This window comes from Neomonachus schauinslandi, chromosome 12 (assembly GCF_002201575.2).
Source record: "Neomonachus schauinslandi chromosome 12, ASM220157v2, whole genome shotgun sequence".
NCBI lineage: Eukaryota > Metazoa > Chordata > Mammalia > Carnivora > Phocidae > Neomonachus > Neomonachus schauinslandi.
The window spans coordinates 49,158,199-49,296,898 of NC_058414.1; the positions used below are offsets into that span (position 1 = coordinate 49,158,199).

Below are 138,700 nucleotides of genomic sequence, written 5' to 3' on the forward strand. Positions count from 1 at the left end.
GAGCAGTTATTTGAATGTCTGTCAAGGTTCTTGACCCACACTGTTAAATTGCTCTCCCAATAGCAATGTGAATGAAGACCCCTCTCACTAACTCAGCAGGATTAGCTATCTTCCAAAAAATCTTTACTGGCATTAATTTTAATAAAATTTAACTCTGAGTCATAACTACTTTTTATTTTCTTTTTTATTTTTCCTCATTTCTATCTTTTTTGGGCATGAGGCGATCAAAATAGGATTCCTGGTAGAGCTAAAACATCCACAAAATGATCAGCAACAGTGAAAAAAAAAGAAGAGCATGTAGTTCTAAAAATATTCACAAGATTGGTCTATGTGTTTACTTTTAGGAAAATTGTTTTCTTAGGGCCATTTCAGTGACCTTGGGTTAATACTGCTTTTGAATCCCGCATGGTCAACATTGGCTAATTTTGAGCAGAGAAATTCCTAGAACTTATTTAGGCACTAAATACACTTAAAATAATATGGGCCCTGGGTTAACATTATGCATTTAAGCAAAGAAGAACATTTGGATAAAAAGTTTGCCTCTTGTAATAACACAGAAATAGCACGGTTTAAATATTTTGATTTGCACTATAAATTATGCTTATATAACTAATTTGAAATGAAATAATTTATCCCTTGAAATATTTTGAAAATATTTTATTTTACTAAAACATAGAATAATGGTGCCTGGGTGGCTCAGTCGTTAAGTGTCTGCCTTCGGCTCAGGTCATGATCCCAGGGTCCTGGGATCGAGCCCCGCATCGGGCTCCCTGCTCAGCGGGAAGCCTGCTTCTTCCTCTCCCACTCCCCCTGCTTGTGTTCCCTCTCTCACTCTCTCTCTCTCTGTCAAATAAATAAATAAAAAATAAAATAGGGGTGCCTGGGTGACTCAGTCTTTAAGCGTCTGCCTTTAGCTCAGGTCATGATCCCAGGGTCCTGGGATTGAGTTCCGCATCGGGCTCCTTGCTCAGAGGGAGGCCTGCTTCTCCCTCTCCCACTCCCCTGCTTGTGTTCCCTCTCTTGCTGTCTCTCTCTCTGTCAAATAAATAAATAAAATCTTTTAAAAAATAATAAAACATAGAATAAATTAAAACTACTTGAGTCTGTGGGATTTCAGCTAAATTGGTAAAACAAACTCATTCTTTCCCATAGTTGTCAAATCAGACAGCTGTTCTATTTCTAATAACATTTGATCTTTATATTTGTCATTTCCTTTGTTGAAATTGTAAAATTGATTGATTGCCCTTTCCCACAATATTTTTTTTACTTATCTATCTACCTGTAATTTATCTATTTTTATACATCCTTATTTAAAATTTAAGTATTATCTACAAGGCTAATGTACCTATAACAGTAATCCTAAATTTAATCCCCCTCTACACAGCCAGCAATTGCCATCAAGTTAATATGGGTACTTTAGACTTTGTTTTATGCAGGTGTAAAAATTGATAATTATAGAGACAATATATAGTATTGTTTTGATCATTCTTTTTTATAAAAATTGTATCATCATATAACTACCATGAGACCAAAACCTGATTTTTTTCCTTTATTAGCGCCTCTTTCCTTTAAACTGCTGCCTTATATTCCATTCCACAGTTTAGGAGTCCCTCTATACATAGATATTGAGTTTACTTCCAGTTCTTTGTTGTTAGAAATTTTTTGTTTAAGAATACGTTCAAGATCCCAACATGAAAAAATATATAATATAGTGTAATACTCTTATAATATTATGCTTCGATTATAATCACCTGAAATTTATCTTTATGAATATGAGAGTTGAGCTAACTGTATCTTTCTAAATGAGTAAATAATTCCCCCCAAGAACTTATATTAAAAAAATGTACCCCTGGGGCTCCTGGGTGGCTCAGTTGGTTAAACTACCAATTCTTGGTTTGGGCTCTGATCATTGTCTCATGTGTCATGAGATCAAGCTCCATGTGGGGCTCCGCCCTCAGTGAGGAGTCTGCTTGAAGATTCTCTCCCTCTGCCCCTCTCTCCTCACATACACACATGGTCAGTCTCTCTCTTTTTCTCTCTCTAAAATAAATCTTAAAAAAAAAACTACCCCTTGCCCCATTTATCTCATATGCCACTTCAATCATTTTTAAATTAGCATATGCTTTTATCTATTTTTTAGACTCTTATCCCACTGATCTACTTATCAATTCTTGTCCCACTAATATAATGTTTTTATTACTAGAATTCTATGTTTCATATGTGATAGGCAAGGCCATCCCTTCATTTTCTTTTATAGATTTATCTTGGTTATTTTTGCACAGAGGCCAGGCTCATCCTCTCTGTGTCATTCTAATTTTAGTATATGTGCTGTCCAAATGAGTACTTACTATGAGTATTTTTAAATATTCACTCTTCTTTGTGGATTTTAGAACAGGTTTTAAAATTTCCACAAAAAAATTATTTTTTTTTTACTAGTATTGTACTAAACTAATATATTATTTTAGAGAGAACGGACATCATTAAAATATCAAACCTTCTCATTTATGAACAAAGTATTTTTTCCCCATTTATTTAGGTTTTCTTTTATACCTTCCAGTGAAGTCTTATTAGGATTATTCCTAAGTATTTAATGTGATTATTACTATTATAAATAGACCTCTTGTTCTATTTTAATTTCTAATTGGCCTACAGATATGAATAAAAGCTGAAGGTTATTATATGATGAGTTTGTATTTGGCCATCTTAATTAAATTTCCTTATTTATCCCATTGAGATTTCCACACAAATGTTGATATTATCTGTATATTGTCACAGTTTTATAACTTCCTTTCCAATATTTGTTTTCCTTGTTTTATTACATTGGCTGGGACCTCAATTTGAAGGCTGAACACTTTTCCTCTTTCTGTCCATATGGGCCTGCTTCTAATAGTTTATCACTGAGGATAATGCTTGACGCAGGACTTTGGTAGATCCTTTTATAAAGTTGAAATTACTTGACATATTTTTTATTTTACCAAAGCTTTTAAAAATTGTTATAAACATCTTGAATTCATTTAGAATGCATTTTCAAAATCAAGTAAGATGATCAAATGGTTTTTCCTCCTTTAATATATTAATATACTGCATTCCATTGAATGTGAAGCTATTTTTGCATTCCCAAGATAAAGCCCTACTTGGTCATGCTGTATTTTTTTACAGTACATTGTTGGATTTAATGTATTACCATTTTATTATTTTGAATCTATAGTCTGCCTTTTTAAAACAGAAATGTCCTGTTTTGCAAAGATTGTTAATACTTGCTCATAAAATAACCTGGGTCTGGAGCTGTTGGTGAGGACTAGTAGAGGTCAAGTCATTATTTCACTACCATTTCAATGTCTGTTACCACTTTTTTGTCTTCTTAAGTTTTCCAGGTCTCCTTTTGCCAATTTTAGTAATTTTTAAATCTTGTAGATACGATCTTATATAATCTTATTTTTTAAATCTGTGCCTTATATTTCTTAATCGAAATTTTCAAAGGCTTATCCATTTCATATGACCTTTTAATGAATTATTTTTTTTATTTTTGAACCATGTCAATTCATCAATTATTTTAATTTGCTTTATTTATTAATTGTTATATTTACCTTACTTGATTCCTTTCTTGGATTTATTTTTGTTCTTGTTTTAGATTATTGGAATGATTGCTTGGTTCTTTTATTTTAAATCTAATTTTTTAATAAATACATTTAAGATGATAAATTTTCCTCTGAGTACAATTTTGTCTACGTACCACAAATTTTGATATGTTATGCTCTTATTTTGAATCAATTCTAAACATACTTTTTTCAGTCTCTGTTATTATAACTTTCATTTGCTTCACTTATTTAATATGCTACAGATTAGGAAAACTTTTTATTCCCCTGATACTCAAGAGTGATAGAATACTTATTCCGTGAAAATAGAAAAGCACTGTGGACTAGAGCAGTCACACAATAACTAGAGATTGAATAATATACAATATCTATGAATATGAACGCTTAACTGGCTACCTGGAACAAATATGGTCTCTGTTCTTCCAAAAAGACTTAACACTCTTTGAGAAATAGAAGAACAAGAGGCACTTGAGACTGGAATTGAATTCAAAGGGTAGCACTAAGCAAGGTGACATTATTATTTTTATTTTCGTTTCTAGGCTTTAGAAAAGGGCTGTTTCTAAATATGCTGAAAGTCCAGTACCATCCGTTTCATTTATTTTATTTTATTTTATTTTTTAGATTAATGGTTCCATCCCAATGCGCTGAATGAATACAAAGCCCTAAATCAGTAAGGAAGTCTATTGGACTGATAGGAGATATTTCTCAGTGCTTGGGAAAGGAAGAATTGGTTAGATGGTGTGAAATTCAACCGTGGGATTCATAATTCTGGTAGGTTATGCTGTTTCTAACAAAACCATTGTGCACACTCATATCCTCTCTTACACCACCTTAACACAGGATTCTGCTAATGTAACTGACTAATGTAACTATTTCACAGAAAACCCAGTTTTGCAGACATTTTATTTTTTGATGCTTTGATTATCACCTTTCAGCTCCCAGGGTTTTAGAGAGCTAGAAACTCTTTTTTTTTTTTTTTTTTTTTTTGCAGCGCACAGACTTTCTGTTTCCCTTACTCTTCATACACATTTTTGAAGATGATTGGCTATGAATCTAATCTTGTTAGCGCCATGACCTTTTCACCACCAAGTTTTAAGAACTACCTGTTAGACCACTGCATAATACCATTAGGAAGTAAAAGTCATGGGGTATTTGAAGTTATCAGGCAGAACAGTATTTGTTCCCCATTGATATATATCTAACAAAACATTACATAGGATACTTTCTACCTGCTTTCAACAATTTGTGATTAATTCTCCTTTTCATTTTAAGATAAATAATATTTACACTTCAATTAAAATTTAACTAACTTTGGCAGGCTGCGGAAGTTCAGAAGTTTGTGAGAGTCCAGAAATCTTTGTATTTTACTTGGATGCTGACTTTTTAACCTTAGCTATAAAGCTACATTGGTCTGGTTATTTCCCACTTGGAATTTACTGATCCTTGTGCATTATAAAAGAATTGATAAGGTAAATGTGACACTGGAGTTGTTGATGTGATGTTGTCCCTAAAGAAAGAGAAAGAGAATACTTTGCAGATAACTTACCATGCCTATAAAGAATGTTTTGGGTCCCCAGTAGTAGAAGTAGATTGTGACTACATTTATTGATTTTAACTAGAAAATTACTCAGCTCTCTACTTAATCCTTGGCTATATGGTTGTGTGCTGGCTTATAAGAATTAAGCAGGTTTAATTTGTAACCTTTAACGGTCATTATAAACTAAAAAAAAAAAAAAAGACTTCATTTTAAGAGTATATTCTCGTAGGGGCGCCTGGGTGGCTCAGTCATTAAGCGTCTGCCTTCGGCTCAGGTCATGATCCCAGGGTCCTGGGATCGAGCCCCGCATTGGGCTCCCTGCTAGGCGGGAAGTCCGCTTCTCCCTCTCCCACTCCTCCTGCTTGTGTTCCCTCTCTCGCTGTGTCTCTCTCTGTCAAATAAATAAATAAAATCTTAAAAAAAAAAAAAGAGTAAATTCTCGTAAGAAGTAATAGCCATCATCTGGCAAATAATAAAGCCCTGACAATGAAATACTAAGAATTGTAAGGAAAGAGATATGTAAGAATTTTTACTAAAAGTTATATATTTGTATCTACTGTTACTCTCTTATACGAAAAACAGAAACTTCTGTCTTTGAGTCTTAATTAGTAAATATTATGGAACATTAAGTTAAAGAGGTTTTTTATTTCCACTTACATAAAACATTTTGCTCACTTAAATTATAGTCAAGGCAATGACTGAAGATCAAAATCCAAATATAGTTTTTGTCCTCACTTGGTCCAAGTCAGAGTACTTGATCTTCTTTATCTTCAGGGGAATTTTCAGTGTGAAAGCAAATTATCTTAAGCACAATCACATCCTCTTATCAGGGTAAAATTAACCTTATTTTGAGGAGAGAGGTTGCTATGGTATCTCAGGAAACTTCTAAGTGTGAATTAAAAAGTCTTAACTTCCTTAACTTAAATACTTCCTCATATTTTTCTACTGTCAACTTACTAATAGAGGTCATATTTTTCAAAAATGACTTTATAATTAAAATAAAATTTTAGCCCATCTGATTTTCCCTCCACTTGTTGTTTTATAATAGATGTCAAAAAAAAATCACCATGGAAGATAAAATATGAAAAAGCCTATATTTCTTTCCTTGGCATAATGAAATTGGGTTTACATAGGGAAAGTAGTTTAATTACTTTGTTTAAAAAATGTTTAAGTCTCTCCAGGAAGATAGTGTTGTGTCAGTTGAAAAGGTGGTACTATTGATGATGAATATCATCTACACAAGCAGGTGTCACAGGAAAGATGAATGTGGTCATACAGCCCTTGCCATGCTCTTCGTGCATGTAGATTGTCCTTTGATTGTTGTGGCGGTTGCTATTGATGGTGCCTGTAGCTACTTGCAACCCAGGCCTGGAAATGCTCAATGGCCCCAGTCTTTGCTATTTTCCTATGGCTGCCTGCCAGTTGGTATGGAGGCTGCAGTGGTTTCTGGGTTATCTACAGTTCTCTTACAAGCTCACCCCAGAGCATCAAAAAAGTGTATTTTTTTCTATCTCCATACTTATGTTCACTGAATAACTGTCTGGACCACCTGTTCGTATGCAGTTATTACTTACAGCCACTCTGTCAGAAGTGAAGGAGTTAGCTTTCTTTCATTGATAAATTGATCTTCTTCACAGCAAGTAAATCACAGAATAGATCTCCAATTAATAATGACAAGCCATTCACTCCCATAACTTTAAAAACATCCAGGTAACTTTTCTACGTTCTTTTTAACGTAGATTTAAGTTACTGTCTGTGGACAAGTCTCTGAGTGACCAGACTCATAGTTGCTAGAATCCAGGCAAATTTAGGATATATTTTTCTTCCCCCCTCCCCTTTTTTCTTATTTTTCTTATTTTATTTTGGAATAGATCATAAATGTGTTCCATTTACATGGTTCCATCTACATTTTTGGAAATACATCATCATCAATTCTAAAAGAAGAGCTAGTATTAATTGCATGAGCTAATTGCTTCATATGCACTCTTTCATGGCAACTCCATGAGGAATGAATGCTATTATTATGAGTCTTGTTTTTGCTAATAGGCACAAAGAGGTTAATTAACTACCCAAGGTAATACAAATACTAAGTGGTAAAATCAGGCCTTGAACCTACTTGTCTAACCCCAGAGCCTCATCTCTCTCTCTCTCTTTCTCTCTGTCTGTCTCTCTCTCTATATATATATAATGAACTTACTATCTGCTAGCAACTCTTCTAATGCTCTATATGTATTAACTGATTTAATCTTCATAATAACTTTTAAAGTAAGCACAAATATTATATGTTCTATATAGATAAGAAAACTGAGGCCTAGAGAGGTTAACTTGTTCATGTCGACATAATTGAAAGGTAGACAATCTAGAAGCCTAAGCATCTAGTTGCAGAATCTGTGTTCTTAAACTCTATGTTATATATTCTCTTTCATCTGCAGAAAACGTTCACAGTAAAAAATGCAATTTCTAGTAATAAAAAGATACCTCTATGAGGGTATACTTGCAGAAATAGAATGTTATTTTTTATAATGTATCTTTATTTTCCACCTCTATTGCCAATATTTTTTTTTAATAATCAACTTCCCAAGTGGCAAAACCTATGACTATTTGTATTCTACATATGTTTCAGATTCATCCCAGTTAATCATGATTAGTGTTTTTCTAGTCCTTATATTTATATTTGGCTTATTCATTTTAAAAAGGAATCAAGTAGATGGGGTGCCTGTGTGGCTCAGTCGTTAAGCGTCTGCCTTCGGCTCAGGTCATGATCCCTGAGTCCTGGGATCAAGCCCCGCATTGGACTCCCTGTTCAGCGGGAAGCCTCCTTTTCCCTCTCCCACTTCCCCTGCTTGTGTTCCCTCTCTTGCTGCGTCTCTCTCTGTCCATTAAATAAATAAAAATCTTTAAAAAATAAAATAAAAAGGAATCAAGTAGAAAGAGGGGAGATATTTAGGTATGAGAATGGAATTAAGGTGGATGGCAACTTTAGTTTGGAGAAGTATAAAGAAATCTGTTAGAAACATAAAGATGAGTTAAAACATCCGTACCCAGGGTCACATTTACAGTATGAGGTACTAACTGATACAAGCAAACCACTGATGGCCAAACAGTTATTCCAAACATAGTCCTCATAATGCTACAATTAATAATGCCTCGTAATAGTAGGATCAATAATCAACTTGTCATTGTTACTGTGTAGTGGAAAGAAACATCATAGTTTCACCCAGTGTGACTCTTTGATTCATGCTTGTCATCTCCTCCATTCTATAAATTCTGTCATATCAGATACTGGGCCTGCTTTAAATCACTAGTGTATACCCATCATCAGTATGTGCTCAATGTTGACCACAGAAAAGGCTCTCAGTAACTCCTGAGTGAGTTACTGAGTGGAGTGAATGAGTGAATGCAGATAAAATAATGACTGAACTTAAAGTGCCCATAAGCCTGAATTCAGCCCCTCGTGTACCAGACACAAAGCTGACAGCACCAAGCATAAGTCCATCTCACCAGATAACGGGCCAGTGATGGCTTGGTGGATTGGCTGAGTCATGACTAGGACAAAAACTGACCAGAGCTGGTAGAATCTGGGGACATTTGTCCCTGTTACTTCTTGATTCAAACTAAAATAGTCACTCTCCCTTAGCAGATTTGGCCCAGTGGATGGCTCCTTCCTTCTTAACACCATCTCTTTACTTCATTCCCAGGACACTGTTCTGAGTTTTCCTATTGCATTAGCCATTTGTTTGTAGACTCCTTCGCTGATTCCTTCTCTTCTCAGCTTCTCGTACTTTCATTTTTTTAAATACTGTTTGTCTTTAGAAGAGCAGACTTGTAAAATTTTGATCCGATCCAGTTTGTCAGTTTTCTTTTAGGGAGTATGCTTTTAGTGTCTCATCTAAGAAATCTTTGCCTAATGTGAGATCACACACATTTTCTTCATTGTTGTCTTCAAGATATTTATAGTTTCAGTTTAGCAGTTAGGTCTGTGATGTCTTTGGAGTAAATTTTTGTGTATGGGATGAGATAGGAATCTAAGTTCATTTTTCCATATGGATGTCCATTTATTCCAGGACTATTTGTTGAGAAAATGGTCTTTTCTCTAGTACATTGCCTTTGAATCTTTGTCACAAATCAGTTATCTAAGACAATGAAAGGACAAGCTCCCAACAGAGAGAAAAATATTTGAAAATCACGTATTTGACAAGGACTTGCCCCGGAATTAAAAAAAAAAAAAAGGAACTCTCAAAATACCACAGTAAGAAAACAACCCTATTAAAACATCGTTAAAAAAAAACAAAAAACAAAAAAAACTACCAGACACTTAGGCAGAGAGAATATTTGGAAAGCAAAGAAACACATGAAAAAATGTTCAACATCATTAACCACTGGGGAAATGCAAATTAAAACCATAGTGAGTTACTTCTGCACAAGTTAAAATGGCTAAAATAAAAATTACTGATAATATTAAATGCTGGTGAGGATGTGGAATAACCCATACATTGCTGGTAGGAATGCAAAGATAAAAATAAGAGTGTTGCGACCATGTTAAATTTCCCTGCCTTAATTTCTTATGACAACAGATATATCATTTTTCAAAACAACTTTAACTTTATAGCCTATATTGCCTTATTTGCAGTACTAGGTTATAAAGAGAATCTATTTTAAATAGGAAGATATAGCACATATCAAGATCTATTTAAAAAACAATGTATTTTGGATGTGTTGTAATATAAAATAATATAAAGAGAATATTAAAAAATTTGATTAATTTTTTTCTTTGTGCCTTACTTACTGGAATTATTTGAGAATAAGTAGTTCTTTAGAACTAGCAGGACAAACGAGATCCTCCTCACTGCCAAATCCCTGAGCTTCTCAAGTTCAAAAGGACTGTCCGGCTATTGCCTGGAGCCATTTTCCTCATTGTTGGTGACAGCACAGGAGTGGTTCATTTTCTCTTTTACAGTGTTGTACCCTTTAGCTAATTCTGGATAAAACTGCTACACTTGTTTGGTGAGAATTTTTTCCACATTCCTTGCTGCACGTATACACTGTTCACACCCAGACCATATTTTCAGAGTCTAAAGATCGCTTCCAAAACACAAATGCATACAAAAATGAAAATGCGATGATGAGAGACCTTAACATTAATGTGCCAGTCTTGAATTGTTTATTAATCTGATCTTCCCTTTCCAGTGCCTGCTCAGGCTCTGTAGGAAGACATTTAGGATGAAGATTCTGAACAATTCACTGGTTTCACAGGCCAAGGGTCAACTCATAGTTTAAAACTTATACTTGAGACCTTACAGAATGAAGTAATGCTTTTCACAGGTCAAAACATCGCCTGGTGTGCTGTTCACATTCTGGTAAACATTTGCCTAACATGTGAAGAAAAAGGTATATAAGACATAAAACAGTCACGACCTATTCAGCACTGTGAGCATAAATAAACATGCACATTTCGCTTGATTGTATTTGGTGCTGTCTCTGTTAAACAAAATACTTTCCAGACATAAAGCTCTGCTACTTAAAATTCAGGCATAAAAACCTTTTCCTGAGACTGATTTATATCTCAACTTTCTACCAACGTCCATGTGTCAGTGCCTGACCATGACTTCAGTTTATTGTCAACACACAGATAGGAAAACTCATGCATAGACCGTATTTATTGAATTATTTCCTATCATAGCCTCATTGAAATGCAAAATGCTTACTGCTTAGAAAAACATATAAATCAATTACCCTAATCTGGAACTTGCAGGCAGGATATCAAATGAAAAATTTAAGGTCTTATTTTATCTGGATATGAAATTGAGAGCTGAGAAATATGAGTTTATGAAGGACATGTTTAGTTTGTTATAGAAACAATGCATGCTGTGACAAAAAAACTCATATTTTTTTACGTATAAGTAACTTCTACTGACTTTCTCATCTTTAGCTCATTTACAGTAACTCCTAACTCCTGACTTGGAATGTAAGGTGGGAAAGAAGATGTGAGAAAAGAGAAGGGTAGTTCAGATTTGAAAAGTTTGAGTATGAGGGGCTTTGGGGACTTTAACTGGAGATCCTCAGGAAGGACCTGAGCCTGTGGATTTGGTGGTATTGGGGAGAAACCCAAGCTAAAAATGCAGATTTGTGTCAAAAGCATATTGGTGCTACAACAAGCTACAGAAATGGGGAGAGAAAATCCGCTATGTGTAAGAGTAAAGAGGTGAGGAAAGCAACCTTAGGTACATCAACATTTATGGGATGGATAGAAGAAAAGTTCGTGAACAGAAGGGCAAATAGAGGACAAAAACAAGACATGGTATCAAAAAAAAAAAAAGCCAAAGGAGGAAAGAGTTCAAGGAGGAATGATTTGCCCATAGTATCATCAAATGATGCTGAGACATCAGGTAAGATAAGCATCCCAAAGTCTTCATTTATTCTAGAAATTAAGAGATCATGGGTGAGGTGGGCTGGTAGATTTCAGCAGCATGGTATGACTAGGCAATGAGTAATAGGAACCAGTCTTTCAGTTAGTCTTATGATGCAGAGAAAGAAATGCCATAATCACAAGGGGTAAAATGCAGGTGGAAGATTTTTTTTTTTTCCCCTTGAAAGAACAGGGAGCTTATTCCCTTAGTCAGAGTCAAAGGTAAGGGAGCAATGATATTCCAGGTTCTTACCTTGTATGTCTAGGGAAATGACTCAGGCTTCCCTTAAGAAAGCTTCTCTAGATAAAGCAAGAGGAGTCAGACCAAAGGAAGGCATAAAAGACCCATCTATGGTCCCTTCCAAAGAAAGTCGTGTGACCTTACTGGAAAAGGGGAAATTCTGACAGAGGCCTAATTTGGAAAGGCAAAGGTGGGGTAAAGGACAGCTTGGAAATATTCCCCTCGGATCTTCTTCGCCAGTGTAGAGAAGCATCCTGGTGTGGCAACGCTGGGAAACCCAAGAACAGACAGAAATTCCACAGAGTAAAATGTATGAACAGCTGAGCTTCTCCTGACACAAGGCATTATTTCTTCCCCAATTTTTACCACCGCCACCACCAACAAAAAAAATACTTTCATCGAATCTTATATTTTTATTTGAGACAGTTTTCTACTGGACTTAGGCTCAACACACCATCTTTCCCAAAAACTCTAAAAAAAATATTTAAAGCTAATTTAAAGTAGACACCTGTTTAAAAAAATATTCCTGACTCAGGTAATTTGTGTACCTGTAATATGGCACACTATTTGAAAATATCCATTTTACAAATAAAAACCAATGACAAAAATAATTTTTCCTTTGAGCAACTGTAATGTAAACATAATGTTTAAAAGACTATTTTATTTTATCTTATTGTATGTCTTCGGTTTCTTGAATTACTAACGGATGTCTTCTAAATTAGTTAATTCTCCACATGCCCAGCTACATTATAAATGCCCAAATTTATAAGATAGTTCTTAAGAGTATCTGTATTCCAATAACCATAATCTAACAGGAATAGAAGTCATTAAGATAACATATGGAATGTGTCGGATACATAAATGTTTGTTGTGGCTTTCATTTTTAAAAGCAGAAAGAATTTAGTTCTCTTCCTCAGGAGTGGTGCACATTCAGAATAATTTTCTGAGTTAGAAGATGCTACAAGAAATGTTCTTTGTTTTCAAACGTTTTTGTTACAGTCATTCATTTTTTTTTTCCCCACACTGGCAAAGAAAGATAAAGCAGGTTAGGATGTACTGATCTCTTGCTCATGAGGACAGTCTTAAAACAGGAGGTCCCAGTAAATGGAAGGCTTATCTCTCATAAGAGAAGCTGGATTTCTCCATGTGAGCCAACCCTCATCACAAACATAACGTGTTCCTGATGATTAAATAAGTTGCATGGATTTTTCTGTGCTTGGAATGACCTGGAGCTGTAAATATAACAATGAAGATGCTATGTCCATAGCACAATAAGGACATTTACCCTAGTCTTTTCTCATGGCAGGAGGAATGTCTATTTATTCAGTGCTTCTTAGTGGGGTAACTTAGATCATCTAGATAAGCTCTTTTTAACTTTGATTTTCTAAATTGTGGTAAAATATACATAATACAGAATTGGCCATTTCAACCATTTTTATATGTACAATTCAGTCGCATTAAGTACATTTATATTATTGTACAACCATCACCATCATGCATCTCTAGAACTTTTTTATCTTCCCAAACTGAAACTCTGTACCCATGAAACAAAACTCCTCTCCCCCTTCCTCCCAGACCCTGGCAACCACCCTTTTATTGTCTATCTCTATGAATTTGACTACTCTAAGTACCTCATATATGTGGAATCAGACAATATTCATCCCTTTGTGCCTGGCTTATTTCACTTAGTGTAATATCCTCAAGGTTCAACAGTGTTATACCATATGTCTGAAGTCTTTCCCTTTTAAGGCTGAATGATATTCCATTATATGTATATGCCATAAATAATGTGCACCTTATAACCTAAGATATATGGACATAATACCTAAAAATAGTATTAAAAACTGAGAATTGGGGTACCTGGGTAGCTCAGTTGGTTTAAGTGTCTGCCTTCAGCTCAGGTCATGATCTTAGGGTCCCACAATCGAACGCTAGTGGGGTTCAGCTCTTAGCTGGCAGTTTGCTTGAAGATTCTCTCCCTCTGCGCGCCACCCCCCCACTCCTGCTCATACATGTGCCCAGGTGCATACACTCTCTCTCAAATAAATAAATAAATAAACTCTTTAAAAAAACAAACTAAAAATTGAATTGTTGAATTGTGTGAAACAATTTGAAGGTATGGAGTCCTAAAAATGCAGATTTAATTTAGATAAAAACGCTAATTTAATTTCTAACAAAATTGTAACTTTCTTTAGCTTGGATCAATTATTAGGAGAGAGGGAATGATAATGAGTTTAAACTTTATGAAGTATACGATCATTCAGATAGTTTTAATCTTTCCTCTAATGGCTTTGAAATGAGAAACAGAGCTGATGGTTGCAAGCGCTGTGAATGCACTGTGTGCCGCTAAATGGTACACTTCAGGGTGGTCAATTATATGTTAATTTTACCTCATTAAAGAAATATGTTATAATGATGGAAACTTTCTTTAATTTTGTACTGGGATTGTATTTTTACTATAAATACACACATGTTGGTAGACCATCTTGATACATTTGTATTACAATTGAAAGGATTACTTTAATATTATTATTCATAAAAACAAAGAGGCAGGAAACAAGTTTTGTGGAAATGCCTTTGCACATATGATTCTCTCTGCTCAGAATATTTCTCAAGGTCTGGCCATCTGCAGATTCCAACCCACTGGCCATTTTCTTATAGAAACCTTCCCCATTGCATAAAAATAAAAGTTTCCCCTTTTTTGTACCTCTGTATAGCCTCAGGTTCTGCCTCGTTCCCCCGCTAAACTTAAAGTGCTTTGAGGCGAGGATAATGCTTTCTTCCTCTTTGTACTTCTCAGTCATATAGCACATGCCCAGTCAATGTTGGTTATGTTGAAACTCTTTGAGTTGAATTAATTAAAATTGATTTTCTTGCTCACTGGATTTTGAAAGGTGTTGTTTCATTGTAATTTTTTTTCTCAAATGTTTTATCCATTTGAAAGAAAAAAGGTGAGGGGCACCTGGGGGGCTCAGTCGTTGGGCGTCTGCCTTCGGCTCAGGTCATGATCCCAGGGTCCTAGGATCGAGTCCTGCATCAGGCTCCCTGCTCAGCAAGAAGCCTGCTTCTCCCTCTCCCACTCCCCCTGCTTGTGTTCCCTCTCTCACTGTGTCTCTCTCTGTCAAATAAATAAATAAAATCTTAAGAAAGAAAGAAAGAAAGGAAGGAAGGAAGGAAGAAAGGAAAGAAAGAAAGAAAGGAAGGAAGGAAGGAAGGAAGAAAGGAAGGAAGGAAGGAAGGAAGGAAGGAAGGAAGGAAGGAAGGAAGGAAGGAAGGAAGAAAGAAAGAAAGAAAGAAAGAAAGAAAGAAAGAAAGAAAGAAAGAAGGTGGGCATAGAAACTTAAAATTGGACCTGACTACTTCATGAGGTCATACGCAACTTGAGTGGAGACAGGTGTCTGTCGGCATATTCTCTTTAAGAAGCATGCATTTATTGCTTTACTTTGGAATCAGTTGCTAACCATTTGTTTCGTTTCTTTTATTTTAAAACAAAAATGTTTCTTGACTTCTCTTAGATGTCTCCTTGGTCTACTCATTATAACCAAAGCAGTTTAGTTTTCTAATAAATACCTATGGCATATAAAACATAGCATAATATTCTGTTGATGACAGTCCCTGTTGTTGAAAGACTGAGATATGGTCAGTATAGATCAAGCATATATACATGAACTCATTTAAAGACAATTGTGAAACAATTACCCAATACAAAATTATAGGTGATAGAAGAAATTGGTCATAGCACAATTATTTCTAAAATACTTTCTTCCATGCTATATATGGAACTATTTCCCATGAAACAGAACATCAAACAGAATGGATCAATATGTAACATTGAAACATGAGCCTTGAGAAGTGGCTGAGTTTAAAGATCTGCAGATAAAGACAGGTGAAACAAGACATCCTGAGCAGCACAGGAAAAGACAAAGGTCAATGTCATGGGAGCCAAGGAAGAAGATTCTTATTTGAAAAATGGACAAGGATAATCTAGGCCTCCAGGAAAAGATTAGAAAGCTCTGAAGAAGTAAATAATCACAAGGTGGTTATAATGGAGTTGTAAATTTACTCACATTCTCCAGATTTGAAAAGAAATCATAGCCTCCTTATTTCTCGGTAACAATGAGATGGTCTTCATCATATGCACCCACAAGGTAGGAAGAGCTACAAGAAAAAGAAACAATTTAGTCTCATCCCAACACTAAATCCACTGTAATATCAATCTCTGGTAAGATGAACAGTATCTTAGATCAGGCTCTCTTCTGAGCTTTTCCTCACAGGGTTTCCGCAGTTTGGGAGTGTGTGGTTTATTTGACCATTGTAGAGGCTGTGGGAAGGGGTCCCCTCTGGAACCTCTCTGGCCTCTGATGTGTGGTAGCTGGTTTGGTTTGCTGCCTCAGCCACGTGGCAATGGAAGGGCTCCCAGAGCATCTGAGGAGTGTTCAGGCATCTGCTATGGAAGTGTGAGCTAGTGAAACTCGGGTCTGAACACCCTGGATTGGGTCAGGGCACAGTCATCTTCCTGCTGACTCAGCCCCACTGTAATCTTTGTAGGCACTTGATTACTCAGCTACTGAGCCTTGACTTCTGAGCTCCCTGGCGCAGCCCCCAGCCTAACTCTCACCTTACTCGCACATGTCCTCCTCAGGGAACACAGGCACTGGAGCTCCTATCTGTGACACTGAAGAAGCTGATGTAAGAGGAAGCCAGACTCACATCGCCTCTCCGCCACCAAGTTCACCTGCTACATCCGGCCCAGATTAATGAGAGACTTTGGGGGCATCTCCTCTCATGTCACATAATTTTCCTATTAGGACTTGAACCTGGAAAGGGTTCTCTCCTTTCCTGTGTCTCTCCTTCCTCTACCTGCCCCTCCTTTTCTCTTCCCATCAACCCTTGGGACTGCAAGGGTAAGATTTTCTTGCTTCCTCTTTCTTTCTGGCTAGAAACTTTTTATTTCAAAACTGTATGATCCATCTGGCAGGCCAGGTTCTAGAAACTTTAAAGGGAGAAATGAAGGAATCTAGAAAATCCTCCCTGAGGCGGCTCTCATAATCTCCCCCAGGTTCCCAAGTCTGTCTAAGAAAACAACTCTTCACAGGGAAATGCAAAGATGTGAAAATATTACATTTCTCAAAATACTATATTTGTTATCTTTACTCTCTTATGACACTATTCTTTCTCTAACAGGAAAATATTTGGATGATACTTCTGTGCTCTATGAAATTTTCCTGAAGAGAAAATTGAAGTTTGTTTCATATCTGAACTTCTAATGCCCTTTCTTAAAAAAAAAAAAAAAAGACTTTATTTTAAAGCAGTTTTAGCTTTACATAAAAACAGAAAGAGATATCCAGAAATTTTCCAAATATTCCCTGCTCCCACACGTGTATAGTCTCCCCCATTACAAGGATCATTCACCAGAATGGTGCATTTTCTACCAAGGATGAACCTCCACTGACACATCACAGTCCATAGTTTACTTTAGGATCCAGTCTTGGTGTTACACATTCTAAGGGTTTGACAAATATATAATGACCTATATTATCATTATAATATCACAGAGTATTTTCAGTACTCTAAAATTCCCTTTTTAAAAAGTATTTTTTCCATGTTTATATTTTTTTCTTTCTTGGTAACTATTGTTACATTTCCTGGTTTCCTAATGTTCTAAAGCCACAATGTTTACATTTACTTACTAATTTGTTCATATTAATTTCTGCATCTTAAGGATAAAACCTAATTGAGTTTGTGTAAGTTCTAAACCAAATGCACTAACACTGTCATCTACCCTACCTCTTCAAAGAACACTGCTTGGTGTTATCTGCAAACTTCAAAAAGATTCCTTTTATTTTCCTGATGGTGTTTGATTCTGTTGACTTGTTGAGTTTTCAAGTGTGAGACAGACTCTGTAAATATGTAGAGTAATATATGTTTCACTTTTCTGAACTTTCAGTAGAGTTGGTAGTTCTATTCTGGTTGTTTTTAAGCACTGAGCTAGAGGTGCATTTTTGACAAAAAAATTAAATTTGAGGTTATGCACTGCAAGCTTCAGAGGAAGTGAACCAAAATTCAGGGGTGTGATTTAATCATTGAAAAAGTGGTAGACACTATTTTGACCACAAGTACCAGTCATATCAGTGGGAAAGGACTAGAAGGGTACAGACATAAACTCATTTTCATTTCTGTGCATCTTCCTTGAGTATTTTTATCAGATTACCATGTATAGCAACTTGCCATTCTGTGGTTACTCACTTCTAACATTGTAAATGTTGAGAAATGCCAGACTGTCATCTTGGGCTTTAAAGTGTGATTGTTTTGTGTGTATGTGGTTTCATACCCAAGTGAGTCATTCTGCCAAGAACCTTGAGAATATCAGTCCAGTCTAGACATTTCACTCTTAATGATTGATGGGCCAGCAGTGGCATAAGATTATGTGTCGTTACAAAGAGGATGTAGGTGTAAAATGATTCTGTGTAAACACAAATATTATATTCTTAAACCCACAAAATCTTGACTAGTCATTTCCTCTGCTAAATCTTTCCATTCCCACCATTTCCATTTATTATCACTTGTATCAACAACTGCTCATCAGGAAACCTCATATCTGTAGAATAATCGCTTCCTGTCCTATTTGTATTTCCAGCTTGTCTTAGTAGCTTCAGTAAAAATCTATTAAATGAATGAATCCTGACTTACAGGAAAGCCATTGCAAAATATGCACCTCTAATGCTCATACCCAACTCTTTTTTCTCCTCAGTCTCTCCCCTACGGATTTCTTAACAGCTTCTAGAAATTCTTCACTGATTTTCACAGTGTTCTCCTGTTTTACCAACTAGCAGATACGACTATAGCTATGAATGATCATATAAATGTTACTGTTAATAGATTTTTTGTTTTATGGGAAAATCAAGTTTAATTGCAAGATATTACTTGGGAGAGTATCTTTGGGAATATCAATCACTTTAGCATGAATAAATCCGCTTGTGATGGCCATAGCAATTAAAATGGCAGTTTGGAAAACTGGATGTTAATTTTATCACAAATATTCCCTTGGGCCCCAATCTTTAAAATGTTTTAAAATGTTGGAATCAACTGGTAAATATATTGTGACTCCTGTAAACCTCTTATGAAATGTTTTGATAAGCATAATATAGAAGGATGTAGAGTGAGGGTACAGCCCACCAAAAATTATTTGTATTTTTTTTTTCTTTATTGAGAAAAGGGGTAACTCTTCCTGGTATAAAAACAGAATGTTCTTTTAGAATCACCAAGGGTGGCATCCTTTAGAAGGATAAATATGATGAGAAGTTCCTGTTTGCCTAGGGAGGAGTATGAGAGTACCTTTTCGGTTTTGAGAATTGAAAAGAAAACTACCCAGTGCTTTGGCTGAACCCAAATTAGGGCTACTCTTCAGATGATAGGCCCCTTATCAGTTGTTAAATTATAAATATTTCTGTACTGGTTGGTATATAGCTTCCTCTCTGATTTATTTGCCCTGTTCCCTTCTAGAAACAGTAGCCCTCCTTACTACCAAGCCACTACCTGATGAATGATCTCCAGGATCTTTCTTGGGTGCTAGGGCCTGCTTCCGTCCTGACTCACCTGAGTTCACACAGCATCACCTGCTGGGTCATTTTGAGTTTAGGCCTACCAAACATGACGCACTGGAATCCCCTTTATGAAAAACTTGAATGAGTGGCAAGCAGCACCCAAGATAACGGGCAGAGCAGAGGACCCAGTACCAGTCACTGTGCCAAGGCCCACGCCTGAGTACAGCTTCACCTCTCACAACTTGGGTGCTCCACTAGGGATTCAATTACCTAGTTATTCAGCCATCACTGCCGTCATGCTTTGGAGCCCTCTGCCCCCAGAAAGCAACCCCTTGTGCCCATCGCATTAGTCTACCATCTACAAATCCCATAGCTTATGTTCTATTTTTCACATCCATGAAGCAACAGGGAGTAGACAAATCTTCAACCTGAATGGTTGTGGTGACTGTGGAAAGTGTTCCACCACGCATAATGCTAGGAGAGCTCTGTCCAAGCGAGGAGTAAGCAGTGCTGTTAACTTGGCCCACAACTGGCTAAGGCCAACCTTTACTCTCCCACCAGAGTAACTCTTGAGCAGACAAGGTATAAAGACAGGAATAAGCTCATCTGGCCTGCCCCAGGAAACACACAAAAGCACCAGAAACTGTGGACAGTTAAGGCACATTATTTTTCCTGAACTATACTTAAATAAAATACTGAAAAATAAATGAACATATATTCTCATTTGGGAGAAACCCTCTCCTCTTTAACATTCTCTCAACTTTCCATTGGATTAATGGTCTTAAGAACCTATTGCCTTTTTGTTTTTTTGTGAGGTTTTATTTTTGGTCCGGTTTTCACTATAATGCCTATGTCTTCCTGATTCTTAGCTTGTCTTTAACCAACCATAGTAGACAGAACAATGACCTCCCAAAGATGTCCTAGTCCTAATTTCTAAAAGTTATGAATATATGTTACAAGGCAGAAGGGAAATTAAGGTTGCAGATGGAATTAAGGTTACTTCTTACCTGGTTTTTTAAATGGGGAGATTATTTTGGGTTATTCGGGTGGGCCCAGTCTCCTCCTAGTCCTTGGCAGAGAAACTTTCCCGGCTGTAAGTCAAAAAGAGAGAAACGTTGAGAGAAGAGCCAGAAAGATCATACTTCTAAAGAGTTTGACCCTCCATTGCTGGCTTTAATGATGGAGGAAGGGGGCCATGAACTAAAGAATGTGAGCAGCCTCCAGAAGCTTCAGCAGTGAATGCAGCCCTATTGATGCCTTGAGTTTCAGCCGGTTGAAACCTATGCTGCACTTTTAACCTATAGAACTATAACCAATACTTTACCAACACTACCCCCCACACACACAAAAAAAGAAACAAAACTAAACAAGAGAAGTTCATGATAATGACACAACTCTCTTGGGCCACATTCTCTGGAGCCAAGAAGGGAGAAAACTCCCCCTCAGTTTCCTTACTTTTGCTTAGTTATTGGTCTCTGTCTGGGCTTTCACTGACAAAGTTTTCTGAAGCTCCTGAGCAGACTTTTAGGGTGAGGCATGCTTAGGCACACAACAGAAACATAGGAGACCCTTGGATGCTCTAGAAGTGATAGGGTGAAAGCCAAACTTCTTGAAAGATAAATTCACACACTCTGTCCCTGTTCCTATTCTCAACATCTGTCGGTTGGGATTTGTCCCAGTCGTTAGTGAAATTCATCCGAGGCCTTCCTAGAAGCGGGGTGATCTCTGTCTGTAGAGGAGTCTAGACCTGATGCCTATCTGAGTGAGGCTCTTTAGAAGCTACAGTTATAAAGTATACATTTTTTCTCTCCTATTATCTCTGATCCTTTTTGCTCAACATTACAGTCCAGTGTCAGGTGTAGAGAGTCAGAAGAGGACCATTCTGTCCATCTTCACAGAAAGCCAAAAGGAGAGTACCATTCAAGACCAGAGTGAGGGTAGCTGTGACCAGTGAAGTACAATTTCACTGGGAGAAAGATCAGGGTGGGGGGAAGGAAGGATCTGGTTTTTTAGTACATATAAATGTACTAAAGGGTTGGAGGAATACTTGGGACTGGGGTATCAGGGTTGGGGGGCTCATTCCCTACATGCAACCAGTGGAGATTTAAGCAACTCTAATTCATGTATTTAAGGAAAATCTAAATTTATTTTGCAGTCCACAATGTAGTAAGGTGTAGACATTGGTTATAGTGTTGGAGACACAAGAGGGTTACTATGCCTAGCGCAGTGTGCCTCCTTATTACAAACTCTGGAATGGAATATTTGTTTGTTTAGAGACAGAGCATGCATGAGAGCATGGGTGGGGTGAGGGTGTGGGGAGGGGCAGAGGGAGAGAGAGAATCTTAAGCAGGCTCCACTCCCAGCACAGAGCCCGATGCAGGGCTCAATCTCATGACTTTGAGATCATGACCTGAGCAGAAATCAAGAATTGGACACTTAACTGACTGAGCCACCAAGTGCCCTGGAATGGATTGCTTGGAATGTTGTACTGATATGGATAGAGGATATCAAATGGATGTGGATTCTCAAATACCAATTCTGCTTTGAAGGAACCCATAAACAGTGATGAGACTGAAATGGAAGAAATCAAACCAAAAAGCTGGTTTCATACACTGACCTGGTATAGAGAGAGCTAAGGAAGATTGTCGGGAAGAAAAAAAATAAGGAATGCAGTCTTACTAAAGCTTGCTGACCAAATGAATTACTTGAAATCATTAGGGAGATGCTAGTAACAGAAAGTGATCAATAAATCCCCTACCTTGGACAGTAAATATTTTGAAAGATTAAATATTTTTTTTAGAGACTGGAAACTGGGTACTATGACATGCAGCCTGAACCTAGGCCTGATAACATCCCTAAATCCGAAGTTAGGTATGCATCCTGTTACAGAAACCATGTGTAAAATCCTTACCCTCCTTTTCAATACTACTGCCTCCGAGCTGGTCACGGCCCTCCTTGTCCCCCTCCTGGATCAAGTGGTTTCTGTAACAGGATGCATACCTAACTTCGGATTTAGGGATGTTATCAGGCCTAGGTTCGTTTTTCATTATGTCTTGGCATTTTGTACTATGGATACCCTTTTTCTCTTTACAGGGAACTGTGTCTGAGAAGGAAAAGAATCAAAGAACATAGAATTTGAAAGCTAAAAGTTTGTGGGGTTTTTTTTTAAATAGATTATCAACTCCAGGGCGCCTGGGTGGCTCAGTTGGTTAAGCGACTGCCTTTGGCTCAGGTCATGATCCTGGAGTCCCGGGATCGAGTCCCACATCGGGTTCCCTGCTCAGCAGGGAGTCTGCTTCTCCCTCTCCCGCTCCCCCCTCTTGTGCTCTTTCTCTCTTTCACTCTCTCTCTCAAATAAATAAATAAAATCTTTAAAAAAAAAAAAAAGATTATCAACTCCAAACTCCTTCTTTTACAGGTGAAGAAACTGAGATAGGAAGATGATACAGGAGGAGTCCAGGGGTTTAAAATCTGATCGTGGTACATTAACTGTTTGCCAAAGGATTTGACAGTTATCTGCAAATTTATCTTCCTTTTAGAAAAGCAGACACTGCTGCCGCTGTTTCTTATAATGGTATCTTTATTTCCTGGGGAGTCTCTCCATTGTGACAGGAAGTGCTTTCCCTAAAGCTATGAATAATAACCTCTGGGCTTTGTCAGGCACTGCAGTACAATGCAGCGAACAATACCCTGGTGCCCTCGTAGAATTAATGAGCCTCCCAAGGCTACTAATTTACTTTGAGGGAGTAGCTTAGAATTCAGGAAGATTAGATTCGTCTTTATTATATCAGTGCCCTTTTATTTTGTTAACCTAATGCCCCTAACATTTCCCACCATTATACTGCTTTCCTTCCTTTTATACCCAAAGCCTTTACCGGAGTAGAGTGTGTGGTACCCTCTCCCTCTACCCCTCACCCCTTCATTTGTTTTTTTTTTTGGTTGCTTTCCATAAACCCATAAATATTCTGTGTTTCAGGAACTTTGCTTCTAGACAAATGCAGATGTCCTTTCTTAATCTTTTCCTTCTTGATTCCTTTGTCATATTAAACAAGTTTGACTATTGTCCTTCTGAAAACCCTTTCATCACTTGAATTCCATCGTCCTAAAACAACAAACTTCCTGACCACCCCTCTAATTACACTTCATCCTTAGGTCCTTTTTCTCTGGGTATTCCTGAGGCTCACTGGTTTTCTCACTCTCCTATTGAGACGAGTTTACCTACTGGATGGCCTCAGATCACGTCCACGCGATGACCCGCAAATCTTGGTCTCTAATGAGCATTCTAATCTCATGATTCCAGTTATTCTTCTCTTTGATCCTGCCATCTCCTAATTTAACGTATCTAAAACCAAACTCATCACTCCCCTAGCTAAATTGTAGCCCTTTCCAATACACCATTAAAAAACATAAAACTAAAGAAGTCTCAGCTTTTGCACTTCAAAAATAGTTATTTTTGCTCCCACTTTAAAAACCTATTTGAAGAATTAGGAAGTTGCCCTGATAATTTATTGTGTTTTCTTAGTGACTGCTTTCATTTCTTTGCTTGCTGTCATCACCTGAATCCATCCATCCATCTCCCCACCATCACCCCCTGGTTAATCTTCTTCCAGACAAACTGACTTTTAAATTGTCTGTACAAAAAAAACCCCTCAGTGTCAGTTTTCACTGAATTATGTGTATTAAGTGTGCCTGAATACGTTAAACAGTTCCACTTGGTAGAACTGCCAGTCTTCACCTGTCTTTAACCTGGCTTCTCTCTAATTTTTTTTTAAAGATTTTATGTATTTATTCATGAGAGACAGAGAGAGAGAGAGAGAGAGAGAGAGAGAGGCAGAGGGAGCAGCAGGCTCCCAAGGAGCAGGGAGCCCGATGCGGGACTCGATCCCAGGACACTGGGATCATGACCTGAGCCGAAGGCTGACGCTTAACCATCTGAGCCACCCAGGCACCCAGCTTCTCTCTAATTTAAACACCATGCACTTAACTTCTCTATTACAAAATGGGTAGGATCGCTATAGCAGAAATCAGCCTATCCTTTGTTCTTATTTGCATTGGGAGCAACTCCGTGGGAAATAGAGAAGGAGGAGAAAAACATCCCCCCACAATGATAGTTTATCTAATAATGTCCTGATGCCAAGGCCATCCTCACTTGTAAGAACTATTCATTCATAATCTCTAGTTTTATCATTTCGAGATTTTGCCAGTTACTTCCCTTCATGCTGCACAGCTTCCAACATAGCCTTGGTGCTTCTACTTAGGGAGGCCAGCCTCTCTGCCGTATATATGTATCATTCTGTAGAATTTCCAGCTGCGACCTTTTTTAAAAGCCAAAGTGTGGGTAACCGTCTCAGGGAATAGGCATCTCTATGGTAACCCTTGAAGAATGTTACTAATCTATGATTTTTCTCTGCAATTTTTAAGTCCTACGGTTTCCTAAGTTTGTCGATTCTTCAACGACAGTTTCATTCATTTGACAACTATTGTTGAGCCACTACTGCTGGGCTTCTGGTACTTTGGTTCTGAGAATAAAATGCTAAAGTTTGATAGACCGGACTCTGCCTTCATAGAGTGGGGAAGACAGATACCAAATAGGCAGTTATGAAGAAATTTGAGGAGTATCGGGATAAGGGAAGTCCAGAGCTCTGTGGAAGTATGTGGTATTAATATTACCACCTCAGTTCCACTACCTGTTGGCTGTGAGATCAAAATAAAGTTAAACTCTCAAAGGCTCATTTCCTCAGAGGTAAAATTGCGGCCAATAATAACAGCTGCTTCACAGATTTGTTATGAGGATTAAACGTTTTAAAAAGTACTTAGTACAGTGTTTGGCACCTAGTAAGCACCCAATAAATGTTAACTGCCATAATAAAATGACAGTAATTGTATGCTACAACACCGTTTTACTATGTTCACTTTTATTTCGACCGCTTAAAATTCTTTTTTTTCCCCCTCAATTCTCGGCAGCCATATTTTTCATTTCTGACTCAAAGTTTCTAAAGCTTCTATAGGTTTGTCCATTTAGTCAATTTCTCAGGCCATTCTTTTATTGAAAACATATTTACCGAGTGTCCAGTCTGAACCAGACTGTGTGCTAGATGCTGATAATAACATACTGAACACAATAAATAGGATCCTTTCCCTGAGGGAGCCTACAGTCTCCTCCTCAGACAGATGAGTGAGGAAAAAATCACCCCTTGAAGGAGTACAGGATGGCAAGCTGTCTCAGTATGTGCATAAACACAAAGATAAAAGATAATGGTCTTTTATCTGAGCAAAAGCAAACAAGCTTCAAGCTATGAAATCAGAACAAACTAGTCCCAATGTCATAGAAATGATGCTTCCTTCTAGAGCTCTAGATCCTAAAATAAGCAAAGATTAATGTTAAAACCCAGAATATTATATTTCCAATAACCTTCTGTTTCCTTGCTCTATGAGATAGCTGGCAAAAACACTATTTATTACAATTTAAAAATGGGCTATAGTATACAAATAATGAAAATTTAAATATGGTCATTTTCTTTAGAATGTGACCTATGCTGAATACTCTGTTAACCTTGGAAATGCACATTCTATTTCAATCTAACAGCGCAATCCACAGCGTACCTGTTTGTTTGGCTAGTGAATAAACTAGGCACACTAAGGATATACTGATGTGTTATTTAATTTGTTTCTAGGCCCTAGTACTTAAAGATGTGAGTACAGAAATCTATCTTGGTTGGGAGACCTGGACCAGTATCTTAAATCCTCAATGCCTCGTTTCTTCATTAGTAAAATGGAGTTAATAATAGTATCTTCCACAAACGTTAGAATGTGGCACATACTGAGAAACCAATAATACTGTGATTACATGTTAGCTATAGGATTTGGCTAAGTTTAAAGAAAAATGAATTATTTGAGGCCATTCATGGTATGATTTAGGGTAGGATTTAGAGTGCCCAGCTTTCCTGGTTTGCCAGGGACTTAGTTTCACCTGACACAGGACTTTCAGTGCTAATGGGACAGTGCCAGGCACAAAGGGACAGTTGGTTACACTAGTCTAAATTCACATTTGTAGAAGGCAATGTGTGAGGGATGGGGTGTCTGGGTGATAGACATTGGGGAGGGTATGTACTATGGTGAGCACTGTGAATTGTGTAAGACTGTTGAATCACAGACGTTTACCTCTGAAACAAATAATACATTATATGTTTAAAAAAAAAAAGATAGCAGGAGGGGAAGAATGAAGGGGGGGAAATCGGAGGGGGAGACAAACCATGAGAGACGGTGGACTCTGAAAAATAAACTGAGGGTTCTAGAGGGGAGGGGGGGTGGATGGGTTAGCCTGGTGGTGGGTATTAAAGAGGGCACATTCTGCATGGAGCACTGGGTGTTATGCACAAACAATGAATCATGGAACACTACATCAAAAAAATAAAATAAAATAAAATAAAATAAAAGGCAGTGTGCGGACCCACGGGGACCATCCCCTGTTTCCATGACACCATTGCTCTGCCAGAGGAATGACTAATCCTGTTTTCTATCAGCTAAATTGCATGGTCCAATGATGGAAGCAGTGCTGAATCAAGGATCATGATAAATCTAATTTGGGGCACCTAAGTTTCTTGAATTTTAGTTCTTGAATTGACTGGTTTACAGTGCTTCAGGGTTTTCTGTGTCCCACAGCAGAAAGCCAGGGAGTAAGGAATGGTTCCTGAAGCATACCTGAACTAGTTATAAGGGAGAACTCCTTTTAAGTCTGGTTAAGTATATGGCCTTTTGCTTCTACTTCCTAAAATGGGTTAAAAAGGTCAGAATTTAGCATCTGTGCTTTAATGAGTACTTAAATAACAGTAACTTCAGCTGAGGAGAGTTGAAATTGGGAGAAGGACCATGGGTCTGATCCTTAGGTATGTTCTCAGATCCCCAGAATCATAGTAGGGAGAGGATGAAGAAAAAATGCTAAAATAGTGCCTGAGTTCTGGCATTCTGCTTTTTTTTTTCCTCTTATTTTTTTTCTTATTCTTCCAATAGAAGGTCTACATATTATCTAAACATCCTGCTCATCCTGTAAACCTTGAACGTCTTAATATGGTATCTAGCAAATGTTAGGTTCCCAACAACAACAAAAAATGTTTAATTTTCATTAAAGCTGGGGAGATTTTTTTATATTCTATTTTTATTCTCCCTTCAAATCAGTACCTATTATAAATTTATAGAGAATTGGAAAGTTCCAGAGTTGGTTGTCATACAGATGAATTTTCAGGTTGGCATTTATTTGGTCTAATATCACTTAGGAGCCCTTAACAAATCTCGCTTTGGGACATGACATTGCCGATTTCCTGAGTTCATGCTTCACTGTGAACCCAGTTACTGCCAATTGTTATAATGTTGATATGGAAAAGGCAGCTACTGTATTTAGCAACTGTTGCACTAAATCATTCTCCAGCTATCTGGGAGTCACAATCCATAGTCTTAAATAGGTATATCTGTTGTCAGTTTTATGAGCTTCAGGTTATATGAGTCATCTGTTGGCTTTGAGTATAGTTAAGTGGTGTGGGCAAATGTTTTCCTCAAAATGTATTTTTTTTTAAAGACACACAATTACCAATTCATTTTTGTTCCACAGATACAGAATTCACAAGCAATTTTGTATTTTAACTATATAATCCATCACATTATTATATTTTCATTTGGATCTCAGAGTCCAACTGAGACTATTGGAGATATATAGAGGACTGTTTGCCCTAAATCCTGACCTAGTTACCGCCTAGCATGTGCTTTATGGAAACCTGCTATGGAGGATGAGAAAGCCTCTAACTCTTAGAAAAACTAATTCAGTCTATTTCCCTCAAGGTGAGACAATAAATAACCAGATTAATGTATATCCAATCAACCTAATGGATTGGAGGTATTTTCACTCTAAGCACAGATAAACTAACTTGAAATAATTACAGAAAACAAAGGAGAGAGGAGAAATGGTGTATTAAGAGATCTCACACTAGGAAATGTACATGAAAAGACACACACCTTGGTTCTGAGCTTCCCACTTCACAAGAAGTGGGAAGGAAAAAAAGAAACATGATGATTAGTTCACTTTCATTGTTTTTTGCAACAATGACTATCAAATTACTACTCCTTGAGGAAGGTTAAAGACACATAGTTAAGACCTGGGCCTTTTAACTGTGAGTCAATCAGAGCAGCTCCATGTTCATCTGTTTTCCATATTGCGATAAGGCTCAGGTTTTAGGTTGACTGCAGTCTGTATAACTTATTTTTTAAAATTTTAATGTGATAAATGACTCATGTAACTTGAGCAATCATATTGTTTAAAAGGAGAATTTTTTTTTCTGGTTGAGAGTTCTGGGAGTAATTTTCAAAGTATAGACTACTGAAAAAAATAGCAGTTCCTCAGAAAAATAGAGAGGCACATACAGCATATGTTTATTTCTAAAATTGTTTCCCAGTAAAAGTCCAAGGCATAACAATTAAAGTGTGGTCTCATAAGACAATTTCAAATGGATCTGGCCTGATAGGATATAGGTATGTGGTTTCTAGTGATCAAACAAGATCTTATAGACTTACAAAATTAATTGCAATAGTTTTATTTTATATTATTTTTATTAGTTTGAGGATTTATTCTCTTAATGTATTTATTTTTGAAAAGATAATGTGTGATACAAACTCCAGAATCTTCAAAAGGCATACTGAAAATAAGTCTCCCCACACTGTTCTTTAGCCTCTCTTGACATAACCATCTTACTAATTACTCATGTATCCTTCTAGAGGCATGAGAGGGAACATTGCATGCATTTCTACTTAGGGGATAAGATGCATGCATGAATAGAGTAGTATATGATAAGTGCTAGGTAAGTGATTCAAAATAAGTGCTTTAATAGTTGAACAGAAAGAGAGAAAAGATTTGGCTGGTTTACCTAGGGAAATCTTCACGCTGGGGAAGTGATATTTGAGAAGTCTCAATGTATGAAAAAGTTGTTGGACTTTTAAGGGATTACTTAAAATTTTAAATTCTTTCCTTCCTGTGTTCAGAACTAATTGAGAATGAAGATGTAGGAGACAGACAAATAAATATCTAAATGTCAATTATGTGCTTGATAAACCAGTTGGAGAACATGGCTTTACATCTGCAGCAAAACAGTTTGCCAAGTCAATTCCCTCCAACCCTCTACCCTAGTTTGGTTTTGGGACATGCCAAGATGCTCAAGTTTGGGTATATAGAACAGACTGTTCCAGAAATGCTTCCTCTCATTGGTCCAGGGCAGAGAGTAAGGAAAAAAGAGTAAAGTTTCCTAGTATTTGGCCTGTTTGAGAAACGTGGGTCAATAGATGCGATGTTGTCATAGAACTCATTTTCCATCTTTCCACTAAGAGAAAGAGGCAGAGCATAGCATATGATTTCACTCCTATGTGGAATTTAAGAAAGAAAACAGAGGAGCATAGGGGAAGGGAGTGAAAAATAAAACAAGACGAAATCAGAGAAGGAGACAAACCATAAGAAACTCTTAATCATAGGAAACAAACTGAAGGCTGCTGGAGGGGAGTGGGTGGGGGGATGGGGTAATTGGGTGATGGACATTAAGGAGGGCATGGGATATAATGAGTATTGGGTGTTATATAAAACTCATGAGTCACTGACCTCTACCTCTGAAACTAATAATACACTGTATGTTAATTAATTGAATTTAAATAGTTTTTTTTTTGTTTTTTAAGAGGCAGAGCAGGAAGCCAGGAGTGTTGCTCAGATGGTTCTCCTTTTTCATGGGAACAGTAGATGAAAAGAAAAAAAGTTTCTGTATCCTCACTCAAAAAAAAAAAAAAAAGATGAGGGAAATCTGCAGAATTCACTCAATAAAAGAATTTCTCCCAAGTCAAAAGCAGGAAGAGTAAGGCATCACTATAATCTAACTGGTGAGAGTACTATCTAAGGGGAAAAAATGAATCTAGAGAAAGTATTTGGTCAGGGAGGGGAACAGAGATAAAAATTTGCTACTTTGTGCCATATTTCCAGAATCGAGAAGTGATGGGGTAGAGAAAGAGAGAGAGAGAGAAAGAGGGGAAGAAAGATGTTGGCAATTGGTTAACAGCTCTGGGGGCAGGAGAGCTCTAGTTTGTAATGCTTGCTGATTTCTATGATATAAATACACTCGCTGTGGTTGATTTCGAGCTATCAATATGACATAACTGAACACGAAATTGGGAAGTGGGGTGTACAGCCAGCTCATGTAGGTTGGTCCAAGGCAGTCCCAGTGCCCCCCTGGAGGAGGAAATACTGAAGTGTGAAGACCTGAGCACTTCAGTAATGAGAAGATGTTCTTGGCAGTAGGGTGGGAATGGTGCACCTCCAGATAGGTCATTGTTTCCAAAATATGTTCTAATGAAACCCAAATGTTTACAGAAGACCACTTGTTAGTCACATTGGGCAATCAGCCTTAAATCAGCCAGAGCAGCTCCATTTTTATCTCTCTTACGTTTTGTCTAAAAATGTAATGAGAACCACAGGTTCTTATTTTTGTTGTTGTACATTGTAAGCACTTTCCTAGAATGTAGTGCTCATTGTGCAATTTTTAAAAAAACGACATGCTTATCATCCCGATTCCAGGTTTGGTAGAGTTGGCATCTCTACCCCACAAAGCTGAGTTTGCAACTGGCAGGCTATCCAAGTGTATATGAATGAATAAAGTATATAAGTATTGCCAAAGAAAGGAAAGAAAAATTATAATACTTATGGCAAGCCCAGAAGCTGCCCCGGCTTCCCTGGACCTTGTTTACAGTGTCAGCCCTTCCTGGAAAGGATATTTACTTCTAAATACCTCAGAGCTGCTGGAGCTGCTGTATGGATGAGGTATGAACCCAGATGAGCCAAAGCCTGACACGGGCCCTCGAGAAAGTGAGAGAGCACCAGGGGCCCAGCCTCAGGCCACCCTGATAGTCTCCTGTAGGAGGAGGAAGTTGTATGTTTACCCAGTCCTGTCTCTCCAGTGCACTGTCCACCCACTTTACCATGGAAAACCCCAGGACTTGACAGCAGCCCCTGCCTAGGCGCCCTCAGGCTATGTTGTCAGCTCTCACACAGCCCAGTGGTCTATGCCAAGGCACAGCATGCAGTCCTGGGATCTTCTGGATTCCCTTCCCTCTGTCCTCCTGTTCACTTTGCAGAGTACGATGACATGCATAGTGTTTTTAATGGGGGTGGGAATGTGAAGGGGTTGACTCTTGGGACTCTGAGGGACCGTCACTGAATTTTTCTATTCAGTGTGACCAAGTCCCACCCAGAAAGGGAATTGAGGACGGGCATCAGAAGACATTGTTCCTGAACATACTGTAGGGTGAATTGATGCCTCCTTCCCACCACACACATACACAAGCCCCATGTCTTTCCCGTGTTGAATTTGTGGCAACCTTGCCAAAACTACGTGCACCACTAAGAGCCTGACACTGTGACCCTGGCCTCAACCTGACACTGTGACCCTGACCTCAACCACTGTGACAGGGCCAAAACCTTACCTGGCCCCTCTGCATCTCAGAACATCAAATGCTTTGTTAGGGTCCAAAGACAAAGTCAATTCCAAATAACAGCCCTAGGGCTTCTCCAAGGGTCTGGGCTCTGTGGTGGTGTTCATTCGCACCCTGAGCTAGGATTTCACTAGCCATTCCCAACTTATGTATAATCCGTACAGAAGGCATCATCTCTGAAAATTCTGTGGGTGAATCATCCAGCCAAATTTATATCTCCAAAATATCTAGCTTTTTCTAAGTGCTATGAATTAAAATAACACACTCAACTTATAAGTAAGTCTTTCTGAACATTAAAAAAGTGATTTTTTCATAAAAAATATTTGCTTACAATGGAGACTTTAATAGGGAAAAATATTCCTTGAAGACAGGATGCAATTATATCATTTATATAAATTATTTATTCCTGCGGGTCTAAAAAACTGTAAAGCAATAACAAATTTTCTAGTTATTCATCGTTAAAAATCAAACAGTGATCTGCAATGGTGAATGCAAAGTAAAGCCACTCTTTAAATTTTTGTCTAGGTGACCAGTTGGCTTCTTCAGTGCATCTCTTCTGCAAAATATGGGAGCTATAGTCTAATGACGCCAAGTATGTATCTCTGGCATATTTCTCTTTCCTTAGCCTTCAGAAACATTTTCTGATTGCCTGTCAGATATCTTTATTTTTATGTCCAACCTGCAGTTTTTACTCAGGATGTCCTACACCAAAATCATCTGCCTCCCACCATACACTCTTTAATTCCCTGTCTTATTGAAGGCATCACTATCTGCCCAATGACTAAGAAGGAAACATGGAAGTTATTCTAGAAAACTTATCCCTCCACATCTATCATTTATCAAATACTATTTAACTATGAAATACTTGTCAAATCCATCCTGTTCTTTCCTTTCTCATGCCTATAGGTCAGGTCTTTATTTCTGTATTATAATAACTTCCTAACTGGTCTCATTTTCCTCCTGTTAATTTCCAAATTGCTACTAGTTATTTTTCCAAATAAAGTTTGTACAACATTTATTCATTAATAATAACTCAATGAAAAATCTATGGACCTGTGAACTAAAACTGCTCTAAAAAATAGCCTTATTTAAAAAAAAAACCCATGGACTTCTTAGGCACAGGAAAGCTTGCCACAGATTGTAAAACTCTTTATGCTCTGTTCCTAGCAAATTTTTTCAGTTTCATTTGCCGATGATTTCCCCAGAATAAGTAAAGTTTTGTTTTTTTTAATTAAGCCTGCCCCTTCTAGACCATAAGCTCAAGACAAACATCACAAAATTAATCACAGCAAACCTACACATGATCAAGATACAACTTCAGAAGGTTGATTAATTAGTTCTGGCTTTGAAGCACCTGCTTACAAACTCATGGGAATTTTTTCATAAGATGCAGGATATTTGACAGCCCATTTATTCTCTCTCCCACTTTTTACATTATAACATCTCTGAACTCTTTGTAATTCAAGAAACACACTATGCTTATTTATGCCACCCTGCCTTTGAACATGCTGTTCTCTTTACTTGGAATTCTTTTCCCCTTTCATACCTCTCAGGTAAATTCATATTTCATCTGGGAAATTTTTTCTCAGTGTCACCATTTCTTTGTGATTTCCATGGCATGATCCCACCCACCCCAACTCCGAGGAAGCTAAATTCATTCTCCTCTGAATTATAAGTATGTATATGTTGACTCTTCAGATAGATTAAGAGTGAGCTTTTGAAGAAAGGAAAAGTCTCATATTTATCTTTGTTTTCTTAGTACTTAACATATTTCCTAGGACACTAGGTTTTTAATAAATGATTGCATAATTATTAAAATACACAAAAATAGACTAATTAGTTTTAGTTGTTTATAAAGCATGGAACAAAAATCAGGTCTCATAATTAATCCTCATGATTACTACCAGTTAAAATAAGATGAATAATTCCCACAATGGATTAAACTTGTTAAGTACTAAAGCATTCTGGTTCAAAGAGATGAGGAGAATCTAGTTAATCAATAAGAATACTCACTTCATCAATAGGACCTAGTTAGAAATATAATTCTAAAGACCTTTTAACCTTTATTTCTTTTTTTTAAGAGATAAAGAGATTGAGACTACAAAACATGGAAAATGTGTTTAAATTAGAAACAAACATATATATTTTAGGAAGATTGTTCTACCACTATATCTACATGTACCACTATGTCTAAATATTATTTTCCCACAGAAAACATCATTCTCTGGGCATTCTATGGGCTTGCCATTTCGGTGGTGATGAGAAACATGCATTTGAAAAACAATATGGATAGAGTATACTTTGCCTGATGTCTACTCTCAGTATTTGACTAATGTACTTGGAAGAAATCCATAAAATGTTTAACATAAAGTTGTTGCACTAGAAGAGGCTTTTCCTTGCCAAATTTAAGATTGCCAGATATTTGGTTTGAACTTGTTTATATGAGTAAATAAGGATCTGATCCTAATGCTGAACAATTATTGTTCTTGATTTCCTAGTCCATATGACCAGCAAAGATCCTCGATTCTTCAACAGTCACCATAGATAGAGTCTAAGTTTATATATATTCTATTAGGGACTTTGTTCTTTTTATCAAGTCTTATACTTTTTTCTTTATTATTTCCTTATTCTTAAATCAGGGTTTTTTTGGAATGAGTTTATGGTGTCCATGAACCCCTAAAACTCCATACAAAACATTCTATGTATGTGCATATTCTCCTTGGAAAGAGCAGAGTTTTCTTAATTGTACAAAGGTTGCATGCTCCTAAACTATGAAAATATTCTCTCTTTCTTTTTCACTCTCTCTTTTGAAGCTCTACAACTAGCAGAGCTTCATTCCCTCTTTATGTTTGGGTGATACCCTGATTTCTAGTCAATAACAGTAATGCCCAAACTCACTCTTATGCTCTAGACTTGTATTTCCAAATGCTGCTGGACTAAACCCTTCACTCATTATGTCATTCTAAAATTCTTATTGATGGCCTACTAATCGCATTGGCATTGGAAAGACAAGACAGCCTTCAAAGACATTTTTATATAACTATCATTTACTGAGCATGTAATATGGTCCAGGAGCTGTGCTAAATATTTTACCTGTATTACTAAATTCTCACAACAAATCTGTGAGGTTTACAGAAAAGGAAACAGAGTTTCAGTGAGATTATGTAACCTACTTAAAATTGCATAACTGTACAGTTGAGGAGTACAGAGAGGTCTATGCCAAGGCACAGCACGCAATCCTCGGATCTTCTGGATTCCTTTCCCTCTGTCCTTTGAATTTGAATTGGCATTTGTGTTTCTGGGGTCCAAATTTTTGATTACTGTGTTATACTGTCTCTCTTATAATAGCAGGTTAGAGTTGGAAGCAGGTCACTACAATAACATATAAACTATGATAAATACTGGATCACCTCCTACTTAAAAACTCTCATGATTTCCCGTGGCCTAGAGGATCAAGTCCATACTGTTGAACCCAGTTTATAATCTGGACTCGGTCTACCTCTCACTCCTCAGGTGCCAGCATATTTCCCATATACATTCTAGCACCTGGTCACACAAAACTCCTGATTCTTTTCTCAATACCTCATGTTCCCCTCTCAAACTTCTTTGTCTTGTATATGTCATCCAGTAGGCTGGAAATCATTTGCCTGTTCCTCTTCTTAGAAGAGTTTATTTTCAAGATCTATTCAATTTGTGTCACTTAAGTAACTCCCGGAGGCAAAATTAGTTGCTCCCTGTTCTCCTATAACTCTATGCCCCTACCATAAGGCTGGAATATGTTACCAGGTGTTTACTGATCTTTCTCCATTCCTAGGTAGGTCCTAGAGGAGAAAAGCTTTTTCAGTTTTTCTAGTATCAGCGATAATGGCAGGTAGTCAATCATGAATTATATTCAATCAGTGTAATGGCAGGTATTCAAAACATGGTTGTATAATGATAGGTATACAGTCTTTATCTGCCTTTGAGGTTCAGCATCTCTATTAGAGAGGAAACTTCAACAATACATACCTTTGATATGGCCATTTTCCTATACACATTAACATTTAAATGATTTTAAATATTATGGATATGCTCCAAAACATAAATTTTTAAAATTTATATTACATATCCTCTTGAAGTTTGTCTTCAACTTTTGAGAAGCTGACACAAATCTGAAGGGAAAATTGTTATAAGAATATAGCAATAAGGTGATATTTTCTAACTTGGTTACTTGGTATAAGAATTATTTTGCACAAGAAAATAAGTGCCAAAATAAAATATAAGAGAAGGGGCACCTGGATGACTCAGTTGGTTAAGCGACAGGCTCTTGCTTTCAGCTTAGGTTATGATCTCAGGGTGGTGAGATGGAGCCCGATGTCAGGCTCTGTGCTGGGCATGGAGTCTACCTAAGATTCTCTCTCTCCCGCTCCCTCTGCCCCTCCCCCACTTTCTAAAAAATAAGAGAAGACTTGGAAGTGATATAAAAAAGCCTATGAAAGTCTGTTTAAAAGGAAGAAGGTAATGATTAATATTGGAGGGAAGGTGCTCACACAATTCAATAGGAGAAAGAACAGTCTTTCTTCTTTTTAGAGAGAGAGAGAGAGGAGAGGCGGCGGGGGAGAGGGAGAGAGAATCTTAAGCTGGCTCCATGCCCAGTGTGGCGCTTGCCACGGAGCTCGGTCTCAGGACCCTGAGAAAATGGCCTGAGCCGAAATCAAGAATTGGCCGCTTAACTGACTGAGCCACCCAGGTGCCCCTAGTCTTTTCAACAAAAGTGCTGGAATGCCTGGATACCCAGATGCAAAAGAGTGAAGTTGCTTCACATTATGTACAAAAATTAACTCAAAGTGGATCAAATTTCAAATGTAATAACATTATGTACAAAAATTAAAGTGGATCAAATTTCAAATGTAATAGCTAACACTGTAAAACTCTCAAAAGAAAATGTACAGGCAAATCTTTCTGACTTGGATCTGGTTATGATTTCTTAGATGTGATACCAAGAGGACAAGCAGCAAAAAGAAAAAAATACATTAATTTAATTGGACTTCATCAAAATTAAAAGCTTTGTGCATCAAAAGTCACTATCAAGAAAAAAAAGATAAGCCACAGAATACAAGAGAATATTTGCAACTCATATACCTGATAAGAGCCTAGAAGTCACAATATTTAATTCTTACAACACAATAAAATAACCTAATTGAAAATGGGCAAAGGATTTGAATAGGTATTTCTCCAAACAAGATAGACAAATGCCCAATAAACACATGAAAAGATGCACAACATCATTAGTTATTAGAGAAATGAAAATCAAAACCATAACCAACTGGCTACTAAGATAGCTATCATAAAAAAGAATAAGAACAAGTATGACATGGGTATGGAGACAGTGGAAGCCTCAGACCTTGCTGATGACAATGGAACATATTGCAGCCACTTGGGAAACAGTTTGGCAGTTCCTCAAAAAGTTGAATGTAAAGTCACCATATGTCCAGCAATTGTACTTCTAGATGTACACCCAAGAGAAATGAAAACATATGTCCACACAAAAACTTGGACATGAATGTTCATCGTAGCATTATTCAAAATAGCCAAAAAGTGGAAACAATCCAATTGTCCATCAACTGATGAATGGGTAGACAAAATGTGATCTATCAACACAGCGATATGTCATTCAGCCATAAAAAAGAAAGAAATACAGATACATACTGCTACATGGGTGAACCTTGAAAACATTATGGGAAGTGAAAGTAGCTAATCCAAAAGACCGTATATTGTATGGTTTCATTTATAGGAAATATCCAGAACAGACAAAGCCCTAGAGACGTAAAGTAGATTAGTGGTTTTCTAAGAGCTGGTAGGATGGGAATAGAGAGTGACAATGAATTACTACAGGTTTTTTTGGGGGGCGGGGGAGTGATGAAAATGTCTCAGAATTAGATAATATCGACGGTTTCATAACCTCATGAATACACTGAAAAAACACTCAGTTGTACACTTTTAAAATGGTGAATTTTATGGTATGGAATTTTATTTCTTTTTTTTAAAAAAGCACCTGTTTCATAGGGTTGTTGTAAGATTAAGTGAAAGAAAGTATATAAAATGCACAGGGCCTATATTTGATAAACACTAATTTTCATTTTTTTAAAAAAGGACTGAATGGAAACAATAGACGTTATTCATTTTTGAGAATTGAAAATTTTACATAAATAATATGCAATTTATGTAAGCTATATGGAAAGTAAATGCAAATGTGTTAAAACTTCATCAACTAATTCTTACAGCTTACATATTGAAAGGAAGATGATGGATCACTTTATCCACATTAACCTGACTAGTGCAGTTTGTGCTAATATGAATGCACCAAGATGTTTGTGCTTCTCATAAGTATCACCACAATAACTAAGACAAGTCATTGGCCTCGGGATAGACACAGCACCCCATCCAACAACTGAGTGAACCAATTACTGAATTGCCATTGTAATTAGTATTTTGGTTGCTACCTAAATATCTACACAACAGATACTTAAAAAAATACAATGCAATCACAATTATGTCAGAGTTTCATATCATCATCAACAGAACCACTATCTGGAGGCAAAAAAAAACCATTTTAAATGATTAGAACTAAATTATGTCAGCCTATAATCTTTGTCTGGGTGTAATATGTAGTGGTGAGCATTTAATTTTAAACAGTAGCATTGCACATTGTGAAAGTCACCTTATGTCATAAGAAGTGAATGCAACTAATTGTTTACGGTTCTATCTTCCTGAAAGTTGTGCATGCTGCACTAAGTGTTCAATGTGTCCTTGACCAAAAAATAATGCAATGTTAATTTTGTTTTGATGACAAGTTGACTTCATGCAAAAATAGATAAATAACCTAGCTAAGTACAGCAGTTTTAGGAAATCCTTGCTCCCAAGCTGTGGGGTCCCTAAAGAACTTCTTTCGTAAGAATGTCATTTCAAAGAACATTCTCTAAATTCACCAAAGTTTAATGACAAAGAAACAGAATAAATGTTATCCAGTTTTTTGGGCCATACTTTGGAAGTAAATGCCAAACATTAAAATTCAGAGAAGACCACAGTCATGAAATGATTCACAGTTTTAAGTGAATTAAAAATGAAAAACAACAAACAAACAAAAACAAGCACATCCAAGTTCCTGAAACAATTTTTTTTTCTTCTGAGTTCCAAGTTGAGCTTTAGTTATCCTGTGACAGGCAGTTCACAACAGTGGGAAAAGAAAGGAAAAAAAGGAGGAAGGATAGAAGGAAGGGAGAGAGAAAAAGAAGGCGGGAGAGGGAGGGAGAGAGAGAGGAATGAAAGAAAAAGGGAAAAATAGAAGAACTAAGAAAAAGAAAGACAAATCATAGGAAGAAAAACTAAAGGAAAGAAATGGAGGCTTTGCCTAAAACAAAACGAAACGAAACAATAAAACAGCATCACAATGTGACTGTTATTTTCCAAACTAATGGCTAATGTCTGTTTGTGCAGTTCTCTAGTATATAATAAAACTTAGAAGAAATGACTGTAATCTCACTAAGACCAAATTCATCATGTCATATAGATGTGTCATAGGCTAAATGCGTAGTATGTAACTTCTTTATTCTCTAAATGACTTACATTTCTAAAAATCAACAAAGCCAGTTAAGTTTCACGATGCATGAAACTATTGCAGACGTTTGAATAAGTATTTTTGGTTGGAATTCAAAATCCCTAAATGGAATAACTATGGTTTAGAGTGTCCTGTAAGTTCCCCACCCAATTCCCCAACTACTGCACCCAGCTGCACCCATCCCCCAGATGCTCTGAGTGTTGGCTGACCAGGCTCACTGCTTCCCCTTTTTCCTTAACATTTCCTCTGTGCTATGGAAGTCATTGCATTCTGCATCCAGGGGGTTATCCTTCCTTCCCTCTTCGTTAGCACAAGCCAGACCTCTTGCCTCAAGGTGGGACCAACTCTGGATGCAATTCTTGCCCCAGAGTTGCCCGTAGGAGCAAACTAAAGCTGGGCTCCAGGTGTTTCACATGCCCACTTAGCTCCTTCTCCTACCCTATCCTACTTTCCACATTCCCTTCTCCTGAGAACACTCCCTCTGTAAAAGCTCTTTAGAAATGTGACCTGAAACAGAAGGGAAAGAATTTTCCCTTGCAAACATTTTAGGAATACTAATTGTTTATGAAATATTATTTTAAAAAATGTATTATTCCCAGCATGTTCTTTTGATTTGAGGTAATTTTGTTAAGTTTTAAGAAATGAGCTAGAATCATACGAAATCTGAATCAGAACTAAATACACCAGCAGAAAAATTTCATTAAGTAATTTTTCCAGTATCTTTAAACTTCACATGCCAAGCAAGAATTTCTTTCTTTCCTGGCCTTTAGACCTTGGCCCGGGTTTCCCCTGCCTTCCTCAAGCCCTGTTTGCTGGGATAATGCCTACTCTTCAGGGCTTAGCTTGTCATTTCAGAATGCCTGAGGTTAGGTGTCCTTTTTATGTGCTTTCAGAGTACATTGTACTTACCATAATCTTCAAGCTCATCACACTCCATGGTGACATTCTGTTCACTCTGTTTGCCCTGCATGCCCAGGACATTTTCTGAAAGCAAGGCAAGGATTGTGTCTTATTCTTTATGCTATCCCCATTGCTCAGTGCACAGCAGATACTTGAATATTTGTTGAATGAATGCATCCTTTATAACTATTGAATGAATATTATACTGTACAATTAATGAAATTATCTGGCTTGAGCCTATAAACTATCTCACAGATCATCTTGAATTACAAGTAATATACCAACTTGTTACCGACGTCTGAAAATAAGAGGCACTACAGCTGAGAAAACTTGCAAGTGACTAAACCAAGATAAAAAATCATGAATGTAATTTTTAGGATGTTTAACATCAATAAAATGTCCAGGCTAGGGGCACCTGGGTGGCTCAGTCGGTTAACCGTTGGACTCTTTGTTTCAGCTCAGGTCACAATCTCATAGTCGTGGGATCGAGCTCCGTGTCAGGCTCCACATAAGTGTGGAGTCTGCTTCAGATTCTCTCTCCTTCTGCCACTTCCCTTCTCTCTCTCTCTCTAAAATAAATTAATAAAATCTTAAAAAATAACATCCAGGCTATGTTATAGTGAGTGTATAAATTCAACTCAATTAAATACGTATTGATGAAGTACTTAACATTTCACCAGCACATTCTTCAATCATGTGGGAAATATGGCTTATTTTTTTTTTTTTTTATTCATGAGAGACAGAGAGAGAGAGGCAGAGAAGAAGCAGGCTCCCAAGGAGCAGGGAGCCCGATGTGGGACTCGATCCCAGGACGCCGGGATCATGACCTGAGCTGAAGGCAGATGCTTAACCATCTGAGCCACTCAGGCGCCCGGGAAATATGGCTTATTAACAACAAAAATCATGAGCAATGCAAGATACAATATAAGCTAATATGAAGAACCCTTGGCACAAGACAGTGCTTTATGAAATTAATGGGTTCAGTTTGAGTAAGTGGAAAGAGGTTTTCCAACTAAATGTGATGCTGAGGAGAGAAGCATAAATTTGTCATATTCAGGAAATCATAAGAAAATTGGTCTGATTGAAGTGGAGGGCATGTGTTAGGGAATGGGGAAGATACAATTAGTTAAGAAAGTAAAGTTATATGAGTTGATGAGGTTTCTTAAGATGGCTATTTAAAATTGATTTGATGGAAAAGGAGAAATTATAGGTTCTTGAGAAGGGAAGTGGAGTATGTATTCAGAACAAACTGTTTTCAGAACAAAATTCATGGTAGTATTTAAGATGAAATGGGGATTTCTTAGATAAATTTAAAACTTAGGAACTAATTAAGGTTAGAATTGGCTTTTAAAGAAATGATAGGTTTAATCATGGATATAGAGTTATATGATGGAAATAAGTAAGCTTAAACAAGGGTTATATGTGGAAATAAATAAGCTTTATTCACAGAGCCCTAGAAGATTCAATCTAGTTTATTCTGTCCAATATTTAAAATTCTCTAAGAAAGTCATGAGTACTCAGTATACTTCTCTTGTTCTTTGATTTCCTATTGAGAACTACAGGGTCTTTATCACAATGAGGTCCAAACGAACTTAAATCCTGAGGAGACCAAGATCAATATAATAAGACCAATATAACAAGACTCTCTCTGTATATATCATGAGATATATATATAATGTATATATTCTAAGAAAGTATCAAGGAAAAAAAAAGAGCCAGTGGAATAAGTCCTTTTAGAAGAGGCAAAATAAAAAACTCATTGCAAGTCTAAAGGGTACAAAAAAAGATACAAATAGAGATGGAGACAAGAGTTAGGAGCCAGGCTGAAACTGGAGAGCAGTGAAGGCAAGTCCAGAAATGGATTTGAAGAGAATTGATGCCTTAATGGCGGCTGGGCATTTGAGCAGGTTTAGCGGTAAAATGTGTCTTGGCTCCACATATACAGCAACAAATGTTTCTGGAAAAAAGTGCTAAAAAGGATTTTACTTGTATTTTATTTTATTCCTTTAGAAAGTATGAGAACACAGAGCAAAATTTTTTCAAATCTGCTCAAAATCTTGACAGACTCAGAGCGATGTCTGTCAGTACATTTCCACTTATGGAATTAGCCATAGTACTTCAAATGATTACCATCAGAAAAATATAACATTAATAGGAAAATAGAAAATTGAAGTGAAAACTATTCATTTCAGTTATAAAAAAGGCATCATTCAAACTCAGAGACATTCTTAGGAACTAGAGATTTATAATATCTAGCAACCTATTCAATACACAATTGCTTCTCTCTGTGTTATTTGCCAAACAGGACCAATACTTCACAAAATGTGTTTAGACCAATATTATCTGAGTAAAATTAATGACAGGAAAATACCATGAGACAATTTTAACAGCTGTTGGTCACATCATGTCTACCCATCTTTCAAAAAAGAGGAGACAGTATTGACTAGACTTAGGTGGTACGGTTTGGTCTTCTCAACCACCCGCACAGTATGAATGAGATTTGCTTACGTGTGTATTAACTAGGGTTCAGTTCAGGAAACAGAATAAGGTCCAGTTACTTAAAGTAGACAGAAATTTAATGGAGGGAATTAAAAGCTTACAAAGTAATTGGAAAGGCTAGAGAGAGAGGCTCTAGGCTGGGCATCGAGGAACATTTCTAGAACACTGCAGAACTGACCTATTAGGGGAACTTCTACTCCTACTTCAGTCAGATAGGTGAAGAATCCAGATGTCACCTCAGAATTTATTGAGTTCAGAAACACACCACTGTAACTACCAATAAGGAATCAAGAAACCACCACCGCGGCCACCGCAACAGCCTCTCAAATCCCATGAAACAAGAACTGGGATGCTGGAACCTATCATACAAAAATTGTGTCTTCACAATCTCACTTATTGGCAGAAAACAAAGCGAGCAGCAGGAAAATGACCTTCACTTGACTTCTGCCTTCCAAATCTCAACAAGTGCATTCTAATTGGCTGAACCTAATTTTCATCTGCAACTTTGATTGCATGGGAATCTGGGGACTCCGCAGTCCAGAAATGCACACTATATAAAGTGGAGAATAGTTGCCAGTTGGCCACATCCACAATACTGTGATTCAAAGACTAGAAATTTCTCATCCAAGGTCACAGAACTAGCGAGTGTTAGAGCAACAAACTTGAATTCAAAGATTTTGGCAACTTGCCCAGTGCTCTTTCCACTACATCAGTCTACAGCACTGATTACTCTCTGAAGACATTTGCCAAAGGAGACAGATTTTCAAATCTTGTGCTAATTTTATTTTTCACTGAAGCATTAATTCAGGCATCTGTGAATATTGTTACCTTTTAGTCTTATGTCAAATCTCGTTCTTCTTCCAAACTCAGACTTAATCTTATTTTACAGTACTTACAGTTAAACCAACACTGCAAGGGTTTAATACCTTTGAGTATTTTTCTCAGCAGGCTTGCTGCTTAATCCATTTAATGTCAGAACAACACAAACCTCCTTATTAAAATGGGGGAAAGGACATTCTTAGAGACTGCATTAGTGGCTTTCTTTCTGAGGGGTAAAACCTCTCAGTATGGCAATATTTGTACCTTATCTTTATTTTAATTTGTGTTTTTTCCTGACCATATAAGAAAAACATTTAAAAAGAAAAGATCTGGGATGTCAAATCCTCTTGAATTTTAATCATACATAAAAGAAAAACAGAAGAATGAAAATCCTTTTAAAGAAATCTTCCTAAGTTTGTACTTCAATATTAAAATCAAAAATAGAGAACATGTAAATAAAATATTTGGATAAATGGAAAATTTTATAATACATCAGTAATATCTCATTAATATCAATTAAATTGTAACTTTCATTCCAAATGCTTTTTAAAGGAACTTTGGAAACATATTTTTATTTGCACATTTAATGATCTAAGTACAGAAATTCCTTACCTATACATTAAAAGGGTATAAATTACTAGATATATGTCTGTTTGGACCTAACAATACTATGTTAAAAATGAAAAGAAGGGGTTAAATTCATGTTACTACATAAAAAATTCAGTTCTTGCAAAGTTAACATGTAACTCCGAAATATTCAAGAATAACTAAAAAGTCAAAGTTTGCATTTTATATCTTTCATCTACTTTCTTTCTACAGTGAAAGCACTTTACCAGGATTCAGATTACTGTTTTTACTAATATAGGTGTGTATTGACTTTATTTTTTTGGTGATGGTGGTGGTGGTGATTTGCTTCAAAGAATCGTGTGAGAAGTTGGCAGAAATCTGAGCACTCATGAAATTTTATTTTAAGTAATATGGAAAAACACAATATCTAATAAATTAAATATTTGAAAATCCTGGTTTCTGAAGATAAGGATTGTTTATGTTATAAAATAATCTAGTTGGCATTTCTTTAAATACTAACAAATTCCAAAATAATTATTTGATATCCATGCTCTTTTTTATTTTTTTATTTATTTTTATTTTTTTATTTATTTATCTGAGAGAGAATGGGAGACAGAGAGCATGAGAGGGGGAGTATCAGAGGGAGAAGCAGACTCCCCGCTGAGCAGGGAGCCCGATGTGGGACTCGATCCCGGGACTCCAGGATCATGACCTGAGCCGAAGGCAGTCGCTTAACCAACTGAGCCACCCAGGCGCCCCTATCCATACTCTTTTTTAGAAACACATTTGCTTTACATGATTCTCTATTTATTGACTCAGATAATCAGAAAGGATTCAACCCAAAGCAGGGACTGTAAGAATTTAGGAGATCTGTTCAAAACTGGGAATGAACTGAATCCTTCCAATATATTTCCACCAGGACTCCTTGCCTCTCTAAAGGCATATGGGAAGTCGATCTATGTTCAGGCAGGAAAGAAACTCAACTAAAGTTTAAAGTTTTACAAGGGAAATTCTTCCACCCTGCCTTAGGAGGGAAGGGTGGAGAACCTGGTGTTACACCGGACACTCCACCCTCAGCTACATCCCCTTGATTAATTATGTAACCAGATCTCCTTTATCATGATCAACTTACCAATCAGGTAATGGCAGATTTTTACTATGCTTGGTACAGGGTTTGACTGAGAAGGGTCCTAAAACCCTTATCATTCTTGTTCTGCTAGCATTAATGTGAAAAGATTTAGCTTGGTGTGCAAGTTAACATTTTTCCCCAAAGATTTTTTTAAAACCTATTATTTTAAGGTGGGGAGTGGGAGGGATGGGGCGGCTGGGTGATAGACATTGGGGAGGGTATGTGCTATGGTGAGCGCTGTGAATTGTGTAAGATTGTTAATCACAGACCTGTACCTCTGAAACAAATAATACATTATATGTTTAAAAAAAAAAAGAAGATAGTAAGAAGGGGAAAATGAAGGGGGGGAATCGGACGGGGAGACAAACCATGAGAGACTATGGACTCTGAGAAACAAACTGAGGGTTCTAGAGGGGAGGGGGTGGGGGGATGGGTTAGCCTGGTGGTGGGTATTAAAGAGGGCACTTACTGAATGGAGCACTGGGTGTTATATGCAAACAATGAATCATGGAACACTACATCAAAAACTAATGATGTACTGTATGGTGATTAACATAACAGAATAAAATAAAATTTAAAAAAAAGTGCTTCCCAACAAAAAAAAAGAAACCTATTATTTTAGCATATAAGCCTTAATGATATAAATCCTGACTATTGATGCATTATAAAGTCTTATACAATTCAGGGAGTATATGCAAGAAAATGGATTAAAAAATTTCAGATTTATAGCATAAGAATAAGTAAAACAATATTTGTAAGGTATTAGAAATTTAGAATAGAATAGACTAGGATTAGAATACAAATGAAACTATTAGTTTTTTCGTATGTATAACTGACTAACGGATACAGTAAAATGAATGATTTGTAGTTAGCATAAACCAGCTAAATTCTTGAAATGCACAACTACTAACACTTATTTTCCTTAGCCCACAGATGCTACAAAATGGGGATTTTAGGCTTCTAGGTTTGTTCTCACACTGAAGTGCAGAAATTTCATGTGAGTCTTTTTTTACTTATCTTTCATCTGTTTCCTGGAATGTCAAGGGTTAGAGCAAGATCTAAAGCTTTATCTTAGCGAGATCTGGGTGATTAATATATCACTCCTGGCTTCATCTCTCACTGAAGCAGTTATTAGGCTTCAAATAATTATTTTGTTTCTGAATTCTAAACTTGAGGGTAAAAGATTATTTGTTTTCTTTATCTTCTTATTGTGAAAATTTTGAACATATGGAAAAGTTGAAAGTATAATACAACAAATAGCTACATACCCTTCACAGTTGTATATGCGTATGTATGAATATGCATATCTGTTTATATGTATGTGTGTGTGTAATTTTTTTTTTTTTGCTAGACCAGTCTTGGATAAGTTACAGACACCAGGATATTTCACACTTATATATTACAGCATGCATTTCCTGAGAATACAACTATTATCCCTAAAAATCTTGATGCCCAGGCCATAACCTACAGCATGAAATCAAGATCTTTATAAAGAAATCCTAGACATCCAGGTGATTACAGTGTACAATAAAAGTTGAGAACCACTGTCTACAGATGAGTAAATCCAAGTTAAACATTTTCAAGAAAGAAAACATTGTTTTTTTTCTTTTTAATATGCATAAGAATGTGCTAGTCTTTAAAGTTAAGCAGGTCTAAATTATAGATTTTAGATCAGAATGGCACAGTAATTTACATTTCCTTAAGTTTTCCTTTGCATGTTTAATATAATTTTAAAAATATCTCTTTAATATAAAAGTATTTGATCTTTACTTCTTCTATATGATCATTTAAAATGCATAAAATATGTATCATTATAAGAATCCCAAATATATTTATCTGTAAAATTAAATGGCTTTAAACAAAAAATGTTTATACATTTGTATTGTTTAATAAATGTTTCATAGATCAGATATGAATCTTAGCATGTGAAACATAAAACTTCTTCATAACCTATCCTGTAATCAAATTTCACATCTATAAAGTTCCAACAAGCAAAAGTCAAAATCTAAATGGAATGCATGTTAAAAATAAATAAATAAATAAATGGAATACATGTGAATGTTTAAGAATGTTCTTTCACGTGCTAAAACTCTTAATGTTTCTTACAATAAAACATTATCCCTAAGTAAACAAAAATAATTTTGACTCATGACAAATTATTCCTACATTTTACTGTAGTTTTCTTGTTAGTGTTAAGATGAGCACTGGCCCAAAATGTATTTCAAAGAATTCTTCAACACCTGTTAATTACTTTCTGTTTTTGGCTTCTGCCTATGACATTGTTGTGGAATATCGAAGCAAGGAAAGAAGGCATTAAGCATTTAGAAATAGCCAGTAGATATTTATGTATGCTCTTTCGTGTTAGAGTCAAAACAAGTGATTTATAAACGGATTATTTTTAAGAAATGACTCAAACCAGTTCACATTTAATAAATATTTTATATTGGAATAGAAGTCATAAGACTTGCATTCTAGGCTATGATAAACAGACCATAACTTTATCTCTCTGGGCCTGAGGTTTCTCCTCTGTTAAATGAAGGGTTTAGCTCTGTTACAGATTCTCACTTTCCCAGTTCATGGTATTCTTAGTGTGTCAATAATTTTTTCACAACATCACAGGGTAAAAGAAAATACCTTACAATCCCATTTATTAAGTAGTTAGGTCCAAACTTATTATATATGTCTATCCTAGCCTTTAGTAGCCATTTAAAAAAAATAATGCACATACATTTTTTTAAAATTTTTATTTCATTCTTAATGAGATGTGCACATCTATTGGGCATGTTACAAATTCTCAAACTTGGAATTGCATTGGAAACCACTACCCTCATTTCCTAGTCCACAGTCATTTTCTCGAGGTCCTTGTGTTTTATAACTACAACTTACAAAAACCCAGCATCACAAAGATATGATGTCATCGAATGGAAGAAGTACAATTTCATGCTGAAGTTCTGAACTACATGGAGCTAGTGGTTTGCACGGTGTCCAACCGATGTCATTGTGTTGGCGAAATGAATGAATACGTGTACTGTGACAGAATAGGGTTAGCGTTCAATTTAGTTATTTTCCTTTATTCTAAAACAGCTGCTATTTATAATAGCATTCCTAAAACTTAGTTCTTTTTCTCATAGTACTTAGCAGGAAAAAGGAACTCACAGACCTATAGCTGCATCTGAAACCTCAGAACGCAATCTCACATAAACTAAATAAAAGGCTAATGTTGCTTTGCATAAGTTGTAAAATATTCATAAATTCTTATAGGCAAATTATTTGTTATAAGAAAGAAATCATGTTATTACATAAAAACTGATCACAGAAAATTTTAAAATCTGACTGATGGCCACAAACCACACTTTGAGAACCATGTCCAACAGTGGTCATGTTAGAAGTAGAAAGTGATAGTTTCTAGAAAATGGCAACTCTTTTTTTTTTTTTAATGGGATTATACTACAAAGACTGATTTCATTGACATACTAAGCAAAAATTGTCAAGGAAGTGAATGGTGTTACTATTAAAGTGAAATAAATTCTGAAAATCTTATTCTTATGATCTATTATACAAAGATCAGTTACTAAACTAAGACTGTGATATGTATAGCATCACAGGATTTCTGGATAATGAAAAAAAGTCCTGAAGTCAAGCAGAAAATTAGGGTGTGGAAGTAGGACAAAATCAGATAGAGAATGATTATACCAAGCAACTAACACCTTTTAAAAGGGTAGACATTTTGTAAAAACACTAAATTAATATTGGTTGATGGGATTTAGTGCATTTTGTATATCTCTTTTCTAAAAGGAGTTTTAAGTTACACAATAAATAAATAAAGTTTCAATATGCATTTTTTACCCCTGAAGTTCCTATCCTAGGAGGAAACTATTTGTTTACACTTCATACATTTTAGATAGAATGGTGATGGACAGGAATACAGAGATGAAGAAATAAAAGAGAAGGAAAGATAGAGACATCAAAGTCCCCTGTGTGCACTGTTATCTTTGGGAACTTGGTCCCTCTTTTGCCTTAAACTGAAAGCTAGCTCTCCTTGAGGCTATCATCTCCCAAATGGTGCCTCTCATCACACATCCAGGATATAGGGTCGATGTCCACCTACTTCCCTGTTGCTATTTTCCAGATTACTTTTACTTCCTAGACTTGTAAAATTAAAACAAAAACCATCAACCACAAAACACACCTGGTTTCTTTGTAGATCCTGCTAGAATACCCACCTCATCACATCTCCCTCATCTTTCTGATAAAAAATTACCAGCCTGCTACATCTCACCCACTGTCCTCCTTTTCCCCCAGCTTCTGTGGAGTAGTGCTCCTCAAACTTTATGTACACTTGAGTTACCTGAAAGATCTTATTAAATTCAGATTCTGACTCAGTAAGGACAGCCAGAGAGTCTGCCTTTCTTATAACTCTCTAATAAAGCTGTGGATTCTATGAAGAGTCAAGCACTAGAGAAGCTATTTTTGCTATTACCTAGTCTACTATATACTCCTAATTCCCCTGTTCTGCTGTGGCACTCATTCCTTTCTGTCTTTACTATTTTTAATATTTATTGTTCCTTCACTGCTCCTTGTATTTCTTATACAGTCAATCCCAATCTCCTCTCTCTCAATTGTTTATCACCCATTAAAACATGTGCACGTACACACACACACACACACACACACACACACACACACACACACACACACGGAATTTAACCCTTTACTCCCCTCCTAGCTACCATACTAGGTCTTTCCCTTTCACAGCCAAACCTAAAAAAAAAAAAAAAAAAAAAAATTGTCTTCTTATGCCATTTTTTCATCGTGAATCCAGTTCTGTGTCCACCAACGTAATGTTCGCTACCGACATACGTTCACTAAAGTCACGAATGACTCCATGTTGAGAAGCCAACAGACATTTTCAGGTCTCATCTTATGTGAACATATCAACATCATTGAGTACTGTGAACCACTCCTGACATTTTTCCACTTTGTTCTCCATGACATGATGATCGGCTTATTTTCCTGTTATCATTCAAGTGACTCTTTTACAATTGGTTTTTTAGGTCCATCATCTTCTATTTAGCTATTAGATATTATATATTGAAATTCTTTGGGGACTAGTCCTTCTTTCCTAGCATATATTTGTATCCTAAAATCTCCATACTCTGTCAGCTAAATGCAAATGACTTCTACATTTATGTCTCCAGCTCATATGACTTCTTTGAGTTACAAACTTGTGTATTCTATGGCCTACCTGACATTTTCCCTTAGATGTCTCAGAGGTACCTCAAACATAAGAGATCCATGCTAAATTAATAATTTCCCAAAAGTACATGCCACATCACATAGCCAGATACATAGTCCAGAAAACTATTATTAAGTTTCTGATACATTCTCTTCCCTCACTGTCATATGTCCACTCTATCCTCCAAGACTTCCCAAATATCTATGGAATCTATTCAATTTTCTTCATCTCCACCAATATCTCCACTGTAGTATCAATAACTGTCATCTCCGGGGTAGTCTAGTCTTTCCGAAGAGTATTACCTCCATCCATTCCCCTCTGCTCCTCCCTCTTTAATCTGTTCTACACCCGAGATACAATGATATTTTTTAAACACAAATTTCACCATTGATGCCCCGAGCTTGTTTCCTTCCCACTAAAGGGATGTTGCTTGTACTGTTTCACTGGCTTGGTATGCTCTTCCCCTATTTTCTCCTAGGTAACCCTGTTTCTCCTTCAAACCTCAACTCAATTACCATTTTTTGGGAAAGCCTTAATGAGTAGGTCAAATTTACCTAACAGATTACAGTATTACAATATTCTTGGACATTTGGTACATTTCTGGTTTTGTTTACCATTATTTCCCCAGTACTAGCACAATTCCTGACACAAATTCCTGTTACCCTCAAAATATCTCTTGATGAATTAATGTATGGAGAGGATAATATCAGTTTAAGAATCCCAAATAGTATGTCATTGGAGTTTCTATTTCTGTAATTATTGAAGAATAAGGTGGAGGGAGATGAATTAGGGATTTGCAAAGAATAAAATGTAATAGCATTTGCTGTAATAATTAGATAGAAGTGGAAGGGGAGTTGAAGATGTTTCATCTATTTGTTCTTTATTCTCTCTGTCCTACTGCCACTTCCCTGAACTTTGACCTGGACTATTTTAACAACTGTCTTACTACTCTCCCTGCATCCAGGCTTACTCTCCTGTAATCCAGTTTGCACTTTCCTCCCAGAGTGACTTTTCCGAGACACCACACTGTCACTTTCCTGCTGAACACCTTTAAAACGCTTCCATCGACTACGGGATAAAATCTAGACTCTTCATCAAAAGTCTTTGTGATTTGATCCTAGAATTCCTGAACTTCACTTCCAGCTCTTCTCTCCAATCGTACCAGACTACTTATCTGCAAATGCTCCGTGATTTCCTTCTTCCTTGCTTCCTTTCCATCCCACTGAAATCTGACTATAGAGTAACGAAGTTATTCTGGCTGGGGAATAGATATTATATCATCTAGTATGGAGACAAAAAAAAAAAAAAAAGGCCAAGGAAACTCTTGGCCTTCAAGTTCAACTCATATGTGGCCTCCTGAATGAAGCCTTCCCCTCTAGGAAAATATTTAGAGTCCCATTGGTTATCTGCCAGCTTACTGTAATTCTTAGCCAAAAGTTAGCTGAGTCACTCTCACATAGGTGTAGTTAAGCTCACTATTTGGCATGTCTGTCCTTGAGCTACTCTAGCTACAAAGAGTTTGTCTACTACGTAATCTGTCGTCACACCTCTTTTCTGGACTGGGAATGTTTCCACGGAACCCTCCCCTTGACCTCAAGAAGATGGCTACTGGCAGGCAAGGCGGGGGGGCGCGTCGTTACGTCTTCCGTCATCACGCGCAGGGAGGGTGGGGCCCTCAAGGGAATGGAATGGAGGGGCGGGGCCAAGTAGGACGGGGCGGGGCTACGATATGCTGGGCGGAGCCGGAGAGGGGTCGGGGGAGCTTCTGCTCTTCAGCCGGTGTGTGGCACGGCGAGAGGCATTGCAAGGAGAGTCCACTCGACGCTCGGTCCGGAGAACGTGACCAGGACCACTGTCTCAGACCAGAGGCAGGCGCGTAGCCGAGCGGAAGCTGGTGCGGCCGGAGTCCGAGTTCTGCAGGCGGGAAGCACCCGGGATAGGGGAAGCCCCAGGAGCAGCGCGGCGGCGCCTCCCTTACCCAAGGGGCCGAGGCGACGGTCACGGGGCGCGGCGCCACAGCGCGCGACCCAGGCCAGGATTCCAAACAGGCAGCCCAGGCTCCTCCTCCACCCGGGCCGCCTCACCTGCGGACAGCGCTGCGCCGCCTCCGCCGGTGTAGAGGGCACCTGCGCCGCTTCGCTCACGGGTCTCCGCCCCTCGCCCCTCAGTTCCGGGCCGGGGCAGCGCACCTGGACGCTTGAGGCTGCAGGAGCCCCGGCTCGGGGCGCGCAGCGGCTTCGCCACCGCCCGGGGAGGACGCAGGTGGAGCGGGCGTGTCTTCGTGGAAGCCGGCGCCTGCCGCTGCGGTCGTCCCGGTCGCTGCCGGGTCCCGGGCACCGGGCAGTCTGCTCCCGCTCCCGGGGAGGAGCCGCCGCCGCTGGGCACCATGAACAGTAGCAGCGCCCACATCACCTACGCCAGTCGCAAGCGGCGGAAGCCGGTGCAGAAAACGTGAGTGTCCGGAGCGCGTCCCCTGCTCGGGTGCGGGAGGTGGCCCTACCCTGCCCCCAAATCCTCGCCGTCCAGAGATTAGGTTCATTCCCGACACAGCCTGTGGAATCGAGATTTGGAGGCCAGTGGAGAGACCCAGGCCTTGGATTTTTCCATTTTTAATTATTGCATTTAAAAAATTGCGTCCTCCCCCTCCCAGTCCCCGGCGCACAGGCACCCTCTCGCACCCCCATCCTTCTGCACCTCTGTTCTCTTTTCTGTGGTCTTAGGTTGTTGACAGGTCTAGCCTGCCCTGTGGGGCTGGTGGATTAGTTAACGTAAAACCGCCTTGAAATCCCCTTCCACTTTTAATATCCTCATGGGTTAGGTTAAAGGACAGTTACTATTCTCATTCCTTGGTAGGGCCAGATGTTTTAAAGAGCTAAACACGTGCCGTCTGCAAGAAAGGCTCTGAGTTCCTGTGAAGTTATTTTTTGGTCCCTGCAACCGGCTTTCGGCTGCGCTCCTATTTACTTACTTGGCAGTAATTTTGTAGCGCTCAACGTGTTCATATAGGTAAAATATAGAGAGGTGGTAGCGGGGATGAATGAGTGTGGTGGACAGGGTACAGTGGGGGATTTGTATGTTAAGCCACCCTTTTGGGGAACTTTCTTACACTTTTGAGGTGGTTTTGGGGTCTGTGAATTGAAAGATTTGAAGCTGGAATTATTGAAACAGACGTTTGCATTCTTAGCATCTTTCTTTAATTACCTTTTCCCCCTACTTCAAAGTTTTGTCAATTCTAATAGAGTGACTAGAAACTTAGGTATTTTGTTTGTTTTGGTGAGATATTTGTGTAAGATGGTATATACTTCAAAATGTTTCAGAAAAAAAATCTGTGCTTGACACAGATTGACTGCTATGAGTTGGCTGTACTCGTGTTTATTACTAATGATGATCTTTGAGTTATTTAACATTTTTCAAATTTTCATAAACCATTTTAAGAACACAAACGTTTACTCAGCACAAATTAGAAGTGTGCATTTTGCTTAAAACTTAATTTAGGTCATTAATCCAGATCAGAAAAATAACAGTTTAAAATTTGGGTTTGGAACCACTAACTGGATTTTTCATTATTTTCATTATGTTTCATTATTCTGGAGTTTTAATTTCCTTTTGGAATTTCACTTGTCGTAGTTCTTCAGATTTAGAGTTGGCATTAACAGAGGATATTAACTTATAAATATACTGATTAAAATTTGGAAGTCTTATCCTGCAGTGTGGCTGACATTAGGAATACTGTCTAGTCAGCAGTTTTCTGTCTTGGCAGTTCTGTGACATGCATTTTGTGGAGTGGTTTCTTATATAAAAATGTATTTGCCAGACTTAACCTTGTCCTTGATGGTTATTTAAAACTGAGAGGTATCCCAATTGCCTGTTCTATGTATTTACTAATACAACAGTACACGTAGCATAGTATAAAATAGAGATATCATGGGTTTTATGTGTATGGTTAGAAAACTTAAACATCTCCCTGATGAATTTTTAGATTTTAGTAATTGTTGTAACAAAGGATCTAGATGACTTTTTTTAGAAAAATCAAAAGCCTTAGTATTGTATTCATTATAAAGTTTAACAACTTTGGCTTTAATTAACATTTACTAAAGATCTTCCCTTTAAATATATTACATTTTTTATTTATATAAGACGTACCTTTCATTATTTTATCTTAGCATTTTAATATACTTCCTAAAACTTTTTAGTATATTTGTATTTAATAATCTCTCATAATATAGTATAATTAAAGCATTTTCCACATTCACCTTCATTTTATTCTGGTTAGGATAGATGTTTATCAGATCTTTGTTGAGCATCATGCATTGCTTCTCGTCATGTAAATACCTTAAAATGTCACTACATTGCTCCCTAAGAAAAGCCTAGTACTGGCATTTATAGAATCACGTGATTTTGATTATAAGTTTTTACCTGAATGAAAAATGGTTTACTGTATAATGCAGCTAATCAAAGTTCATTTTAGGAATGTGGCCATTAGACCTAATATTAAGTTTAATATGAATTTTTAGTTACTAGTTTTAGCTAATGAGGTCTAAAATATGCCAGCATTGTCAGAAAAATACATCCAGTCTGAGCTGAAAATGCTATTGAGATCTATTTAATTTTAATCCCTTAAGTGAGAGTCATTTTATTTTAAAGAAAAAATGTTCTATTGTAATTATAGGACTGTTACTAAGACATTTTAATATACAGTTCCATAAAATTTTGGAATCAAGTAGGTGATAACTTTAACCTGAAGCTCTTCCAGTCCATCTTCAATTAAATTTATTAAAAAAGATAAACTCCCCCTAGTGGCAAGTCTAACATTGAAAATTACCTAATTGGTAGGAAATAACAACTTAAAAGTGTTAAATTTAATCCCACTAAAGTGTCTTGTACATAGTAGATGCTCAGTAAATATTTCCTTTCTTTTTGGAGTAATTAAGTTAGGAAATTAAAGCATCCGAACCAACCTTGCACCAGACCCATGTTCCTAAAGGAATTTTCAAAAGATACCCTTAACAATGGATTCTTTTATAACTTTCCTTAAGGTGTTGCTGTATATATAATAACCCTGCTTGGAAGACAAACAATTTTTTTTTAACTTAAATTTTGTTCCTGATTTATTTTCTTTGGAGGTGAAAGTATTTTCATTTGCTTAACTTTGCTTAATTTGCTTAGTTAATTTGTCTCATGAAGGTAGGTGAAAAGCACACTACTGAATTAAACAATCTTTTTTCCCTAATGATATTAACTTTGTATATATTTTTATAGTTTTTAAAATTTTATTAGTACAAAGAAAGTTTTAGTGGCACTTTGATTTACTATATTTCCAGAAAATTATTACTGATTGTTGGTAAGTAATAGGTGTTGAGTAAATAATATCTACGCTTAAAAATGATAATCACAGTAATGGTGGTCAAGATAGCCATCATGAAATGTCAGAACTGGTAATAACTTCTCAGTTTTAGATGATCCTGTTTCCTTTATTAACATACTAATAATGTTATATAAAAGAATGGTGTTTCTTGCTATATTTGCTAAATTGCTGCTCTATTTAAGTCCGGTGAACCTCATTTATATAATACTAGTAGAATAAAATTATGTATTGTTTTACTAAAAATGTTTTATGTAAATGTACTATGATACCATTCTAAATAGCTTTTAAAATAAAAGGATAAGACTTTTGAATTACATAATTATTGCTTCACCATCATTTTTCTTTCAGTAGTTTAACTTAGTTTGTACATAGTGACTGTAAAGACTCTTGCATATTGGAACTATGAAATGAGTAAGTGAAAGTGTTCACTTATCAGCATTTATGAAAAATAAATGGCAAAAAAGAGGAAAAAGTGAGAAATGAAAGAGCATTAGGTCTAAGCTAAGGGATGAGGTCTGGTTTCTTTGCTTTTGTAGATCTGAGCAAGTGATTGACCAATAAAGCAGGACAGTCAACACCTACACTGCCACTTTCACAACTAAAATTAACAGAACAAAAGCTTTTTACAAACTGTAAAGGTTGTTAATGATATAAATGAAACAGAAACAGTCTATTCTTTAAATAATTGTAGCTCACACTATCACAGAACAATCAGTTCTCCTGTAAGAGGCAGTATATGATTATGTTCTCAGTATGGTTAGGGCTGAAACATGCTACTCCACTGACAAACTTACATAGTACGTGCTTAGCATTGTATATAATTAGGACAGTTGCTTAGAAATAAATACCCTGCAAATCTCTTAACAGTAGTGTCTTCCAACTACCACACTTCTTTTAAAATGGATTTTTTTTGCACAGTGGTTTAATTATCAAAAAGCTACTGTTCGTTAGTACTTACTATGATATTTGTGTGCACGGTGTTTTATATACATTATTTGTATAATGGTAGTATGAAAGGTATTATTATGTTTTATAGATGGAGATCTGAGGTTCAGACTCAGCATTGTCAGGTAGTAAATGAAAAACCTGAGTTTGAGTATCAGATTTCAGGTCTCATGGCTCCAAATCTTATATTAACAACTTCACAATATTGCTCAGGTGAATAAGTTTAGTGATACGTATGGTACACCTCTATTTTAGGGATTTTCTGAATGTCCACTGTTTCTACTTAAATAGTGTTCTGAAGTAAATGATTTACCATTTCCCAGACTTGTGTTTAACTCCACACTTGCATTCATGCTCTTTCCTCTTAGTCTTTTCCTACAATCTTCCTGATTTACTACCTCCCTCCCTTCCTTTTTTTTTTTTTTTAATTTTTATTTATTTGACAGAGACACAGCGAGAGAGGGAACACAAGCAGGGGGAGTGGGAGAGGGAGAAGCAGACTCCCGGCTGAGCAGGGAGCCTGATGCGGGGCTCGATCCCAGCACCCTGGGATCATGACCCGAGCTGAAGGCAGATGCTTAACAACTGAGCCACCCAGGTGCCCCTCCCTCCCTTCCTTTAAAATATTGTTTTCAGTGGCTGCATAGTATTCCATTATGTGAATATGCCATAATCTATTTAACTGTTTTTATTTTGGGGGGTAAATTCTGTTATTTCCAACCTTTTAGTACTCTATCTAGTATTTCAGAGAACACCCTTGAGATACATGAGATTCTATGCAAATCTTAGTTGTTTCCTTAGGAAGAATTCCTGTAAGTGGAATTTGGAAGTCCAGAGGTTTGTATGTATACTTTCAAGGTGGAGCCAAATATTATGCTCTGAAACATGGTGTCAAATTACTCTACAGAAAATTTATTCCTATTGGTAGTATGTGAGAGTGCCTGTGTTCTTTTTTTTTTTTTTTTTTTTAAAGATTTTATTTATTTATTTGACAGAGAGAGACACGGTAAGAGCAGGATCACAAGCAGGGGGAGAGGGAGAGGGAGAAACAGGCTTCCCGCGGAGCAGGGAGCCCGATGCAGGACTCGATCCCAGGACCCTGGGATCATGACCTGAGCCGAAGGCAGACGCTTAACGACTGAGCCACCCAGGCGCCCCGAGAGTGCCTGTGTTCTTGCATTTTTGCTTTAAAATGTGAATTGCCAGTTGCATAGGCAAAAGAGAGAGGAGGGGTAGGTAATTGAACATCAGTGTTGGGGTTGTGAGTGTGTATGTGTGTGTTGTTGTAGTCCTAGAAGTAGTAATAGTGTATCTGCAGATTTTTCTTCTTGAGGTATCCTTTACATATTGTTTTGCTTTGTCTTCTATTTTTCAGTTGTTTGTTGGCTTTTTTTCCCCTTTTTTGATTGAATTTTTTTGGAAAAGTATTCCTATTAAATAACACATGCACGGTTAAGAAAGTCAATAATTTGTGTATAATGCTTTCTTCTATTTAGCGTATTAGATATTATCTGTTTGTTTTATTGTGATAGTTATTAGTGTTTTTTCATCTCTTCTTCACCCTCACCTTTCTTCACCCTCCCAGTATAATTTTATCACTATTTTAGATTAAATACACTTTTGGTGTTTGATTATTTTTTAACTGTAAATATTGTTTACTGCTGAGCTAAGTAATATGCTATGATTACATTTTCCTTCTTCCTGTTCTATGTTATCATTGATTTTGTTTCTACCTATTTTTCATCTTATTATTATCTGGGTTTAGCTCTCTCTTAGGTTTATTGGAGACAGACTGTTTCTGTCTCTTGTTTTCCTTGTCTGGCATGACTTATTTGAAGAGAAGGGTCTTTGTAGAGGGCTATATGCTCTGCGGTCATGAAACTGGAAGTGACTTACATGTCTTTTAAAATCTGATTTACATGTTACATCTTCATGAAACCTGCCCTCATTACTCTACCTGCTCTTACTTTCCTCAACTCTTGGGCATCACTTTTATGGCAACTGGATTATTGTCTGATATAGTGTGTTTGATTTTGCCTTGTTATAATGCATCTCCTCCTGGTAAAAAAGATATGTTCTTTAAGGTTAGGTCAGTCTTTTATTTGCCCTTGTAGCAACAAGATCTTCCTAGTATCATGCACACAGGTATTTGAGCATTATTTACTAATTTAACAATTGCCTACCACTTAAAATTTTCATTTTAGTGATTTTGGTATGGTAGATACATTTTATGTGGGTTCCAAGGGAAATTTTAAAAAAGTGTATTAATAGAAGAAGAGGTAAAGGGGAATATTTTTAATGACTTTTTTCAGGGTTTTGGAAGTAACAATGATTTCTAGGGCGTATTTCATGTTAAAGGTTTTCACCTTTAAAGTCCTAGAGACTGTAAACTGTACCTAATTGCCTCTCCCTCCGTATAGCAAAAAGAAGGAGAAGAAAGGACTTATCACAGCTATAGAGTGACAGCAAGAGAGTGAAGAAATCTGACTCATTAAAAGTGGCTTCTAGCTAGAATTGTCTGAAGGTTTTATAGATGTTTTCCCCCTTATCTAGGGAAGTAAAATATTCACCTGTATTCAGCCTGCCAATGAAATTTGACTTCATTTGTGTTACAGATAACCTCTCCAACATTACATTAATCCTACAATTTGTGACTTTACACATTCAGCATTTACATTCAGAGATAAATAAGTACACACTGAAGGCCATGGATGGAAATGATGAATGAATGGCTTGAGTATAGTCACTATGCTACAGAGATATATTGAAGAATATTTCAATTTCCTAGCTGTTGGCTAGAGTGAAGAGTAGTACCATACCACATGGAAAGAAGGAAAATAGGAATGAGAGGACATTCAGGTACAGGCACTGGAAATAAAGATAAACAATTTATTAGTAAATGGAATGAAACATTTGGGAGTAGATTAAATCACTGAGAGGAAAACGCTGATAGAGCAGACTCAGTACTGCGATAGGTCATCTCTGTTAGAAAATGTTGCTTTAATCTCGTAGGATTACTATATCTTTGCGTGTCGTTTGAGGTTTTATGATAAATGTCATATAAAAACGAACATTTACAGTGAAGGTAATTTTTATGACTAAACCAGGTTAAAATTTTAATTTTGCCTTCAACACTGGGCACAAGTGATGCCTCTAAGACATTCTGTGAAAAAGGCTTTAAAGATAGTGCTCATAAACTGAGGGTTTCAGAGGGGAGGGGGTGGGGGATGGGTGAGCCTGGTGATGGGTATTAAGGAGGGTACGTACTGCATGGAGCACTGGGTGTTACACGAAAACAATGGATCGTGGATCACTATGCATCAAAAACTAATGATGTAATGTATGGTGATTAACATAACAAAACAAAACAAAATTTAAAAAAAGATAGTGCTCCTACTCGCATTGGACATGCTGCTGGGCTTATTAACAACAGTACTTACAACATGCAGGGCTTCTAAAACCGAAGCATGGCAGGGAGTCAGCCGGAGTCTTGATTTCACAACAATTTTGATTTGCAGGTTGGGACAAGGTTTCTGAGGTAAGGTTTAAAAAAAACAATAAATTGCTCCTTTGCTTTATCAACATCAGTGGTCTCTCTATTTCAAGAGATATCTAACTTCAGATCTCCCAAATCTAATCTTACAGGGATGTTTGTTTATATTTCAAGTGTGGCTTTTCATTTAAATAGATGGTTGGCAGTATATTTTGGCATGGATTTAAAGGCAATACAAAAGTAAAAGTACTAGCATAATGCGAGTTGAGTATAATTGATGTATGTTTACTCTGTATTTATTATGTGCATCTTTAAAATGTATAGATAAGGATGAAATATTTTCACAAAATAGTTCTGAATATTTCTTAAAAAATCAGTGAAAAAGCATGTCATGTCTGTTACTTTAGCTTTAACAGTGGATTTGAAATGCCATTCCAAGTGGATACTTCTCAGCTCTGACCTTACTTAATTTTTCTGTGCATTTGATTTTGTTCTGTAACCTTTAAAATATTCTGCCCTGGTTCTTTTCCTGTCTTCTTATAATTCCTCCTCTGTTGTCTTTGCCTGTGCCTTATCCTCAGCCTTATACCTAAATTTGCTATCATCAAGGTCTGTCCTCATGTGTCTTTCTCCTTGTTTGATGTACCATCCATTAGGAAATAGAGTTGCTACCTCAAGCTACAAATTTCAGTCATTAGCAACCTCTCCCTCACTCAGTGTTTTCCTCTTCCATACTTCCTGTGTCCCATCAGCAAACATTTGAGTCTTGGTATATAGCAAACTTGGTGATAGGCACAAAGTGCTATGTTTAAACATATCATGCCAAGACTTACTATGTGTACTATGACTGCCTTTGGTCAGGCTCTGATAACTTTTTTCCTGAACATTTCTGATCAGCAAACGTTAATTGAAAGTCCCCAACAGATACAAAAATGATCAAAGTTACATAGTAATAAGAGCAACAAACAAGTATATGTAATACCGGTTATGTAACTTAGGAAATTTGATCTCATGCTAAATCTCCCATAATGTGCATAATAACACATGAGAGCTGTGGGCAGTTTGACGTTGTGCAAAGAAATGGTTTGCTGTCGCTCAGGGTTGAGTACTGCGGGGAGCCAGCACAAAATAGGCAGCAGTACCACATGGAGGAATATCTTGAGTGCTCTTTTTCCTACCGTGACTGTTATTTCTCGGTGTCCTATGAGTTAGTCTTGCCTCAGTGTTTGTGTTACTGTCTTCTCCCCGATGTTTTATAATCATTACTGGAAAGCTACCAAGAGTGCAAGATTTCAGTTTCAACTTATTAGAAATGCTATCTGCACAGGATATTCCTTAATGGAATGGTTGTATAAGACATTTGCATATGATGCATAAGGTACAGAAGTAGTAGAGGAGGAATCCATTATGAGTAGGGCAGGGAGGACTTTAGAAAAGGGATCTAATTGAGCTGGGCTTTGAAGCTGATGCAACAGAACAGGAGGATTCTGGAGAGTAACATGTATGAAAGCAACAAAGTATATATTGGTAAGGAAGTAATTTCTTCCCTTTGGAGTATAATGGACAGGGAAGGGTTTGGTTGGAGGAATGAGGCCAGAGGAACAGTTAGGGGGTCATAAAAGATCCTGAAGCATTTTGCTTGCTAGGTTAAGGAACATGGACTGTGCAGAGCCACTGAAAGGTTTGAGTCAGAGGAGTGACATAGATTTGTATTTCAGAAAGAAGTGCTACGTTCAGTGAGAGCTGCCCTACATTTCATCCTCTCCATAGCCAGAGTCAGCTTAGTAAAACACAAGACTGGTCATGTAAATCCCAGCGGAAAGATGACTCCCAGATACCGAAGCCTAACTTTATACCATTTCTGTGGGGAAATTTACTGTTTCCTTCGTCTTAACATTTTTTTCCTCAGACACCCACATGGCTCACTCTTCCGTCGTATTTAGGTCAGTGCTGAAACATAACATCAGAGACCCTTCCTGGCTATCAAAACCAGCACCTTTGTCACTCCTTAGTTCCTTATCTTGCTTATTATTTTTCTTCTTAACACTTACCAGCCCCCAGAGCCTTACGTTTATTCACTCATTTATTTATTTATATGTCTTCCCACTGAAATGTAAGCTTCATGAGAACAGGAACTTCAGTATGTATTGTTCACTGCCCAGTCGTCTGTGATTGGCCCATGGTAGGTGGTCACTGTTTGTTGCAAGAATGTGGCCTAACCAGCTTCCCCCTTCGCTCTCTTTTTCTCTATGCTTCCCACTCCACACAGGGGACTTACCACAGTTCATTGTTTCTCAGTCCTGCCTCCTCCTGAAATCCCCTTCATCTTAAAAGGCCCGTCTCAAAAAAAGATAAAATAAAAAAATAAAAGGCCCGTCTCAGATACCACCTTATCTATAAAAATCTTTTTTTCAAACCTTTGCTCACATACTTTGCTCCTATAACACTATTGAATATGTAGGAGAAGAATGTTTTCCTAGACTACCCAGGACATGATAAGTGCAAGTAAATATTTGTATTAACAAGTGATTAATCAGTAGAGAATTATTCAATGAGGTAGGCATGCATTATAGGTAATATTTGAATTCAGTTGATTAATTGAAGAAATTTAAGATGAATTTGATTATAAATGCAGTATGATTAGGGGAAAAGATCTAGAGAAATAGTCACCAATTTCTGTTAAGTATGCAGTTATACAAACAGTCTGGAGAAAGTACCTGATTTGTTTTGTATATACGCCATATACTTTACCAATTTATTAACTCTTATTTTTGTAAAAGTAACATGAACTGTAATAAAAATAGAAATAGACAAGTTTTAGAAATTACTTGTTACGGACAATATATAAACATTTAAATTTTATATTGACTTGTTAATTTTTATAAAAGTATTACTTCTCCACATATAACATTGAAAACGAAGTATCTAGAAATATTTTGATTAAATCAAATTAATAGCACTATACTCAAGCCAATTTCTACTTTTAAGATACTATAATTTGAATTGTCGAAAATGTCTTTGTCTTCTCAATAAAATTGGGGGGGGGACTCTTTGTTTTAAGAATACTCTGCATAAGTTTTTATTTTTCTGGCAAATGGAAAGGTACAGAAGCATGGCCTACTTTGCTTTATAATATCTTCTCTATATTTCATTATGGGGTGTCTGGTGATCTGTAAATTCACTTTAAATAATGGATTTCTGCTGTGAAAATCCTTTGTGTGAAGTTATCCAGTTTCTCATTTCTAAGCTCAAGTTCTACTCCTAACCATAAATATCTTTTCTCTCATATGAAAATCATGCTAAATGTTGGGGTTTCATTGAATTTTCTAACTGAGACATTAACTATGAAAGCTAATAATTAAGTAGAATTATTGACTGTTCCTAAAAGCAAAATTTGCCAGTAATCACAGTTAACCTCTGGTATCTGTCAATCACCAAGTATAAATAACCAAAGTCTTTTTTTTTTTTTTTTTTTAAATATTGGAGGACCCCATTAGATGCTGAACGATCATCTGGAGGTGTACCAGAAAGGCTTTGAATACTTGCCACTGACAGGATGAAAGTGTTAACTAGAGGAAGCTGGGGGTGATAAAGATAAGCTTTTTATTTAGGGTAGCTCTTATCTATCTACATCATAAATGATTCCAAGATGCTTCTTGTAGAAGATAGCAAAAGAAGCATAATTTTCACATTATTTATTGCAATTTCTTTTTTTTTTCCCTTTCCCTAACAATGGCTGGGTTTGAAGAAAAATCCACTAGGATTTGTTATTGGGAATCATGATACCACAAATGTATGAAGTAAAGGAAGTAAGAGGTACATAAGATGTACTCAGCATTTTCTTAAGATGGATCCATAAGCTTTTAGTAAAACATGATGAAGAATTTTACCCACTCCCTTGTTTTTCTTAATTAAGATACGAAAGGAACATTTTGAAAGGATTTATGTTAACTTGAAGTAGATTTTAAGTGTTTGTTTTATTAGAGAAATATTTGAGGAGCTACAGTGCAATAAAATTTTTGCTTTATGTATTTTAAAGTATTTTGTGGTATTTTGTTTGTTTTTCAGTGTCAAGCCAATCCCAGCTGAAGGAATCAAGTCAAATCCTTCCAAGCGACATAGAGACCGACTTAATACAGAGTTGGACCGTTTGGCTAGTCTGCTGCCTTTTCCACAAGATGTTATTAATAAGCTGGACAAACTTTCAGTTCTTAGGCTCAGTGTCAGTTACCTAAGAGCCAAGAGCTTCTTTGATGGTAAGAAGTTTCGCTTATTAATGTATAGTAAAATTTAAGTAACAAAGCCAAACTTTTGGTATTTCTAAAAACTAATGTTCCAGAATCAGTCATCAAAAAGATGCTGCCACTTAAATGACATGTGGTGTCATCCTTTGAAAATCATCTTTTTGAACATTATGCCCATATTAAGTAGTCCGTTTCCAGTTCTACTTCTTCCAATTCGATTTCAAAATTCGAAAGTTTCTCTTTCTCTTTTTTTTAATGGAATAAAACACGTATACTATAACATATTTTGCTGATTTCCTTCAATATGATTGTGTAGATATTTCATTCTTTAAAAATTATGTGCACTTCTACTTTATGTTAACTGTGTAATTTACTCCAGGAAAATGTACTTAAATTTTTTTTCTACCAGAAAGGGTATTTTATTGTAGGAGTCAGTAGCATTAGATTTCACTCTCCATTGTGCCATGGCAAACTATTCGATTTTAACCAAACCACTTAGCATCCCTGTACCTTGTTTTACTCAGCCCTGAAGTTAGTGATTTGAGCTAGGTGATGTTATCTTTTAACCATATGTTATTTCATAGTAATAAAGTATTTTAAATGGAAGTTTTTGTTTGAAGATAATGTTTCAATGTATCTTCTCATGTGAAATAATTACTCAGTTTCTTCTTTTATCTGTTTATATGTCAGAAATAGATTTTTTTCCCGGAAATGTTCAGTCTTTTAAATATATCATGTTATTTTACAAACAGTAGTAAAGAATTAATGATAAAACCTCAGTGGCCTATGTCAATGCTATTCAAACTTTAAGGTGCCTACAGATCACATAGGGATCTTGTTAAGATGAAGGTTCTTATTCAGTAGGTTTAGGTGGTAGCCGGAAATTTTGCGTCTCTCACAAGCTCTCAGATGATGCTGATAACTGCTGCCCTAGACATATTTATACATACTTGAATTTATCATTTGTGTTTAGAATTTTGCAAAACAGTTATTTCCCTTTAGGTTTATATTTAAATGGTTTGATTGTTTAGTCTGGGCATTTTTTTTTCTTTGCTTGCTGTGTATGTTCTTTATCTTGGATAAAAGCTATGTAGTTTAACAGTTGTGATTTGGGCAATATACACTGATAGGATGATCATTTCAGGGAAGATTAGATGGTTCAGGGTTCAGAGTAACACTTAAATTTTTTCTGATCTATCAAGTCTTTGAGTTTTCAGTTTTCATCTACACCAGATCCTTCATCTTAGAGATGGGTTGTGTGGTATTCAGTGGTGTGTGTGTATGTTTATCAACTAAATAGTCATTTTGTGATAGAGCTGGAACTAGAACCCCAGGTTCTAGATGCCCTATGTTGTTTTTCCTAACCATACCTCAGTTACTTCTCTTTTCTAGGACTCATTTATATAGTGCAGTCCTGAAGACTTTCCTCCGATCTGTGGTTCTCAAAGTGTAGTCCCCAAATAAGTGGCCATAGTGTCACCTGGTAACTGGTTAGAAATGCCAGCTCTTGGGCCCCACCCTAGACCTGCAGAATCAAACTCTGGTTGAGTGGTGGGGTTAGATGCATGTGGCCGTTTGGGAGCCCCTATTGTAGACTGTAACCTTGAGGCCACTCCGGCTTTGTGGAATGCTGTCCCAATCCTCAGCATTTGTTCACATGCAGTGCTCACTCCTTGACCTTCCATAGGGGAAGGGAGGGAAATCTGAAGGGGGAGAAATCAGAGAGGGAGATGAATCATGAGAGACTATGGACCCGGGAAAATTTAGCACATTCTAGGGCATGTTCCTCTTTTGCTGATTCTGTGTCATTTCTATGTAGAACCAAGGAACCTGTATTTTCCATATGCATCCTTGGTGAGTTGGAGGCAGTGATTTAACTTGGGTTTGATTATGCCTGAATAACTTAAAATTGTTTTTTCTTTGCCTTCAGAAAGACAAATCCAAATGTACAAAATTTTAGGAAGACTATAAATGTTTTGCTTAGGTTTCAGTGGGAGTGCATACCCTAAGTAGTTTCTTAGGTTGTTCAATACAGGAACAGAATTAGATGGAAGGTGAGGGAAATAGTAGAAAAGATCCCGTAGTCTTCTCCAGACCTCCATGATCTAGGAAGGTAATGCAAAATTTTGAAAGGACAGAGACAATAAATTTTTCAAGGTAATTCCTGAGACCTGAACAAATACTAAGTGCTGCAAACGAGGAGACTTGGAGCATGTTGACTGACAAGGATTTTTATGTGCAGTTAAAACCACTCTCCCGCTATTAGGGAAACAGTATAGCGAAGTGAAGGGAAGCTCTAAGTGAATAACAGGATGCAAACAGGGGGTGTGTGAATTCCTGCGGAAAGAACAATATAAACGAGTAATCATACAATCTTGTTAGAAAGGAAACTCAAGTTTTACTGTAACAATAGATATTTTTCCAAGAAAATACATCTATTTATTGCGAGTTTAAATAATCCAGGTTGGGTGGATCTTCTTAAACTCTGGAGCCATGACTACTGCTACGATTGTCTGAAAAGAGCACTTAAGATTTAAGTACACTATTATTTATCCCTTTCTAAGTAATCAGAACATTCTGAAATATAACTCTGAAGTATTTGAACAGGACTTAGTTATTTTTCAGTTATGGTATAGTTAGAAGCAGTTTCTTCGACCGTATTAGATTAAAATTATTTTATAATAAATCTTGTAATTCAAGATTGCACTTTATTCTAAACACAGTGCAGGTGCTGAATTCACAAAAAAGAAAAAGGGGGAGGAAAAGATTTCTGCTCTCCATAGCTCTAATAGTGTCTCAGCAACTGTGACAAATATAGTATGAGAAATCCTTTAAAAATGTACCTATTCAGTATTATTAATGCAGTACTTAGCATTTTCAAGGGAAGTAAGATTTGAAGTTTTGTTAGATACTAGTTGTGGTTTGAACTGAAGAAATAATTGAGAGAATCTTTGGCTGTTTAATCCTTGAAAACTCTTGACCTGTATATATTCTAGACAATAAAGAGAATTTTCAAGGAATTATTTTTCACTTTGTACTCTGTGTATGCCACAGATGAAGTAATCATTATAAAATTTTCATTTTTATATTATAATGCTTTAGTTTTTCTAACGCACTTAAAAGTACTATATATTGCCTATTTCGCTAACTACAATGGAAACTCCTTGAGGATATTATGTGTACTGCTGTATCTTAAGCACTTAGAACAATGTCTGACCCATAGTAGGCAGTCAATAAAAATTTATTACCTCAATTTCACTAACATATCTCAAAAACAATGTAAAATTCATGTTGAAATTCTAGATTATGTATTTCAAAATACAGTTCTAGAACTTAAAGTTGTTAATATTTTGCTTTTTCCAGATAATCTGTTAGTAGCCAATTATAGTTGTTGGTTCCATCAGTTATCTTATTTTCTATCTATAAATAAACAGATGTGAGAAATATTTTATGGAATTATCGCAGTAGAATTTTGTACACGGCCTCTGATTGGCTGGCTCATACAGTGAAACATGTACAAGTATTTAATGATGCAAATGTGAAAGCTACATACATCTTTTTAGGACAAATTAGTATCAACTGTACCGTTCTCAAATCAGTACTGCCCTTTGCATTCGTTAGCTATCTCTTTGCTCCTTTGCCTTCTCTTTACGGGTATTATCTTGTTCGTGGTTCACTGGTTGTTTTCTTCTTTGTTGGATGCTCCTTTTGTACCTCCCAGCAGTCTGGCAATCTTGGTACTTTTAAAATTTTCATCAGCATAGATGGAATGTGCACATAGACTCAGTATTTTTTTAAAAATCACTCCCTTTGTAGATTTGATAGATTAAAAATTCCAGAATAAGTTGATACTTTATTATTAGTTTCTGCACAATGCACACATGTAGACATGTTTTAAGGATTAATAACCGCAATATATTAATAATGAGAGACTAATTAAAATAGTAAAAGCTGTTTAAATTCTATTCATTTTCCACAGTAATATTGCTCTTCTGTGTTACCTTCTCTTTTCCCCTGAAGACTTCTCAAAATTATGTATCTTTGAGGTTTCTCTGTAGAGTCTTTAGTGTTTTAGAAAATAAATACCCCAAATCCAAAATTGATGTTTTCTAATGTTGGTGATTAAACATGGTAAAGTGCGGTTTTTGCCTCTCAAGACAGATTAGATCAGTCCAGACCTGAGGACAGTTAAATGACCAAATGGAGCTGTGATCTGACAAGTCAGTGTGGACTTAGGTTCTGGAAATACAGACTGAACACCTAAAATCTTTAACATTATGTTCAGACTTCTTCACCAAATTCTAGAATATTAATATTAAACCTTCCTTTGTTAATTAAAAAGAAAAGTGGAGCATTAAAGTCACAAAATAGGTTTTGTTTTGTTTTTTTGCACAAAATGGGTATTAAACTCAAATACCATGTTACCTCTGAGAGGGAAAATAACTAACAAGTTTAAATAACTTAATCACTATGATCAATAATAGTTTATTCTGGGAGAGTAGGATTTGGGTGGTTACAGCCCAGCCTCTGAAATTGGTTGATATGAAGGGAAAGGCTTGTTTCCTACCGTATTGTGTCTCTTAGTCCCAGGTCAAACAGCGGACATTGGGCTTGTTGACCAATCGGAATCCGTATAGTAATGTTTCATTCTTAGTAAGAGTAATTGCAGCATATAAAAAAACTTGAGTTAGATTTCATTATCACTTTTTATTTTATTTATTTTATTTTTAAGATTTTATTTATTTATTTGACAGAGAGAGACACAGCGAGAGAGGGAACACAAGCAGGGGGAGTGGGAGAGGAAGAAGCAGGCTTCCCGCTGAGCAGGGAGCCCGATGCAGGGCTCGATCCCAGGACCCTGGGATCATGACCTGAGCCGAAGGCAGACACTTAACGACTGAGCCACCCAGGTGCCCCTTGTTACCACTTTTTAAAACACACATCATTATGTAAGTGTTGTGTTTAAATTATTTTACTTTTGGACAGCATCCCCAAATTTAAAAACATGGGTATGATTAATTCATATCTCTGCTGAGACACGATTATCTAATGAAGTAGAAGAGGCAGAAAAGTTTTCTTTCAGTGAGGCAATAGTGGGGATCAGGGGCATGTAGTATTTGTTATTTCAATAAAATATTCATAGTACATATTACACCACTAAAATATAATTATTAACTGTGAGGTCTTTTACTTCCTCCATTATATCTAAGCCATGGGTTATTCTTTGTGACATCTTTATAATTGAGATCTATAAATTTAATCTGTGGAAAGGAAAACTTAGAAACAAGAAAGAGATGATTTTGTCTAGGTTTTAGGAAGCCTGACAGAAGTGAGTTTGGGGATCTGAGTTTCTAATTCCCAACTCATGCATTATACAGCTGTTAGAGGGAACAGTTTCTGGTTAGTTCAAGAACTAAGTAACATAGGGCGCCTGGGTGGCTCAGTCGGTTAAGCGTCTGCCTTTGGCTCAGGTCATGATCCCAGAGTCCCAGGATCGAGTCCCGCGTCGGGCTCCCTGCTCGGCAAGGAGCCTGTTTCTCCCACTGACCTTCTTCCCTCTCATGCTCTCTCTCGTGCTTTCTCTCTCTCAAATAAATAAATTTAAAAAGAACTAAGTAACATAGGGGAAAATCTGATTCTTGAACCATTACACATATTTAAAACAATCACCATTTTATAAAGTGTAGTAATATTGACATATTGGAATGTTCTAAATTCACAAAGTCTAAAAATGCTCTGAGGGGATGATGACAGCAGTTAATTTACATAATGTGATGAGCTAACATTTATTTGACCTCATTGTTTACCATGGATCTTTGTTTACTTTATTTTAAATTAAAAAATTATCTGTGTTCTTTTCTTGATCTTCCTTTTTTAGTTATTTAACAGTTCATTTCCAGTTCATTTAGGTTTTCGGAAGAGAGCTATTGTGTTTATTAATCTTCAGCTTGTGTGTTTCTCTGGATTTCAATCCTGTTTTGGTGTCCGTGTAACCCAGAACACTACCTTGAGAAACATATATGCAAAGAATGAGCTTGAACAAGCAGAGAAATGAATTAAATAAAAAGCCCTTGGGCGCCTGGGTGGCTCAGTTGGTTAAGCGACTGCCTTCGGCTCAGGTCATGATCCTGGAGTCCCTGGATCGAGTCCCGCATCGGGCTCCCTGCTCGGCAGGGAGTCTGCTTCTCCCTCTAACCCTCCCCCCTCTCATGTGCTCTCTCTCATTCTCTCTCTCTCAAATAAATAAATAAAATCTTTAAAAAAAAAAAAAGCCCTTTTGAGGGTTGAAGCTTTATAAAGTTTAGTGGGTTTGTATGTGTGCTTTTCATTCATGGGATTTGTACGCTAATTTTATCTGCATTGCTATAATTTTTAAGTTACTGTATACCAAGTAGTTTACAAAAATTTCAGTATCATGGTATCACAGCAAATGTGATTTCTTAATTCTAGAAATGTCTATGGTAGGTTTGTTTGCCTAAAAGATGAGCACATCATATAGTATTGAGTTTCTTTTATCTCTGGTATTACCTACTTTTTTTTATAATTGACCTATTTTTTTTTCCAGAATTCATATTCTAAGACATGTAACTAATTATAATATTCATGATAGCTTCCATAAATAAAGCTATAAAATTTAAAGATTCTTTTAAATTTTATTTATTTTTTTAAAGATTTTATTTATTTATTTATTTATTTGAGAGAGAGAGAGAGAGAGAGAAACAGCATGAGAGGGGAGAGGGTCAGAGGGAGAAGTAGGCTCCCCGCCAAGCCGGGATCCCGATGTGGGGCTCGATCCCAGGACTCCTGGACCATGACCTGAGCCGAAGGCAGTCGCTTAACCAACCTAGCCACCCAGCGCCCTAAAGATTCTTTTAAATTTTAATGCATGACTTTATCCATCAAATCTATGCAAATTGAAACATGGATGAATAAAAAGAATAGTAGAATATTCTTATTGAGTCTAGTTGAAGTAGTATTTAAATCCTGGCTCTTACATTTAATAATATGATCTCTTTGGATAAGGACTTTAATTTCTCTTTTCTTCAAATAGTCTAACTTAAAAGATTCATTAGATACTATGAATTTTTTTTTTTTTAGAGAGAGCATGAGCAGCAGTGGAGGGGCAGAGAGAGAGGGAGAGAGAGAATCTCAGGCAGACTATACACTCAGCATAGAACTGGATGCAGGGCTTGATCTCACGACCCTGAGATCATGACCTGAGCTGAAATCAAGAGTAAGATGCTAAACAAACTGAGCTACCCAGGCGCCCCAGATGCTATGAATAAATGTAATATTTTATGATATTTTATATAGAATACTTCCATCGCTGAGTATTCATTTGCTTTGACAAGTATTTTCAAAAAACACAATGACAAGTATATATCAAAGATTCAGACTGAACCTGCACTCATTATACCCTTTATATTATGTTTTGCTTTTTTCCTTCTTAAAATTTACTGCTTTTTAATGGATTTTCTCTTTGATCATTACCTAGTGTTATATATATCTCTGTGATCCTTAATCGCTTGATCATGAACAGTTCCAGGTGAACATAAATTGATGCCTTTAGCTTCCTTTTTTTTAAAAGGAGGATTACCATTGCGGTAATATTAAAGCCAGCCAACTTTTAGCATTTTTTCCTTTCCCCCCCTATAGTTAATTTGTTTGATTTTTTGTGTGGCTTTTTGATCTGGTTAATGGAAATCTACAACATCTTTCTGTTATAGTGTTTTAGAAACTGTATTCACATAGAGTAGAAAATTAATCACTTTAAAGCCTGTAATAAAATGCAGTTATGTTACCACTAATCATTTTACTTAGTAATCATGTTTATGTCTTATTTTTAAATCATGCTCTTATAGTTTTTCTACTTTTTGATCAACCATTTTTAATCAGTAACTCAAATTCATTTATTCATAGCTGGAGATTTAGATTTTGGAGTCATTGTAACATAGTGGGAATAATATTCTAAATCATGAAAGTGAATAAGATATTCCAGAGGAGAACATACAGAATAAGAGAAAAAATACTAGAGATGAGATGTTTTAAGGATGAGCAGAGGTAGAGGAAAGCAAATCTGTGTGTATACAGAATATAAAAGTGTGCTGAGGTGATAGTTTGCATAAAGATGCCTTCATTTGGTGTTTCAAGTTCTTAAATTAGAGAGTCAAAAGAAAATTGCGCAAGAAAATATAAACTAAAGTGAAATTAAAGTCCATACAAAAAAAAATCATAATGCTACAGGAGTAGTATTATGGTCCTTGATTGTCCATAGAAGCCAGAAAACCATTCAGGTGTTTCCAGTGGGCAGTTGAGAAGGGAAATAAGTAGTCACGTTGAATCAATTTAGCCTAAAATTGTATTGAATTATTCTGGTTTCTTCTAGCCTTAAATTTTCTCATACAATGTGGGGTGCCTTTTACGGTCAGTTTTACAGATACTCTTTTGTCAGCTGGATTGTTGATAGTGTCTAGTGTCATATGTCTGGTCTCTGTTACGGAGGCAGCATTCCTTCTCTTTATCTTAGCATGACGGAGGGAGATTGTCCTGTAACAAAAGCACTGGCAGGCAGGAGACATAGAGGTTAATCCTGTGACCTTCGATACGACCTTTAACCTCACTGTTGCCCAGGGTCTTCATCCTCTCAACATGGACAGTAAGAATGCTTGTGTGCCCCATGCTTTAAGTTTGTGGTGGATTTATCCTAAAAAATGAGATGTGAAAAGTCAATTTTATAATTAAATTTGTCACATAAATTATAATTACTTCTTGCGGAATACTGATATTTTACGTGTTTTAATGGATGATCTTGTGGTCACCGTGGAATATGCATAGAGGCCTTTCAGACCTGGTATTCATATCATCTGACAATCTCTTGAGTTAATTCTGTATTTTGACTTAGAGATGGAAATTTGCTAATTAACTTTTTAGCCTTTTAACATAATACGTAATAATGTATTTCCCCATATTGTTTCCTTTTTCTGAAGCGGCACACACATCTAGACAATTTGTTCAGGTAGAGGTGACATGCCTTACTTTGGTGAGGATATAAATTCTGGGCAGTGTGCTACTTGCTGTAACATACATACAGAATTTTTAATTTTTTGTTTTGGTCTTAAATTATATGCTTCCCTTTTGATCTTTATAAAATTGGCATTGAGTAATTTCCTGAAGACACTCATATTAATAAGAGCACTCTTTAAGCAGAGAATGATAATTTTAGAAAATAATAAGGCAGTGAGATCTGGAACACTTGTAAGTTATTTCCAAAATCGTAAATTTCCAAAGTCACTGGTTCATAAAATATGGCACCTGGTCCTCCGCATCACTTGGGAAGTTGTTAGCAATGCAGACTGTAAGGCCCCGTCCTACATCTCCTAAATCAGAAATTTTAGAGAGTGAAGTGCAGCAATGTGTTTTAATAGCCATAGCCTTCCTATGATTCTAATGTCTGTGAAATTTTGAGAATCATTGCTCTACTTGATTAAAGTCTGCTACAGAAGGCAGTTTGAATTCCACTCTTGTATATGTGGAAAGCTCAATGCAACTCATTCCCCACTGAACAGGTAAACTAACTGCTCTTGTTGGTTCTGTTAATTCAATGACCTATCACAGTTACAGTAGAATTGTGTATAATGAAATGTAAAACTGGGAAAATGTTAAACATCTTCGGAAGTTGGTTTCCACTTAATTGAGAGCAGGAATAAGTCTAACTTTTAAGGACTTAATCAGCTTTAAAATGGTGCTTTTCAGATTTGCTAAAAAGAACGTAAACTACCAGTTATGCAACCTACATTCATTCATAAAGGTATAAACTAACATTTGCATTTTTAAAAACTGAATTTACCTTCATTCTGCCTTGGTGATTAGAAATTTCTAGGTAGGAAAAAAAAAATCTGTCAATATCATCAGAAACTATTGGGTAAACTGTGTAGACCTAATCTTTGTGTCCTAGAAACTTAGAATGTAGTATAGTTTTCTTTAATTTCAGTTTCTTCCTTCTTCCCCTCAAAAGAACACTTGATTTACAAACAAATGAAAACTTTGTGTTGAAATGAAATATCTCTCTCTTACCCCAAAGTATGTAGAAGAAGCTCTCATTAGGTACACTTAATATATTATTTGGAATTTATTTGTAAATACTAATTTATCCTGGACTAAGCTAGGACCGTTTTCCTTATATTTGAGAAATACTGCATTACTTAACTCTTTCTAATTTATAGAAGTTTATGTGGTTGAATTTTATAGTGATAGCTTTGCTTTTATGCTTATATCACCGTGGCAATGGAATTTAACTTTTTCTGGCAGAAGTAATAAAGGGGATGATAAATATTATTATAAAATAAATTGAATTTATATCAACACAAAGAGATTTAAAAGTGTTATGCTTTTTCCTGGCAAGATATTGTCATCTTTCTGTTTAATCGAGAACTATAGTAACATACAAAATATAGTTTACCACATGCCAGTATTTCTCCTTCAGGAATTTCTCTGTTGAACAGTTCAGAGCATGTTTTTCAAAGAGGAAATATTTGGCTTGTAGGGAGAAGTGGAAATCCAAGCTTAGATGTATAAGGAAGGAAACTGTCATATAGGAAATGGATATGGTTAAATACTTGTGGGAGTAAGATTTGAATCAGTTGGTAAAATGACCATTTGATAATGCTCTGATAATATTTACATTCTAGATTCCTTCATCAATTAGATTAAATTCTTGTATAATTGCTTCATTGAGCTCTCAATGAGGAAATAGTTGAAATATTTCAATGCTTTATTATCTTAATATTCCACAGACTGTTTAAAGTCAGGTTGTTGTATTTTGGAAGGTGTGGTGTTCTTGCAGATGAGGAAGATTTTAACAAATGTTTATTTCAGCAAATGATTCGCAAGTAGCGGAATTGGCTGTGACTTACTTTCAAATATTACATTTTGTTTCTAGAAAATGTCGTGAATTTAGTTCCAGTGATGCAATGTTTAAAGTGTCCTGTGCATCTGATTATGCATGTAATTTTTATAACAACTTAAAGTTGTGAAGTACTGTCAAATCTATGTTGTATAGACATCATAGCAGTCCTAATAGATTCTTGTTTTTAGTGTCAGCTTTTCAAAAAGGTTTGAAGGTATATCAACTCAGCATTTAGCCCATTATCTATCTCTATCCTGGGCTGCAAATTGTGGCTTCCAGGCATTACTGAGGTACTCTACATCTGATTTTAGCCCTAACAAGAATGTGTCTCCAGAGGTATCACTGTCCTCACATACAGATGAAGACACTACAGGTCAAGTGTGTTTGGCATAGGGGAGGAGTCCAGCAGTTGGTTAATCATAGCGTGAACACGTAGGGTTAGGCTACCTGGGTTTAATCTAGCTCCACTACTTCAGACTCTCTGACCTGGAGACCATTTCTTAACCTAAGTCTCAGCTTCATTGAAAGGACAAAACAATACCAGTCTCGTAGGATATTATTATAAAGATTAATAAGATCTAATATATGGAAAGTTGTTGGCATACAGTGTGTGCTCAGTAAGTATCACATATTATTAAGGAAATTATTTCAGGCCACTTACTTGGTAGGAAGGACACTGGTTAACAGTACCCCATGTTATCTTCCTCTTCTGTTGCTTTCTAATCAAGGCAAGAAATGTATACATGAAAGTGACTAGTATTAAGGTGGTTTTACCAACTTTAAGAAGGGAGAGGTCTGGGCGCCTGGGTGGTTCAGTCGTTAAGCATCTGACTCTTGATTTTGGCTCAGGTCATGATCTCAGGGTCCTGGGATCGAGCCCCACATCGGGCTCCCTGCTCAGCGGGAAGCCTGCTTCTCCCTCTCCCACTCCCCCTGCTTGTGTTCCCTCTCTCGCTGTGTCTCTCTCTGTCAAATAAATAAATCTTTAAAAAAAAAGAAGGAGAAGGGAAAGGTGGTAGGAGGTCAAGAAATAGAGGCAAAACTTTGTGGAGGGGCAAAAATTGCAGTTTGGGTCAAAAGGCCCTGACATAAAATAAGATTTCTAAAAAGTCATATTGGTGTATTTTTAAGGTGAGAATGCTAAGGGAATTCATCTTTCCTGGACTCATCTTTGCACAGTATTTACTTAAATCCTTTACTATTTATTAACCTTGAACATAAGAGCAACAGAAATATTTTTGGAAGAACTCTCCAGTGATCCTTCCTTAATATGCACTTGTCAGTTTTCCTACTTACACTATTAAATATTTAACCTCCCAACATTTAGAATTGTAAGCGTTGTTGTTTAAAAAAGAGTTTGTTCTCCTTATTTTTTCTTTCAAGTTCCTTCAAGACTTTAATGAAATCCCATTGTGCTATTTAATGTTTTGACTTTCTTTTCTAGTTCTTATTTCCTAACTTATATTCCCAACTCAAGGCAGATTCTGTCTGATGTATAATTGTGTTGGCCAATATCCCCAATACAAGGCCAAAAACAAATCGTAAATTACTCTGAGATGAATAGTCTCAGTGGTCCAGTAACTCTAGTTGGAACTGACATCAATTCTATTCATTAAATATTAATTTTAAAAGATTCCTAATAAGATAATGTAGACATTTTAAAATTTGATACTAGTAACATCTATCCATTTTTACAATTACTTTGCTTCTTTCTGCAATGTGAGGGTTTTTGATTTTGTTGTTTTCTTTTTAATGGTAAATCTTATGGATATTTGCTTTAACTCTTAAATGGTGCCCACACTGGAGCTTTTGGGAAAGTAACAGAGTGTAGTTAACCCTGACATTATGACGTTTTAGTGCATTCAAGCAAATTTGGCCATTTGAAAGCAAGCAGCAGCAGAATAGGAAGGGAGAAAAGACCTTTTTCTCTTCTCCTTTTCAATGAGAAATATTAAGCATTTCCTTTGATCTTGATTAACTGTTAGACTAATTTATGTACCTCAAACTATTTTTTTGGCCTAAGGAAATATGTTCTCTGGCCTTTTGAAATTGTTACATTCAGAGGCCAAACTTTTGGCCTCTTCTTTAAAAGCGGTGTGTTTCAGGTTCTGCAAAGGCAAGAACTTGGCATAAGATTGCAGTGTGACACATGCATTGATTTACCAGAAAATAGATTTCAGCATGAACATGTGTTATATGTGAGGCTTTGCTCAAACTGAGAGTAAATCTGGTTATTAATAAATCTCGTTTTTCACCGAGCCAGAAGATCTTTGGCACAATAAAAAATCTAATGAAATAGTCTTAAAAAGAATATCAAAGTCCATTTTGTTTAATGATTTCTCTTATTTAAATATTAAAGGTCAAAAATAGATAAGAAAAATGGAAATATATTGTAATTGTATTGAAAAGGTTATACTTTATAACAAGATAGTCTATAGGATCTGGGAAACACTGCTAATAATTAAAGTTACCATTTATTGAACTGCTGAGCTGCCGTATGCCAGGAACTTCACATATATTCTCATTATTCTTCACAATAACCTGGCAAGATGGTTTTTTGTTGTTTGTTTTCAGTTAACAGTTGACATATTGGGACATACACTTAGAGAGCCTACACATTTAGTAAATGGCAGAACTAAGATGTGAACTTAATTCTGTCACTTACTAAGATTAAATGAAATGATATTTGAGAGTGCTTTGGAAAAATTCTAAGTAAGTACACAGTAGCTATTATTACGCTTCAGTTGTATTGCCTCCCAGACTACACACACACACACACATGCACACACACGTGTGCAATGAAGAAGAGAGATGGAGGGGAGGAGAGAAAGCATTGCAACGTGCTACCTCCAGAAGTAAGCATCCCGCCATGGTATCAGACTTCTCCTTATATATATAACCCACAAGGAGTTAGAAGATAATAATGAAGGAGGAGCCACTTTTGAAGATGGAATACATAGGAATAAACATAAAAATTCATGTGCAAATCTGTTTTGCGAACAACTTTAAAATACTATAGTGGGACAAAAAATACAGATTTGAACAGAAGGATAGAATGATTCAAAATCATAAATATGTTAGTTCTCCATGAGTTGCAGCCATCAAAAAAAAAAAAAAAGAAATCTTGCCATTTGCAATGACATGGATGGAACTAGAGGGTATTAGGCCAAGCGAAATAAGTCAATCAAAGAAAGACAATTATCATATGATCTCACTGATAAGTGAAATTTAAGAAACAAAACAGAGGATCATAGGGGAAGAGAGGAAAAAATAAAACAAGATGAAACTAGAGAGGGAGACAAACCATAAGAGACTCTCTTAATCATAGGAAGCAAACTGAAGGTTGCTGGAGGAGAGGGGGGCAGGGGGATGGGGTAACTGGGTGATGGACATTAAGGAGGGCATGTGATGTAATGAGCACCAACACTGGAAAAAAAATCTCCATGAGTTGATTTATAAATTTAACAAGACTCTAGTAATAATACTAATTGCTTTTTACTCTAAAACTAGACAGGAGGATTCTAAACTTAATGGAAATATATTTCTTAATAAGGCTGATGGTTGATTCTTTCTCCTCACCACTACAAGTTCACTGTTTAGATATAGATAGATAGATAGATACTAAAATCCTTTTTATAGGTTATGTTCTGAGGAACCTTATTCTCATAAGTAAATGAATAGGAGTGGGAAGAGTTTGTACAGCAGCACCATGCAATTCTTTAAAACTCTTAAGTTATATGCCAAAAATCATAATGAGCTCATCACAACTGATTTTTAATAAATTATTTTGTTATTTTTTACTAAATTATTTGTAATTATTTTTCGCACTCTGTCCACTGATTTGGAAACCACTCATTGACAAAGGATTATTTACTTAACCAGTAGATAACAATATTTCAGACTGTGTCTTTGTAATGTACATAGAGATTTTCCATGATAGCCCTTGAAATCACTTACTTGAGAAACTCCTTACTATATCATTGCTTTTTCCCTTTTCTCCATAGTTTCATTACAGTCCTCCCCAGCTGACAGGAATGAAGTCCAGGAAAACTGTAGAACAAAATTCAGAGAAGACCTGCATCTGCAAGAAGGAGAATTCTTACTACAGGTAAATTTTAGTAAATAGAGTTTCTCATAATAAAGACATGGTAAATGAAAGATTAATGGATCAGTCTTTTAGTTACTCCAGTTTATTTAGAACTCACCCAGTGTTTCATGTCACTTTCATCTGAACTGCAATAGTGCTGTAATGCTAGTATATGAAAAAATGTAATTGTATCAAGTAGATTGGAAGTCTACTTAGTAATTTCCCTGTTGTATTTCTTTTTTTAAAGATTTTATTTATTTATTTGACAGAGAGAGACACAGTGAGAGAGGGAACACAAGCAGGGGGAGTGGGAAAGGGAGAAGCAGGCTTCCCGCCGAGCAGGGAGCCTGATGCGGGACTCGATCCCAGGACCCTGGGATCATGACCTGAGCCGAAGGCAGATGCTTAACGACTGAGCCACCCAGGCACCCCTCCCTGTTGTATTTCTTTAGCAAGAACTCCTAGATTATTTTAAAGGTTCTCATTTAAGACATTGAATTTATATATGCTTTTCCAGGAATATAGCTTTATTAAAACAGTTAATTGTCTTTACTTAATCGTTCAAAATTGTTCTTAACCTGAATTTTATTTTTCAATGTATTTTGTAACTGTATTGTCTCTTAGCTATGGGCTGTGTCTTATCAACATGCTAAAGATTATCTCAACAACTAGAAGCCCTGATTTTTGTTTTAGAACTCAGAGAATATTTTAATTTTTTTAATTTTTAAAAATATATTTTATTATTTTTTTTGCTCTATTTCTTGGAACTAATACGATGCTTGATTCTTAACTAAAATTCTCAGGCATTTATTTTGTTGAAAAACAGATAGAATGAAGATGTGTGGTGTGATATGTGCTATTACTATTACATATTCATTTTCAGTTCCACCCAGTGAACGGAGTGAAGAACTTAATTTGCCATCATGTAGAAAGTAGCTGCAACTTTTAGTAACTCCATTAATTCATTCTGAAAATCCTTATGTGCAACCCAACAATTTATAACATTTTTTATTATTTTTGTAATTGTGAAAATTAACTTTTGCCCCCATTGGGTTAAACAAATTAAATATATTCAAGCAGGAGTCCTCTTCTTATCCCTGACTGAGGATTTTTATGTATATAATAGCTTGAAACATAAAGGCTCCTTATTCAGGTCATAGGAAAACATTTTTATAATTGCTGCTTTATGTGATTAAACACACACCTTGGGTTATGGAGTAAAGTAATAAGGAAGTCCTTTATTTCAAGTGAAAATAAACAAATATGGAATGCTTAACATTTGATAAAGCAGTTTAAATTATGGGCCAATGATTTTTTCCGTCCTAGAATATTTAGGCAAATTGTAAACATATTCTATGTAAAGGATAGAGAATAAAATAATACTAATGCAAGACTAGTGTCACTTTTTAATTATCTGAAAATTGGAAACATTTAGGTATTTAAAATAAATGCATCTGTTTTGAATTATATTGGATATCACTTGTAAACTAGTTTCCAATAGGAAGCATCGCATATTATATGATTTGCTAGGACCATGGTTGGAGGGATCTCTTCTGGAGGAGATGGCCAGAAGCAATTTAGATATATGAAAACGGCATATTTCATTACATACAGTTGCCATAATGGCATCTAACTTCATACTTTCAACATGTGATTATCAACTGAGTATCCCTAAGACTTAGAGAATGTTTCCAGAGATACAGTATACTACTTGCCATGAAACTTTTAATGACAAATCATTTCCTTTAGTTTTAACAAAGGAGATACATAAAATGTTGAAGTGTTTTATTAAGAAAAATTTAAAATAATTACCTTCAAGCTTAGCTTAAATTTATGACTATTATATAAAGAATAAAAATGAAAATAAAAAGACTTTCTGTATCTTTTCATTATCCATTATTAATTTCAGTCATTTTCGTTTATTTAATCATGTTCTGCCCATGCTGTTTACTACTGTGCCTAGTAGAATCCGTAGCTTCGTTTTTGAGTTAACAGCAGTTGAAACTATAAATAACACTATCAATTGCAGTTTATTTCTTTTATATTAAATAGTAAGTGAACCTCATCATGATTTTCAGATAAGTAGGGCAGATCTTTGTGATTAAGACTAAAAAATGATAATCTCTTTCATTAATATGTAATTAGCATATTCTTTCTGTTCATTTAATAATAATTCAGTATAAGTAATAACCTTGTACCATATAGTATTTAAGATCATTTGAGATATACATAAAATTGGTACGCACATATTCTTTTTAAAGGCTTTCAGTTAATTTCTGACAATTAACATTTGTCTAAAAGTGTGTGATATTGTACCTTAAATTATCTTTGTGTTTTTCTGGCTTATGAGCTTATTTCCAATGAGCTTATTGGAAAGTACTAAATTCATTTGACTGTTTGAACAAGCATCACACTCTACAAAATAAAATGCATACGATCAGTGGATACTCTTCTCTACAAAGAAGATATTTTCAGAAGGAGAAAATATAAAAATGGGTGTAACTGTTACTGCCAACTGAAATTTAAGACTACTTAATTGTGAAGGTGTTAATTATTAAACATTTAAGTTCCTGGTGGGTGCCACCACCATTCATCCTGGGGGGACTTACCAGGTACACATAGCTATAATCTCTGAAAATCCAAAGCATGAAGAAGAACCAATTTTGTATTAAAGTTGCTGTGATTGAGCATTAAGTTGAGCTGTAAGCTTTTCCTTATCTAAATCAAAAGGTATGCATAGATTCCTCTCATTGCACAGTAGATGGAATGTCTGTGTTTGAGATGTAAGCATTTTAACCATTTTAAAGAGAAGATTTTTCAGCAATAAAACTAACAGCCTTAACTGAAGTCAGTATTTATGAGTGGCAATATTGTGATTTAGTCACATTACTAATTTTGTAATTTTTTTCCTTGTAGGCTCTCAATGGCTTTGTGCTGGTTGTCACCACAGATGCTTTGGTCTTTTATGCTTCTTCTACCATACAAGATTACCTAGGGTTTCAGCAGGTAAGTATATTTTTCTCAGGCCATGTAAAAAAAAAATTTTTTTTTGAGAAAATTACTTTTTATTTGTCATATGTTTTAGGGATATAAATGATAATTTGTATATATAAAATGTCAATTAAAATATGCTATAGAATAAAATTATATATTTGTAGCTAATAATTTTTATATAATTAATAATTTACTACATTACAATTTTCTTATATGTTCATGAGATTCATGGAGATTGTTTTTTTATATATAAGAAACATTCATGTTGGGGGCAGATAGGATTTGGATCAGGGGAGAGGGGCGGGCAGACAAGAGAATATTTGCTGTCACATTGGTTACGGATACCAGAGGGCATATGGCAACTATGAAATGAATGAGGTGATATGTAAAGGTATAGGCAAAAATATCATGGCTCATACCTTTAATTCGGACTCAAGCTGATTATGGAAGCTTTCCTGAAGGAAATGGTATTTAAGCTAATCTAAAGAAAGCATAAGATTTAGACAGGTGGACAGTTGTGGCGGGAACACAGGAAAGAAAAGATACAAGTACTGTAAACAGTAGACTGGAAATGCTTTAAGAGATGAACATGTTTAGTTTGTTTAATGTTATTGAATAAATGGTGCATAAATGGAGTGGTAAGGTATTTGTCATATTTGAAGGACAAGAACATCTAATTTGAGAACAGTTTTGTAAGTACACTTGAATACTAGCTATTCTATTTTTTAAAATTTTTTCTTGTTATGTTAATCACCATACATTACATCATTAGTTTTAGATGTAGTGTTCCATGATTCATTGTCTGTGCATAACACCCAGTGCTCCATGCAGAACGTGCCCTCTTTAATACCCATCACCAGGCTAACCCATCCTCCCACCCCCCTCCCCTCTAGAACCCTCAGTTTGTTTTTCAGAGTCCATGTCCCTCATGGTTCATCTCCCCCTCCGATTTCCCCCCCTTCATTCTTCCCCTCCTGCTATCTTCCTTTTTTTTTTTTCTTAACATGTATTGCATTACTTGTTTCAGAGGTACAGATCTGTGATTCAACAGTCTTGCACAATTCCCCGCGCTCACCATAGCACATACCCTCCCCAGTGTCTATCACCCAGCCACCCCATCCCTCCCACCCCACCCCCCACTGCGGCAACCCTCAGTTTGTTTCCTGAGATTAAGAATTCCTCATATCAGTGAGGTCATATGATACATGTCTTTCTCTGATTGACTTATTTCCCTCAGCATAACACCCTCCAGTTCCATCCACGTCATTGCAAATGGCAAGATCTCATTCCTTTTGATGGCTGCATAATATTCCATTGTATATATATACCACCTCTTCTTTATCCATTCATCTGTCGATGGACATCTTGGCTCTGTCCACAGTTTGGCTATTGTGGACGTTGCTGCTATAAACATCGGGGTGCACGTACCCCTTCAGATCCCTGCATTTGTATCTTTGGGGTAAATACCCAGTAGTGCAATTGCTGGATCATGAATACTAGCTATTCTTATGTATCAGTATTTCCTAAATTCTAATGTGTCTAAGACTCACTTGTAAAACTCTAAAATCTTTGGGCCTCAGTTCCAGATACTCTGATTCAGTAGGTCAGAGTGGGGCCTATGAGTTTGCATTTCTAACAAGCTCACAGGTGATGCCAAGGCTGCTGGTTTGAATAGCAGTGTCTGCAGTGTTATATAGTCTGAAGTTTATGTCATATATACAATAGAAACCTGCAAGAGTTTTTGTTAAGGGAATGTGTATGCTGCAGTCTGTGTTTTAGATGAGAACTGTGGCAATTGGGTAATGGATGGCATCAAGATGGTTTAATGCTAGATTAAATTCACAGGGAAATTTAAGTCTAAATAGCTAAACTAGGTAGATAGTGGAACCTGGCCCTGCCACAAAGTCTGACTTGCTGAGAGGCAAGAAGTGGAGGAGGGATTCTAAGCTGGTCAAGGCATAATCCCTTACTCTTCTGGAGTGTACCAGAAGTAAAAATTTAATATAAAGAAAATCATTAGAGGATAGTGAAAGAAACACATAATACTTTTAAGCTTCAGAGAAGTCTAAGATGACTGGATTTTCAGACATGGTTTTGTGAAAGAAATAGGATTTAAAATAAGTTAAAAATAGAGCTACCCTACGACCCAGCAATTGCACTACTAGGTATTTACCCCAAAGATACAAATGTAGTGATCCGAAGGGGCATATGCACCCCAATGTCTATAGCAGCAATGTCCATAATAGCTAAACTGTGGAAAGAGCCCAGATGTCCATCGACAGATAAATCAATAAAGAAGATGTGATAGACACACACACACACACGCATGCGTACAATGGAATGTTACTCAGACATCAGAAAGGATGAATACTTAGATTTACATCGACATGGATGGAACTGGAGAGTATCATGCTGAGCGAAATAAGTCAATCAGAGAAAGGCAATTATTATATGGTTTCACTCATTGTGGAATATAAGAAACCATGCAGAGGATCATAGGGGAAGGGAGGGAAACCTGAATGGGAAGTCATCAGAGAGGGAGACAAACCATGAGAGACTCTCAACTCCAGGAAACAAACTGAGGGTTGCTGGAGGGGAGGTAGATGGAGGGCTGGGGCAATTGGGTGATGGGCATTTAAGAGGGCATGTGATGTGATGAGCACTGGATGTTATATTGCAACTGATGAATTACTGAACTCTACATCTGAAACTGATGTACTATATGTTACATAATGAATTTAAATTTAAAAAATCAATAAATGGATAAAAATGAGCAGAATTTAATGTGTTGCAATTAAGGAGTGAGGAGGTGACCTACTTGACTGAAAAGCATTCAGGTAAGAAAGTGATGGCAGATAACTTTTGGCTGAGTAGTTACAGTGCTCCCCTCTCTCTGGCTTTTCCTATCAGGATGACTGGAGAGCTTTGTGACCATCTGATGTGCATTCATCACCACTGACAAGCACCCAGTAATCTAGCTACATTTTGAAATTAATTCAGTGAGCCACATTTTTTTAATCAGTACGTTAAAAAAGTTTCCTTGTATCCTTTTTCTTTAGTCTGACGTCATACATCAGAGCGTATATGAACTTATTCATACTGAAGACCGAGGTGAATTTCAGCGTCAGCTACACTGGACATTAAACCCTTCACAGTGTACAGACTCTGGACAAAAAATTGATGGTAAGAATGCAAATGATAGTGTGGTGATTTTAAAAAAATTATGTACTTTTTTAGAGAGAGTATGTCAGTGGGGGAAGGGGCAGAGGGAGAGAGAGAGAGAGAAAGAAAAGCAGACTCCCTGCTGAGCACGGAGTCAGACACAGGGCTTGATCTTACACCCTGAGACCACAACCTGAGTGGAAATCAAGAATCAGATGCTTAACGGGATTGAATCATCTAGGTGCCCCTTTCAGCAATATATTTTATAAAAATCACTTAGACTATTGAGAGAGATTGGAAGAAATATGTAAGGTTGATACTCAAGTATGTATAAATTGTTCTGTCTGTAAAATGGACCAAATAAAAAAGCAAACTGGAATATGCAAGTATATAAAAGCTTGTCTCAGTGCAATGCTTTTTTATGTTATTTTTTTAATTTATTTTTTATTTTTTATTGAAGTGTAATTAACATACATACAATGCATTTAGAAGTCTATGAAAGTGTTAAGATAAAAAGTATTAGAAAATATGGATATTGTTGACAACAGATATAAAAACAAAACTGAATAAAGTATGTAGTAGAAGTGATACTCTGTACATTTTAGTTTCTTTTCATAAGCTACTCTTCTGAAAATGATTATTCCTTTTTTGTATTCAGAATAGAATCCAGTTTAGAAATTAACACAAATTTCAGCTATCCAAACACTTGATTATACAGCAAAATGACACATAAATTTATGTTGCTATTATTTCTACAGAGGCTAATGGCCTGCCACAGGCAGTAGGCTGTTACACCCCAGACCAGCTTCCTCCAGAAAACTCTTCCTTTATGGAAAGGAGCTTTGTGTGCCGACTCAGATGTCTCCTGGATAATTCATCTGGTTTTCTGGTAAGGTGCAAAATCTTATGATACTGGCAATTATTATTAATTTTCAGAAAGCAAAAAAGAAAACTGAAACCATTTTCTTTGGTTAGATTCAAGTATGATTTTTAAAACTCCTTTATTAAAATAATTTCATAATGGGAAGTAAAGATAACTTTTTTCAGATTTCCAGTATCTTCCATAACTCAAAATCTCAGTCTTGTAGGATGTAGTAACAAAGACTGAGTGAAATAACATAGAACCTTGTATTTTGCCTATTTTTAGGACTTTTTTAATGTATGCGACTGAGAACTTTGTAGCCCTATTTAGCAACAGAATGCTTACCCTCTTCGGATTTAATCCTTGCCAGACAGAAAAATTATCATGGTGTTTTCTACATAGCTACAGTAACTGCCACCTAGAAAAATGGTTGTATATTCGTGATTGCAGAATTGTCACGTGGTGTGAGGTGCCGTTGGGCAGGCTGAACGTGCAGCTCTAGCAGGCTACTTGAGGTGGTAGTGGTCTTTGTCCTTAAGATAGTGCATTCCGCTGGGTACAGAAGAAGAGAACGGAAAGCATGATCCACATTACCTTTGTGAATTATCAGGAGTTTGAAATAGATAATAAAATCTTAAATATTAGCAAACTGAATTTTGTTGATGTGTTTATTTCTGAAGATAATTTTGCTGACCCAGAGGTAGAATTGTGCTTTGAGATAGTCTTCCTAGTACTGATGTTCAGTTAATACGTATTTCTGAGATGGAATTTATATCATTGGGTCTTGTCTTCTTTGTGTTGCTATCATATATTGAGATCAGAATCATCCCTCAGCCTGTTTAATACACTTTTAAGCAATTAAATTGATCATGTTCACATTTAAATTGTCTTTGTTTCCTCTGTCTTCTAAAAGTGCCCTTTACTGTTAATAGAGTTCTACATTCTTTACGTGAATTTTATTATTCATTGTAGCGTTTTAATAAAATTGCATTTTATCTCTATATAAAAGATTACCATGAGTTATGAAACAGACAGTGAGCTATGGACTATAGCTCATCTGAATTTGAAAATTAATGTGTACTTAATGACTTTATCACTGTTCATTCATTGAGGAAGTGTAGGTACCGAATGCCAAGGGGAGGGGGGACTAGTATGCTAGGTGTGAATGACAGGGCACTTGTGAGCTCAGAAAGTGACACAGGTAATTTTGTTGTGACAATTCCCTTGTCAGCCCTTTTAAGATAGTGTTCGTTTGACTTTTGGGGATTGTTGTAATGGGCTTCCTGTGGAGAAAGGCATGAAAATAGCATTAGTCAGCCTCAGGAACTTTTATGGAATTACCAAGAGTGGAAATGGCCACGATTAGGCCTTTTGAAATGAACAGTTTTAAAGTGTTAATTTTAATGAACTGGTTTTGGTTTTTTAAGGCAATGAATTTCCAAGGCAGGTTAAAGTATCTTCATGGACAGAACAAGAAAGGGAAAGATGGATCAGTACTACCACCTCAGTTGGCTTTGTTTGCCATAGCGACTCCCCTTCAGCCACCATCCATCCTGGAGATCCGAACCAAAAATTTCATCTTCAGAACCAAACACAAACTAGACTTTACACCCACTGCTTGTGATGCCAAGTAAGTAAAACTTTTGCAGTTTTATTTCATTAAATGTTTGTTGCAGTAAATCTCTTTGCACGTAAAACATAGAGTGTAGCTTATAATGTTTATTATTATGTGAGCTGTTACTTCATACTCTGTCAGTATAGCCTTTTAAAATAATTTCATCAGGCTCACAGATCATCTTATAATTTTTTACAATACTTGTCACAATTTGTGTATCATGAAGATGAATTGCTTATATTATTAAGATTCAGTATCCTGATGACATTTATTGTTGGCTTGTTTTACATTTTTATAACATACAAACTTTACTTGATTTTTAGCCCTAGAAGTTTAGTAACTTTCAGAAAATTCTGAAGTAGACTGTGATATTAGCATTCATATCCTATCAAAATGTATCATTGTTTTTCTTCTAATATGGGATTGCAGACAGGTTTGAAAAACTTTGCCCCTCAAAATGGAGTATAAGCATTGTACATTTTTATTAAAGATTTTGTTTTATTTACATAATCTATTCTGTTAGATTCCTCTTTAACCATGCTAATTTTCGTGTTCTTTATTCAGGAGAAGAAAACCATCTAAAACTGACATTAACAGCCATAAACAAAAGAAAGCAGTTACATGAATGTGGTTAATTGTTTCTACCTGCTAATGTAAAATTCTGAATGTCAAGGAAAACAGTGCAGAAAATGGCATATAACCAATTTCTTATTTTACCTTTTTTTTTAAACAGAGGAAAACTTGTTTTAGGCTATACTGAAGCAGAGTTGTGCATGAGAGGATCAGGATATCAATTTATTCATGCTGCTGATATGCTTTATTGTGCTGAGTACCATATCCGGAGTAAGTTATATTTCCTTATACACATGCCTGGAAAATGGCATATGTTCTAGTACATATTTCAGAATATCACATAATGTGTTTAAGGCAACTCCTTGAATAAATTACACTCAGTGTCATACCATTATGATTAACCTGAATTACACTCTTTATTAACTGCTCTACAGCTGCCACACAAGAATATAGTAGTTTAATTACTATGAAAATGACCATTTTGTCAATGTTTTGCTCAATTTTAATAGCATTTTGAATGGCATCACTAATTTATAAATCTGTTAATATAGATTAGTATTTTATTACACAATTTTAAAGCATAAATGACAGAAATATTCCCTTTTTAAAATGAAAATAGGTTTTATCTTTGTGTTTTCCCCAAACTGGATACTCTCTCTATAGTTTAATGTGTTACCAGGGGTTTCTGACCTAATCTTCCCTTTAACCTACTAAATAATAAATTTAGTCTGAAATAGAAAAAAAATCAACTCTGAAGAACTATTTCCATGCATTTTTTTAACATACTGTTTTTAAAAGTTGTCAAGACATGTACCACCTCTGGTGATAAATGAAACACATCCAAAAGTATGTTAGACGGGCTGTGTTTCAGAGACTTTCTTTAATATGTTGATTTGGGGTTTGATAATTTTTGTATTTGATTTTAGTGATTAAGACTGGAGAGAGTGGCATGATAGTATTCAGACTTCTTACCAAAGAAAATCGATGGACCTGGATTCAGTCTAATGCACGCTTAGTGTATAAAAATGGAAGACCAGATTATATCATTGCAACTCAGAGACCTCTAACGTAAGTACACAGACAAAATGTTTCATGTCTTCATTTTATTTCTAATAACACTATGGTTTATAAATCCTCTTATGTGAAAACTTCCAAGTAAATTCTATGAGAATTTTCTCTGGAAGTAAAAACTGAAAAGACAATCTGTATAGAAAGAAGGCAAAGTGAAGGACATTGAGAAGATAGAATTGACAAACATTATTGAATGACTAAATATATAGAATTACAGAAATAGAATAAACAATGAAAACGCCAGGGTTTTACTCTGGTATACGAAGGAAGGATGAAAAGCTAGTGCCATCTGTAAAATAAAAGAAATATAGAAGAATGCTGTGTTTAGTATATGCTTTCTAAGCAAGCAGTGGTTTTTAAGTTTCTTATATATTCTGTGAGTGTTTTGTCAAATACCATATTGCAGATATCTTCTCCACTCTAGAGAGCTGATATTTGTATGTGCCTTGAGGTAAGGATCAACATGGATATTTTCCTTTATATGTATATCCAAGTGACTAGTAACATTTATTGAAAAGGACATCTTTTCCCCCCCTACACTGCATTTTAATTAGGGGGTTCTGTCTGTGGTTCTGTTTCTGGGTTCCATGAGTCTGGTTGTCTGTTTTCACACCAACAGCACATGGTCTTCATTCTGTCTTTATAGTAAATCTTGATCTCTGAATGTATGCTCTCCATCATGTTTGTTGAGGATTTTTTGTTGTTCTCCTTCAAGATTGTCATCTCTGTTCTTTACCCTTTATATTTCCATATATATTTTAGAAATCAGTTGTCAATTTCCATCGGAGTGTCTGTTGGGATTTTGAATGGCATTACATTGAAACTATAGCTTATTTGGGGAGAATTAACATCTTTATAATATTCTTCCAACCTGTGAACATGGTGAATATATGTATGTATATAGGCATATGGGTACATGAGTATGTACCTATGTCTTTGTTTCAGTAAGGGGTTGTATTTTTCTTACCCGAGTCTTACGTATTTTTCTTAATTTTACTTCTAGATATTTGATGTGTGTGTATAGCAATTGCTAATTGTTGATTTTTTTTAATATTGGCTTGTATTCAGTGACCTTACTAAAATCTACTTTTTCTTATAATTTGTCTGGATTATTCCAAATTTTCTAACACATACCATGTATGTGATTTTTTTTTTCTTTTTAATCTTTAGACATTTATTATTTCTTAAAATTCCTTTATTGCATTGGTTAGGCCCTCAGTAAAATGTAAAGGAAATAATGATACCAGGTTTCATTTTTGTCTTCTTCCAAGCCTAAGAGGGAAACCCTTTAATGTTTTACTGTTGAGTATAATGTTTGTGGTAGTGTTTTCTTTTGCTATTTATACATATATATATTTAATTTAGAAGTTTCCCTTCTCTCTAGTTTACTAAATATTATCATCATGAATGGGTATGGAGTTTTGCCAAATACTTCCTCTGGATTCATTGACATGATGATGATTTTTCTCTTTTGTGCTCTATTTTCTTTTTACTTTGTAAGATCTATAGTGATTAAGAAATATTTCCTGATACTAGAAATTTGTGCCTTCTCTCTTAATATTGCTAGAAGGCCATTAGTTTTTAGTCTTCTCAAGGATCCAACTTTTGTTGATTTTTTGTATTTAATGTTTGTTTTCTACTTCATTTATGTCTGCTTATTATTTCTTTCCTTCTACTCTCTTTGGGTATAAATTGCTATATTTCCAACATTTTCTTTAAGCTATTAATTTCCCTTCAACTACAGCCCTAATGTTTTGATAGGTCTTGTTTTTTCTATTCATGATTTGTTTAGAGTTATAGTGGTATGTACTTTATACGATGGGTATTTTCTCGTGTTTTTGTTACTGAATTTTAGGCCAATTCCACTGAAGTTAGAAAACATTTTCTGAGTGATTTCAGTTCTTTGAAATCTGTGGTAGCTTATTTATGATCTAACATATGGTCAGTGTTAGTAAAACATCCCATGTGCTTTCATTAAGAATATATGTTCTATTGCATGTAGGGTGTTCTTCATACATCCAGTGGTCTAGTTTGTGCTGTTCATATTTTTATTATTTGATTTTTGTATTTGCTTATTCTGTTGTTAAGAGGTTATTTGTTGCATTTTCTCATTACTAATGAGACAGGACATCTTTTTATATCTTTCTGGGGCATTTTCCTTCTGTGAATTTTCAGTTCAAATCATTTGCCTGTTTTCTACTGTGTTGGTTGGCTCTCTCTTGGTCCTCATTGGAGCTGGATATGGATATTGTATATGTATATTGTATATATTTATACACACACTATAGTAGTATATATATGAAATTATAAATATGACATATTTTCTCCATGCCTTGACTTGATTTGTGAATTCTTTTGCCATGCAAGCTTTTAAATTTTTATGTCAGTTATGCCACTATTTTCCTTTAGAGATTCTGGGGGTTTTTATGACCCTTCCCACTCAGATTTCTAAAATTTTTTTAAGTATAATTAACATACAATGTTATGTTAATTTCAGGTGTACAACATAGTGATTCAACAATGATATGCATTGTGCAATGCTTACTGTAAGTGTAGTTACCACCTGACAGCATATAAAGTTATTACAGTATTATTGACTATATTCCCTATGTTGTACTTTTCATCTCCATGATTTATTATACCTGGGAGTTTATACCTTTTAATCCCATTCATCTATTTCACCCATCCTCCTACCCCTTTCCCTCTGGCAACCACCAGTTTATTCTCTCTGAGTCTGTATCTGTGTGTGTTATTTTGTTTTCTAGACTCCACATAAGTGAACTCATACATTTATCTTTCTCTGACTTATTTCACTTAGCATAATACCCTCTAGGTCCATCCATGTTTTCACAAATGGCAAAATTTCATTCTTTTTTATGGCTGAGCAATATACCGTATCTTCCTTATCCTTTCATCTATTGATGCACACTAGGTTGCTTCCAGAATTTGGTTATTACAAATAATGCTGCAGTAAAAATCGGGGGGCATGTATCTTTCAAATTAGTGTTCTCATTTTCTTTGGGTAAATACCCAGCAGTGGAATTACTGAGTTGTGTGATATTTCTGTTTTTAATTTTTTGAGGCACCTCCATACTGTTTTCCACAGTGGCTGTATCAGCTTAGAGTCCCATCAACAGTACACAAGGGTTCCCTTTTCTCCACAGCCTCAACACTTGTTATTTCTGGTGTTGTTGATTTTAGCCATTCTGACAGGTGTGAGGTGATATGTCATTGTAGTTTTGATTTGCATTTCCCTGATGATGAGTTATGTTGATAATCTTTTCATGTGTCTATTAGCCATCTGTATATTTTCCTTAGGAAAATGTCTGTTTATGTCCTCTTTTTAATCAGGTTGTTTTTGATGTTGAGTTGTATGAATTCTTTATATATTTTGAATATTAACCCCTTATTGGATATATCATTTGCAAATATCTTCTCGAATTCAGTAGGCTGCCTTTTCCTTTTGTTGGTGGTTTTCTTCACTGTACAAAAGCTTTTTGTTTTGGTGTAGTCCCAATAGTTCATTTTTGCTTTTGTTTTCTAATTTGTTGGCATCTAATTTTTCTTACTAGTCTCTTAAATCATATGTATTTCTGTAGTGTTGGCTGTTACTCTCATTTCTGACTTTTTTTCTTCTTCTTCTTCCTGGCTAAAGGTTTATCAATTTTCAGTGATCCTTCTTGTTATTTTTATAATCTCTATTTCATTTATGTCTGCTCTAAACTCTATTAATTTCCTTCCTTCTACTAACTTGGGGTTTCATTTGTTCTTTTTCTAGTTGCTTTAAGTGAAAGGTTAGATTGAGACTGGTTTCTTGAGATAGGCCTATATCAGCATAAACTTCTTAGAACTACTTTTGCTGTGTCCCAAAATTGTACACCAATGTGTTTCCATTTTCATTTGTCTCCAGGTAATTTCCCATTTCCTTTTTGATTTCTTTGTTGACCCACTGGTTGTTTAATACCATGGTGTTTAGCCTCCCTGTGTTTGTGGCTTTTTTCTAGTTTTTTTCTTATAGTTGATTTCTAGATTTATAAAGAAAAAAAAATGCTTGATTTCAGTCTTAAATTTATTGAAACTTGTTTTGTGACCTAACATGATCTTAGAGAATGTTTCATGTTTGTATTCTGCTTCTTTTGGATGGAATGCTGTGTGTATATAGTAAGTCCATCTGGTCTATGATACCATACAAAGCCACAGTTTCCTCATTGATTTTCTGCTTGATCTATCCACTGATGTAAGTACAGTGCTAAAGTCCTACTACTATTGTATTATTGACAATTTCTCCCTGTAGATCTATCAGTATTTACTTTATATAATTTAGTGCTCTTATGCTAGGTGCATAGATGTTCACAATTATATTTGTTGGATTGATCCCTTTATCATTATGTAATGCCCTTCCTTATCTCTTGTTATAGTCTTTGTTTTAAAATCTGTTTTGTCTGATAAGTATTGTTACCCCAACTGTTTGTTTTTTGTTTTTTGTTTTTCCATCCCTTCACTTTTAGTCTGAATTTGTCTTTAGGTCTGAAGCTAATCTCCCGTAGGCAGCACATTGAAGGATCTTGTTTTTTTATCCCTTCAGTCACCCTGTATCTTTTGACTGGAGTATCTAGGCCATTCAGTTATCAATAGGGATGTAGTTACTGCCATTTGTTCATTGTTTTCTGATTGTTTCTGTAGTTATTCCCTGTTCCTTATTTTCTTGCTCTCTTCCCTTGATTGCTTTCTTTAGTGTTACACTTGGATTCCTTTCTCTTTTTTTTGTGTATGTGTATCTATTATACATATTTAGTCTGTGGTGACCTTCAGGTTCATATATAACATCCCGAGTATATAGCAGTCTATATTAAGTTGATGGTTGCTTAAGTTTGAACACGTTGTCTAAGCACTGTTTTTACTATCCCTTCCATCTCTAATGTATTTGATATATTTTACATCTTTTGATTCCCTAATTTTATAGATGAAAAACAATAAATAGTAAAATCAATTAACAGTCATAGTTAAATCAAACGATTGATTGATCAACCTCTACTATAGGTTTGTCAGTGAAATTTTTTCCTTTCATAATTTTCTTCTGGTTATGCTCTGTTCTCTTTTGCTTAAAGCACTCCCTTTAACATTTCTTGTAAGGCTTGCTTAGTCATAATGAATTCTCCTTAACTTTTGATTGGGAAACTCTTCCTCTTCAGTTTTGAGTAGAGTATTCTTGGTTGTAGGTTTTTTTCCTTTAGGCATTTTGAATATCTCATGATGCTCCCTTCTGTCCTGCAGAGTTTGTGCTGAAAAAGCAGCTGACAGCCTTTATGGGGTTTCCTTTGTATATAAGTTGCTGCTGCTACTCTTGCTGCTTTTAACTTTGATGTGTCTTGGTGTGGAGCTCCTTGGGTTCATTGTATTTGAGACTCTCCTTAATGCCTGTTTCCTCCCCCAGTTTAGGGAATTTTTCAGCTATTATTTCTTCATATATGTTTTCTGCCCCTTTCCCGCTCTCTCTTCTCCTACTGGGATCCCTATAATGTGAACATTTGTGTGCTTGATGTGGTCACAGAAGGCCCTTAATTTATCCTCTTTTTCTTTTTTGCTGTTCGATTTGGGTGCTTTCCATTGCCCTGTCTTCCAAATCTGGGATCTATTCTTCCCCATCTTCTGTTGCTGATCTCTATTTTTCATTTTAGTTATTGTATTCGACTCTCATCTCTTTGTTCTTCTCCCAAGTCTGGTGAGCATTACTTTGAAGTCTTTATCAGGTAGACTATTTAGTTTGGTTTTGCCCTACTTTTTTTTTTTAATTTTTTTTAAGATTTGATTTATTTATTTATTTATTAGAGAGCGAGCGAGAGAGAAACAGCATGAGAGAGGAGAGGGTCAGAGGGAGAAGCAGGCTCCCCGCTGAGCCGGGAGCCCGACATGGGACTCGATCCCAGGACCCTGGGATCATGACCCGAGCCGAAGGCAGTCGCTTAACCAACCGAGCCACCCAGGCGCCCTGCCCTACTTTTTATTTGAGCATATTCCTCTGTCTTCTCATTTTTGACTTTCTAATTAGGTAAACAGCTACCTTGCCCAATTGTGAAGGAATAACCTGTAGGAACATCTCCTGTGTAGACTGCATGTCTCTGGCACCTTTTGCAGAGTGACTGCTGCTGAAGTGGGCACAGAATCCTGGCTTGCTCTGCATGGGGGGGGGGGGGCACCATGGCTGGGATGGTTAATTCCTAAATTCTTAGTACAGTCATTATTTCCACACTCAGTTTACATCCCTGACATCCTGCAGGAAAATAAATTCGGAGTGGAATAAAGATCCAAATATAAGGTTTTTTGTTTTTTTAATTTTTTATTATGTTAATCACCATACATTACATCATTAGTTTTTGATGTAGTGTTCCATAACTCATTCTTTGCATATAACACCCATGCAGAATGTGCCCTCAATACCCATCACCAGGTTAACCCATCCCCCCAGAACCCTCAGTTTGTTTTTCAGAATCCATAGTCTCTCATGGTTTGTCTTCCCCATCTTCTTCTTTTTTTAACATATGTATTACTTGTTTCAGAGGTACAGGTCTGTGATTCAGTCTTACACAATCACAGAGCTCACCATAGCACATACCCTCCCCAATGTCACCCAGCCACCCCATCCCTGCCACCCCACCCCCCACTCCAGCAACCCTCAGTTTGTTACTGAGATTAAGAATTCCTTATATCAGTGAGGTCATATGATGTATGTCTTTCTCTGATTGACTTATTTCGCTCAGCATAATACCCTCCAGTTCCATCCACGTCATTGCAAATGGCAAGATTTCATTCCTTTTGATGGCTGCATAATATTCCATCACATATATATACCACAAGAACAAATATTGTGAAGATGTCAATGCTACCTAGAGCAATCTACACATTCAGTGCAATCCCTATTTTCAAAGAAATGGAACAAATCATCCTAAAATTTGTATGGAACCAGAAAATGTATGGAACCAGAAAAGACCCCCAAATAGCCAGAGGAATGTTGAAAAAGAAAAGCAAAGCTGGCAGTATCACAATTCCGGACTTCCAGCTCTATTACAAAGCTGTCATCATCAAGACAGCATGGTACTGGCACAAAAACAGACACAGAGATCAATGGAACAGAATAGAGAGCCCAGAAATGGACCCTCAACTCTATGGTCAACTCATCTTCGACAAAACAGGAAACAATGTCCAATGGAAAAAAGACAGTCTCTTCAACAAATGGTGTTGGGGAAATTGGACAGCCACATGCAGAAGAATGAAACTGGACCATTTCCTTACACCACACACAAAAATAGACTCCAAATGGTTGAAAGACCTCAATGTGAGACAGGAGTCCGTCAAAATCCTAAAGGAGAACACAGGCAGCAACCTCTTCGATCTCAGCCACAGCAACTTCTTCCTAGAAACATTGCCAAAGGCAAGGGAAGCAAGGGCAAAAATGAACTATTGGGACCTCATCAAGATAAAAAGCTTTTGCACAGCAAAAGAAACAGTCCACAAAACCAAAAGACAACCGACAGAATGGGAGAAGATATTTGCAAATGACGTATCAGATAAAGGGCTAGTATCCAAAATCTATAAAGAACTGATCAAACTCAACACCCAGAGAACAAATGATCCAATCAAGAAATGGGCAGAAGACGTGAACAGGTATTTTTCGAGACATCCAAATGGCCAACAGACACATGAAAAAGTGCTCAGCATCGCTCAGCATCAAGGAAATCCAAATCAAAACCTCAATGAGATACCACCTCACACCAGTCAGAATGGCTAAAAGTAACAAGTCAGAAATGACAGATGTTGGCGGGGATGTGGAGAAAGGGGAACCCTCCTACACTGTTGGTGGGAATGCAAGCTGGTGCAGCCACTCTGGAAAACAGTGTGGAGGTTCCTCAAAAAGTTGAAACTAGAGCTACCATATGATCCAGCTTTTGCACTACTGGGTATTTACTCCAAAGATACAAATGTAGGGATCTGAAGGGGTATGTGCACCCCGATGTTTATAGCAGCAATGTCCACAATAGCCAAACTGTGGAAAGAGCCAAGATGTCCATCGACAGATGAATGGATAATGATTGTACTAAGTTTTGGGGCAAATTCTAAATCACCTCAATCTGTCTAAAAAATTTTATAGCATTTGTCATTAGGAAAATGTCAAAATTAAGTTCGTGCTCTCTATCAAACTCAATTACAGTGTCTTTTGCTTGCTGTTTTTCTTTTAAATTTTTTATTTTAAAATGTTTATGCTACAACTTTTCCTAACATATGCAAACTTTTTTGTCCCCAATTTTAGAGATGAAGAAGGAACAGAACATTTACGAAAGCGAAATATGAAGTTGCCGTTTATGTTTACTACTGGAGAAGCTGTGTTATATGAGATAACCAGTCCTTTTCCTCCCGTGATGGATCCCTTACCAATAAGGACTAAAAATGGTACAAGTGGGATAGATTCTGCTACCAAATCAGCTCTCAATAAGGATTCTCTCAATCCCAGTTCCCTCCTGGCTGCCATCATGCAACAGGATGAGTCTATTTATCTCTATCCCGCCTCAGGTAGCACCCCGTTTGAAAGAAATCTTTTTAATGAACCTGTGAATGAATGCAGTAATTGGCAAGACAATATCGCACCAATGGGAAGTGACAGTATCCTGAAACATGAGGAAATAGATCATTCTCGGGAAATGAACCCAACACTCTCTGGAGGTCCGACAGGGCTCTTTCCAGACAACAGAAATAGTGACTTGTATGGCATTATGAAACAGCTAGGCATTGATTTTGAAGATATCAAACACATGCAACAGAATGAGGAATTTTTCAGAACTGACTTTTCGGTTGAGGATGACTTCCGAGATATTGACCTAACAGATGAAATCCTGACCTACGTCCAAGATTCTTTAAGCAAGCCCACCGTCGGGTGTTCAGACTACCCGCAGCCACAGTCCCTGGCTCTGGCCTCGAGCTCTGTGGTGCAGGAGCCCCTGCAGTTCGAACAGCCGCAGCACTGCCCAGAGCACGGGGCCGTGGAGCGGGCACAGCTGTGTCAGAAAATGCAACATATGCAAGTTAACAGCATGTTTGCCAACTGGAACCCTCATCCGTCCGTACCTCGGAGTTGTCCTCAGCAAGATCTGCAGCAGTACAGTGTCTTTTCAGACGTCCCTGGCACCAGCGAAGCGTTTCCCTACACACCTGAGAGCAATCCTGTGCCATACACACAGACCTTTATTCCCTGTCATCAGCCTGTGTTACCACAGCATTCCAACGGGACACAGTTAGGCTTTCCCATAGGGAATTTTGAACCATCCCCATACCCTACTAATAATTTAGAAGATTTTGTCACATGTTTACAAGTTCCTGAAAACCAAACCCATGGACTGACTCCAGAGTCAACCACAGTAAGTCCTCAGGCCTGTTATGCCGGGGCCATGTCCCTGTACCAGTGCCAGCCGGAGCCACCACCCAGCAGTGTGGCCCGCATGCCCTACGAGCCAGCAACAGCACCACAGGCATTTTTAAACAAGGTAAGCGTTTTATCGGACTCTGAATAAACGTTGCAGTGAATCTTCTCACATTATAAATATACATGAGTTATAAACTTTTTATGTCTGTGACTACTTTTTTCTAAGCCAGGACTTTTCTAGTATTAGTATGTTACTAATAGATTTTTTTACTTGAGTTGTAAAGGAGAAACAGGTCAAGGGCTAAGGCAACACGAGTATGTCCATAAGTTACCAGGTGAAATTAGTGAAAAGTACATTGTTTAGAATAGATCCTTGGGTTTCTCTAAAAAATTCAGAGTTCCAAAATATATTTGCATTTTGAAAAGTAATTTCTTTAGAGGTACCTGGGTGACCCAATTCCAACTCTTGATTTTGACTCAGGTCATGATCTCAGGTCTTGAGATTGAGCCTGGCGTTGGGCTCCATGCTGGGTGTGGAGCCTGCTTAAGATTCTTTCTCTCTCTCTCTCTCTTAAAAAAAAAAAAAAGTCAATTCTTTTTTTGAGATTTTTTTTATTTTATTATGTTATGTTAATCACTATACATTACATCATTAGTTTTTGATGGAGTGTTCCATGATTCATTGTTTGCGTGTAACACCCAGTGCTCCATGCAGAATGTGCCCTCCTCAATACCCACCACCAGGCTAACCCATCCTTCCTCCCCCCTCCCCTCTAGAACCCTCAGTTTGTTTCTCAGAGTCCATAGTCTCTCATGGTTCATCTCCCCCTCCGATTTCCCCCCTTCATTCTTCCCCTCCTGCTATCTTTTTTTTTTTAAACATATAACGTATTATTTGTTTCAGAGGTACAGGTCTGTGATTCAACAGTCTTACACAATTCACAGCACTTACCAGAGCACATACCCTCCCCAGTCTCCATCACCCAGCCACCCCATCCCTCCCACCACTCCAGCAACCCTCCGTTTGTTTCCTGAGATTCAGTCTTTTTATATGGGTTATAGTCAATATGGTTGTGCTTTCTTCAAATGACTTTTGTCCTTGGTGATCCCTGAATTCAGTGCTAGTTTCCTCAGTATTCTCTGGCAATACCCCCATGTTATCTGCCAGATCCTCAGTTTATCCTTTTTTCTTCTGGCACATTTTTAAAAAGCCTAACTTACTGGTTTTCTTTCATGTGGTCAAACTTGACACTGTATTTTATTTTTTAAATTTTTACTTATTTTTTAAGTAAGCTCCATACCCAACATGGGGCTAGACCTCACAACACCAAGATCAAGAGTCACATACTCTACTGACTCAGCCACCTAGACACCTCTGTATTTTTGTTTTTTAAATAGGCCATCAAAATCTTTCTACCAGCAACCACACTTTAAATCTAAAAGTAATCACTTAAAAAAAAAGTTAACAAGGATGATAGCTGCTCTCTATGGCTCCTTGGGAATGTATGTTTACATTCGTGCTTTTCATTAGAAAGTATTTAGTTCACTTTAAAGTATAATTAAGTAGGCTTTTGAAGAAAATCCTGATCTAAATTAAGTTCATTGGTCTCTATTTACTGTATATTAAAGTTATAGATTAGCAAAAACGGTTCAAGTTCATATTTGTAATTGTTTTTTATGACATTTTTCATACATTTGGTTTGTCTGTAGATGAGCTTTGCAGCAGGAAATAGCAGTGGAAGTTTTTCCTCTGATATATATCCAGTCTATCCTCATTCCCAACATTCTTCAACTATCTCGAAATTTAGTTTTCAGTGACAGTCTACCTCAAAACATTGCTGTGATGTGGCATAGATAGGTAACTTGAGTAAACTGTTGACAAGTTAATCACTGAGTTTAAAATTTAGTTAATCATAGTTTAAAATTGCATTACCACAAGTTCTTCATTTTCCCCCTTTACTTTGGATTACTTCTTTATGAATAGTAAGGTAATAGGAAGTCTGTAGACCTATCTATATATTCCCCGAGGGAAGTATTTAAAATTTCCTATGTGGTTCACATTATATTTCTATCGTACAGCATTCTTTTGACAATATATTTAAAGAGAATTGCTGGCATGCGTCGTGTTATGACTGATAGGCATCATTTGGTCAAAGCCTACCATTCTCTGAGTAACACCAACTTCCACTTGAAGACTCCACGTGGCTGCCGTTCATTGAAGCCCTAGATTATGTGACTTTTACTATATATTTAATATGTGTTTTGGAGGATCTTTTAAGTCTAATGTTAACATTAAGTCTAACGTTACATTGGTTTTATTTGAAGCAACTGAAGGTATGATTTCAACCTATTTGAAAGTTTCCACAACTTTCACTATATACTAAAATGCAAAGGTTCTATAATCTATAAAGCCCTACAGAACTGTGTATCTGCCTTTTTTTTTTTTAGCAGCATTACAGACTAATTAGACTAATTTTATTGTAAGAGCATATTTGGTAACTCAAGTACTATTAAAATGGTCCCAATTACAGATTAAAAGCATATAACAAAAAAATCATTTAGGAAATCCTGTCCATCTCTGTAATATTTTAGGAATATTGAGACATCTCTATCAGAACTGACCTCTTATGGAAAAGTCCTAGGTCTGTAGTCCAGCGTGTTAATTTTGAATGCAGTCACTTCATTGGTACCCAGAACTTGACTGAGATGAAATCTGGCCAAAGCAAACCTATGACGGATAAATATAACTGTGATTCATAGCTGGTACTCTCTGAGACATCAGTTCTTATCCAAACCAAAGGCAATTTGTTCATCAAATACTCTTCTAATGTATGGAGTGCCAAATCTGAGCTGAGACCAATGTATCACACATCAGATGTACCATCTAATGGAGAAACCAAAGGTTATAAATATAACACACAATATGTGCTCAGTGGGTCTTCATGGAACATTTAAAATGTAGCAACAGTAAAGAATTTGAAGTTTAACAATATGAAGGCAAATATTTTAAAACTGCATTTTAATATATCATTTAGTGGCTTAAGATACTTGAAAGATCTAATTAATCACATTGCTATTTTGTTTGCAGTTTCAGAATGGAGGAGTTTTAAATGAAACCTATCCTGCTGAATTAAATAATATAGATAACACTCAGACTACCACACATCTTCAGGCCCTTCATCACCCATCAGAAGCCAGACCTTTCCCTGATTTGACATCCAGTGGATTCCTATAATTCCAACCCCGTTTTATGCACCTTGGTTTTTGGATGAGTTTGCAGAGGATTACAGAATAAAAACTGTCAGTGTTGGTCATCAGCAAGTTTCCATGGAGGCATTGTTGTGTGTTGTGGTTTGTGCTATTTCTCCAAACCAATGTTTTTAAGAGTTAAAAAAATTATCAAAAATAACATATCCTAAAATCATTAAAATAGAAAGTGTGCTGCCCCAGAGGGTGAGAGTCCATCTCTATTTCACGTGATTCTGAGTACCAGGGAATATACAAAACTTATTTAGGGGAACTTTAGGACACTTTTAAATTTCTGTCCGAAAAAAAAAAAAAATACTTTTGAGTTTTAAACTTCTACATTGTCAGTACGCCAAATACAGAATTAAACTCCTTTTATTTTTGGCTTCAGCTTTTATCTCCGATATTAAAATAAGTGGTGTGGTGCTTTTATAAAAGATAATCTCAGTGCTTTCCTCCTTCATTGTTAATGTAAGTGCCTCACAATTTTTTATACCTCTAACACTGTAGGATGTATATTTGATAGAAAATATACCTTTTTTAATTAATAACATTCTACGCACAAATATTATTTGTATTTCTTAAATTCAGTCATTTTTATTATTCCAAGCATGTTTTAACTGCACTACTCACCCACTCTCTTCAGGAAAAGGGCAAATAATGATTGAGAAGATATTTATTATATAATCCAGTTGCTTCTAGACTCTAAATGTTGCTCTGTGCCTTATGTTGAAAAATTTTGAGAGTAAAATGTGTTTCTGAATTATTTTTTGATCATCATATAAACATTAAGACCACAGCACTAAAATTTCAACAGTGTTTTCAGAAGAAAGAGAGATACTACCATTACCTTTACTAAAATCTCCGTGATCACTGAATGTTGCAAGGTGGAAAAATCTGCTTGAATGCAACCATGTTTATTAACTTGCAATGAGGAGAAGTAGCCTTATTTCTAGCTCTTTAATTAATCACCCATTTCAATGTGTATAAATTCTTTAAAAACTATTTTAGATCTAGAATGAGCTTTAAGGTATAATGTGTTGACTTTATAAATTTCACTTCTTAATACAGTGGAAACTATTTTTCTCATATTTGAGGAGTGTTAAGATGGAATATAGCAATGTTTGATGCGAAGTATTGTTATGAGTGAAATGAATGGTGCAATTATAGTTTATAATGAACAAAATTATTTGTAAAATATTTTCAATCTTTCATTTAAAAAGTCTATACCCTATATATGCACCTAATTTGGGTCTTACATATTTTATCAGTGCATCTTTTTAAGAAATCATACAATGAATGCAACTGCTTTTACCTTGGTATTAAGACAACCATGCAGTTCTCTTAACTTCAAACATTATGTTGTTTATATGATATAATGACCTTTATTATCAGTAAGGCAAATTAATCACCCTACTAAGTTTACCATCCTCGGGTGATTTTTAAAAAATACCCTTTTACTTAATGTGACATCTGAAGGGCAGACACAGATTGCATGTAGTATATAAAAACATGATGGAATCTCAAACTGAGATGTAGTATTAAAATACAATATTTTTCACTTTTCTTTTAGTAAATCAATGTATATAAAAGGCTTCAGACAAAATATGTCAGTTATATGCATTTTCAGTCAAAATTTTCATTCTGTAGCATCAATTTAAATGTTGAAAAAATAAATTTATCTAAACCATTTCATAATTTGTTTTCAGCACGAGGTAACACTGAAGATTTAGAGCAGGGTCTGCATTAATATTATTTTACATTTAAGCCTTTCATTAAAAGTCTTCATGTAACCATTTTTGTTAGTCTTTTCCACATGTTTTTGAGTGAATTATTTAGCAGATAAATAGGCTTATTTTACATTGTGAATAGGATGACAGTTATGCACTTATACAGTTACAAAATTTTAAAGCAATACTGTATATTTTTATCTAGATAAAATAACTAAAATGTATCTAATAACAACAAAATCACATAAACCAAATATACATTTGTCTGTATTGCTAAGTGCCAAAGGATGCTGTGTGTGTCCCCGCTGTAACGAGGGATTCATTTTTACATGATGCACACTTCTGAGGATATGGATGTGTCTAATTTGAACTTCTATACCAGTTTGTTCTTCTCGTGTCTGAAGATTTACCAGTGTTTCAATGTAGTAGGAACCTTTCAGTCATCACTATGCTGTACCATCTCGTGTTTCTCAGTATTACCAAATCTTAGGTAGATGTTTTCATGGCTTTTCTCTTTTCTTCAAAATGTTACTGCTTACCTATTATGCCATGCATACATTTTTGTTTAAAATATGATTTTATCCTTATCAAACAAAATTGCATACAATAATATATGGTAATAAAATAATCACTAAGTGTAAATAATATGTTTTAATGTAAATTCTTTCTGGTCCGTATAGAGGAAATGAGCATGTTTAGTATAGTATTATAACTGTGTTAGATGAAGGCAATCTATAATATTTAAGGATACATTAAACAGTAATTCATAAACTTCTTATAAAGTTCTGCCCCTGGATATTTTAGCCTTTACCTGAATTTATATTTTTTATAAAAACACCCTTCAAATAACTTCATAAAGTGCTTCTGAAATAGAATGTTCTTTTAAATTTTGTATTAGTGTTATAGATGTAACGGTGTTAATATCTCAGATTAAATTTTAAAATTCCATTTTAATATTTCAAGAATATTTGACAAATTTTTAAAACAACTCATCATGTGCTTAGATTAGAATAAGTATGGCTCAAGCCTATATCCTCTAACAGATACAAATGATAAGCCTTCGATGTCAAATTCCTGACTATTAAAACATTCACCAAGAATTCTGCAGTTAGAATTATTTGAAGAAAAAAGTCTGAGAAAAATGTTTTTTTTTTTTTAAAGATTTTATTTATTTGAGAGAGAGACAGAGATAGTGAGAAGAGAGCATGAGCAGGGAGGAGAGAGAGAAGCAGGCTCCCACTGAGCCGGGAGCCCGATGTGGGACTCGATCCCAGGACCCTGGGATCATGACCTGAGCTGAAGGCAGATGCTTAACCGACTGAGCCACCCAGGTGTCCCGAAAAATGAAGTTTTCATTCTAATAACATTTTTCTTATAGTAGTCTTATGTTCAGCCTTTATAATTATTAGGGATTTTTGTCAACATCTCGATACCTAAACCTAACAATTTAGTACCATACTTAATTCTGAACACTTTAGAAAGACTGAGTCTTGGGCGCCTGGGTGGCTCAGTTGGTTGAGCGACTGCCTTCGGCTCAGGTCATGATCCTGGAGTCCCGGGATCGAGTCCCACATCGGGCTCCCTGCTCAGCAGGGAGTCTGCTTCTCCCTCTGACCCTCCCCCCTCTCATGTGCTCTCTCTCTCATTCTCTCTCTCAAATAAAATAAATAAAATCTTTAAAAAAAAAAAAAAAGACTGAGTCTTTTACCTAAGAGTTACATAAAATACTGAATTTTAACCATTTGGCTGGAAAACATCCAGTACAAATCCAGATAATCATATTTCTGATCTTTGCTTTCACTCAAATGGCTTCTATTAGCAGGAATGACTTCAACTTGCCCTCTTTCACCAAGCCTACCAGACACGGACCCAGTAGTGTTAGCTACTCACGGGATAATAAATACGTCACTAATTTTTCCCCCAGTGTCTGCAGATGACTTTGCTGGCAGTTTTACTAATAAAATTGAAATCATCAAACACCCTAACACATCCTCAAGATGTCCGCACCTTCAGCTCAAACACATCACTGTCCTTGATCTCTGAGGCTCACCTCTAGTATGTGAGGAGAGGTTCCCCTAACTCCAAGAAGAATGCCCTTCCTTTCCAAGTCTTGTGCACATTTCCCCGTCCAGTCTTGTCTCCCCCTCTCCATAAACGTCCCTGGGTGCAGGTTCTCCCTCCATCCTGGAAATAACCACTTGGCCCTGCCACCTTTTATTATTAAATTCTTTATCTCCTTTCTCTAAAACAATTTTTGATCTCCTGAAATTTGGTTTTATTTTCCACCCTTCCATTACACTGCTTTGTGGAAGTTCACTTAATTCCCTCCTTGCTGTAAGCTGATTTGCTGTGGCCCAGCAGCCAAGTTCAACCCTCAATGCACTTTTTCCCTCCGTTAGTTTCCGTGTTATTAATTCTCCTGCAACCTCCTATCACTCCCGCTCTTTCCTTTGTTAGCTACTCTCCCCCCTTCCCATCTGGCAACAGGCTTAGTTCTGACCATTTGTGATTTTTTTTTTCTCTATATACTATACCTTTGGAAGCACATCCATTCTGCTACTCCTGCCTTTATGAATTGCTTCAAAATCTGTTATCTCACCTCTAAAAAAGGGGGTGAGATAAAAAGACACCTCATTACTGATTGACATTTGTGGAACATCCTTTTCCTCTGAAAATGTAGCAAAGCTAAGCACACAGACCCTGGACTCTCATTGCTGGCTTTCCACATGTGTGATAGGAATCACTGGGAAGGTTTGTTACTCTCTGAGTCAGAGTTTCTACAAAATAAGGGTAATGGTAATACCTGCCTCACTGGATTGTTGGAGGATTCAATAAATAATTTATGTAAAAGTATGTAGTTGCCAATGGCCAAAACTGGAACAATTTGAGCAACAAAATAAATAATAGCATTGGGTTAAAACCCAAAGAATAAACATCCATGAGTCCATCCTCTTATTATATATAAGTGATTAAATACATAAATAACTGAGCAAGAAGGGGTAAATCTTCCTCATGAAGAAGCTCAAGTATTTGTAGATATTATACTTTCCAGTCGATGGAGTTTAATACCTCCTCCTGCTGAGTAGGGGCTAAACTCAGCAACTTGCTCCCCAAAAACAGAGTGGGAAGGGGGTGGATAATGAGTTTATAGAAATCTGGCAAGCACTGCTTTAACGTAGTGATGGAGGTTGATGTCACCAATGGTAAGTCATTGTAGCCTGTTCTCCCGAAATGATGCTATGACAAGCACACTCCCGCTCTATGGTATCTTCAGAAACACATAATCCCAGTCTAATTGTGAGAGACTATCAGAAAAGACGCAAACTGAGAGACATTCCACAAGACTCCTTGGAGTATTCTTTAAAATGTAAAGGTCAAAAAAGCAGAGATGGAGACACCGTCACAGACCAAAGGAGACTTAAGGAGGCATGGCAACTAAATATGGCATGGCGTCTGGGACTGCATCCTGCCCCAGCAAAAGGACAAAGCTGCAAACAAGGGCCCAGCTGCACAAAACAAGGCAACAACTGCAGACAGAAATCCCAATAAAGTTTAACAGTGGTACACAACTATGAACTAATTTCCTAGTTTCACCAATGTCCCGTGGTTGCGGGAGACATTAGTGTTAGAGACATTCAGGTTGGGATGAAGGGAATAAAGCAACTCTGGATTTTTGCATCTCTAATGTAAATCTAAAATTGTTCCAAAATACTTGATTTAAAAATCATTTTCCTATTAAAAACACACACACACACACACACACGGTTTGTTGACTGCCACATGGTAAGTACTCAATAAATACCTGCCATTCCTTTCCCTGCGATAGCTAAAGAATCTCTTCTCAGTTGGAGATAAATCTTGCACACGACACCAATCCTTCTCATTCTGTTTACTGAAGATTTGATGAATGTCTTGGTTTTTAGCCTCCAGTGTTCCTTTCCACTTTTACCTCCTGACATCATCCTTATCAATGATCCTTCTAGCCTTATTTCTGTGATGCATACCCATCAACTGTAATAGTCCATTTTCCATGCCAGGCGAGGACAGCCACAAGTCAGACTTGGAGCATTTGTAAATGCCTTAACCTCTGTGAACTTGAAACTTCCCTTTTTAATCACTCTATCTTCTCTCCTTTCCCAATCCTGTCTTCTTTGTTTAATTAGCTCTCCACCCTCTAGTGAGCTCCAGTCCCCAGAGCGCATATTATATTATTCTTTTTCAGTCCTACAGCCTGGACCTCACTATCAGGATTTCAGCAATACTGCTGCTTGTATCCTGGAATTGCTCACTTCCTTATTGCTAACAGCCACTCCAATCCATAGCCCTGGCCAAAACACCTTCTCTTCCTAGTAAGCTGGAAAAAGTAACAAAACTGAAATAATTGGCCTCACCACAAGCTTTTACCAGGCCTATGGCAGAGACCAACAATTACCTACACTGATAGCATTTATCCTGCCTGCTTAGTCAGAGAACCCTGACTTTCCTCTGGTCACACTGAGGGAAAACAACTACATTTTCCAGCCTCCTTCACGGACAGGTTAGCTAATGTGAGTTTTGGCAAATAGAGGAAAGCAACATGTGTGTGATACTTCCAGAAAGGCTGCTTAAAGAGACCTAATGTGGCAGCAAGGAACCTACTCTGTCTTTTTCCTTTCCTCTGCTAGCCAGCACATGGCATGTGATGAAGACAAGAGCGAGCAGCTCTCTCTCGAACTGGGAAAACAGAAGTTGGTGACTAGAAAGGTAAAGCAAAACTAGAATGAGCCAGTGTTCCTCATGACTTGGAACCGCCAAACCACTCCTTGTCTGCCTTCCTCTGGACTCCTTCCCTCCTTCCTTCCTTCCTTCTTTCTCCCTCTCTCTCTCTTCTTTTCTTCCCTTTCTTTTTCTTTCTTTCCAGAGAGCACATGTGTTTGTGCAGGGGGGATGGGACAGGGGATGGGGGGAGAGGGAGAAAGAGAATCTAAAGCAGGCTCCATGCTGAGCATGGACATGGGGTTCAATCTCACAACCCTGATATCATGACCTGAGCAGAAATCAAGAGTTGGACACTCAACTGACTGGGCCTCCCAGGTGCCCCTGGACATCTTTTATAATAAAAGATAAATAGACTTCTAACTCAGTTAACACATCTTTCTAATATCTACCCCACCCCCACTCAGTAGCATCCTCATCTCTCTCGCTATGATGACATTCTAATTTGACTGAAAATAGTCTGATACAAATTTCAGTTTTCTATTCTTTGACTTTTACATTTCTTTCAACCATCCTCTCAGATTTCCCTTATTCCATTTTCTCTCAACTTCAGTGCACTGGTTTCTTCAGCATACAAGCATAATCCATTCTCTCTTAAGAAAAAGAAATCAAACTACTATTTCATGCTTTTGTTTTGTTTTCATTACATCTGAATAGAGCAGCTGACTAAGGCTTGCTTGCTTTTCTTCATTACAGACCTCTTATCAAATCTTCACACTCTGAATTTCACTATTTCCAATTTTATGGGTACAAATGTGCTATTAAGTCACAAAGTTTATCTTCCTTGATACTTTCTTTCCTTGGGTTCTGTAAGCTTGTACTTGATTTTCTTGACTTCTGCTTACTCTTGGTCCTGCTCCTCCACCTTACATAACTCTATAGACCTCTCTTCTGAGTTCCTGCCCCAAATTTTCCATGGTATATTTTGTACAATATATAGTATAGTTTTTAAATACCCTACCAGTACCTTCAACTGTCTTTGCACAAAACTGAATGAACCATTTTCCCTCCTAAGTCTGGTGATTCTCCCATCATTTTTGTGTATACCTCCATCTCTATGCTTCTACTAGCCTAAACCCAAATCCTCACATCTTTACCTCTCCATTACCATAGTAGTAATGGACACTGGACAATGGAATCTTTTGCTTCTGTACTTAAAAGATCTTAGACACTTCCTGACTAAAATCATAGTTAGGAACTCAGCTAGAATGATGTGCTGACCCCCAGCAAGAAAAGGCAGACTAGCAGAGAAGAATCTTCTACATGAGATAGGAAAGGAATGTATAGGAGTTACAAGGATTGAGGCAGTTTTAAAATTAAAAACATGTTTTTAACAAGCAAAGGTTTGGGAGTGGTTGGGGGTGGGCAAGGAATCATTCATTCAACAAACATTGAGCTAACCAGTGATACAGGGAGCAATTCTAGGTTGAAGCTAAAGCATCCAGCTGAATAGTTTCTATCTGACTCCCTCCTGATGGGATCCATCTGTGTCCCTCACATATGGTCCAGGTCCTTGGGACTTGGTGTCTCTGATTCCAAAAGAACCAGAAATAGTGTATTTTACTGGGTGTTCATGGGCCATCTTGCATCTGTGTCATTTGGGGAGTGCTATAAAAATTAGAATTCTTAAGACACTCCCTGCTCACTCAATCAAAAGTCCTGAGAATCTTATTGTTAACAAGTATCTCTGATTATTTGTATGTACATTAAAATGTGAAAAACAATAACGTAGTCTTATGATAGAAATATTAGAGTATGGAGGCTATCCTAGGCTACATGGTCTTTGGGATCCTGATTGACCCTCTGACTCTCACCTGAGAAGCAAAATCACCTCATTAGGTGAACTGCCCTTCTCTCCTAATATGTGATCTTTAGAATATCAACACCTCCTTGGATAGAATTTAAGTATGCCCAATTAGCTTTCCTGTGATGTTAGGTTTAAACTCTGAAACTCCACCGTAGGCAGAACCAGTTTTGGCTTCCTTCCCCCACCTCCAACCTCACCACCACCATCTTGGACAAGATCCACAGCCCCTAAATGATCAGTTTCTGACACTATGCCCTCTACCTCCAGCAAAATTTTTCAGGAAGGGGGGAAAGACAGAATTCTATTTATGGTGTCTGATGTATAGCGTTCTGCATGAAACAGCTCACATTTTAAGACCAACTGGAACTGTGAAGGAACAGAAATTCACATACAGAAGACTTAATAGGAATCAGGTATTAAGAGAGTGGAAAGCAAAAGACTGGTCTCTGATATGACTGCCTACTTCAAATAACTAACATACTAACATAGGGGAAAAACATATTTTTGTTATTTATGGTACAAAAGTTAATTGAGTATCAATGATAAAAGTTACAAGTTAATAGATTCTACCTTGATATAAAGAAGACTATTATTGAAAGATGCTTGGGGGTGTGTGGGTGGCTCAGTGGGTTAAGTGTCTGACTCTTGATTTTGGCTCAGGTTTTCACCTCAAGGTCGTGAGATCGAGCCCCAGGTTGGGCTCCTCACTGGGCATGGAGCCTACTTAAGATTCTCTTCTCTCTCTCTCCCTCTGCCCCTCCCACCCCCCTCTCTCCTTGTCGGAAGAAAGGAGGGATGAAAAAAGAAAAGGGAAAAGGAAAAGGAAAAAGAAAAAAAAAGGATGGATGGATGGATTGATAGAGGGACGGATGGATAGATGGATGGATGGGAAAGATGGATGGAGATGAAATAGATGGGTTTGAAATCTAATGATCTTCCCTGTCTCTAGAAATGATAACTTCAAATTTATGCTGAGAAAATAATTCAAAATCCCAATGTCATATAAACTATCCCTACTAAAATTCCTTATAAGATTCTGTGATTCCATAACTTCTATGTTGGTATGATCTTTGAGATGATGTATTTTATGGTGTCTGTTTTATGTTTGAAAAGAACAAAGGCCCAGAGGCTATCCTGTACAAGTTTCATAGTTGGTGATAAAATGACCTCACGTATCTTGAGTTCTGGTCCAGTATTCTTTCCCCGACACAAGAAGTTGGCTTTATTTCCACTTAGGAAAATCAAGATTCTCAAATACTTTTTTTAACCCTGATATATGAGATTTTTTGTTTTCTTTTATTCAGAATTATAGTTTCAGGTAATGATGGATATCCCAATGCTTGAAGAATGTCTATAAAATTATTCTCAACTCCATTTTCCCATGATGCTGTATCTTTAAAATGTTTTAAACTACCTATTTATTGACATTTAAGGTATTCAAGTCTAGTTTGGGGACTTTGGCATAAGGATTTAGAACTGAGACTGAAATCTGTGTTATAGAATTAGGTTAACATCATTAGAATTTACTGTCAATTCTAAGTGACTATCTATTTTTGTGGGTATGAATTTCTGTTGCCCTTGAAGCCACTTCCCTTCCTCCTTATTATGTCTCCTGACATGTAAAAATCCAAACTAGCTGTCTTTGAATACTGACTGAGTCACTGCACTTAGAAGAAGGAAGTTTTACATTATTGTCAAGAACTGTGAGTGGCCTGAGATTTGACCCTACATTCAAGCTAACAAGTGAGCCAGTTTCATCAGTCTCATCAATGCTGGCAGAAAGACCTAGGACACCTGCCTCAGAGGCCCAGTGCAGTTTATTACTTACAATAATAGCAGCTCTTCTGTCTGCTGGTTCCCCACAAGGCCAGCAAACCTCTTCACGGGCACTTACAGGAAAGGAACCCTGAACAGAGGGAGTCCAAATCTTCTTCAATGGTGGTCACACACCTGACCCTTTGCTCTGAAGGGAGACACTACCTGTATCTTCTAAGGCTGGTCACTATGCAAACATCTTGAAAAGACTGTTCAGAACACAAGCAGTCAGTGCCTTCTGCAAGATGTGCAGAAATACAAGAGACCCACAGAAACTTGTCTCCATCAGTTATGACTGGCTCTGCTTGCTCTTTCAAGCATACCGCCTTCCTTGCTTGACTGCCTCCCCGTTCTTAACTGCAAAGACAACTGTGTTTTGAGGTGGATAACATGTCAAACCAGAAATATTCTCTATCCTCAAAAGATATTATTCTAAAGCTCCCTGGAAATTGTTCTGAAACCCTGACTTCAACACTCCATCCCAAGTCCCTGTCCCAAGGCAATATGCCAGGGTACATTATGTTTGAACTGTGGCTCTGCTCTCTTGCTAGACGTGTGATATGAGGGGCTTATTTAAATTTTCTGTGCCTTTAGTTCCCTTCTCTGTAAAAAGAAGGTAATACAATGAATGACTTTATAGGATCCTTAGGAGAACTACTGAGATAATACATGTAAAGTGCTCAGCATACTCACTGGCATGTGATAGGAAGTGTTAAAGAATTCTTAGCTCTTATTTTTATTATTAAATAATCTTATTATTATTTTTGGAATCTGTATTAGCTATGGTAAAGGCCAAACTGGTATAATGAAGAGACTAAAAACTCATTGTGTCAAAAATAGACATTTATCTCGTATAAGTAAGTAGGCTTTGCTCCACAAGTCACCCAGATGGGTGGGGCAACCTTTCCATCCTCAATATGTTCTAGCCATTGTCTTTTCCAACCAGAAAAAAAGGAAAAGAAGGAACTTTTCAGGCCAAGGACCTTTGAGAAAATAAGCCAGAAATTACACACATCACTTCTGCCCACATTCTGTACCCATGAACTTAGTCATGTGGTCACACCTGGTTACAACCATCTGCCCAAACACAATTCTGTTTCTATGGAAAAAGAACAAACAGATTTTGGTGAACATAAAGTATTTAGTAAAAAATAGCACTTCTCTTATCCACTTGAATTTTGAAGCTATTGAAAATAAGAACAGAGTATCAACAGAGAAAAAATTGTCATCATTAAGCACAATCGTCCAGCAGAGATCTCCTACTCTATTCCCCAGTCTCCAATCCAGACCTTAGAATAGACTATTCTGGGATGCTTTGAGTTGGCAAAGCCTGCCCGCTTTTCTATGTCACTGCCTTTTACAATCCAGATAGAGAAAAAAAGGCAAACGATCAAATGTCTAATGCCCAGGACCACTGACAGATTTGTTTCACATATTTGAAGAATGTGGACAGTGGCTGTCACCCACTCGGCCTTTCTGCTGTGGAGAGAATCAGGAGATAAGGCAAGATAAAATGCTGGTCAATAAACCATAGGAGCAGATTTACAGCAGATGGACTCGCTTGGTATAGAAGTAGTGCCTTAAGATCAAGTGATAATGACTAGGAATAAGGGCATTAATCCCGTCTGCCTCAACAGACGCTCTGACATTTTCTTCATGATCATTCTCTTTGACCCTGCTGATGTAAAATTCCTTGCAATGTCCATGAAAATGTCTGGTTTGGGACCCTCTAATGTTCCCAATCATAGTTGTCTTACATATTCTACTGTTTCCTATCCTACAGATTATCTGTTTGCTTTGCTGGACCGGAGTAAACCAAAAGAGGGCACAGTGGGAAGACTGGAGAGCTGCTGTGTAGAGACATGAGAAACATTGCCGTAATACTCGTACAGATCAGTGGGTGGGACTGTGGGGAGGTTATAAGTCTTTTCTTTTGTAGGGGGGGGGTCATACTGAAACTTGAGTCATTACGGCCCGTCCTCACACGCTGATGAGAAAACTCCAGTTACACAGAGAGAGGAGGAAACTGACGGAGAGAGGCAAGGCTGCCTGGCTCAGGTAACACAGGCAGTAAGTGGATCCAGAATCCAGGCTTTTCACCTTTGAATTAAGAGTACGTTCAACGAGGAAAACTTTCAAACAGCCATCGTTCAAGGGCTTTGCTCTATTGCCTAATCCAGGTTATCTCTATATCCCATATCCCATGAGGCAAATATAATTGTCCCAATTTACACATGATGAAAGTATTTTAAAAAGCAATAAAAATAACCAAGATGATTCTGGTAGACAGAATAATGCCCCCCTACCCCCTTCGTGTGCATCCCACTAAAGATGTTCATATTCGAATCCCCAGACTAGATGGCCAAAGTGTCTTCCAGATGTTATTAACGTCAGGACCTGGGGACAGGAAGGCTATCCTTGATTATCTTGGTGTACCCAGTGTAATGAGTCCCTATAAGAGGAAGGCAGAAAAAAAGAAGACAGTAGGAAGGGAAAAATGAAGGGGGGAGATCGGAGGGGGAGACGAACCATGAGAGACTATGGACTCTGAGAAACAAATTGAGGGTTCTAGAGGGGAGGGGGTGGGAGGATGGGTTAGCCTGGTGATCGGTATTAAAGAGGGCACGTTCTGCATGGAGCACTGGGTGTTAAGCACAAACAATGAATCACAGAACACTACATCAAAAACTAAGGATGTAATGTATGGTGATTAACATAACAATAAAATTAAATAAATAAATAAATAAATAAAATGAACAGAGAACTTTGCTCCTAAAAAAAAAAAGAAGAAGAAGAAGATAGCAGGAAGGCAAAAATGAAGGGGGGTAAATCAGAGGGGGAGACGAACCATGAGAGACTATGGACTCTGAGAAACAAACTGAGGGTTCTAGAGGGGAGGGGGGTGGGAGGATGGGTTAGCCTGGTGATGGGTATTGAGGAGGGCACGTTCTGAATGGAGCACTGGGTGTTATGCACAAACAATGAATCATGGAACACTACATCGAAAACTAAGGATGTACTGTATGGTGACTAACATAATAAAATTTAAAAAAGCAACCTATGAGAAAAAAAATAAAATTCTAAAATTTAGAACAAAAAAAAGAGGAAGGCAGGAATGTCAGTGTCAGAGACAGAGATGTGATGACGGAAGCAGAGGTGAATGAGAAAGAGATTTGAAGATACCCTGCTGCTTGCCTTGGAGACGGAGGTCCACAGGCCAAGGAATGCAGGCAGCTTCTAGAAGCTGGAGAAAGCAAGGAAACCAGTTCTCCCCTAGTGCACTTCAGATGGAAGGCAGCTCTCTTGGCACTTGATTTTAGGACTTCTGACCTCCCGTACTTCAAGACAATACATTTGTGCCTTTTTAGGCAAATAGAAAACTAATACAGTGATTATAAATTTTCAGAATGCAAGGGAGGCATTGGAAAGAAAATCTTTACTCCTTCATTATAATCATATTTAGAGAAGAATAGAAAAGCTGTTCTCCGTATCTCTCCCTGGCCTTTGGGGGGTAAAGGGGGGTGCGGGGGGGAAGATCAGGAAGATCTGGCAGTGTTCTCCATCCTTCCTCTCTACCCTCAGATACAGCTGGGCCTACAAAAGGACCTCCACTTTATGAGGATGATAGTGGTGCTTGACGGGCTCCAGCCTTGCCTTGGCATTGCAAAGAAACGTGCAAGAACACAGCCAACTCACAGTTTCATTACAGCTTTGGCTTTTCCAGATGTTTCGCTCATGTCAGAAGCCAGGAAATACATTGCTTACAGCACCGCATATGTTTCTGAAGAAGGGTCCTGATAAATATGTCTGGTCTTTCCAAATAACCCTAAAAATTGGCCTAATTCCTAGGAGAAAAATGGCTGTACTTCAGTAAGTTAGACATTACACAAGTGGTGTCCGATAGATGTCCGTGTTTGTTCTGCATTTAAAATTAACAAAACTATTTTGCGCATACTGTTTACAGCTATGTATCTGAAGTGCTTATGTGTGAAAACAATTTTTTTTACCTATACCTGAAGTTATCAAGTAGTACAGTCTAAAAAAGATCATTAAAAGAAAGTAGCAAGAAGCATGTGTTCAAGAAACAGAATTTTTTAAAAAGAGAGTAAGCCACCTAAAACTGTCAGTAAAGCTCTTTTTTTTTTTTCCTGAACACAGTGCAGCCTACATTTGTTCAATGCTTTATTTGCATAGCAATTTCTCATTCATTTTCAGAATTGATTCTGACTACTACATTATAAGGTGAGTTTTTATGGAAAAGAAAGAATCCAAGAAGTAGCCACACAGCTACTAACTGGTGGCATCAAAGACTCTGCTCAAGACACCTGTCTTCCAACTGCCGACTTTGATTTTTTTTTTCCAAGTTCAAACTTGGCCTCTGATAGGATACAAGAGTTGAATCACTGGTTTGACTGCATGAACCAAGCAGCTACAGTTCCCTTCAAGGTCAGGTGCTAAACTGGGTTAATTCTCAGAGAGCAAGGCAGGATTACTACTTTGGAACCTATTAAGGAACTACTATTATTCCTGTAGTTGGGGAAACTAGGGCTACAGTGGGCGATAATTAATGCTTGGTCTACCTAAAGTGCCCCTCATTTGTCTAGCAAGTAACACAAGATTTAAGAATGATTTATCCATTTAACTGACCCATCATTCAGGAGGTTTCTCACCTTTATTCAAATGAGATATAAACTACAGTGTCTCCCACTGAACATTCACATCACCTAGGATGTTCAAGACGGGTCTTGGCTCTTGACAGAATTTAATCCTTCCTAAAAAATTACTGTGTGCCTCTGCACAAAGGCTGTTTACAAAATTTATTCTTATATTTGTATATGTATCAATGTCCTTAACTGCAAACTGGACACTGAAAATATTATGAGAACACTTCAGTTTAAAACAAAAGTATGAGAACATTTAGATCATAGACTCCCATGCTTTCCTTGAATTCACAAATGACAGCATTTAAACATTCATTTAAAAATCAGCTTATGAAACAGATTTAATAGTATAGAAAGGAACTCTGACTTCTGGTTTTCTTCCATGTTCTAGATATTCAATATACAATTTTTCACTAGCCTTGTGGTGTTTTGAGGAAGCCATACTTCCATCTTATACTAGTTTGAAGTAGATTTACCAGCATCCTATTCTGGCTGTGGGTGTGCAAGAGCTTTGAGTTAATGCCCATTGTTTCATTTCCTAGAACATTTTTCACAATGACATTTTTAAAGCTATTTTAATCTTAATAGCACACTGAGTCAATGTCTTCTGCAACTATGAAATATTTTTCAACGTGTGTTTTATAGAATGTTAGTCGCACAAGATGGTAACATGTGGATTTGATGATCAAGTAAGTTTGGGAAACATTAGGCCAAGAAAAGTTAATCAGATTCCTTGATTACATCTCTAATGTATTACTGTGCATAATTATCCAAGAGATGGTGTGTAATATTTTCCAAACTTATTTGACACTGGAACCATTTTCAGAGCTCATCACATAATGCTAGTTATTCCGGGGTAATACTATGAGAAAAATCTGAGCTGTGGCAAAATTTCCCAGGTTCTTCTCTTCAATCATTCCTATGGTTCAGAGGCCTTATTTTACAGGTCAGATTAGAATACCTACGATGTGCTCATTTACATTAAACTTACTTGCCATTTTTCTGCCTAAGCACACAGACTCCCCAGTCCAACTTTTCAGTATATGGAAGAGTTTAGTGTTACTTTCACACCCAAAGTACTCACTGTATGGTCTCTTGTCTATATCACATATAAACATATTCTAAATTTTTCTTTTGGTCAAGACTGACCATCAAAAAAACCTCTTTGTAGTATAGCCCTATTATTTTGTCCATCTGCTGAGAGAGTTTCACTGAGTTTTCTTTTGGTGTTTTTGATCTTAGTTTTTGTTGAGGGGAGCTAGGAAAAGCAGTTTTAAGAAATACATTATGGCATTTACTGCAGGGGATGTATTTAAGTCCCTTAGAAAGGATCCATATGCTTTCTCTAGTGTTAGAACTAGGAAAACAGCATGTTTTCTCCTCATCAAACTGTAATTGACTCTTTTTTTATTTTGAACACCAGGAAACTTAAAACCAAATCGGGGAACAACTAGAGCAATGACTTATGCCTTTGTAGCCTGCATATTTGTGTTGCATTTTTACCTCTCCCTAACTTGCATTAACCCCCTACTCTGATTTATATTTTTACTGCTGTTATTTTGCATTCGTTTTCTTTTCATGCTATACTATTTTATGTTCTTATCCTAATCCAATTTTTACTTGTTAGAATGACTGCTTTTAAAAAGAATGTAAAAAGGAAAGAAAAATAATTCTGGTTCTGACCATGATCACTACATGTTGTGGTACCAGATATAACTGATGCCGGGAGATCATTTAACATTCAGTTCCATTTGGAATAAAATGTCAATGATGTTCATGACAGCTGATTTTTTTTTTCCTGGTTTTATAATGGTGCCAGTGTACACATTAGAGGATTCAAATTCTTTCATCTTCCTTAATTGCTTCAGTTAAAAACCCACGAGCGTCTAAAAGTTTGACACAGACCATCAAGATAGTTATGAATGGGGAGGTCAATCAAGCTGGCAGGAGGCTCTTGAATTCCCCTCCTCCCACTGACACATCAAATCTACAGTTTGGGAGCAATTACCTACAAAAGAAATCTAGAAATGAATAAGCAACTCCTACACGTCACGCAAATGAGAAAATACCAACATCAAAATGGGTAGGAAAGGTGGAGATACACTCTCGCCATAAACCCCACCCTGGACACAGCTCCACACATTTGGGAGGGAACTCCCAATCCCCAGCTTCTCCCTGAGGAGCACAGGGATTGAAGCCAACACTCAGTACTCAACTTTTAAGACTCCCAACTGAGCGGCAGGCCCCCCCAAACATCTAAAAGCCAACAATGATTGTGTCCATAAGACAAGAGCAAACAAAGGAGCAGTTGTTCACAGTGTGCAAGCACTTTCTGTAGGGCTATCCTACAGATACAGTGTAGAGAGAGCAGGCAAAATTGTCCGTCTCCTAGTCTTTCTCTGAAAGGGTCCATCTGCAAACTTTGAAAGCTGCTGCCTAAGAGTCAGGCTTCTAATTTAGCACACATATAGGGGCTGGCTGCAATCATCCGTAAAGACCAGGGAAACTGATAGACACCTCTCCCATGACCTGTAGCCTGCTCCAAGTCACCAGGATCTCCCTGAAAGGAGCTTGTACACATGGCTATTCCTCAGTTGCTGCCTAAGGAGTGAGTCCCTAGAATACCTGCTCTAGTAGCTAATGGGGCTTCCATTTACAAGTCCAACAAGACTGTCGAAGTCAGGATCACCTCCCTGTGGCTATACGCCTGAGCCTAGAATAGAGATAGCAGGATAAAACACCCATCTCCAGGTTTCTCCCTGAAAGGGACTTAACAACATACATTTTCAGCTGTTGCCTGCAGTTCCAGCTTCCATTTAATCTACATCTGGGCACTGAAGGCAATCCTTTCCCTTTGGACATTGATGGATCTTGGCACACTTTCACCTAACTGGGATTAACTAAGAACAAAAAAAAGCAGCTTGGACAATCACAGAGGTTTAAAGAAAACCGGGAGCTCAGACCAAGCTGATAGATGAGGTTCATCTCCAACTTGAGACCACTCTGTCAAGACCTGGAAGGTGGCTGTTTTATCTAATGCACAGAAACCAACAGGGAGTCAAGCAAAATAAAGAAACAAAAGTATGTTTCAAACAAAAGAACAAGATCCATTTCCAGAAACAGATTTTTAATGAAACAGATTAAGTAATTTACTTGATAGAGAGTTCAAAATAACAGTCATAAAGATGTCCACCAAGGTCAGGAGAGCAATACATGAACAAAGGATTTCAACAAAGAAACAGAAAATATTAAAAATTACCAAACAGAAACCATAGAACTGAAGAATATAATAAACGAACTGAAAATTTCAATAGAGGGGTTCAAAAATGGACTAGATCAAATGAACGAAAGGCTCAGCAAACTTGAAGACAGAGCATCGGAATTCATCCATGCTAGCAAAAAGAAAAATCAATGAAGATAGCTGACGGCATTTATAGGACAAAAACCAGTGGATCAACATTCACATGACAGAGGCTTTACCAGGAGAAGAGAGAGAGAAAGAGGCAAAAAGCTTACCCAAAGAAGTAGTGACTAAAAACTTTCCTAATCTAAGGAAAGAAACAGACATGCAGATCCAGGAATCCCATAGAGTTCCAAATAAGAAGAATCTAAAGAGACCCACACCAGGACACATTATAATTAAATTTTCAAAACTTAAAAACAAGGAGATAATCTTAAAAGCAGCAGTAAAAAGGCAACTTTTTACATACAAGGGAACCCTCATAAGAGTACCAGCAGATCTTTCAGCAGAAATTTGCAGGTCAGAAGGGAATGACAAGATTTATTCAAAATGCTGAAAGGAAAAGAAATGCCAACATGAATACTCTACCTTGCAAAGCTGTCCTTCAGAATAGAAAGACAAATAGTTTCCCAAACAAACAAAATCTGAAGGCATTCATCCCCACTAGACTGGCCTTATAAGAAAGATTAAAGGGGGTTCTTCAAGCTGAAGCAAAAGGATGTCAGTTAGTAAGAGGAAAACAAATGATAGTATAAATGTCTCTGATAAATGTAAATATATAATTAAATTCAGAATACTCTAATATTATAAAGGTGGGGGGTAAACCACTTATAACTCTCGTATAAAGAAAGAAAGTATTAAAAATATCTATAACTATAATCATTTGTTAATGGATACACATATTAAAAATGTGTAAATTATGACATCAAAACATAAAACGTACAGAGGGAGAGTTAAAAATCAGAGCCTTAGTAATACACTCAAAGTTAAGTTGTTATCAACTTAAAATAGACTACTAGAAACATAAGATGTTTCATGTAAGCCTTATGATAACTACAAAGCAAAAACTTAGAGTAAATATGCAAAAGATAATGGAAGTTAAGCGAACCACTATAAAAAAAATCATCAAATCAGAATGGGAGAGAGCAAGAGAAGAAGAAAGGAATGAATGATCTATAAAACAACCAGAAAACAGTTAACAAAATGCCAATAGTAAGACAGTACTTATCAATAATTACTTTAAATATAAATGAATTAAAATTCTCCAATCACAAGACACAGAGTGGCAGAATGGATATAAAAATAAGACCCAACTATATGCTGCCCACAAGAGACACACATAAGCTGAAACCAAAGGGAGAAAAAAGATAACCCACACAAATAGAAGCCAAAAGAAAGCAGGAGTAGCTATACTTAACGTCAGACAAAACAGACTTTAAGCCAAAGATTGCAACAAGAGACAAAAAAGATCATTATACAAGGATAAAGTGGTCCATTCATCTGAAGGATAGACCATTATTAAAGATTTATTTACTCAACATAGGAAAACCTAAATACACAAAGCAAATATTGAAAGATCTGAAGGGAGAAAAAATTGTAATACAATAGTGGGGGACTTCAATATCTGACTTTCAACAATGGATAGATCATCCAGATAGAAAATAAAGATTGGGGCACCTGGGTGGCTCAGTCAGTTAAGCATCTGACTCTTGATTTTGGCTCAGGTCATGATCTCAGGGTCCTGGAATCAAGCCCCACATCAGGCTCCATGCTCAGTTGGGGGGCTGCTTGAGGATTCTGTCCTGATTCTCTATCCTTCTCCCTCTGCCCTGGCTCACTCTCCCTCTCTCTCTAAAATATATAAGTAGATCTTAAAAAAGAAAGAAAGAAATGAACGCAAACTACACATTAGAGCAGTTAGATCTGACAGATATTTATAGAAAATTCCATTCAAAAGCAGGAGAACACATTCTTATCAAATGTACATAGAACATTCTCCAGGATAGATCTTATGTGAAGACATAAAACAAGTCTTAATAAATTTAAGGAGACTGAAATATATCAAGCACTTTTTTTCTAATCACAATGTTAAGAAACTAGAAATCAATTAAAAGAAGAAAACTGAAGGGGCGCCTGGGTAGCTCAGTCAGTTGAGCATCTGACTCTTGGTTTTGGTTCAGGTCATGATCTTAGGGTTGTGGCAATGAGTCCTGTGTCAGACTCCACACCCAGCACAGAGTTTGCTGGAGACTCTTACCCTCTTCCTTCCCGTCTGCCCTTCCCCCTACTCATGCTCTCTCTCTCTCAAATAAATAGAATCTTAAAAAAATTAAAATTAAAAAATTAAAGAAGAAAACTCAAAAATTTACAAATACGTAGAAATTAAACAATAGATTCCTGAAACCCAGTGGGTCAAAGAAGAAACCAAAGTGCAATAAAAAATATCTTGAGACAAATTAAAATGGAGACACTGCATACCAAACTTATGCAATGCAACAAAAGCAATTCTAAGAAAGCTCATAGCTATAAACATCTACACTACAAAACAAGAAAGATCTCAAAATAAACAACCTAACTTTACAGTTCAAGGAACTAGAAAAAGAACAAACTAAGCCCAAAGTTACAGAGGGAAAGAAATAACGATCAGAGTGGAAACAAATAAAATAGAGACTAAAAAGACAATAGAAAAGATCAATGAAACTAAGAGCTGGGTTTTGAAAAGATAAAATAGACAAATCTTTAGCCAGACTCAAGAAAAAGAGAGAGAGGGGATCAAGTAAATACAATTAGAAATGAAAGAGGAAACAACGCAATCGATACTACAGAAATAAAAATTAAAAAAAACTCTTGAGAATAATTATATGCCAACAAATTAGACAACCTAGAAGAAATGGATAAATTCCTAGAAATATATAACCTACCAAGACTAACTCATGAAGAAACAGAAAATTTGAATAGACCAATTATTACCAAGGGGATTGAATCAGTAATTAAAAACTTTCCAACAAATAAAAATCTCGGACCAGATGGCTTCACTGGTGAATTCTACCAAACATGCAAAGAAAAATTACTATCAGATCTTCTCAAACTCTTCCAAAAAAAATGAAGAAGAGAGAAAACTTCCAAACTTATTTTATGATTCTCAAGCCAGATAAGGACACTCTAAGAAAAGAACATTACAAGCCAATATCCCTGATGAACATATATGCAAAAAATCCTCAATAAAATATTAGCAAACTGAATTTGACAATACATTAAAAGGATCAGACACCATGATCAAGTGGCATTTATTCCAGGGATGCAAAGACAGTTTAACATTCATAAATCAATCAGTGTAAAACACCACATTAACAAAATGAAGGATAAAATCATATGATCATTTCCATAGATGCAGAAAAAGCATTTTACAAAATACAACATCCTTTCATGGTAAAATCATTCAACAGTCTGGGTATAAACAGAACATATCTCAACATAATGAAGGCCATATATGACAAGCCCACAACTAACATTATACTCTAGAGTGAAAAGCTAAAACTTTTCCTGTAAGATCAGGAACAAAGCAAGGATTCCTACTCTTGGTACTTTCATTCAGTGTAGCACTGGAAGTCCTACTCAGAGCAATCAGGCAAGAAAAATAAGTAAAAGCCATCCAAGTTAGAAAATCTGAAGTAAAATTTTCAGATGACAAGATATAACATATAGAAAACTCTAAAGATTCCACCCCAAAATCGTTAGAATAAATGAATTCAACAAAGTTGTAGGATACAAAAATCAGTTGCATTTCTAGATACTAACAATGAACTATCAAAAAAAGAAATTAAGAAAATAATAACATTTAGAATTGCATCAAAAAATGAAATGCTTAGGAATAATTTTAACCAAGGAGGTGAAAGATCTAAACAATGAAAAATATAAGGTATTGATGAAAGAAATTAAAGACAACATAAATAAATGTAAAGATATATGTTCATGGATTAAAAGAATATTTTTTAAATGTCCATACCACCCAATATAATCTACAGATTCAATGCAATCCCCATCAAAATTCAAGTGGCATTTTTCACAGAAATAGAAAAAACAAAAACCTAAAATATGCATGGAATCACAAGAGATTTTGAAGAGCCAACGAATCTTGAGAAAGAAAAACAAAACTGGAGGCATCATGTTCCCTGATTTCAAACTACCTCACAAAGCTGAAGTCATCAAAACAGTATGGCATTGGTAAAAAACAGACAATAGAGTCAATAGATCAATGGACCAGAATAGAAAGTCCAGGAATAAATCCTTGCATAAATGGTCAACTAGTATTTGATGACAGTTCTAAGAATACTCAGTGGGGAAAGGATAGTGTCTTCAATAAATGGTGCTAGGAAAACTGTATATCCACATGCAAATGAATGAAACTGGACCTGTACCTTACACCATACATAAAAATCAACTAAAAGTGGATTAGAGATGAAAAAGACCTGAAACCTTAAAACTCCTCAAAGAAAACATAGGGAGTAAGCTCCTCAGCTTTGGTCTTGACAATGATCTTTTTGGATTTGACACCAAAAGCAAAGACAGCAAGAACCCAGATGTTCAACAGACGAATGGATAAAGAAGATGTGGTGTGTATATAGATACATAAAATGGAATATTACTCAGCCATCAAAAAGAATGAAACCTTACCATTTACATCGATTTGGATGGAATTGGAGGGTATTATGCAGAGCGAAATAAGTCAATCAGAGAAAGATAATTATCATATGGTTTCACTCATATGTGGAATTTAAGAAACAAAACAGAGGATCATAGGGGAAGGGAGGGAAAATAAGATGGAATCAGAGAGGGAGACAAACTATAAGAAACTCTTAACTATAGGAAACCAACTGAGGGTTGCTGGAGGGGAAGTGGGGGGGGGGGGATGGGGTAACTGGGAGATGGAAATTAAGGAGGGCACATGATGTAACAAGCCCTGGGTGCTATATGCAAATGATGAATTACTGAACTCCACATCTAAAACCAATGATACACTATGTGTTAACTAATTGAATTTAAATAAAATAGTCCAAAAAAGAAAGAAAGAAAGCAAAGGCAACAAAAGCAAAAATAAACAAGTGGGACTATATTACCCTAAAAAGCTTCTTCTCAGTAAAGGAAACAACAAAATACAAAGGCAACCTACAGAATGGGAGAGAATATTTGCAAACTCCATATCCAGGAAGGAGTTAATATCCAAAACACACAAGGAACTCATAAAACTCAACAGCAAAGAAGCAAATAACCCACTTAAAAACTGGAAAACAACCTGAACAGACATTTTTTCAAAGAATACATACAGTAGGGACATGTAAAGATGTTCAACATCACTAATTATCAGGGAAATGCAAATCAAAAGCATAATGAGATATCACCTTGCACCTGTTAGGATGGTTATTATCAAAAAGACAATTGATAACAAATGCAGGCAAGAATGTAGAGAAAAGGGAACCTTTACATACTGTGGGAATGGAAACTGGTACAGCCAGTATGGAAAATTGTATGGAGGTTCCTCAAGAAATTATAACTAGAAATACCATATGATCCAAAAATCCCACTTCTGGGTATATATATCCTAAAGATATGAAACGATTATCTTGAAGAGATATCTGTACTCCCTTGTTCATTGCAGAATGGACACTGTAGCTAACATATGGAAACAACCTGTTTGTTGAGGATGAATGGATCAAGAAAATTTGCCATGTAAATACAATGGAATATTATTCAACCTTAAAAAGATGGAAATCCTGTCATTTGTAACAACATGGATGACCTAAAGAGCATTATGCTGAGGGAAAAAAGCGCCAGACAGAGAAGGACAAACACTGCAATATGTTTAATTAAAAAAAAAAAGTCAAACTCAAAAACAGAAGGGTAGAAAAGTGGTTGCCAGGGGCTGGCATGTATGAGAAATGGGGAGAGTTTGAAAAAAGGGTCTAAACTTTCAGCTATAAAATAAATAAGGTCTGAGGATCTAATGTAGGACATGCTGACTAGAGCTGATGATGGTGTATTCTATAATTGAAATTTGCTAAGAAAGCAGAATTTAAATGTTCTCATCAAAAAAAAAAGGGGGGTGATGGGGTAAATGTGTGAGGTCATGGATGTGTTCATTAACTCAATGGGGGCAATCCTTTCAAAATCTATACATACATCAAATCCTAACATTGTGTACTTTAAATATCTTATAATTTTATTGGTAAATTTTATCTCAATAAATCTGGACAAAAAAAGATAGTTATCAGCAGTAGAAGCTGACTTTATGAGGCTAGCATAGCATTTCCCCAACACCTTAAAAGGAACGCCCTTTTGTCTTGATGTGACGCAAGTTTTCTCACTTGTGGCATTATTGACAATTGGGGACAGATATTTCTTCCTTGTGGGAACAGCTGGTCTGTGCACTGTGAGATGCTTAGAAGCATCCCTGGTCTCTGCCTAGCAGATGCCAATAACAGCCCCACCTCCAAATAGGACAACCCCAAATTTCTCAAGATATAGCCAATTACCCCCTGGGAGTTGGGGGGTGGGTGGGCAATTGCCCTTAAAACCACTAGTAGAAGGAGGAGCATTTCAGAAGGGCGCAGTGTTGGAGATAGTCCAGGAAATGGAATTAAATGGCAGAATTGTCTGAGAGGTCCAGCCTAAATCCTCTGTCTCTTTTCCAAATGCCTCCATGAAATTAGTAAAGAGCTCTTTGCTCTGTCGATCCTGGCTAGAATAGATCACCTGGCAGAGAGTGAGTTCAAAGGGAGACAATTATTCATACAGAGACCAAGAAGAGAGGCCGTGATGCAGTGAATTATGCACAATAATAATATGTTGATTACAAACAGTAGGATTAGTAATATAATCAAAATTGTTCATCTTCATTATTTGCTTTAGCTTATAAAATATATGTCCAATGTAAAAGGCCAAACATTAATCATGTTTGTAAAAGTTGTACCTGCTATTGCAAAAAGTTGAGGGTAAAGGAATGCATAAAACACAAAGTACAAGTATCATCTCCCCTAACCACTCTTCTGAGATAGAATTCTTGGTATTCTTAAGCAATCATTTCCATGTATTACACATGTGTGTATGTGTGAAGCTTTTTCACTTAACACATTGTCAACTGCATGATTGTACATATAATTCAATTTTTCCTTTCTAGGAATTTGGGTAGTGATTTATTGTATGCATATGCCACAAATTATCCAATCTGTCCCCTATTAGTGGGAATTTAGGTTTGTAATTTTTACTATTCTACCGACAATGTGGAAATAATCATCTTTATGTGTATATCTCTGTATGCTTTTGGAGATATTACTGTTTGATATATTCCTAGTATTGAAATACCAGCATCAGAAGATATGCAGATTTAAAATATTGAAAGATAATTGCCAAATTGCTCTCAAAGACTGTAGCAATGCAAATCCTACTGCAGTGTTTAAAAATGCACCAAGAACTAGTAACTGTTCTCTATAATTTTTACCATTATGATAGAAGACAGACTGGGATGTATGGAGGTTTTTTTCCCACAACACATGGTACATATTTAAAAAAAAAAAAAAAACAGCCTCAGAGACGTAGAGTTATTTGCCTGAGTTTATAGGGATAGTACGTGACAGAGCCGAATAGTTGGATAGCTGGGTTCCCCAATTCATGCTTTCTTCCTCCTGCAGGGATTTCCAAGCCAAGCTGAGTCCTAAAACACCCACAGAACTTTAAAACAAATACAGATTTGCTCCCCCATAGATGCATCTATGTTTTTTAAATCCCCTGGTTGACTCAGAAGAACAGCTGTGGGCCAGTAGTCTGAAATTAGCATTCTAAGAGAGCAGATGGCCCTACTGGGAACTTTACCTCCATTTGTCTTTTCTGCATGTGCCCTGTTCATGGAGGGGCATGACGAGGTGGCTCTTGCACCACATTAGCAAGGAATGAAAGATAAACGTTCTCCTTCTTGGAGGCTGGAAGGGCTAGTGTTTTCTAAGGTCCAACCTCTTCCTTATGGGACAGTAAGAGGGTACTAACCAAGTTGTGCAGAGCCTCGCTGGGCCAAGCAGGAAGTTGAATGCAGCCAGACGGGTCTGAGCAGAGCCCGACGTGAGGACCAGCTCCAAGGCTGCTGTAGCCAATAGCCTGGATGCCAGACCATGTCTCCCACCTTACCACCTGCCACAGGAGCAAGACACAAGCCCTCTGGGTTCTTCAACCATGTGGGGACAGGAAATAATACTTGACTTGAGCTCATTTGGTGGTTAGCAGCTGGGCCTAGTTCTCATTTGACTTGGGAAGTGAAGAAATGTGACATTATTTCCATCTCCAGATCATAGAGCGGCTTGTACCCGGCTACCGGCACAATAAACTTCTATTTTTTTGTATGAACTGGTTTATAGTAAAAATAAATTTTTTCTGCTTTAATTAATTCCTCTTCTCCAGAGCAAAACTAACTTTGAGGGTCCCCCCAGCACTTCACAGGAATAGAGATGTGGCATGTCCATGTTTTTGGTTTGTGGCTGTGATCTTGCAATCGCTTGAGCTGGGCACACAAAAAAGCAAAATACCATCTCCCCAAATTAGTCTTCAGAGGTAGCTTTTGAAAGAGGCTGAATTGCCAAAACTTTTCAACATTGTAAGTTGTGCTGAGAGATCTTCCTACACCTGTACCCAGCCTTTCTGTCTTCAAATAATACTGGCTGGATGAAGGGAGCTGGGCCACTTATGCCGTGGGACTCTGGGGGGATGAGGAGCAAGTAGGTATTGCAGAAGAGCCCCCCAGACAGAGCCTGCTTGTACAGACAAGGGTGGTACTTGGTAATGGATTAATTTAACCACAGTGTTCATGCAACCAAGGAGGCAAATAATCTATGAAGATTAGGCCTTAGTGTCAACCCAGAGCCACACCCTGACTTCAGTAGGCTCAGTTTCAAGGTTGGAGGTGGAATATTTTGTATAAGAATTCAGTGACTATTAATTAATGTGGGTCTGTGCATTTATGGCTAGAAACCCTCTTTCTCAAGCTTATACTCACCAGGACAACTCAGTTATAAATCATGTTTACACCAGAGAAACTATGTTTCCTACAACGGTAGAAGTGGAAAAGAACTTACAGATCCTCATCCTCCCTTTCTTCCTACAAATGAGAACACTAAAGTTTAAAAGGTAAACCAACTGGCCTAATACAGTATAACCAGTCATAAACAAAAGCCCACATATTGTGATAAGAGTAAAATCCATTTTACTCACAGTCTCAAAAATTAGGGCTTCATTAGCATAGAATGAAGATCGCCTCACGGTGCTTCTTGATCTTTAATGTGCATAGCATTAACTCCCCACTCCTAGACCTTGTCACAATGCAGATTCTGATTCAGTAGGTCCGGGCTGGGCCCGAGATTCTGCATTTATGACAAGCTCCCGGGTGGCGCCCAAGTTGCTGGCCTACACTTTTGAGTATCAGGTGTTTACAGGCAACACCCTTGGCCTGGTGTGTGTGAACCGGAGCCTCTAGCAGAAAGGTATGCAATACTTTCCATTGAGAATTAGTCTTTCCTGATACGGTAAAGAGTTTGGCTATGGTTAAGGTTAAGGAAATTTCTTCTAAGTGCTCCTTTCAGAAAAAAATAAAACTAAGAGGATCTTCTATTTGTGTAAATGCACAAATTAGACTCCCGTGTGTCCTTGGCAGAGGAACCTTCTCATAATTAAGACAGTTCCCATCTGCATCTCCCACTCAGTCTGAGCATGTTTGCTTCCTCTTGAGTCAAAATCAACATTACAAAACTGCAACTAGGCAACTGGCAAAATGCTCCCAGGAAATACAAGTGCTAGCTTTCTCTCGTAACAAGTTCCCTTCCCTGAGCCATAGCATCCTCTCCTACCTGCATTCATTCATGGGTTTCTCAGCCTCCGCACTGTTGACTTTCTGGGACGCGTCATTTGCTGTGGGGAGCTGTCCTATGCACTGTAGGATGTTTGGCAACATCTCTGGGCTCTAGTCATGTCTTAGTTTAAAGGGCTATACCCTAGTATTACAGACTGGATGGCTTAAACACTACACATTTATCTCTCACAGTTCAGGAAGCTGGAAGACCATGACCAGGGTGCCAGCATGGTTTAGGTTTTGGTAAAGGCCCTCTTCCTGGTTTAGAGACTAATGTCTTCTCATTGTATCTTCACACAGCAGAAAGACAGTGAGAGCTAGCTCTGTTTCTCCTCCTATCAGGACATTTATCCCATTATAGGGGTTTCATGACCTAATTACCTCCCAAAGGACCTATCTCCAAAAACCATCAATTGAATGTGAATGAATGAGGTATGTGAACATATGAATCTTGACAGGACACACTTAATCAGTCCATGGCAACCCACTGGATGCCTATGACACCATACTACCAGTTGTGACCACCATAAATGTCTCCAGATATTGATAAATGTCCCCTATGAGGCAAAATCATCCTCCCAGTTGAAAACTACTGCCTTAAAAAATAATAATTTTATGTTGGAAAAGACAACTAACTTAAACCATAGAGTTACATAATTTTAGATCTGAAAGGAGTCTTGGAGCTCTTCTGGATCACACACTGACTTTAGGTTAGGAAGACCGTTATTATGATTAGGTATAATTCTTTCTGGTCAAATGGCGAATTCAAGGTATTCCATTTTTCAGTGGCACAAACTTGAGTTAAAGTCTCAGATTCCTTATCTAGATTGAGTCTTTCCTGCTGTGGCAGAGTGTGGGAAGAAATCAATACTTTTCTCCATTGTCATGGGTACAAGCTTAGAAAAGGTGAGATGAGAGCTGCGGGGAGGCTCCAACATGTCCCCACAGCAGGGACCATCCAGCTGGGTTGTGAACCGCCTTCAGTCGTATGTAAAGCACACATGCACACACATCACTTCAAGATAAATTCCCCACCCCCTACTCAGAGCGTCTTAGCCATCTAGCTAGCTAAATTCCAGAGCAGTTTGTATTTACTTTCAGGGACAGTAGGTCAGCTTACAATATGCTCCACGTGATTTGGAGTGGCTTTCTCACTGCAGTATTAGTGAAAAATATTTTTACTAATACTCTACTGACAAAAGGGAGAGAGAGAAATAGAGCGCATGGCAGAGCGAGGGCAATTTATCAGGTATTTGCCTTTCGGCAAACGCTCAACAACAATGATGTATGAAAGTGACCACTTGTTATTAGATTTGCTAACTCACTGTTAAAAGATCTCTGAGGTAAACACATATTAAGTACTTAAAAACTCCTTTCACATTCATAGATTCTCCAAGATTATTAAATGGCCTAGAAGCATGTCAGTGTCAACCCAAGTTATTTATGGTAGCTAATATTAATAGCTTGAGGCCCTGGCACAGGACCAGAGCAGAGGGGCCCCCTTTCCCCGTCTCCTCTACCTGGACAAAGAGGGAAAGCCTGTCTCTCTGAGCTCTGCAATGGAGATGACATCCATCCACTGCCCCACAGCCGCCGCCACCTCTATTCACACTCAGCTAATATTCCTTGTACACCTACCATGTGCTAGATACTGACTCAGGCACTTCTACATAACATTTGTAATGTATTTGGACACCACTGCAGAATATAAGGAAAAGCACTGAGGTTAACAATGCCAAACCTCTTTAAGAGTTCTCTGTGCTCAAATTGCACTACTGGGTATTTACCCCAAAGATACAAACGTACTATTCTAAAGGGGCACCCACACCCCAGTGTTTACAGCAGCAATGTCCACAGCAGCCAAACTATGGAAAGAGCCTAGATGTCCATCGAGAGGTGAATGGATAAAGAAGATGTGGTATATATATATATATATATATATACACACATATACACACACATCGTTTCTCGGCCTTTTGGCTAAGATCAAGTGTAGTATACACACACACACACACACACACACAATGGAATATTATGCAGCCATCAAAAAACCAAAAGCTTGCCATTTGCAACGATGTGGATGGAACTAGAGGGTATTATGCTAAGCGAAATAAGTCAATCAGAGAAAGACAAGTATCATATGATCTCACTGATATGAGGAATTTGAGAAACAAGACAGAGGATCATAGAGGAAGGGAGGGAAAAACGAAACAAGATGAAACCAGAGAGTGAGACAAACCATAAGAGACTCTTAATCTCAGGATACAAACTGAGGGTTGCTGGAGTGGAGAAGGGTGGGAGGGATGGGGTGGCTGGGTGATGGAGACTGGGGAGGGTTATGTGCTATGGTGAGCACTGTGAATTGTGTAAGACTGATGAATCACAGACCTGTACCCCTGAAACAAATAATACATTATGTTAATAAAAAAAGAGTTTTCTGTGCTCAAAAAAAATATTAAAATTATTTTCATTTTCCAATTTTTGATCTTATTTATTTTTTATCATTTCCCCCCTTCTTTGATCTCTTTATGCAATAAATGTACTCCCAGCATTTGGAAGCAACTACCAGTTTTCGAAGATGACTCACTTTTGAAATGTTCGAGGATGGCTCAACATTTAAGACTCATGAAGTCAATGTGCCCCTGATAAACAAAACATGCTTTGGCAAGAGGACTAGCCACCTTTTATCTCATTTTTAATTTTGAATCTTTAATTAGGTTTGTTGCCTAGAAGCAGACAACCAGAGAAGTCTTTAAGGTCGGCTAAAAATTAATGTTACAGAACGACGAAGGAAACTTTTTGTGTTACCCAGGAATTGTGACTAACGCTGTGAAGCTGGAAAAGTGAAGTGTTCCAAGTTTATCAATTCTAACGAGCACTGCCAAAAATTGGGGCTGGCTAAGCAGCAGCTGAACAGGTCGTTCCACAAGCAGCCCAAGCCCCGGTGTACCTAAGGACAGGACTGATGTGGGGTGGGGAAGGGAGAGAGAGAGAGAGGCTGTGCTGAAGACTTTGCAGCAAGCTGCTTTCCCCTCCCCCTCCCCCGTGGATGCGAGCCAGGTGAAAGGTGGCTCTAAGACAGTCATTCCTAGATACTAGCAATGCCTGCCAAAAACAAAGACCTAAGACTGAAACTGCACTTGTCCCAGCTCACTCACTAATCTGTATTTTGGTGGCAGGGGAGGGGGATTGAAGAGGGGAGGATTATGTCACATCCTTCAACGATAGCCCAGAAGATGAGGATAAGGACACTTATTTAGCAAAGTGTCATTTATCACTAGGAGTAAAGAAGTGCCTGCTTCATCTGCATAGGTCCTCAACCAAGAGTGATTTGAAACCACGCCTGATGCCAAGTCCCGCCCCAGACAAACTGAAATCTGGATCTCTGGGAGTGAAGCCAAAAAAGTTTTTTTTTTTTTTAAACCACTCAGGTGATTCCAATACACCACCGGGTTCGGTTATAATCACAAGCAAAATAGCTTAGGGCAGCCGTCCGAGGACTAGGTTCAGTGGAGTGGACCAAAAATACTTGATAAAGTCAATGTCAGCCTTACGCTGGGAGGGAATCTGGCATCCTGGGGCTGGTGTTCTGCCTGCTAGTCCTACAACCTTGGCCTCCGGGGCTCCAATTTTTGTCTTTAAAATGGCACTGGTGAAACCATCTACCTCTGACTGCTGTGAAGACAAACATAAGCCACACAAGCCACGAACTGTTCCTGGTCACGTTTAAGGGCTCCTGGATGAGCCGCTACTAGTATAAAGTTATCTCGGAAATTTACACTGAAATAATGCCATGCATAAAGTTCTTTTGGATTTTTCAAGCCCTTTATAAATGGATCTTATTTCAGCTATATTGCAGTATCCAAACCATGCCAGATTGACCTGCTGTTCATCCGATTTTTCTCCATATCAGAAAAAGCCGTGCTTTGCCTGAACAACCAGTCTGTTTCCATCTTTCTTTTACTTTAGTTTGGATACTATGAATCTTGCGGTCAGTTTCTCTCTTTGCTTTAGCAGTTAGAAAACTAATGTGACCCATATCTCAGAACTAAATAAAACTGCCTTTACTACTGTCTTCCTTTTTCCCTCCCTTGAAATCTGAGCTTTGACTTCATACTTTTACCCAACAGCTATGTACATTACACATATAACATTTTACATTCTTTCACAACATCTGTTTCTGTAAGTTGACTCAAGTGCTTTGTGCAGTGAAACCAGCTTAAGTTAATTACATTAGAAGCACTTTTCTATGATGAGAGCCAGACTAATAGGTTAACTGCTTAACTGAAAAATGCAGTGAAATGCAGAAAGTCATGAAAATATGATGTATATATATCGTGGGCTTTTTTTTAAAAAAAATGTAAAACATGTATGTGTGCATCTTTTAATTGATCTTTTGATATGGAGCCAAGCCCTTGTCTTTAGACATAGAAATTTACCTTCTCAAAAAGATGGCACTTGACACTGGCTTTCTTGTATCTATTATATCATCAATTACCTACAACACCCATACTTTTCAAAAATTTATTTGAGAGAAAGCAGGGAGGTGGGAGAGGCAGAGAGAGTCTTAAGCAGACTGCTTGCTGAGCACGGAGCCTAAGGCGGGGATTGATCTCAGGACCCTGAGAGCTCAACCTGAGTGGAAACCAAGAGTTGGATGCTTAATCCACTGAGCCACCCAGGCACCCCTAGGCCAATTTTTTAATGGAATGAGAACTCAGAGACAACTGCAAAGAAAGCAGAGTGCAGAGTCTCTCTAGGAATTTTACCGTTTTCCTCCCTGATCACTAACAACTCTCTTGCCCACCCTCATTCAAAAGTATTTTTTTAATTATTTTTTAAAAGATTTTATTTATTTGAGAGAGACAGAGGGTGAGTAGGGGGAGGAGCAGAGAGAGAGAGGGACAAGCAGAATCTGCGCTGAGCACAGAGCCCCATATGGGGCTCAATCCCACAACCCCAAAACCAAAACCTGAGTCAAAATCAAGAGTCTGACGCCTAACCAACTGAGCCACCCAGGTGTCCACAAAAGCATTTTTTTAAAGACTTCCTTCCTCAAAGCATTTTAAAAGGTGGGGCTTTTTTTTTTTTTTTTTTTTAAGATTTATTTGAGAGAGAGCAAGCACAGGAAAGAGAGAGCACGAGCAGGGGGCCAAAGGAAGGGAGACAAGTAGACTCCCCGCTGAGCAAGGAGCCTCCCACCCGCACAGCTTGATCCCAGGACCATGACCTGAGCTGAAAGCAGACCCTTAACAGAATGAGCCACCCATGTGCCCAAGCATTTTAAAAGTTTTAACCAAATTTTCATATGCCCAGCAAATATCTTCCTTATTGAGTTTATTTTGTAATATTTGTAATTACAGGTTTAGGACAAATAAAATCAATCTCAGTCAAGACACAACACAACTGGTAGAAACAAAAGTGCACGAGGCCTATTAACTGTGAGTGGTCTGTATTCTAGAACTTCGGTCTGTGTGTTTTAGATGGAATGAAGAGTCTTGTATAAATTGTTGACAGAGAGAAATAGCTAAATGAATAGTCCCATACAAAATATATAGCTCAATTTGGCATGAGAACATTCAGAAGTTTGTAAATATACACACATGGGGAGGAACATGAGTGCGTTATCATGCATTTGTGTGTACAGATGTCTACGTGTGTGTGGATGTGCCTGGGTTTTCCCACGGAAGATTATTTCCTGCTCTTCCCCTCATAGCATTGTTGTTGCAAGGACGTGGCAATACCTTTCATCTGGTTGCCATTTCCAGAAATGATGCAACTTCAGTTTTTATATTGTTTTTCATTTGCCATATAGTTCAAAAGGTGTTTCTTAAACTGATATTTGCTGTTTTTTAATATTCCTGGGAATATTTTAGACTTTTTGCCAAAGTAAAAAATATTGTAACAAGACAGCCTTGGTAGAGCACATTCTTTCTCGTCATGGCTCCCTTTAAATTTCTTGATCATTGTGTCTCAAATTATAAAATAAGTAATTCTCCACTTAGGGGATTAACTTCATAAAATAATGGATCTCCTTCAACTAGCAGGTATATGTAACATTAACTGAGCAATGAAAACTGCTAAGTATTAAGAATTAAAGTTCTAATTATTTTGCAGCCAAGCGTACATGTAGCAACATGTCACCTGAGAATTTGATTTCCATAGAACAGGAAATCTATGGGAGGGTGGGAGAAATGGTCTTGGTGACAGGACTATGAGTTCAATTGAACTCAAAATGAAAATTATACTCAAATGAAAAGCATTTAAAGCTAAGGACTGTATCTAATGGCCATTAAACTAATCACGTTACGTCTGTAGAAATGCATAATGTTTTAGGTTTAAAATATCATGGATTTTTGATTGAGAATATGCACCTATAGAACCATGGAATACCAACTGTCAAGTTTAAATAGGTAATTTGAAAGAAAGTTACTGGTGGGTACCAAATATTGAAGCACTCTCATATTCTCTCTACCAAACATTAGCACAAATACTCTCTAATCCCTACCTACATCTACCATTTCCTGTCTAAATGATTAACATGACAGACTGAAAAGGAAATGAGTGGAAAATATAATTAACAATATTTAACCATTATTAACCATTATTTAGCCACACTTAACCATATTAATTTCAATCACAAAGTTCAACTGGATGAGCACCAGTCCCTCAGCTCCTACCATGTGGTGACACCGAGGACTCTAGGGTTCTGAGAACCACTGTGCAGCTTGTCTGTGTTTTGCATTTTTGAATCACATACCTCTTAGTTTAGAGGTTTTATGATAAATCCTAAGATTTCTCCCAAACACTTTCTTCCAATGCTGCTTTCAATATGCTAATATTCCATGGGTAGTGTATTTCTATTAATAATATCTATTAATTATAAGTTAGTATATATACCCCCAAACACTTTAAACATGGGGAGAAATGTGAAGGGTTTAGGCAAACTACATACAAAATAGCCAAGCATTTTAGTTGTCTTTCCCAGTGACGCAAGGATTAATGTTAATGGTTAATGTTAAGTATTCATATTAAGGCAGAGTTGATCATTATTCACAGAAGCAATATCAACCAGATGAATAATTAACATTATTTGGATCAGAGCCTAATGAATCAGTCACAGACTGAAGAGTCAGAATGACCTGATCTTATATCTTAGAATTTTAAGGCACAGAAACACCTTAGGAGCATTGGTCAAGTGTTGTTCTTCCCTCCCAGGAAATGCACTAAAGGATCCAATGGAGTACAGGGAGTTAATACCAGAGCTGAGATTTGTTTTTTGTTTTTTGGTGTTTTTTTTATGAATAGAGAACAAGCTACACTCTACTAATATTTGGTTCACAGTGTGACAGTGATACCATGGCTCTTAATTCATTTCTGAAGTCACAAGGCATGGACTGCCTGTGAGTGTCCCAAGGGACAGGAGGGCTCTTCACAGCCCAAATGCATCCTTAGTCAGTCATTCACTGCCTTTTAGAATTTAGAGACATATTGCAGGTTACCTACGAAAATTTTTGTTATTATTCTTCTAGATGTCAGAATAGTTTGTCTCGATTTTACTAATACACTTCATTGCTTTTGTTTATATTTTAATGATTTTTATCTACATTTTCCCTTCGTTCCTTAATAAACCTGAAGAGGACAAATTAAGATAGTTCAAAAAAAGGAGTATGTAGTTTCTCATTTCTTTTATTGAAAGGTTCCAAAAATACGTTTACAACTTGTAGTTTAAAATTGTGTATTTGGGGGCGCCTGGGTGGCTCAGTTGGTTAAGCGACTGCCTTCAGCTCAGGTCATGATCCCAGAGTCCTGGGATCGAGTCCCGCATCGGGCTCCCTGCTCTGCGGGGAGCCTGCTTCTCCCTCTCCCACTCCCCCTGCTTGTGTTCCCTCTCTCGCTGTGTCTCTCTCTGTCAAATAAATAAATAAAATTAAAAAAAAAATTGTGTATTTGGACTTTATCAACTTTTAAAATAAATGTTCTATCTTGTTTAAGGTTCTCTTCTGTGTCTTTAAACATGTTCTTAAAAGTTCTCATTATAAGAAAAAGATTCTAACTGTGCGTGGTGTTGGATGTTAACTAGACTTACTGTGATCATCTTACCACATATACAAATATTAAATCAGTGTTGTACACTGAAGACTAACACCATGTCAATCATGTCCCAATTAAAATATATATATATATATATATATATATATATATATATATATATATATATATATATATATATATATATATATATCACT

The 138,700-nt window shown here is 36.9% G+C and overlaps 1 protein-coding gene across 1 annotated transcript; it reads left to right on the forward strand.

Annotated features, from left to right (window-relative positions):
* The first annotated feature begins 52,967 nt into the window (after window positions 1-52,967).
* AHR (aryl hydrocarbon receptor) lies at window positions 52,968-102,626 on the forward strand. The gene is made up of 11 exons (XM_021689559.1): window positions 52,968-53,032; window positions 64,453-64,640; window positions 79,539-79,642; window positions 82,538-82,627; window positions 85,675-85,798; window positions 86,536-86,666; window positions 88,067-88,269; window positions 88,988-89,097; window positions 89,754-89,895; window positions 98,204-99,431; window positions 102,399-102,626. The coding sequence occupies exons 1-11, from the start codon at window positions 52,968-52,970 to the stop codon at window positions 102,543-102,545; spliced, it is 2,532 nt and encodes an 843-aa protein (XP_021545234.1). The 3' UTR covers window positions 102,546-102,626.
* Window positions 102,627-138,700: the final 36,074 nt, after the last annotated feature.

Coding starts and splice junctions, on each gene's coding strand:
- AHR (XM_021689559.1), top strand. CDS start 52,968: ATGAACAGTAGCAGCGCCCACATCACCTACGCCAGTCGCAAGCGGCGG. Junction 53,033..64,452: donor CGGAAGCCGGTGCAGAAAAC/GTGAGTGTCCGG, acceptor TTTGTTTTTCAG/TGTCAAGCCAATCCCAGCTG. Junction 82,628..85,674: donor ATTACCTAGGGTTTCAGCAG/GTAAGTATATTT, acceptor CTTTTTCTTTAG/TCTGACGTCATACATCAGAG.